Source organism: Juglans regia, chromosome 1 (genome assembly GCF_001411555.2).
Source record: "Juglans regia cultivar Chandler chromosome 1, Walnut 2.0, whole genome shotgun sequence".
In the NCBI taxonomy this organism is placed as follows: Eukaryota; Viridiplantae; Streptophyta; class Magnoliopsida; order Fagales; family Juglandaceae; genus Juglans; species Juglans regia.
This window is the reverse complement of record NC_049901.1, coordinates 19,927,322-20,038,900: the sequence shown is the minus strand read 5'-3', so window position 1 is coordinate 20,038,900 and position 111,579 is coordinate 19,927,322. Positions and strand designations below refer to the sequence as shown.

The 111,579-nt window shown below is 35.2% G+C and overlaps 6 protein-coding genes and 1 non-coding gene across 9 annotated transcripts; all 7 read right to left on the bottom strand.

Moving 5' to 3' along the window:
* Positions 1 to 9,441: 9,441 nt before the first annotated feature.
* LOC108979645 (vesicle-associated protein 4-2-like) lies at positions 9,442 to 15,626 on the bottom strand. Of its 3 annotated transcripts, none has more exons than XR_004797928.1 (8): positions 15,136 to 15,617; positions 14,315 to 14,385; positions 13,531 to 13,612; positions 13,258 to 13,376; positions 12,234 to 12,311; positions 11,984 to 12,103; positions 11,730 to 11,884; positions 9,442 to 9,459 (listed from the first exon to the last, which is right to left on the bottom strand). XR_004797928.1 is itself a non-coding variant. In XM_018950356.2 (7 exons), the coding sequence occupies exons 1-7, from the start codon at positions 15,389 to 15,391 to the stop codon at positions 11,825 to 11,827; spliced, it is 786 nt and encodes a 261-aa protein (XP_018805901.1). In that variant the 5' UTR covers positions 15,392 to 15,626; the 3' UTR covers positions 11,580 to 11,824. The 3 variants fall into 3 exon arrangements, 1 of the variants encoding a protein (XP_018805901.1); XR_001994238.2 differs by lacking the exon at positions 9,442 to 9,459 and adding an exon at positions 10,717 to 10,994; XM_018950356.2 differs by lacking the exon at positions 9,442 to 9,459 and having other exon boundaries at positions 11,580 to 11,884; positions 15,136 to 15,626.
* Positions 15,627 to 28,116: 12,490 nt separating this feature from the next.
* Positions 28,117 to 28,758, bottom strand: LOC108983049. Its single transcript, XM_018954572.2, has one exon. It carries the CDS (start codon positions 28,554 to 28,556, stop codon positions 28,287 to 28,289), a length of 270 nt encoding a protein of 89 aa, XP_018810117.1. The 5' UTR covers positions 28,557 to 28,758; the 3' UTR covers positions 28,117 to 28,286.
* A 6,205-nt stretch (positions 28,759 to 34,963) lies between these two features.
* On the bottom strand, positions 34,964 to 35,093 carry LOC118344350. Its single transcript, XR_004798124.1, has one exon. It is a non-coding gene; the product is annotated as a small nucleolar RNA snoR80 (small nucleolar RNA).
* Positions 35,094 to 43,860: 8,767 nt separating this feature from the next.
* Positions 43,861 to 44,443, bottom strand: LOC109017024. Its single transcript, XM_018999354.2, has one exon. It carries the CDS (start codon positions 44,251 to 44,253, stop codon positions 43,981 to 43,983), a length of 273 nt encoding a protein of 90 aa, XP_018854899.1. The 5' UTR covers positions 44,254 to 44,443; the 3' UTR covers positions 43,861 to 43,980.
* A 5,020-nt stretch (positions 44,444 to 49,463) lies between these two features.
* On the bottom strand, positions 49,464 to 49,964 carry LOC108983444. Its single transcript, XM_018955078.2, has one exon. It carries the CDS (start codon positions 49,857 to 49,859, stop codon positions 49,587 to 49,589), a length of 273 nt encoding a protein of 90 aa, XP_018810623.2. The 5' UTR covers positions 49,860 to 49,964; the 3' UTR covers positions 49,464 to 49,586.
* Positions 49,965 to 61,911: 11,947 nt separating this feature from the next.
* On the bottom strand, positions 61,912 to 83,338 carry LOC109019345. Its single transcript, XM_035687903.1, has 2 exons — positions 82,824 to 83,338; positions 61,912 to 62,160 (listed from the first exon to the last, which is right to left on the bottom strand). The coding sequence occupies exon 1, from the start codon at positions 83,092 to 83,094 to the stop codon at positions 82,825 to 82,827; it is 270 nt and encodes an 89-aa protein (XP_035543796.1). The 5' UTR covers positions 83,095 to 83,338; the 3' UTR covers positions 61,912 to 62,160; position 82,824.
* A 15,483-nt stretch (positions 83,339 to 98,821) lies between these two features.
* LOC108979037 lies at positions 98,822 to 99,363 on the bottom strand. The gene has a single exon (XM_018949606.2). It carries the CDS (start codon positions 99,195 to 99,197, stop codon positions 98,925 to 98,927), a length of 273 nt encoding a protein of 90 aa, XP_018805151.2. The 5' UTR covers positions 99,198 to 99,363; the 3' UTR covers positions 98,822 to 98,924.
* Positions 99,364 to 111,579: the final 12,216 nt, after the last annotated feature.

Genomic DNA, 111,579 nt, shown 5'->3' with positions numbered 1-111,579 from the left:
CAAAAGAAAGTTAAAAATGCCCGGTTCATATTCAAAAATAGTAATTTTCCTATTTGAGTACCATTTCATAAAAAGTTAAAAATAAAAACAAACAACAAAAACTAAAATAAATAACCAAATCACAACAAAAGATATAATAACTTAAATTAGGAAAAAAAAATGGAAAACAATTAGGAATGAGGAAAGAACTTTAAAACTAAAATACAAATATTAATAAACTAACAACAATTAGAAAAATAATTCCAAACTAAGGTGGCAATATATAAAACTATCCTTAAATCCGATACGAATACAACAGGAAATAAGCATATTTGTATTCAATATAAATGAATTTGGGTCAAAACGAATTGATCCGATAAGACACGATTAATAAACAAGTCAATTGAAAGTCAACTTGCGAAACCCGCAATCAACCAGTATAATAAGAGTAAATTCTATTTTTAAATTTTATAACTTTTTAGTCTTATATGTCTTTTTTTTATTGTTGGAAATGTGTGATATTAATATTAGTATTTAACTACATTATATCTCAAACTATTAAACTTTTTTTGTTAATATGTAATTTTAATTTATTAAAATATTATTTTCTTATATATTATTTGTTTAGATATTGAAAATAAAATATTTTATTATGAGTCCAATTGTAATTATGAATTATTTATATAGTTATCATTGTATTATATATGAATCGAAATTATTTTAATTGAGATAAAAAAATAAATATACTAGTCGGCTTAACCGACTTATATGAAACCGTAAACTGGGTGAAGTACTTGTTGTGTTTATACTAACTTAATAAAAATTAATTATTAAACGGGTTAAGCGAATCATGTTATATCATCGGTTAATTAAAACGAATCAAATTCAAATGTTAGGATTTCTCCAGTTAAATAAATCGGATGGAATTAAAATTGACTTCTATAATTTAATGCTACAACATCAAGGATTACCGCCCCTTGTGAGGGGTAAAACACACCAAACTCAAAATAGTTCTCAAGGCTCAGTCCATCAAATGACCATTACTAAGAGACAAAGGAAGAGAAAGAGAAATGGGACAAGAAAAGACATGGGGGTTAAGGTGCCAGGAGACAGTAAGGATGTTACCCGCATGATGCAGGGTGGGGGTACCTTTCCCCGCACCCCGCCCCTGGAGGTGGGGGAGGGGTCAAAAATGTCATTCGTCCCATCCCCCGCCTAGGCTAACCCATTGAGTCTAAAAAATTATTTTTGGATCAAAAAATATCTTTTTAGACCCAAATTTTAATATAATTTAAATTATAAATTATAAATTTAAATTTATAAATACAAAAAGAATTTAAACTCATAAGAATTGTATTTTGTATTATCTTGGCCTCCTATATAAAAGTTAGGAGGCCAAAGTAATACAATAGTCATACTTAAGTAATGTGAGACTTATTACTATATAAATGTTGACCTAGGAGGCTAATGCAACCCAATAACTTGAATATCATTTTAAATCTTTAATAAATTGTATATATCTATTTACAATATATTTAAATTATATATGTGGAGTGAGGCGGGACCTCTATGGGGTCATCTCGTCCCTTGTCCTAGCTGGTCCTTCTCCCTGTGAGGCAGGGTACGGGCCCCCGCTGCTCACCCCTAGAAGACAATGAGGTGTCACGAGAAAATATGAAAGGGAGAAACGGTTAGACAAGCAAAGCAAACATCCCTCATCACTATTGAAGCGCATGCAAGAAAAGGGTCAGATAAAATGGACGGAGTACCTACAATTTTGGGAGGTCTTTATTTTTGAACGTTTGGAGGGACTTTTTGGCCAAGTTCTTCTTCGACTTCTTCTTCAACCTCTCGAGGGAACTCCAGCGAGAGCATCTTCTTCATCAAGTAGATCTCTAGCCACTTCTCCTCGTCCAACCAACTATGAGATAAGTCTCATCATCCAATTTTTTATCTCTTCCCACCTACTTAAGTTTCCTCGCCCAAATCTGGCGCTCTTTATCCAAATATTTATCTCTTCCAGCTTACTTTGTGTTGGTCTATTTTCTTTAAGTAGTCCAGTACTTTTAACATCGCATCTGTCAACTGAGCCTCATTGGTCTCGGATTCGGACTCGAATCTCCCTGCATCAATGAGATGAAAGTTGAAAGTTGAAAGTTGAATAAAATATTATTTTTAATATTATTTTTATTTTAAGATTTGAAAAAATTAAATTATCTATTATATTTTATATAAAAATTTTAAAAAATTTTAATAATTATATGAGATAGTAATATAAGATTGTTTTAACTCTATTACCAAATTAGTCTAAGAATTCGAAAAATTAAAATAATTAACTAAAAAAATTAAGGAGAGGAAAAAAAAAAACTAAACAAAACAAACAGGAAGAAAGAGGACCGCCTCCGAGAAAGTTGGCCTCGGAGATTTGGCCCAGACTTTTGGGTGGTCCCGATGAAGGGGACATCCACAGAAGTGACATCTTCTCGGCTACCTCCATGAGGTGACCGGTGGGGGGCCACACCATTGAGTGACCCGAATTTAATCATCCAAAAGTCGTCCTTGCCTAACTTTTCATTTCTTTCCAAATATTAGTTAATTCTTATTAATTTTATTTATTTTTGTTTAACTTTTAACGTTACTTTTTTATTTCCAAAATGTTTTATGAAGTGACATGTTAATAGTATATTATTTTTTCTTAAAACATTAAATTTCTTTAAATTATAAAATTTAGGATAGGTTTAGAGGGTGAGATGAAAATTTTATATTTTATTTTAAAATTTAAAATATCATATTTTAATATTATTATTATTTTGAAATTTAAAAAAAATATATTGAGATTTGAAAAAGTTGAATTATTTATTATATTTTATATGGAGATTTGAAAAATGTGTAATGATGAGATAAGATGAGATGAGAATTTTGTGTTTTGTCTTGTATTCCAAACCTGCCCTAGGCTTATTTATTGTATCTCCCAACTTAAAATTTTTTATATACTTTTTTAAATATCATTAAATACAAATATTTTTTAAGTCTCATTTGGTTACACGGTCACATTGAAATGAGATAAAATATTTTATTAAAAATTAAATAAAATATTTTTTTTAATATTATTTTTATTTAAAAATTTAAAAAAAATTAAATTATTTATTATATTTTGTGTGAGAGTTTAGAAAAATCATAATAATTATATGAGATTCAATAGTTTGGTCACAAAACCAAACTAGACCTTAATTTTAAATTTTTTCATCTAATCATTATTTAATCGTTATAACTTTTTATAACTTTGAATAAAACATAAAATAGAATACTATTTTTTAAATTATAAATCAAAACTAATATTAAAAAAAAATTAATAATATAATATTTTTATTTAATTTTTTCTCTCAAATTTCTCAAAATTTAATAAATATTTTAAATTATTTCATTACTATTTATAAATTTTTCATCTCATCTTATTTTTAAAATATTCTTAAAAAAGTTTAAAACTCTGACATTATGTTGCATAAATCATTTTAAAAAATTTTCTTAAGAATTTATTTTTATTAATTCGTAAATATAGTAAAAAGCATTACCTTTGCAAGGAAAAAGAAAAAGCAAGAAGGAACAAAAGAAAGCCATACTTTGATGCTCCATTTTATTGACAACAATTTATGAGGTAATATGTGATTTGACACATATTTTAATAAATTGAGTTAAATTTTAAAAATTTAATCTGTTAAGCAAATCATCGAATTTGGATTGTTCATTTAAGGAAAATGCTATGAGCCTCGCTCAGATATCCCGCTCCTACTTCTCGCTTGACGTAGAATCCCACGTTGTAAGCATTTCAAAATTAAAAAAAGAGACCATCTGTTTGAGCAACCCACTTCTGAGAAAGCACCATTTCATCTTCAACCTTCTTCGTTTTCAGTAAACAGTCTTCAATAAACGAACCCATCAAGAAACCCATCCCGTGCTCGCACCAAGAGAAATCCAGAAATTAAAAAACAAAGCTATACGTCTCTCCATTTTATTTTCAACCTTGTTTGTCTTCAAGTAAATTAAACTCATCAATAAGGGATACTCATCCCGTGCTCACACAAGAGAAATCCAAAAATTGTTCGTCTTGAAGCTAGAAAAACCCTTCCTACCAAAAAGAAATCAGTTCCTCTTCAAGCCTCCTTTCATACGACGGCAGATCCATTTTGAGAAGAGTAATGCTACATACAGTCATGGAGTGTGCAAGTATTGTGCAGTTATTTTGAAAAAGAATAGGGTCTATTATTAAAAAAATAATTTATTTTCATGTGAGTTCTGTATTTATTCACTTTTTTTAAAGCGACTGCACGGTGCTTATACACTCATGACTGCAAGTATCATTTCTCTTTTGAGAAACCCATCCTTCCCGTCGCCTCCCCAAGCCTCCATCCCAGTGCTGGCTTGAGTCAGTTCCTAAATGACTAGGAAACCCACCCTTCCCTTCTTTTTGTTGGGTGAGGAGCGGAACAACAGAACATGTGACAGGCTTATATATTTATAGAGCTGCAGATGGTACGAGCTTGAAAAGATGATAGCTTGATTTCCTGTATATTTTTTGTAAATTCTAGAGAGAAAATGAAATGAAATGAACATCGAGATTGGAGATTTCAGTTCGGATGATGAAATGAGGAGTAGGGGAGGGGTTGTTAAAAAAAAAAAAAAAAGTGGCAAGCCACGTACAGCTAGAAGCTCAAACAGTATGGTTGAGCTGAGCGATAACTGTAGCACTGTCCTTTAATCAAATTATATATAATCGAATGTAAATAACTTTGACAATTAAATTTACATAATCGACATGAATACGATTTCCCATAGGTAAAAAAAAACAATGATATTAAGGATACAGTTGGATGTTTAAATTCAATTATTTATAAATAATAGTAAATATTAAGACGAATGATATTAAGATTGTATAGTAATTATTAAGACGAATGATTTCTCCCTCATCTTCAACCCTCCTCTTCCTTCAAGCCATACTCTTGCAGTTGGTGCTCTCAATTTTACTTCTCACTTCACGGATTGTAAACACAAGGTCCCTGCTCTCACTATTGCTAGCCCGTCGCCAACTCGCTTCAGTTGCCTCTGGATCTCTACCTCGCCATGCAGACGTCGTCCATCTCTACCCCACTGTTATGGTTCTCAATGTAAAGTGAATTAAAAATGTAAAATAAAATGACTGGGGAAATAGAAATGGATGTACTATTGTGAAATGGATGTAATCAGGAAAATGAATTAAAGAGAAAATGGTGCACTGCGTGAGAAGAGTGAAAAGCTTGTGAAGTGTTTGATAAAATGGGAAGATAAACTCAGAAAACTAAAATTGCCATGGTCTTGGTTCTCTCACAGTCACACGCCCAACTCATTGAGCTCAACAACCTGGTCTCCATCGATGAAGTCCTCCAACTCACTGCTAGTCTCGTCCTCCGTAACTAGTCTTCCTCCCTCAGCTTCATCCATGCATTCCACAGTCGCTACAAAATCAAGAAAGACCTTGAGACTCTATACCTTCGACGGCAACTTTCACTATCCTGAAGTAATTTTCGATATATAGAGAAGGGTTAAAATCGATTTTGCGAGGGGAGGTTAAGATTTCATCTGCAGATTTTATAAGCAGTTTGTTCGGGTCAAATTCGATTAAGGTTGAGTTTGGATGTTGAAATGAGTTGAGTTGAGATGATAAAATATTGTTAGAATATTATTTTTTAATATTATTATTATTTTGAAATTTGAAAAAGTTAAATTGTTTATTATATTTTGTGTTGAAATTTAAAAAAATTATAATGATGAGTTGAGATGAATTGAGATAGGTTAATGATCCAAACGAAGCCTAAGAGTTAAACCTATATTTTTCGGTTTGGGTCAGTGCTTACAGACGGGCAGGTCACTCATTTTTTGCACAGACCTACTATAAATATATATTAAATTGAAAAATATTATATTAAAAAAAATTATGAATTAAGATGAATCTAATAATTTTAAAATTAAATATTTAAATATCAACTTAAAATTAGACTAAAATGTTACGACCAAAACAGCCTAAACCCTCTCTCTGAAATTAAAAGCATAATGGGCATATGTCAATGTTCATTGGCAAACGGCATCAATATCCTCAAAATCCAAGGAAACATTGAACTCCAGAGTTTCGTTATTCAACGTCAAACATTCTAACACTCCACATTTTTTATAATTTTTAATATTATTTTTAAAATTTTTTAAAATTTTTTTAAAAATTATTTAAAATTATTTATTTATAAATATTTGATAAAAAAAATAAAAATAATGTAAAGTGTGAAGAGGATGAAAAGATTTCTGAACTCAAACCCTTGTTGTGGGATTCATCTTAGCGAATGAAGACCTCAATCTTATCTGAATAATTTAGCAGAATATTATGCAGACAAAACTCGAATCCATTGCTTTAAACATATCATCCCTACTGCAGGATTAGAGGTTTCCATTTCACAACCAGAAAATTTTCAGATAAAACTGTTTTTTTGTTTCTGTACAATACTTGTTTAGTGTTTACATCCGGACAACTCCTCATCCTCCCCGCAAATACTTTCAGCTCGCCGTCTGATCGGATCGGATCGGATCGGATCGGTCCGGTCCAGACCAATGCTACTCAGGTATCCCCGAGTACAGACTCATCAACTCCGATTTAATTTTCAACTTCATTTCGCCACGCCTTAACCCTGTCCCCAACAGTTCAAGTACATGACTCGGCGGAGAGAATCGTCGGCCTGTCTCCTCCCATCGTCTGCGTCGGAACTCCCCCAAGGCACTTCTAGATCCGATCCGATCATCCCAGATACTGGCCGTAGATCCGAGGAGTCGTTCCTAGAGAAGAACTTCCTTCTCCCGAGTTGAAGGGAATTAGCGCCGGATTTCAATTTACACCCCTGGTCTGTGTGGCCTTGCACAACTGCAACGCTCGCCGCCATCCAAACCCGATTTATGTAGTTCATTTTCTCGGATGCTTTTCCCAAACGTTGGAAATCAATTATTATCCGATATTTCGGAGTTCTAGTCTGAAGTGAGTTTTACGGGGACGAAAGGGCGTATATTTATAGGGGAGGAGGAGAGAGGAAAAGGAGTGGTTTTATGAAACCGGAAGTGGGTTTTGGGACGGGAGTTGTTGGCGAGATGATGGAACCTTTTTTTTTTTTATTTTTTCTGGACTTTTGTGAGTGGGGAGATAATGCTGGGAGATTTTATTTGTTATTTTTTATGACTACAAAGGTGATTGCCAAATCCTTTAAAAATCTTGTGTGATTTATTTATTTTATATGTTGGAATATGATCTGCTGAAAATCGAAAAACTCTTTAAAAATAAAACTCAATAAAAATTATATAATTTAATTGATGAAATTTTGGCATACGAACAATTTTGTATTAAGTCATTTTAATTATATTTATAATATTATTACTATTTATTTATATATAAAAAATTATTCATTGTATTTTTTTTTAAAAATTAAAAATATAAATAAATTATATAAAAATAAAATTATAAATTAATATCATTTTATAGGATTTGTTATAATTATTTTATAATAAAAATAATTTTATAATCTGATATATCATATTAAATAAAATTATTTTATTAATTTATTTTGAATAATAATATATATATAAATTCTAAATATATAAACCTTAATTCTTTTATAAAAAAATAAATCAAAAAAAGTAAGAGAGACAATATATTTAGAAATTATTACTAACTTAATTTATTTGTATATTCGAGAGGATAATTGTAAAAAAAAAAAAAAAAGTCGCTGATACTCACAACGCTGAAAAGAAAAAGATACTCAAACACTGTATCAATAATAATTGCAGTATGGTTTGTCGTATATAGGACTAGGAGGGGTTATTATTATTATTAATTAAGCGGTAGATGGGGGAACAGGTGGCGGGCTTATCTTAAAGTACGATCATGACTCATCTCCATCTATCCAATGGGATCGCTTCAGCATTGGGTCCCACACCCACACCCACTACTCACTGTCACTGTCTTTTTCCAATTTTTATTTGTGCCATGTCCCCATTCCTAAAGTTGTTTGTCGTATTTTCGTAGGGATAATCTTGTCCTTTTGCATTGATACAGCTTGTCGCATGTACGAGAGAAACATGTGGGAAGGTGAGGACACCTCCCGATGACATGTATTTTTTTTTTTTGAATATTCAAGCTTTCATCATTAATTTAGCTGATTTAGCTGATAGACATGTATAAGGGTAGGGAACGGGGTATCACGTGGGCCGTGGGGTAGAGCTGATAGATTGATTAGCAGAAATGTTCTGCATTTCGAATTGGAGACTAAAAAAATGTGGATTTTTTTTAATTAATTTATTTAGTAATTAAAAAAATATTTTTTATTAATATTATGAATTTTTTAATTTTTTTAAATGTTTATGATGATTTAAAAACTACATAAAAAAAAATAAAAAAAGATAAAATAAAAAATAAAATATATTATTCGATAATGTAATTCGGATTATTTTTTCAAAAGAATACTGCTACATGTCCGAATTTAAGATCTAAAAAATATCTCAAATAGAGTAAATTTTTTTCTTCTTTTTTAATTTTTTTATATATATTTTTAATTATTATAAATATTTTAAAAATAATATTTTTTTTAATTATTTAATAAAAAACATTTTTTAAATTCTGAATTCGAACTTTTCTCTTTTCGAAACATGTAGCAGGGCTCATAGATTAGACACCCTCGCACCAAAATAAAAGTAAGTAGCAGTGGGAGGACATCTCTCTCTCTATGTTCTCTCCAAAAGGGATAATATTACTCTTCCCTTTCTCTTTTACCGCTTAACTTTACTGTTTTAATTTTTTAATTTATTTAATGATTAAAAAATATATATTTTAATAATATTATAATTTTTTATTTTTTAAAAAATATTTAAAAATATTAAAAAATACATATATAAAAAAGTAAAAAAAATAAAATAAAATTTTATAATTAACTGCAACCCCAACGATGGTTGGGAGTGGTGAGCGTAGCAAGACTCTTCAAAAAATTAAAAATTCAAAACCCCTATTTTCGATTTGAGACGTGCTACATCAATCGCTCCCAACTCTCGCTGGAAGTTATCGTTAAGTAAATTTTATTTTTTTTTACTTTTTTTACATGTATTTTTTAATATTTTAAAATATTTTTATAAAAATAAAAAATTATAATATTATTAAAAAATATTGTTTTAATCATTAAATAAAAAAAATATAAAAAATCACAATAATAGAATAAAACGATAAAAATAAGTAATAAGAGTAACATTTTTCTTTCGGTTTCGGGGAGGGAGGAGCTACTCTAGCGAGTCTTCTTGACCTCAAATCTTCAAACTGCGCGCGGGGCCGGTGGCTAGTTCTCATTTGGTGTGGTCGGCGATTGTGGCTTTCCATGTCTAGTTCTCTTTCTCTTTGTGTTCCTGAGAGATAGTGGAAGTGGAGGTCTCCTACAAAATACAACAACCAATCGATTAACTTGTTGGATCGAAACAAACTGCATTTTGCGATCCTTACCTCATTGCCCATTTCGCTTTTATTTTACACCCTCTCCTTCCAAACACTACAGTTGTTCAAAAAGAAAAAAAAAAAAGGATAGGATTCTAAAATTTTACTTCCCTACATATATGGGAAATATTTTGGAATATTATCAAATGGAATATTATGGCAATGTCTGGTACAAGAATTTGTATTAGAGGAATGCTATGCATTAATTATTAATTATTTTTATATTTTATATTTATAATTTATTTTTTTCATATAATATGAAGGCTTTTTTTGTAAGATATGGAATGTAAAATAATGAATAGTAAATAATAAAAAGAATTTTTTATCCAAAAAAAAACTCAATAGAGTAAAAATCCTCCATTTAATCAACTTTTTAACTGGCCATAAAAATTAAAGTACATACTCTAGAAAGAAAAAAAGAGAAAAACACTGGCCACGTGGCCTGTACTTGAATATTTATATCGGTATTTATAATATTAATTAATATCTCTCTCGTTCCACAAAAAATGGATTCTCCACCAATGGCTTTTGTATATTATTCCCCAAAAGAAAGTTCTCGGTACCTATACTATACCCATTTTAGTTTAGGAGGTAAGATACTAAAGATCTTCCCCTTTATCCTACCCATTATCATGTCTCTTTCTTGATTATTAAATTAAGGTTAGCTGAAGATATGCTGGTAGATTTGATTCTCTCTCTCTCTCTCTCTCTCTCAAAGCTAAATAAAATTATATTATTACAAGAAAAGAAAAAGGCTACACAAAATCACAACAAAAGACTTAACACCTTATTGGAATATTGAATGCCAGCATGCCAAAATGTTAGAAGATCCTGCCCAATTCCTTCAATGGGGATGGGAACGAACAGGGAAGAGGGAAGGGGGAATGGGCACTATATTAATAATAAAGTATGCCTCAAAGTTCAGGTGAATATATATGATTAACTTGTCCCAAAAATCTTAAATTAATAAAAATATGTGAATTCCAATATTTTACTCTATGTTCTAATCCTCCTCCTGATGAGTAATTTAGACTCTTATTTAATAACAGAGCTTTAATTAAAAAGCTTAAGAGCCTCAATGGGTTAATTAAAGTAAGGAATTTAGATTCGGTAGGTGCTTTAGAAGGTTAGTGTATAGTTGGTGGGATTCCATCAATTCCAACTAATTAACAAATCAAACATGATTATATTAATCTTCTACACATATTTCCACCTAAGCTGCCTATGCATTTTAGATCACTTTGATATGGTCAACCCAAGTAATTAAATCACAAAACTGACCACGTTTCCATCTAGTGTATTATCCATGATCACTAAAAGTGCTCTATGCCAGCAGAGTTGGGTACACATCAGTGGTCACTTTGATGGGAACAAATAATGCCAAGCATACTTTTCATGTCTGCATTCCAAATTCTCTTGTTTACAATCTTCTAGTGTTTATCATCAATGTCTACTGAAAACGCCCATATGGAGCCCTCTGAAAATAGGGGAATGAAGTAAACAGATGGGAGACCATGCATTGAAGGACAAAAAGGAAACAATATAAGATGTGAATGGATATAGCATGGCCATCATATGAGAACTGAATCAACACTTCTCTATTGATATATTGGATGAATCCAATATTGAGTATAACAAGTCCTTAACGAAAAAAACATATCAATATCTGAATGTTCCTTCCTACCCTTTTCTGCACCCAAAAAAAAAACAAAAAATGGAATTGGGAACATACTACTGATATATTTTACAAACATGTACTGTTTCGAAGTCATAATATTGAGTTGTATATATAATCGAGCTGATTTCTGGTTTTGTAATACACCAAACATAGTATGAGAGAGTGGTGAATAGGACTCCTTACTGTTTCAAAAAGAGAAGTTCTTACAATAGACAATGATTCTACGGGATTGAAATTGTAACCCCGACTAGTCATTTTGAAGTACAGACCAGGGTGTAACTTGAACTTTCCTTGAGTGCTATGGACCATCTTGTGCTTTTAATTATCGAAGTAAATGAGGGGGGATACCAACCATAAAGGAGGAAGATGATTTGGAAAACAGTGTGGGTGAATAAATGGGGATATGTTTGCATAAAATCAAGGGAAATATATTCAATATTCGACAATTCAATTCTAATTAAAATCCTGCTATCTACAAGTAACATGGACGACGCCCTTAATCAAGTATTTTAAAAGAAATACAATTTTACTCACATCTATGACAACTTCTGACAGCTTCTGTTGCTTGCCTCTACCTCCACTTGGAAAAACAAAAAAAAGTCCACAAAACATGAGGAAACAACAGTACTTTACTTTGAATCCACCCCTTCAACCTGCTGCCGGGCAAGGTATCTTTCCCTCCGTTCTTTCTACAAACAATAGACACAGAGGGCAGACTGTAAGATTTATGGAAACAAAAATCATAAAAGGCTAGTCAGACTCAAACCCATAATTATTTATTGCCTCACCCATTCATCTATAACAAGTCCTTCCCCAACAATTCGAGGACCTGTGTCTTCTGGGGGTTTCTTGCATGCTTCAACTGCAGCCTCAGCCTCAGCCAACTGCCGCTTAAGCTTTTCCAGGGCCTTAAGCAAAGGATGTATGAATTTATTGAATCATTGTGAATGTTGTTAATTATTAGGATTGACAATGGAAGCACACCCAGAAAATAAGAGCAGCCACATGACTGAATAAATACATTTCAATCTTACTTACAGGGCTAGGACGTTCCGGGTCAATGAAAACTACCCGCAAAACTTGCTCAACAGCTGTGTGATCCCTTTGCTCATCAAACTGCATGTGTCATACATCACATTTTCTTCAACATCTAAATAATTTGGTGATCAAAAGGGGAAAAATGAAGCATTGCTGCATAGTGGTCTCAATTTCTAATAAGGAAAAAAAGAACACAGGTGTTGTTCTAACTATGCTTTTCAGAATAAACAGGCAAGTCCAGTTTACAAAAGAATCCATTCAACATAAAAGTTTACTTGATCCTTAAATATTTATACATTTCTATATATATTATGCAGATTGTTGGATGTAAGGTTATATGAGACAGATGATAATAACTAGAATAATCCCAATATAATTCATACTATGTAAACACACATGGCGGCACACGTATTACAACTCAAGTGACAAACAACTTTTTTCATTTCTAGCACGATGCATGGTCTGGTTCTAGAATGATATTGTAGATGTTTGCAAATGAATTGCTGCACAGCAATATCATTCTACAAAAGAGGACAAACAATTAGGGAAAACATTGACAAGGCAAATGAATTCGGATTTGCGTGAACATTTTGTAAAATGAGTTGAGGTATCTTAAGAATAACATGAAGAAGTCATAAACTATAAAATCCAAGGTAAAATAAAGGTCATAGACATGCATGAAGCTCCTAATTTTACTTCATCCCCACTTATCAAAAAAATTTAGTGCAGCCCTAACATACAAAACCCACATAGGTATCAAAAGAAAACCTATTCAAACAATTTCCATGTTACCAAATTTTCAAAAATTTAACATTTTTTTTTATCGCCTCTACTCAACAAACAGCAAGTGTAGTTCTAGCGACCTAGCAATACAATTATACAGTGATGATAAATATAATAATACAAAAACAATTAAGTCAGGAACAAGATCAAGACATTCCACATAAGTGTACATACCAAGTAGACATGACAAGTTGAGAGTAAATTAAAATAAACAGCAAATCGAAGGGCCAGCAAGATATACCAGTTCTGGTACATAGTCCATTTCACCTTTCACCTTCAAGCTCATGATTTTGAACTTAACCTTGCTCTTGTGATCTATCGATTTCTCATTGTTCTCAGGAGGCTCAACAAACTTAAAAACTGTCACTCAGGTAAAAAAAATTCAGAAGAGGAACTTAATATAAACAAACACAGCATATTTTTCATTAATGCAGCAAGAAAGTACCAAATGCCAGGAGAAAGAGGAGGAAGGGGGCGGGGGGGAATGAGGAAGAGAACAAGAGAGCTGAATTACCTGTTGCAATTATACTTTCACCAGGAGCAAGTACACCACCTGGAGGACGCATATAACAACTCTTTGGTGCAGTTGTTTGGAACTAAAACAACCAAGGTCATTAGATTGTCCTGTCCTAGTGGTAACAGAAATTCTGACAAATATGTCTAGAATAATAATAAAAGAGAAAAGGAGAAAATAAGTGATCTGCAGTAATGCTTCTTCTTCTTCTTCTTACTTTTTTTCATCTTATAGTGAAGTCGAGCACTGCTATACAACAGCCAAAGCTTTCACAACATATATAGGCAGATTTGCGATAACCAACATATAAACGCTTTGTGGAAAAAAAAGACTACTTATCATGGACTGGTATTAAAATTATTTTCCTAATTCTAACCTTGACTTTTTCAGAGACATCGCACTGAACTTTTGCAAATCTTTCTATACAAATCTCATCAAATTAATAGAAGATATTAGAACTATCGACCCTTAAAAATGGTAATAGAAGATATTGGAACAATCAACCCTTAAAAATGGTAAATTATTTATTTATTATGACCTAACATACAGAAATTTTTTCACACAGAGCTCCAATGTGATAGGTACTGGTCAAAGACTGAATTGACAAACTGGTCACAGCTAACAGCCAGGTTCTAGAACATGTTGAAGTAATCATGGGTATAGATGACACTTATAAAAAAAAAAATCATAGGTATAGATGACTGTGCAACACACGCAAGTACTTACAGGAAAAAAGTAAAGGCAATGAAGAAACAACCAAAATAAATAATAGAATTGTACATGCCTTGAAAGCTACATGAGACTTGCAGGTGTTTTTAATCCCAACGGCACTCTTGACCTGCTTTCCAGGTTCATCTTCATGCGTAATTGAATTGAATGAATCAGTAGTGAACGTCATGAATGCCGCAATTAAAATAAAAATATTAATCGAAACAATTCTGTTATCAACTTCATGAATGCCACGAGCCCTGATGGATTAACAAGAGAATCAAGACTGGCTGAGCCAAGTTACTCCAAAAAGAACACTTTGAGCCGCAAATTAAAAAATGATTATTTGTCTAAAACAATTCCAATTATTGTAATTCATACAATAATAGTGCTATATGTAATTACACTTTTACTTGTATAGTTTTCTGTTGAAATTCAAATTTTGAAATTCAAAATTTTATAATTTTCAGCATATTGATATGTGGAGAAGTTTTTCTAAAGTACATTTAGTATTTTCTTTTTCATACAAACTACCAAACCACCCAATGGAACTCATAAAAAAAAAAAAAACAAAGAACCTCTCTTCTAGAAACCAAACTAAGACGATCCAGATCAGCAAGTGCGAAATAAATCAAAATTTCGTTCTTTTTCATGTTTTATACATATGATTGAAACCTAATTCGACAATTAAGCGATGTATAACTCAATCAACTCTCTCAGAAATACAAACAAATTCCTTGTACACGCTGTCCACACAACAAAGAATTTCAGCTCCTTGAGATTCTTTGAAGCAGACCCAGATTTGCAATTAGCAAAAGAAATCAGTCTAGCTTCACAAATGGGCAAATCATTAAACTTATTAAAAGGTAAATAACTAAAGAGAAAAAATAGTCTTACAGGGAAAGAAGAGCTTGTTGGGTGGATCAAGCCGGAGCCTCCTCCGGGAAGGAAGCAGAGACTTGGCCATAGACGAAATGGCATTCGAAGAATGCAGGCTCGACCTTTCAACTGCTTGATGAATATGACTCTGACCAGAAACCGAAGCAGAAGCAGAAGAGGAAGAAGACGAAGCAATGCTCGTGTGCCAAAACGGAATTTTACAAAGACTCCAAACCTTCACGTCAACAACTGATCTCTCACTATCAACGGCCATTTCTACAAGATGAAATCCGACCCACCACAAACTTGCTTTGGGTCTCTGCCGGAGCTGCTTCTTGCAAAGATAAATTTTGTTCTAGTTTTACCTTGAGCTTGAGACACAGATTTGCTTTTTATGTGAACGCTCATTAATATATGGCGGAAAATGGCCTTTCAACAGTGTTTGTTTTCGTTTTCTGATTTGGCGTTGGTTAAATTTTACTCTCTGAGAGATGGTTTGGTTATTCGGGAGCTGTTTCGACTTGGAGATACATCCGAAAAGATAAAATGAAAGTAAAGAATTAAATAAAATATTAATTTTTAATATTATTATTATTTTATAATTTTAAAAAATTATAATAATTAAATAAAATGAGATGATTTTTTTTTTTCAGCTATACTGGTGATAGCTTTTTGGTTGGGCGGGCATGCTATTTCTCGGATCTTAAAGTTTGGGACTTTCCTCTATTTGATTGGTCTGTTTGAGATCCGATAAATATGAGACTCTAAGATTTTATTTTTCATTATTTATTTTTTAAATTTGAAGGATTGTAACGTTTATTTTTGCTGTATTGGTTTAGGTCTCCATTCTTTTATATTGTTTGCTCCTTTAATTTTTTAAAGGATTGGATATTGATGTAGATCCCATTATGAGCTAAGTTCGTAGTGTTAAATTTGATCTGTATCCTACATTAGATATGGATGCCTGATGTTGGATATCTTTCGTAGAAGAGAGAGCAGCTGCACAAGAATGCCAGAGCATTGACCATTTTCATTTTTACGTTGAAGCAACAATAATACTATTTTCCAATTTTCGAAAACTCAAAATCATAGATGATGATAAAGTGTGATAGATTGAAAACGTTATTTCACGAAAGAAGCAAGATATCACCGTGAAAAGTAGATGAAGTGATAATATGTGATACGATCCACATGAATTAGATATGAGCACAATATGAGATTAACGGGTTTGAATTTGATATAAATGGATTCAGGTCAAAATAGATTGATCCGTTAAAACACAATTAATAAACGAGTCAATAATGAGTCAACCTGATTAACTTGAAATTAATCCACAACAATCCATTTAAATTTTATTTTAAAATTATAATTATATTATTATTGGGTTGTAATATTAGTATTTTTCAATATGTTTTTATTGTAGAGATTGTAATTCGAAACCTATGCATATATCGTTTATTGTTGGATTTGTAATATTGGTTTTATTATAAGTTAAAATCTGAAAAATATTGATATTTTTTGTTAGTAGGTACGTAATCTTATTGTTCTTTTAGATGTTGTGGTTAATAATAAATATATATTTTAAATTTTATGTAAAATTATGTTTATCGGGTTAAATGGGTTATGCGAGTTAGTTCAACCCATTTACATGAAGCGAGTTGAAATAAGTCGTGTTGTGTTGATCTATTTCTAATTAATTATTAAACGGATTAAAATGGGTGACACGACATAACCCGTTATTTAAATGAGTCATGTTAGAGTTTGAACGTTTGACCCATTTAACTTAACGTGTCGTGTTCTGATTGACCCATATAATCGAATATCCATGACTTGATATGATACGAACACGAACCGTTAACAAGAACTACCACCCCTCATGCAATAGGTATTATTGAAATAACTATGCTATAGGTACCCGCCGTTGGGTACCTTTTGTGGAATCGGTTGACGTGGTTAATGCCACGTCAACCGATATTATTTAAAAAAAATTCGATTTCAGAAAGAAATCAAACCCATCTAACCTAGTGCTGAACTCATTTCGTAGCAAAATTGTTTGCATCTCAGCTAACCCATCTACGCCAGAAGAAACTGCGAGAACTTGTCGTCTTCGTGCCGTCGGTTGAGCATTGGCCATCAACTTGATCCTCTCTGTGATGTCGAACCCATCTAAGCATTGACCATCAACTTGTCTTGAAATTGGGCTAGAAGAAACTGTGAGAACTTGTCGATGGAGGAATCTAGGTTTGAAAGCTGATGAGTCACATTCTCAAGGGATAAATTGGCCATTGAGGAATCTGGGTTTTTAGAAGGTGTATCATCAACTTTGGCATATAGAAGCAACTGTTTGAGAATATTCATCCAAAGCAATGCCCATAGATTGAACTGCTTCTTTGAGACAATGTTTAAGCTTAACAACAAAATTAGTAATAATTCTCTCCCCCACTTCCCACTCAATAGGCGAAGCAGTCTGAAACAGTAAGTAAAGATAGATAAGATTCCAATTTCATAAAGAAATTGGGATGCATCATATGTAAAGTCAATAAAATTACCTCATTTTCCCTTTTTACACTAGCTAGAAGGGGAACAAGAAGATTTGAGGAAATTTCTTCACTTTCATCTATGACCAAGGTCATAATCGTTTCCATGGTTGAAAATATAGTGTGTGGTTGGTTGGACCTTGAGTTGACCAAGAACAAATACACAAATTAGACATGGAGAATACGCAGGAGGGTTAGACTTTAAAAATACCCAGTAAGTTGTGATTTCAATTGCTGTGTTATGTGCGAGAAAAAAATATAGGGTTCCATTTCAGAAACCAGAAATCAAAATGGTGCAAACGCACCGTTTCATTAGCATCTAAGTGGCATCTCGGGTACGCGGAGATTCCCCACCCCGCTTGCAAGTAGACATTTTGTTATTAAAATTGCACAACCCACTTGGCCTACGAAAAATATATGGGGATGATCAAATTGAAAGCCTTGGGTTCATTTGAATCAACCGGCATTCTATTCTCCTCTTTCAACTTTTAACTTTCGTTTAATTACTCAATTCATTTTTAAGATTCGGCTTTTGCTAAAGAATGGAAGATGGTCTCTTTTTATAATTGAAGAGCATCATGCTAGACCATGATATGTTCTGATGGCATAAATCTTGTGGTGTCATTAAAGATGACTACACAAAAATGATGTAATAGTAAAGATGCCTGAATGGCAATTATGAATTTTCTCGTAAATAAGAGGAGGATCAAGATTCCTTTAAATTTTTATTTGAATTTGAAGAAATCAAGAAGAAGAGATCATGTAAGCATATGGAGTTGGTCTTATAGTATTTATGAGTATTTAATGTTGCTCGAGGCGAATCTACATTAAAATCAATATATGTTGTAGGACTTATTTCTTATATTTATGTTTTTCTAAATAAAATTCCCAAATTCAAATAAAAATTTGATTTTTTTCAACTTTTAGTAAAAACATGGAGATATTGTCTTTTCTCTCAATCTTTTTTTTTTTAATAATAAAACTGCGCATAAATTGGCGACATATATATATATATATATATACACTCCCATGTGGCCTTTTTGCAAAAGGCATCTCTCTTTTTCCATCTAAATTATTGTTGATGGGCAAGAATGTAACCTACCAAGAAACTGATTCATTAATTAGTGTGTTATAAGGGCATGACCCAACAGCCTGTGCTTAAAGTCATCCTCCTTTTTCCTTGCTTTTTTTTCGTGTTATGAATGCTGGACCCACGAGCCTATTGCCTCAAGATGATTTTCTGCCTACTCATTGATATATGTACGTGGAGTTTTGTTATGTATAAAAAGTTTACGTATCAATCTGTGTATTAATATTGTTGTTTTTATATTCTAAATTTAAATTAATACTGTTTTCAATAAAATCTATTTTCTGACCAATCATATTGAATGAGTGCGCGTGTTAGTGTGCAGAATTAATTATAATTAGATTTTTTCATGTACATGATACTTGTAAAGATAAGGCATAGAATAACCACCTTTTTCTTAGTGGAGAAATTTGAGGGAACGTCTATTTAGCTGATGGAAGCTGCAAATCTCATACCATTAAAGAAAAAAAATGATAATATCTCAAGTACTTGGCATAAATGAAAACACCGTCGTGTTTAACATGTGAAAAAGCGACACTCCTTGTTGGACAAAAACCACTATTATTCTATCATCACAACTATCTGCCATGTCTGAAAAAATAACTCTCCACAGCTGGTTATAAGAAAATGTCACACTACCATTGAGCCCATAATTAGTGCTCTCCTTGCTGCATTACAAGCCTGTTCACTCCAACTTTGAAGCATCAGATGGGGAAGGTGACTCCGAAATAGTTCAAAAGGCCATTCCATTACGCATAGACCATGCTTTTAACTCTCATCCACCATTATAAAAAAAATCCATTGGATTGCCCCTTGTGAAGCACTACTTGTCTTAAAAGTTTCTTAACACTTTTCTTCATGTGTAGGTCAGACTCTATATTAATAACTAATAAAGTTCAACACGGGAAATATTGAATTAAATAAAATGTAGAGTTGGTATCTGAATTCAGGATCTTTGATCTTTGACCATATATAATACAATATCATGTAATTCAGCTCAGTTTGCACCACAGCAACTCAATTACATGACTGTTTTTAGAGACTCCACGACTCCATGCAATAGAGCCTGCCACAGCACAAGCTATACTTGCTGAAGTGCTCATCTTTTAGTATCTATTCTTCGGAACTCTGTGGTTTTTTATCTTCTGAATTACAGAAGCCAAGCAAAATATAGGACTAATTCAAGTAAATGGAAACTCCTAAATGAATATAAAACTGAACTTTACGAATAGAGTAATGATATAGTTATAATTCTTTTACAATTATTTTATAACCCATTTTACAATTAACCAATGCAAGCATGCAACTTCGTTAAAAACGAATTTAAAATTTACAAAACTATCATTCACTTAATATAGATCTAATTGTAAAAGAGTTGTAAGAGAGTTGTAGGTTAATCATTTTCCTTAAGATATGTTAGTTAGAATAAAATCTTTGCTAATATAGAGAGGTGGTAGAGTTGGGTACATGAATTAGTTGATCACAGATGATCTCTAGAAAATAAGGGTGGGGGGGCATGTCACTTGCATCTGCTCGCCTGCCCCAGGCACAGGTGTGGGTGGGTAGCTTAAATTTATTTACATAGCATTCCTATTGGATTCTCCATAAAATTTTATATAATTTAACTAAAAATCACATTCCCTAAAAGTTTTCCCTAAATTTTATTCATCTTTTAAAAACCTCATACATCTCATTCCCCATCCCTATCTCTATTCTATTAAATAATATTTCTTTATTATTTTTTTATTACTTTTTTCTCTTACTTCCATTTACAATCTTAATTACTAACTCTTTTGTCTTATTATCTTCTTCTCAAATATCACATTCTGCTAAATACTTATATGATTTTGATTATCGGATACAGTATTATTTTTCAAACCGAAATCCGTATTATAAAAATAGTAATTTTTTTTAATATGTGCATTTTCTAACGTGATGGTATTTTTTTAATATCTACTCTTTATCAGTTTCTCTAATGGTAATACTTAGCCACGTATTGGTGATAAAGTTTTTTGTCATTTCTATAATGGTAACATTTTTTCTCCTTTCTCTAACGGTAAGATTTTGAAGACTTTCTCAAACGGTAACATTTTGAACTCCTACCTCCAACGGTAACTTTTTTTTGTCTAGTCTCAAACGATAATATTTTTTGTCCTATATGTAATGGTAACTTCTTCCTCTATAAATACGCATTCTGCTTTCATTCACATTCTTACTATCTCAAGTCTCATTTGATCTAAAGAACCGAAATTCAACTGTCTCCCCTAATCTCCCACTTTCTTTATCCAATGGCTCCTACATTCTTTCACAAATTGCTCATATACTTATCCTCTGAAGATGAGTTGGATATTGTTCTTAATGACGAGGCCGATGGACAATCATCGAGGCATCGTGGCAATGACCAACGCCGCAAGTTTATTCGGCATGATCATATTCAAGGGCACAAGTGCCTGTTTCGCGATTATTTCGTAGAAAATTCAGTATATCCCTCGAATCTATTTCGAAGGAGTTTTTGGATGATCCGTCCCTTATTTCTCCGTATTCTAAATGAGGTGGAGTCTTACGAGTCGTACTTTGTCTAGAGAAGAGATAATACCAGAAGACTCGATTTATCTTCTATGCAAAAAGATAACCGCAACACTTAGAATGTTGGCATATGAGGTTACTGAAGATTTTATAGATGAATACATACGTATTGATGAAAGCACTGCAATGGAGAGCCTTAAAAAATTCTTTGAGACAATAGTAAGTATTTTTTCAGATGAATATTTGTGGTCTCCAAATGCCAATGATATTGCTTGATTGCTTGCGGTTGGTGAACAACGGGGATTCTCAGGAATGCTGGGAAGCATTGACTGCATGTATTGGTAGTGAAAAAATTGTCCCGCAACTTAGAAATGTATGTACTCCGGCCACATTCGTGAACTAACTATTATTTTAGAAGCAGTTGTTTCATATGATCTCTAGATATGACATGCATTTTTTGGTACGCCCGGTTCACATAACGACATTAATGTGCTAGAGAGATATTCTATCTTCACGAACTTGCCCAAGGGTGTACTCCTTTAGTCAATTACACAACCAATGACAACCACTACCAGATAGGGTATTACCTTGCGATTGGTATTTATCCCAAGTGGTGAACTTTTGTGAAGACGATTCCATCACCACAAGAGAATAAGAAGAAAAATTTTGTGAAAGCACAAGAATTCGAAAGAAAAGATGTCGAACTTGCATTGGGGTACTTCAACAACAATTTGCAATCATTCGTGGACCCTCCCGAATGTTCAAAGTCAAGGAACTAACAGACATAATGAAGACATGTGTTATTCTACATAATATGATCATTAAAGGCATGTGTGATGATAGTGAGGGTCCAAACATTGAGTATGAACAACTTGATGATGAAGTCCCAGAACTGTAGAGCAATCATACAACTGAGCTTACGGACTTCATCTAGCGTCATCATCATATTAGAGATAACTAAGCACTTCATCAGCTCCAAGCAGATCTAATTGAACATCAATGACTATTATATTCCTAACAGTAGACATGTCGCATAATTGATTGGTATTTCCTTCATGTTATAGTTACTATATTTGAGTTAATCAAATTTCAATTCGTATTTTCTTCTTGTTAGTATAAATTATATTTGAGTTAATTAAATTTCCATTCGTATTTCCTTCATGTTAGTAGTGACTATATTTGAGGTAATCTATAATAGTTTATGAAATTGTAATGACCAATTTCCTTGTTTCAAAATATCAATTTACACAATTCAAATAAAAATTAAACTGTCTTAGTATCAATAATATTATCATCCATCATTGTCTGAAACAGAAAATAAAGAAATAAACTTTTTACAGAAAAAGTTAATCAATCCAAATGTGCTGCAGCATTGCGTCTCGCCATGATTTCCCTCTGCAGTTCTTGGAAATATAATCGCCGCAGTCCTGGCATGGCACTCACGTCCATCATCATAATACGTTGATTTGCTTCCTTCTTGGCGAGCTCTAGTTTCTCGGCCTCCAACCTCAGTCTTTCGTCCTCTTGACGGATTTTATTTAGCTTTTTTTCCTTGTCATTTTCTATCTTCTCGGCATCCAACATCAGTCTTTCATCCTTGAGACAGATGAAATTTAGCTCTTTTTCCTTGTCATACTCTATCTTTTCGGTCTTGAAGCGAAAATACTCTTTCTCTTGAGCACGTGACTCCTCCACAAGCGTATACTTCAGCTTGCTGAGCACAACAATCTCTTGTGCTGACGTGCCATGAGTCTTTCATTTTCCTTTCTCAGCTTTCCATCCTATTGGTTGGTCCAATTCGATCATGTCATTATCTATCACATTATTCGCATCGAGATCAAAAACTGAATCCACCGTAGCGCCAGAACATCGAGTCAGGGACGGGGATGAGGACATCGTCTTCCTTCGCTTTGGATCCTCCTTTGTGGAATGCCAAATTTATTTAGGTTGGTCGTTCAACAGGTGCCAATAATGCTCGAACTGGAAGGAGCATTTCTCTAGCGATTGGTACATAATCTGGCTTTGTCAAACTTGCATGTAAACAAAAAACTTTATGTTAAACCAATGTATAAAAAAATTAATTATTCGTAAAACAAGTAAGAGTATGGATAGTCTACCTTGTCTTGCTTGGTCATGCCACTTTGATTCAACCCTTCAACTTGGGCTAGTTTCGCACAAAATTTGTTTGTCGCCTTTTGAATAACCGACTACCGATGTATTAAACACTTTATGGTCCAGTCATTTGTGGTTTCTTTAAATTGCTGGAAGTATTCAAAAATCTTTTCCCAAAGTTGGGAGTGTTTTTGTTCTGTTCTCTAGACGGCATCAAGGCTACAATTAAGCCATGTGGAGACAAGTAACTTGTTTTCTTCGATGGTGAAGTTCGCACCCCTGACTGATTTCCTAACGTCGATAGGATCGTTATGGGGTATGGGTGGAGAGTCATCAACAGTCATATGAGAGTTTCCAATTTGCCCATCGTAAGTGGGGTTTAGTTGAGGATCTTCACTTAGGAGGTTGGTGAAGTACATATGTCCAGGGTCTTATGAATCTATCTCTAATAATGCATTGAAATGTTAGACACGTAACTATGAAGTTTGGGATTTTTCCATTGCCAGCTCAGGAATCGAATGTTGACATCTATGAAATTTGGCCACCCACTCCTGGCTGCAACAACGGGTTGGTACTACTTGTTGGCCGTCCAGATTACCTAGCCATTGAGAAAATGACCATAAATTTCCTGTATCCCCACCAGACTTTGTCATTATCACAGTCAAAGGGGTTTAATTTACACATTACTTCTCTATCACAACATAACACAAAGCAACGACACAACAAAAAGCAATGTAATAGAACTAACCAATTCACATATTCACACAAAACAACTACCAAACAGCATGCAAATCACAATAATGCTAAATAAGAGCATTCTCATCTAGTGCATTTATATCGAATGTATAAATAAATGAGGCTTAGAATGGTTGAAATATTAACAACATGCGTAAGCAATGAACCATTCACATTGAATGGCTGCAAAACCCCACCCGAACGTCCATTGTCTTTTCTGGAAAGTACTACTGCAATATGGCAATCCGGGTGAGGATTATCCCGCCATATCGAAGGGAACTTATTAACACTTGTGAATTAACCCGCACTATAACATTATCATCACAACCTAAAACAACCCCCCTCCCCCTAGAGATACGAAACACTGCATAGGATCCAACAACACATAAAAAATTACCCACAGAAAGAGTAATGAAACTGAATTGGTTTAAGGAATTGACTATGCATTTTTTGGATATAAAAAAAGTAATGCTGGGAAGTAATAGATTCACATAGCACAACAAAAAACATACAGACAAACTTAATGAATGGATAACCACAAACAATGATTCATTCATTCCATAATCACAAACTCCACCAAATTCTCTTCAAGAAAAACGGTTGGACAACAATGAGAGAAACAGATTTAAAAAAAAATTCCATATGATAGCATCATCAATTTTTACGTAGCCAAACAGTCAACACAACCAATCACATATACAACCAAATATCCATCACAGAGTATCCTAAAAAAGCCACAATCGCAAGCCTCAAAAGAAAGTGAAATTGCTAATCACTTTCTCGATAGCCAAACAGCCAACACAACCAAAAATTCAACGCAAACCATCCTAAAAGATCCACAATCCCAAGGCTAAATGAATGGATCGATCAAGAAAAATGGTTGGACATCAATGAGAGAAACATAGTAATTAAAAAAAAAAACAGTGTCAAAGCATCATCACTTTCTCGGCAGCCAAACAGTCAACACAATAAAAAAAATATAGACAAATTAATGGCAACGCAAGAAAAAATGAGAAGCAGTTTCCTCAAACAAATCCAAAATCAAAATTCTAAATGAGAGTGACAAAAAAAAAAAAAGTTGGTGAAAGCATCTCAACGTTCTTGGCAGCCAAACAGTGAAGAGATCGCTGATGTAGAGAGAGAGTTGTAGGCTCTCAATTGCATACTTATACCTTGATCATAGCGTTGAGAGGAAGAAAAAGGGAAAGAGAGAAACAGAGAAGGAGAGAGATAGGAAAAGAAAAATACAAGAAAATGAGGGAAGAGAGAAATGGTGACGATTTTGAAGAAACCGAAATCAAACTTACAAAAATTGCCGATAGAGAGGGGTTGCGATCATTGGTTTTGCGAGGGAGGGGCCAACCGAGAGAGAAGAAGACGCGGGATGAAGGCCAAACAGAATGTGATGCGATGTACAATCGTTCCCTATATATGGGGAACGATTGTACACGCCGTAAGCCCTAACCAGAAAATGGGGATTGGGATAGGGAGGGGTTTTTCTTCAAAACCCTTAAAAATTTTCTTAAATTTTAGGGATAGAGGAGATATGAGGAACTCAATAGGAATGCTCTAAGTAGGCAAATTCTTAGCAGGGTACCCACCTGCCTGTTGAGGTATATAAAGTTAAATCCTATATTTTTTTCTCCTCTACTAATTTTCTTTCCTCTATACAGTGACATGATGTCTCTTCTCTTCTTCTCATTTTCTTTTCTTCTTCTCCACCACCTTCTCCTCCTCCTCATCTTCTTCCCCTTATGCTCTTCTTCGTCTTCTTCTTTTCCTCCTCCCTATCTTCTCATATTCTCCATTTTTAATCTTCTCATTCTCTCCTCCACCACGTTTCACAGCGCAGTGCATACCTATGGCCAAGTCTTGTCGTGGGTGTGCGCAGACCCATGGCTCCTGCGCCTTGATGGTGGGTAGACCCATGAGCAAAATTATTTTCGATCTAAGACTTATCTATTTTTTTAATCTATGAACTTTAGATCGTTGGTTTAGGGTTTAAATGTTTATTTGAGGTTTGGATTATGGTGGTCAGACGGTGGTTTGAGAAATCCGCTCGCTTATTTGGCAGAAACAGACTATTATGATAGAAGAGCGGGGTCGAGGGCAGGGTGGAAGATGACCTCCCAGCTTAGCTTGGTCGTTAATGGGCGGGTAGCATCCCTACTAGAAAATCAAAGACTTGTTGTCACAACTATGCTGATGGTTTTGGTTGTTCTCTTATTTTTTTGTTTTGTTTTGTTTTAGTGGGCGAGTTTGAATGTCATCAAATGATGTTTCTGCCCTTATATGATCACTTTTTTCCCATTAATAATTTAATTTTATTGGGGGAAAAAGTTGGGTATTGCTTGCAGATTTGATCGTGACAAAGCACTAGTACTTCCCCTTGCAAGTGAAGTAACATGCACACGGTTTTTTCCAAGATATTATTTCATCTAAAATTTTTTCATAATTTACTTGTCAAGCATCATTTAAATGTAAAACATTTTTTAATTTTTAATTTTTAATTTTTTATCTAATTATTAACTAATCATTATAACCTTTTTAAACTTCTAAACAAAATACAAAAAATAATATAATTTTTTCAGATTTCAAAACAAAAAGAACATTAAAAATAATATTCAAATAATATTTTAATTTTATAATATTTTTTATTCAACTTGTTCTCTCTTCTTATCCAAAACTCAATAAAATATTTAAATTTAAACTATTTTACTAATATTCAGAAAATTCTTTTCTCTTCTCGTTACCTAACAATGCCCTTAATAAACCAGTTTGATTATCCAAAAGACCAGACGATAGTTCAATGTATTGGGTAGTCCATTAGTACTGCTGTTTTAAAATTAAGTTTAGCAAAGCAAAATCAATAACACGAGGCTTTTTACTCATTGATGTGCTAGCTGATTGGTGATCTTAAGGTCCGTACATAGCATGCTGTTTTAAAGTATTTTCAAATATTTTGTTAGCAAATATTACTTAAATATAAAATATTTTTTAATTTTAAAATTTAAAATTTTTTATTTAATTATTATTTAATTATTATAACTTTTACAAATTCTCAAATAAAACACAAAAAATAATACTACTTTTCAAATTTTAAAATAAAAATAATATTAAAAAATTACATTCAAATAATTATTTAATATTATAATATTTTATTCAACTTTCTCTCTCATTTTTCAAAATCTAATAAATTTTTTTATAAATTTAGATTATTTCACAACTATTTATAGATATGTTGGAGACTCGAAATATATATGCAAATAGACCCTTAATATTTATTTCTTAGATTAATAGCGACATCAATACTTTTATTATATATTTTATAAATTGAAGTCTAAATTTTTAATTTTGCAAAATTAATATCTAAGGAAAAAAAAAAAAAAACCAACAATAGATTGTCCATGACTTATGAACAAACTCATTCCGGATTTTATAAAGAGTTATCCCACTCTTATTAGACTTTTTATGTGGAGAAGTTTGTGTATTTATATAGTATTAGAGTAGACTAATTTATGACTGATGATGAGCTCCTACGACCTACCCACGATGATGTTATGGAAATATTGGCCCACATGTGAGAGGGCATATTGAGATGTCTCATATGGTTTAGGAACAAACTCATCCTGAACTTTATAAAGAGTTACCCCACTCTTCCTATTAGATTTTTTATGAAGAGAAATTTGTGTTTATGTAACGTGAACATATGGCTTCTGCTTGATTAGCTAGCTCTTTTGGCCCTTTGGGTGTCTACATTGTACAATTGGCGATGCAAGGTTTCGGCAACACAATCGCTTGAAGAGGCCTACTCCGAAAGCATACGCAAACAAGACGAAGTTAATAAATTAGTTTTGCACTGTATCTTGTAAATTTGGTACAATTTCTTTAACTCGGCTAGCTGCATGCAATACGATCATCCATGAAAAGTAGCTAAGAAGATTGAAGAATACAAACAATTTTAACACGGCTAGCTCGTATTAATAGAGAATCTACCCACTAAAGTTCACAATTTACCATAATTTTTCATCAATCAAATACTATATTGAGTCTACAATTTCTACTATGACCATCTCGGCCTGACATTTCCCATCGCCATGTCGACGTATGAATGGCCGTCAGGCAAGTTCTCCCAAGAAACACTGGTTCGCTTTCTTCAGCTGACCAGACCCTCAATTGGGACCCCAACAGCTCAAGTACATGACTGTCCTCAAAGACTCTTCTGACCTCTTCATTTTCTCCTGGTCTCTTACTTTGCTTGAAACCACTGCAGAAGTTGAGGAGGAGAGGCTCTTGGCCTGAGACATGGACCGGAGATGGTTCTTTGTATTTTGTTGAGCGGATCTTATAATATAATTCCATCTGCAGATACCCATCTGGTCTTTCATGGCCTCCACAACTCCTACGCTGGCTGCTACAATTGCTCTGCTTGTCGAACTCATCTTAACTCTTCGAAAGACTGCTCTTTGCCCTTGAAATTAGAGAAAAAGGAAATGCAAACTTCGTGTAGCAAATAAAACTGAACCAAGAAGGATACGTGCTTGATGTAGCAAACCATATGGAGGAGCCTCATTTTATATAGATGGAGAGAGTGATGGAAAGTAGAATACTAGGGAAGGAGCTGAAGTTTGGGAATACCCACCAAAACTTGCTGGTGGTTTTCGGGTACGGGGGGCCAATGGTTTACATTTCAGTCACTTTCAGATAAAATAATGCTGTCCACTTGAGTTACTAACGCGCACGCTGTTTTCCAATATACAAGCCAATTAATCCATGCCAGGTATTTGGAGTCTAGGACCACTTTTTTCTTTTGAGCAGTCAGGAGATTTGGATTGGAATAAACAAAAGCCACTCGTTTTCTCCAAGTTGAGTCCCAAAGGATTCATATTAGGTTGTCTCACTCAAAAGTAACTTCTTGGTGAGTTGCCACCTCAAGCAGGGTCCTTATCACTAGGGGTGGGCTCCAACTCTGACGGAGTCGGAGTTGTCGTTTCCGACCTCCGACTTCGACAAAAGTTGGAGCCGAATTGCCCCTCCGACCCCGACTCCGAACTGAGTCGGAGTCCGATTCCGATCGGAGGTTGGACCTCCGAACTCCGATCGGAACTCCGAACGGAGGTCGGAGCTTCGACATCCGATCGAAACTCCGAACGGTGGTCGGAGGGAGTTCCGAACGGAGGTTGGAGCTCCGACTCCGAATTAAATTTCCGAACTCCGTTCAGAAATAAATTTCTAGTTGTTGTTTTTTGTTCTTTTTTTTTATTATTATTTAAATTTTGTTGTTCAATTTCTTTTCAGATAGTGAGCAACATATATTTTTTTTAAAAGTGAACCATCTACAAATATTTGGTTTATTCAAGAGTTTTCAATAATTTAAATATTCCTTCTGATTTTGTTACTGAATTTTGATTATATCTTTAATTTGTTTTATGTCCGCCTGAAATTTAGCATTTAAAGTGCTCATGACTCATGAGTCGAAAATTACATAAATTTAAAATTTTATAGAGAAGAATTTGTATAATTCGATTAATTTCAGTTGGATAATAAATTATAAACGTTTGAGAGATGATGGATAAGTACTAATAGCAATTATAGAATAAAGAGTACTTATCTCACGTCTTTGCTCGGGATATAACTACATAAATAGAACTATATAAATAGTTTAAAAAGTAAATAACATGTATGATGTAGCCATAAGTTATAATAGTCTCATTTATAACGTAATAACAATATGACTCAGCCTTGAAATATAACTACATAAAAATTAAACACGGATTTTATTTAAATGCTTTTTGTTTCATTGGTCATGCCTGAAATGAAGATAGAAAGTTACAATCAATAGATGAAAAAAAATTGATAATAAAAAATTGAATACGGTAAAAGAATAATTTGATTCTTAACAAGAAAGGAGGTTCTCTCAACTTCATCCCAACTCTCAAGTGGCGTCCGTTCCAGACTCTCAATCATCGGTAATTATGTTAGGGTTCACAATTAGATCTATAAAATCATAAAAAGTAGAAGTTAGAAATATTAAAAATAATTAAATCATCATTTAAAAGCATATAAACTTACCCGATTCAAGCTTATAGCTCTTGGCATCAACGCCAACGGTATCTAGTCCAATGAGCGTTTCACTTATCCAATTCTGTGTGCAAACGAGGGCCTCCACGGTTGACGGTGACAATGAACTCCGATAAGCATCCAACACGCGACCTTCAGTGCTAAATGCCGACTCTGAGGCAACCGTAGTGACAGGAATGGCTAGTACATCTCGGGCCACACGGGAAAGGACTGGATACTTGGTGGAATTAACTTTCCACCAAGTTAATAACTGAAATACATCACTAGGTGTCTCGACAGCTTCCATAAAATATCGTTCAACCTCAGATGTACAATGCATAATATTCGTTGTTGACATGAGTTGATGATACTGCTGTATAATACGATTGCCTCTAACCCCTATAGATGGGTCAGTATCACCTGAGGAAACTGTCGATCTTGTCGGTCTCAAATGTGAGGAGCTACTAGCTGCGGATGAAGGTTGAGCACTAGTACTGTAGTGATTATATAAGTCATCAACATCACTTCTAGCAATCTAATAAACTCTGCAGCCTTCACTGCCCCGAGGATGGAATTTACCCAAAATTCTAGAACAGCAACTTAACTCGGGGGTCAAGGATCACAGCCATAAATAGCAATCTATTTATCTTCTCAATATTCTCCCAATATTTATCATATTTGATCTTCATCCTTGTAGCCATAACAGATAACAATCCAGCAGAGTCAGTACAACTATTTTCCAACTGAAAGTGAAACTCTGAGAGCTCGCTGAAAAATGAGTTCGCAGTCGTATATTTGGATCCAGATAGCCGCATGGTTATCTCATAAAAAGTTCTTAAAAATTCAACAAAATAACTCACATTGGTCCAATCATGTGCGTCCGGCGCACCGAGCCCCTGTCCTGCTGGCTCCAACAAAGCATACCTCAGGCCCCCATCCTCGACCTCCATCCGCTCGAATGCTTTTTGGTACTTTTGTGCCACATCCAACATCATGTATGTAGAATTCCATCGAGTCGGAACGTCCAAGCACAGCATACTAGAACATTCAATCTTCAGATCTTCTGCTATTACCTTAAACTTGGTAAGCCTTTGAGGGGAACCCCTAACATATCGTACAATGTTGCGGACTTGGGTTATGGAATCATGAACCTCTTTTAATCCCTCAACAATTATGAGGTTAATGATATGAACACAGCATCGAACGTGAATAAACTCGTGGGCCCGAATGACATCATCTCTCATTGTCATGTTCCGCTTAAACCAATCAAATGTTGTTTCATTCGCACTGGCATTGTCAACTGTAATACACAACACTTTTCGAATTCCTTTAAACAATCATCCATCTTCGCCCCAATGGATGCACCTTTATGATCTACAATCTCTTTAAAATCAATAATTTTTTTACACAAAATCCACTCACTGCCAATGTAGTGTGCTGTGATACACATGTAGCAGTCATTCTGTATGGAAGTCTATGTGTCAGTCGTAAACGACACTCTCTGGCCAGTAGTAATAAACATCTTCCTCATCTCCTCATTGTCCTTCGCATGCCTCTTCATGCCCCTCTCCCGAGCCTGCTTAGATGTTGCCTAATGATATAGACTCATTTTCCAACCCACATTGTTTTGTCATCTTTTCTTTTTCTAAAACAATCTAACATACATGTTAAGGCCTGTTTTGTATCGACAGCTTGAAGAGGGAAAAATAGTAATTTTTGGCACACGGTGACGGCTCGGGTCTTGATCAGTATCGTTTGAAGCCCATGATGGTGGTCTGGAGTGGCAATAGGATATCCGTATGTACGTTCATTGCAATAAATAGAAGATAAATACAACAAATATAAATAGAGAGCAAGACATAGATTTACGTAGTTTGGCACAGGACCTATGTTCACGTGTTGTTTGGGGTGCAAATCCACTATAAAAGGAGTATTTTATAGTTTTTTATGGTCTCTCATAATTCACTACACAAATAATAAAGTTGGAGTTTTCCATTTGGAGATTGAGGAAGTTTCGTCTCTAGTCGCCCAGAAGTTTGGAAGCCATCAACCCGATGTCTGATCTTAGAACCCTTGTTTATTGAGCACTTGTCAGTGATTGCTTTATGTCACTTCACTACTCACTTTGCATACCTGACCCCTTCTCTCTTTCTCCCCCACTTTCTTTTTTCTTCCTAAGCTGTTGTCCCCTCATTTCTTACTCTCTCTCTTCCTTTTTGATAAGACCCGTCATTTGAGTTGGGCCTAGGATGCCATATGGGTTAGAGACATTTTTAACCCTTTTTTTTTTTTCTTGGAAATAGATTTCATTTCATTCAATGAAAACCGAAATTATAGCTGTGACTAATAAATATAGAGAAAAAAAACTCAGATTACAAGCCAAACTATTTTTTTGTTTGGGGCTCATTCATACACAAATTTCTTTGTGACGGACATTGTCTTAACTTTTATAAGCTCTCTAATGACAAAACCTTATGAGATTATGAGACTGTAAAAATAGAGATTTCAATCTTTGTTTGTCTGAGATAATCGACTTCTATCCTCCAAAGGAAGAGAGAGTTTTCCTCCAATGGACACCAAGTCCAATAGTCTATTTTTTTTTTATATTTATCTAACACAAACAAAAAAATAGAAAACAAAGGAAATATTGAAAAAAATAGAAAAACAACAAAACAGAAACTTGTAAAACACTTCAAATCGAAAAAATACTGAGCAAGGAAGCTGTAATGGCTCGTGAAGGACACACGCCACGCTGGGAGTGTGCCGGGCCTTCAATCCTGAGTTGTGGAGATCATTGACCCTAGAAAGCGCATTGCGTGGCGGCAACAGAGCCCTCTGTGTGGTGGCACGTGAAGGCCACACACGCACTTTGACCCGCGTGTGTGGATCACGCGCTGCTCTTTTTGACGAAAACCTTTTGGCAGTCTGAAAGATTGGCAGCTTAAGAACCTTACAGTGGGGAGCGTCATGGTCAATGGCCACCAGAAACATCAAATGCTGTTTCTCCATGCTTTGACAGGAAAAAAGTGAAAACAAAACCCAAACATCGACTAGAAAAATAAAGACTTAGAGAAAAATTGCATTTGGAAGAAGGGAGGGTGGGAGGAGTCGAAGCCCTCCCCCGGGAGGGGGTTTCTGATTTTGGTTGCTAGAGAGAATCTACCTTCTCTAGAAATATTCAGGGCCGGCTTCCTTATACTCCTTTCAATATATGGAAAATGATTTATCCAGAATATTTTTTACAATACTTTACATAATTATATTTTAAATGAAGGTATTTTTATAAAAGAGTAATGCTAGATACAGTCCCCATTTGGGAACTGCAATGCAAGCCTAGGTAATTTTATTTTTAAATTTTTTTAAAATTACAAAATTATCCCTCCTGAAATGATGCTTTTTCTTATTTAATAAGGGGCCTGCACATGCAGTCCCCAAGTGGGGACTGCAAATAGAATTTCTTTTTATAAAATATAAAAATACAATTATATTATAAAAATATTCTTATTTTATAATATTATAAGATAAATATTTTCTGTAACGTGTTTTATATATATCATTACAGTTTTAAATTTCAAAATTATTAAAAACTTAATTTGTTTTCGCTATTTCGGCCTTCTTTCTAACAACCGCTAGCTAGAGGGTTATAATGTAACTCCAGGATGTAAATGAAAGACACCGACATATTTATACACAATCATGCACGATTTTCAGGGTTTGAAAAAGTCATAAAAGAAACCATAATTACCTTTTGAGAAGAAAAGCTAGCTATCTTAGACCACTTAGAGCATTGGCAATGGCTATTGCCAAGTCTAAAATTTAGTTAGAATGTTATATTTTAGCTATAACATAGATTTATAGCTAAAGTAGTCCATATTAGACTAGCTATCTTAAAGTCTAAATAATAATAAAATATTAAATATTTTAATAATATATTTTTTTAATATTTTACAAATTTAATTAATAACTTTATTAAAAAATAAAATTATTATTTTTCAATTATTTTTTCCCTCAACCTAATTATTCAATAAATATATTTTGTAAACCATTCACCCAACAATCACATAAACAAACATACCAACATTTCTTCTACCCATAAAAATAGTCCACTAAAATTACAAAAACAGTCTATTATTCCATCAAAACAGTCCACTAATTACAAAACAGTCCACTAAAATTACAAAATAGTCCACTAATCCATAAAAACAGTCCACTAAAATTACAAAACAGTCCATTAATCCATTAATGAAGTCCAATAATTACAAAACAGTTCATTGCCATTACAAAACCAGTCCACTAATCCATCAAAACAGTCCAATAATTACAAAACAGTCCACTAAAATTACAAAAACAGTCCACCCTTCCATCAAAACAGTCCACTAATTACAAAACAGTTCACTAAAATTACAAAAACAGTCCACTAATACATCAAAACAGTCAAATAACTACAAAACAGTCCACTAAAATTACAAAAACAGTCCACCCTTCCATCAAAACAGTCCACTAATTACAAAACAGTCCACTAAATTACAAAAACAACAAATATTACATCATCAATTTGTTTGGATAAGCTGGTATGCAAAGAAAGATGTAGAAAAATAGCAAAGAAATCAATTTCTTGTTCTGTTTTGCAAAGAAAAAGAACAACTTTGCAAAACATCAACAAAATTAAACTTCTTGTTCTGTTTTGCAAAGAAGAACAACAAACACATTTTATTCCTCATCTATTTTGCAAAAATCAGAAAAGTAAACTCTGTTTTTGGTTGTGGAGTTAGAAAAGTGTCTTAACAAATAATATATGTGGTGTTTTCGGGATCAAATGGCATTGAAAGAAACCATCGATCGGTATAGCCACAAACGTTATATGTAGCGTCCAAACCATTACCCACATACATATACTACTACATACACACATAAATACACCCTAAAGTATGCTTACATGAAAGGAGAGAGCAAACAATAACAGCAAAGTGATAGAAAAACAAGTATTGTATAGCAAACAAGTATCCTATTCTAATCATTATTATTTAGCAAAGATTGCTGTGTTTTTATGTTGTGGACTCTTTTCACTTCATTAGTCAATATAGGTGCATTACAATGTTCCTATCTACGGGAGTTGTTTGGGGAAGATTTACAAATGCAATAAAAATAATATATGGAATTAGAAACCTAATTTGTACATTAATGGAACTCCTTTTACTAATCCATAAAAACAGGTGTTTTCCCATATGTTTTTAAGGTTTTCTAATGCACCTAAAGTGAAAATTTACGCAATTAGAGCTGTTTATATTTATGTTTAAAACCTGTTATTGATGAATTCTATCCTCAAATACTTATCTAATTCTATACTTTTTCCCTTTGCAACACTCAACAAAGTAACACATTGAACATCAATTATGAAGTAAAAGACCCTGTTAGTTTGGATTCATCCTATGAAAAACAAAGCTGTGCAAAGTAAACGGGATCAAATGACTGAATGAGCTTTTCTACTACCAAAATGACTAGCAAGCAGAGTAAGACACGAGAAAATGGCTATACACGAAAAGCAAACAAACCCAAAAACAACAAATCAGAAACAATGGATTGTAGTTACTGAAAACAGAAAATATATATATATATATATATATATATATATATGGGGGCTCAACTCTCAGACTCTGAGAGGAGGTTTGGCTGGACGCGATAATGAACAACTGAAGAAACATAACCATACACAAACTTCAGACAAATCAACAACACCAACTGTAAAAAAATCAGCAACGATAATAACCAGCTTACCCAAACAAATTCATACCCATTTCAGAAATTAACAAATTCGTACTCAATACAAAGCTTACCCAAATAAAGCTTACCCAAATCGAGAGAGAGTTCTGTGTTGTTGAGCCAAGCCGACAGAGAGAGAGAGAGAGGGGAAATTGCCCAACCGTCGAAGATCGACCCACGAAAGGAGAGAAAATCGATTGAGAAAGAGAGAAGAAGGATCGGAGTTTCAGAAAAAGAAAATGGCAAACGGAGAGAAGAGCGAGAGAGAGAAGCCGCGATGGAGCTGCAAAAATGGAAAGGGTGAGGGAAAGGGGAAAAGACGAGATGCGAAGCCGAGATGAGGGCGAGACGAGGGCAGAGAGACGACGGCAAAGAGACGATGGCGAGACGAGGGCGAGACGAGGGCAAAGAGACGAGGGAAAGAGATGAGGGCAAATACGAGGGAAATAGAACTCACGAGGGAAAGAGAGCGGAAATAATAAAATAAATGTTTGCTTCTTCAACAGTTACTCGCCAAGTATAGCGAGTATGGAGATTTTACTGTAACTAAAGTTAGAAAAATATAGCTTTGCCGAGTTCAATGCCAGAGATTTTAGCTAAATTTGAAATGTAAATTAGACTTGAACTTGGCAATGGCTAGTCCATTGCCAGTGCTCTTATATATGACTAGTTAAATATTAACGAACTCTAAATCTTGACTAAATTTTTTCAAAGCTAAATATTTAGTTATAAAAAAATTATATAAAAGTAAATTTATAAATAATTTGATTTAATACAATATGTCAGATTATAAAATTATTTTTAATATAAAATAAATCTAACGCATCATGTAAAATCATATTAATTTGTGAGTTTATTTTTATATAATCTCTTTATGTCTATACCAGTTCTCTTTTTCAAAATCAGCTGCATTGGATTAATTAAATCACTTCAGCTTAAGTTATGAGCTACAGTGAATAAAAAACAAAAGTCATATTTGGTGAGTTACTATTCACCAACCAAAAGAATACTTTATTAAAAAATATTCCCTTTCTCTTTTTTTTTTTTTTTGTTTCTCTTCATTTTTTCTTCATGTTAAATGATTTGTTTGGACAGTAAAAATTAAATTATTAATTAATATATATAATGTATTTATAAAATATAAAAAAATTAGAAAAAATTATTAAAATATATAATATAATATTATTATTTTGACTTTAGAATGACTACTCTAATGTGGCCAGTTTGGATCTTAAATCCATCTCAATTCATCTCAACTAACTTATCTAATCATTATAACTTTTTCAAATTCTAACACAAAATATAATAAAAAATTCAACTTTTTCAAATTCTAAAATAATAATAATATTAAAAAATAATATTTTAATAATATTTTATTCAATTTTTAACTTTTATTTCAACTCCACTCAACTCAATCCAGGCTTCGTTTGAAAAGTAAATTCATCTCAACTCATCATTACAACTTTTTCAAATCTTAAAATAATACTGATTAGTTTTTTTTCAAATACTAATTAATCTCAGAATTAATTAGTTTTTTTTTTTACCTTTTTTTTTTTTAAATTTTCTTTATATATATATGTGGTAGCTAGTTTATTTAATAAATGAACTGAATATTTAAATGATAATTAGGGTAAAAATCCTATTCACTCTCTAGCTAGGCATTAACAATTTTTGAGCGGATTGACATTATTTTTGTAAGTCATGTGATCCTAGACCTAAAACTATATGCATGGGTATCAATGAAAAGACCAATGCAAGCTCTATTATATATAAGCAAAATTAAGGGACAGAATTAAATGATGAGAAAAACTATATGCGTATCCACGAAAAGAAACATTGGGATATTATATGTCATAAATGTAAGGGTGTCGGCCGGACACATGATTAGAGCTGCATGTCCAAATTTCATATAGAAAGTCCAAAACAACCCTTAGTGACAGTGAGTTATAAGGTTCTTGGAAATCAACCATTACTGCAGGGTTGATATAATGGAGCATTTGGCCATTACGTACAACAGTTCACATGAATTTACATTAATAATTTTGCATCAACCAAATGCCATGTTAAGTTGGTAGAGCGCGCGCAGGGAGAAGAGATATTTTTGAAGCTGCTCTAAAAGCTCTCAAAAAAGGGCGGTGGGTGTCCTTCTCTTTCTCTCTTGAGAAAGTGTAAGGTCTTAGTTCCCTGCTTCTGCTAGGGTTTTGTCTCTCTTTTGCTGGGAGTCTATCGTGCAGCACCTTGAGAAATGGAGGAAGAAGAATTGTCAAAAAGGTGGGAAAAACTTCATCTATATGTGGAGGAAAATTCTGTTTTCCAAGTTACTAATAAGGGTGAGCAAAACAGTGTGGATAAAGGAAAATTCTGTCTTATAGGGGGAATTCTAACTGATAAGGGAATAAATAATGAAAGTTTTCGTATTACTATGTCCCAAGTTTGGAGGCTGGAGGGTTGGGTTCAATTCAAGGATCTTGGTAACAATAGGTTTTTGATTGAATTCCAAAACATATTTGATAAAGACAAAGTTCTGGGTAGTCGGCCTTGGTTTTTTGACAGAAATTTACTATCTCTTAGTGAAGTTGATGAAACAATTCCTCTGAATGCTATTCATTTTAACTTCGAACCTTTTTGGGTCCAGCTACATGGTCTTCCTCTTGCTACCATGACAGAAGAACTAGGGACTCAATTTGGTGCTTATATAGGAAAGGTTATTCGGGTGGATGTTGATTCAAATGGGAGGGCAAGGGGTAAGTGTTTAAGAGTGAGATCTAGTTGCTGTGGACTTAAATAAACCTTTGCTAAGAGGGAAGCGGTTGATGCTTGATAACAAGAAATACTGGATTTCCTGTAAGTTTGAAAGACTCCAAAATATTTGTTTCTATTGTGGTATTCTCACTCACAAAGACAAAAACTGCATAAAACTTTCAAATTCTAATGAGGATGAATTGTTACAATTTGGACCTTGGCTTAGAGCTCAACCTATGATTTTCTCTTTATTTGATTCTCGAAAGTATGGTGGCTCTTATGTTCCTAAAAATCAACAGGGTAAGTAGTTTGTAGGGGTTAGAGCATAAGCTGAAAAAGGATTTCAATCTATCAATATGGTTGATAATCAAACTTCTTCCAAGGGGAAGGTCTCTTTCAGGTCCCCTAAGGAAGAACAAACATATTGCTTAGGTGCATTAAATGAAGATGGTTGTCAAGGGAATCTACACTTTGATCAGTTTATGAAAGAGCAGGATGAAGAGATGGTTATTAAGTTTTCAATTCCAACAGATTTTGTGATTCTTAATGACCAGATTGGTTTTATTGGGGAGTCTTCTAACGTGGAAATGGATAATTCTTCAAGCCCTGCAGAAGTTCTCTCTAACAGACTTACTGAGATTGTTGATTATAATTTTGGCTCTGGTCAATTAAAGGGATCCACTTGGAAAAGGAGGGCTAGACTAGTTAATCTTCAGGATCCTAAGGGAGGGGACATTATTACAAGGGAAAGGGGAAAAAGGGTTTTGCATTCTCTTTTGGAATTACCTTTGAAGGCCAAAAAAAAAAAAGTTTTTGGATGGTATAGATTCAATCAGTTTTGAAAATGACTTGGTGGATGCTGCTGAGCAGCTCCACCAACAGCCAAGATAGGCCTTAGTTGGAACTGTAGGGGGCTTGGGAACCCCCGTACAATTAGAGACCTTCACATGTTAGTGAAGACTAAGTGGCCCAAATTTGTTTTCTTAATGGAAACAAAATGTGGAAGGAATAGAGTGGAGGAAGTAAGAAAAAAGGTGGGTTTTGATTCCAGTTTTGTGATTGACTGTAGGGGTTTAAGTGGAGGGCTAGCTTTCCTTTGGAACAGTGAGGATAATTTTAGCCTTGATTCTTATTCTAAGTATCACATATCCATGATTTTTAAAAATGAGGAGAGTAATGAAGAGATGTTGTTTTCTGGTTTTTATGGCTCACCTATTACAGCTCAAAGAAATGACAGTTGGCAACTTTTGAGGATGCTCAAACCAAAGATTGATAAGGCTTGGATCTGTTTTGGAGATTTTAATGAGATTATGCACCAACATGAAAAGAAAGGAGTTGCAAGTAGACCATACCAGCAAATAGAAGAATTTAGAAACAACATGGACTATTGTGGACTGAGTGACCTGGGCTTCATAGGCCACAAATTCACTTGGTTCAACAATAGAGAAGGGCCCCAATTCACTAAAGAGAGATTGGATCGAACATTGGGCAATACTATATGGTCTAGGACCTTTACTGACTATTGCATACAGGTTCTACCTGCACAAACTTCTGATCATAGTCCCATAATGATGAACTTCAGAAAGGGTAGAGAGAGGTATTCCAATATTGATCACAGAGGGACACAGATTTTCAGATATGAAGCAGCATGGAAGCAATATGAAGAATGCTTTAAAATCATCAATGACAATTGGTCTCAACAATCTTTGAATCAGGAATCTCAGCTCAGATGGACTAAGAAATGTCTGGGAAGGTGTAAAATTTCTTTAATACATTGGAGTTCAACTTGTCTAAACCATGCCAGAAAGGAGTTACAAACCAAGCTGCAACAACTTTCTCAAATCTAGTCTTCAAGTACAGGTGCCAACACTGAGTCTATCAAAGTACTTCAGCATCAAATTGAACATTTACTAGAGGTAGAAAACATTAAATGGAAACAAAGAGCAAAGCAAGCTTGGCTCAAGAATGGTGACAAAAATTCAAAATATTTTCATAAATGTGCTAATCAGAGGAGGAAAACAAATGAGATCAATTGTTTAAAAAGGGATGATGGCAGTTTGGTTAGAGACAGGGAGGATATAGCTGAGTGCATTGACCAGTATTTTCAGCAATTATTTTCTTTTGTAGACCCTGTGGGCCTGAATGTTTGCTTAAGTCAGATGGGTAGTAAAGTGGATTTGAGTATGAATAACTTGCTCTCAGAGGAATACACTGCCTTGGAGGTGAAACAAGCCATTTTTCAAATGAATCCATTGGGTTCGCTTGGCCCAGGTGGGTTTCCTGCAGAATTTTATCAAGTGCATTGGTCCATTGTGGGAGATGATGTTACTAAAGCAGTTCTAGAAGTACTCAATTCAGGAGGGGACATCAGTTGTATAAATGAAACCTATATTGTACTCATTCCCAAGCTCAAAAATCCAAAATCAGTGATGGATTACAGACCTATTTCCCTTTGTAATGTGTTGTATAAGGTGGTTTCCAAGGTTATTGCTAATAGATTAAAAAAGATTCTGCCTCAAATCATCTCTCCAACCCAAAGTGCCTTTGTTTCTGAAAGACTTATTTTGGATAATGTTATTGTAGCTTTCGAGGCCATGCATTCATTGTCTATCAAAGGAAGAAGCAAGCAGGGATATATGGCAATCAAATTGGACATGAGTAAGGCCTATGACTGTGTGGAATGGAACTTCCTGAGAAGGGTAATGCTGAAAATGGGGTTTAATGAAAATTGGACCAATTTAGTGATGGGATGTGTTACATCAGTGTCATATTATCTTATTATCAATGGATCCCCACAAAAATTCTTTAAACCATCAAGAGGTATTAGACAAGGAGACCCTTATCTATTTCTTTTGGTGGCTGAAGTCCTTAGCTCTCTTCTCAATCATGCACAAACTGTAAAGAGTATTCATGGTTATCCTAATGGGAAAAGGTCAGATTACTATCAACCATTTGTTTTTTGCGGATGATAGCTTACTCTTTTGTAGAGCCAATGCTATGGAGTGGACTAATATCAACTCTTTGTTGTGTCTTTATGAGGGGGCCTCTGGTCAGGTTCTTAATAAGGACAAAACAACAATTTTTTTCAGCTCAAATACTCGGAAGGAAACAAGAGATCATATCTTGTACATTGCTGGAACTCGAGCTACTAATAATTATGAAAAGTACCTAAGCTTACCAGCTCTTGTGGGGAGATCAAGAACTCAAGCTTTCAAAAGCATTCTGGACAGAATTAGGAGTAAAGTGAGCAATTGGAAATCCAAACTCCTTTCCTTGGCAGGGAAGAAAATTCTTCTAAAAGCAGTGGTTCAAACACTTCCTACCTACTGCATGTGAGTGTTTAAGCTACCAAAATCATTGTTGTTGGAAATCAATAGAGTCATGAACCACTTTTGGTGGGGACAACAGGATGAGGATAGGAAAGTACATTGGTTATCTTGGGGTCAAATGGGGAAAACAAAATCTGCAGGTGGTATGGGATTTAGAGATTTGCAAAGCTTTAATTTAGCCTTATTGGCTAAGCAAGTATGGAGAATCATGCATTGTCCTGATTCCCTAGCTACCAAAGTACACAAGGCTAAATACTTCTCATCTTCAGATTTCTTCCAGGCTGAAGTTGGTAATAGACCTTCATTTATTTGGAGAAGTCTATTAGCTGCAAAATGGCTTATTGTTCAAGGCTCCATGTGGAGAATTGGGAATGGACAAGATACCAAAATATGGAAAGATAGGTGGCTTCCTAAACAATCTTCTTACATGGTTCAGACCCATAGTCAGATTTTAAATGAGGAGGCCAGGGTTGCTGATTTGATTCTTGTGGACAATAAACAATGGAATAAAGAGTTGATAATAGACTTGTTGGGTACTGAAAATGCTGCCACCATCTAGAAAATCCCTGTTAGTGCTAGTGGTGCAAGTGATAGACTTATATGGTTAGGCACTAAGGATGAGAGCTTTACTGTTAAGAGTGCTTATCATCTTTAGATGGAACTCAATGAAATCCATTTGGGACAATCTTCTCGAGGAGCTCAAAACATTAAAGATTGGACCTATTGTTGGAAATTAAATGTTCCTAATGCAGTGAAGGTTTTTGTGTGGAGAGCTTGTATGGAGTCCCTACCAACAAAGATGAAACTTTTCAAGAAAAAGATTGTAGACTCTCCTCTTTGTCCTATATGCTACATGGAAAAAGAAACAACTGCTCATATTCTTTGAAATTGTGCTTAAGCTTAAGATGTATGGAGTCAAGGGCCATCACTTTTCCAAAAAAGCTCTTTGGGAGCAGATAGTTTTATAGAGATTTTTGAATCTCTAATGGCTAGTTGTGACAATAATCTTATGGATCTATTTGCTGTAACAGTAAGAAACATTTGGTATCGAAGAAACAAGTCTATTTTTGAAGGTACCTTTTTGCACCCCACTTTGTTAGCTCAACAAGCAGTTCTTGATCTTGCAGTTTTTAAAGCTTCACAGACAATTTCAGAGCCTTCTCTTAGATGTACTTCTAACCTAGTTGTGCATTGGACACTCCCTCCTCTTGGTCTTGTTAAGATTAATTGGGATGCTGCTTTGAGCGAGTCTCAAGATAGAATTGGCCTTGGATTGATGGCAAGAGATCATATAGGAGGCATCTTAGCTACTAAAAGTGTTTCAAAAGTAGGGTGTGTAACCCCTTTACTTGCTGAAGCAATAGGGGGCTTTCAGGCTGCAAAATTTGGATCTGATTTGGGTTTAACTTCAATCATCCTTGAAGGTGATTCCTCTCAAGTTGTTCAAGGCCTTAACAGTCAACAAGCCAGATGAGATTGGAGATGTTTGGATTCGCAAGTTATCTCAGCTCATCTCAACTCATTTCAACTCATCTCACTACTATTCATTACTATTCAGCAACTTTAACTCACAAATCTCACTACTATTCACAACTCATCTCATTACTATTTACAATTCATCTCAACTCATCTTAGAATCCAAACGTCTCCATGTGGGATTGGTTTTAGATGACACTAGAAATCTGCTTTCTTCTTTTGAGTCTTTTGTTATTATATTGGTAGGAAGAAATGACAATAATTTTGCCCACTCACTCGCTAAGAAAGCTTTAGATCTTAGAGTGGATTTTGAACAATTAGTACTTAGTTCTCTCTGTTATAGCTTTCTTACATTGATGTATGAAATTGTTAGTTCCAAAACAAAAAAAAAAAGTCTAAAATTTCCGCTATTACAAGCTCGGACTGACATTTCCCTTCAGGCAACGACGTTCTCCGAGAACTACTCAGTGGCTCGCTTTCTTCAGCAGACCTCGAAGCCTCAATTGGGACCCCAACAGCTCAAATACATGACTGTCCTCAAAGACTCTTCTGACTTCTTCATTTTCTCCTGATGATCTCTTACTTTGCTTGAAACCACAGCAGAAGTTGAAGAGGAGAGGTTCTTTGCCTGAGATAACGACCGGAGATGGTTCTTTGTATTTTGCTGCGCAGATCTTATAATATAATTCCATCTGCAGATGCCCATCTGGTCTTTCATGGCCTCCACGACTCCTACGCTGGCTGCTACAATAGCTCTGCTTGTTGAACTCATCTTCTTCGTGTAACTCTTCCCAATTAGACTGATTTGCTCTTGAAATTAGAGAAAAAGGAATTGCAAACTTTGTGTACTAGAGAATACAATTGATCCGAGAAGGATGTGTGCTTGATATAGAAAATCAAATGGAGGGGCTCTTTTATATATAGGGAGAGAGGGATGGAAAGCCAGATACTTGAAAAGGAGCTTAAGTTTTGGAAAAACCGTCAACAAGACCAGTAATTTGCTGGTGGTTTTGGGGTCTAGGTCCGGATCAGCCAATGGTTTTGTTTTCTTACCGTCCCTGATACGACAAATCCTTTACGAGAAATCCTTGATTTCTGTCTCTTTCAGTCTTTTGCCCACTAAAGTTAGTATAATCCACACGCTGTTTCCAGTATATAAAATCCAATTCATGCCGACAGGTTTGGATAGGAATAAAGAAAAGCCACTTCACTTTGGTTTTATTCGTGGTTGAAGCCGATCAGAAATTACGGGATACAAGAAAACTGCTTAGAGAACGTTGCATTAATCTGAATGGTTTCGGTTAAAAACGTTGCATTAATTCGGTAAATAATCAAAATTCTAACTTTGTGTTATAATGTATTTACTTTTATCTCTATATTTAAAGATACTGTTTATGGTCTATTTTTATTATTTTATTACAAAATTATTTCTTCCAATTTTCAGATTAATTCCACCACTGTTTAAGTATTAATCAGATTAATTAAGTTGAGAAAAAAATAATTAAAAAAAATAATTTAAGTATCAAATTAAATTATTAATTAATATATAATTAGTGTAATTATAAAAATATTATTATTAAAAAATAATAATATATTTTTTTATCAATGTAGGGTTATGGTTAGAGAGGTTTTAGACTAATAGAAAATATATACTTTTCATCAAATTTTAGAGATGCTTTTGATGAAATCAATATTAATGCTCTTATTTGTTACTAGTTATTTTATTTAAAAATAATTATTTTTTATTAAAATAAATTTATTTTTATCATAAATAATCATTCTTAATACAAATAATCCGACATAAATATTCGTTTAAAATCGGTCTGGATCATTACCAAATGGGCAATTGGTAATAATTGAGCTGAAAATATATTTAAATTATATTGGTGATGATTATATATGGTAAAAAAGAGGCAATGCTAGTGGGCTATCAGCTTGTACCTACTAAGTCTTCTATCTAGCCTTCTATCTCGGTAGTTTGCGGGAGATTATAGTATAGACAATAACTCAACCAAGTCAGCCATGAATCAGGCCCAACGGAAACGGCTACTATTTCACATAAGGAAACCACCCAACCAGTCAAGGACCCAGAATGGAAACTACACATCCATCGACTACGAGCACAAGAATGGAAACTACACAATCAAGCACTGAATCCTCTTAGTATATTTTTCAAATTGTAACGCTACTCTATAATCTGTATAGTACATTCCTCTGTACACATATATATATATACACAATACAAGGCTCTCAGTTATTATTTATACTTATATATTAAGTTACATATTTACATAAATATAATAGGGTATAAGTATAAGAGTGTATTATATATATATATATATTAATATATATAATATGTAATTGTAATTTCTTTAAAGCTAAGTAGTTGGTAATAAGATATTCTATTTTGGAGTTGGACCTTTTACTTTGGCGGTTGTATGTGCAATTGTTTGTGCATTTTTTTAGATTTTATTTATTTGGTTAATTAGTTATATGCATGGTGGTTTTGAAAATAATATTTTGGACTTTATCATATTTGGGATAAAACTTGTTTTCATTTGGGTTAGGAAAACCAACTAGCCCAACAAAAAAGGTTAAAACCGAATTACACTTGTAAATTGAACTAAACTGGACCAAAACTAAAAAAAATCAAAAGTTTTGGTTTCTTGGATGAATCGGTCTGTATCAGTTATCAGAATCTCAAAACAGACTTAGACCGTTTTGATTTCAAAATATGTCCAAAACATAACCGAAATAAATTACCGATTACACACCTAATCTTAATACTTATTTACGTTCATATTTTGTGTAACAATCTGCTAGAAATTCATTGTTGGAATTTCTATAGGCATTAGGAACATCGTGAAAACACTGTAAGTTTTCATGATTCGACCAATCGCGTAAGTTTTAGTCTATCAGCATGGCCAGAGTTATCACTCACTATGGTGCTAGAAGTGTGATTTTGTTTATTTGATGTATTTAGAAGTGTTAGATTGAGATATGGTCTGCGCCATTAGATTTAGTTGATTATTTATGATTTTATGGCGCAACAATCCCTTTTTCAATTTTCGGACGAAAAACTTGTTCGAAAACGCGTTTTGCTTATTTCGAGTCACTTCAGGATTGAATTTCAATAAATGAATTGCATAGTTAAGGTTTGTATGAGTATTTAAGATTTTACAGTGCAAAACTTATGTTTCACTTTCTCGGAGTAAATAGTAACCTCTATAGAAGCATCTAGTGCAGTGTTTTCAAAATCACAGTGTGAAATGTCCAAATTAAGTTAGAGAAGTTTTATTTGGACACTTGGCATGATCTTAGCCACACTTGGTGAATAATATTTGGACATTTGACACAAAGAGGAACAATGAGATGATTTGTGAAGGAATCAATGTGTGAGATCATGCCACCTAAGCGCAACCCTATTCTTCTTTATTCTAATCAACCAAATTGTGTCGAACTAAAGAGGTTTCAACCCTAGTGAAACCCTAAATGCTTGGAATCCATTTGAAACCCTAAAAACTTGGTTGAAACCGAAACCCTAAATGGTTTCCCCAAACCCTAAGTTGGTCTCAAAACGCTTTTTGATCCAATTTATAGCATTGTGTTTAATCATTTGATTAAATTACTTTCATATGCTATTAATTCCTCAAATTCATGTTATGAAATCATTATCCAACCTTTTAAATTTTAGAATTTTGATTGGGCCAAGAAAAATTAGATTTGGGTTTGATAGTAACCCAAACCCAAACCAAACCCTATCTAAACTCCAAATTGAATCCCAGGAATTTTGGCCACCTTGGCAAAGCTTCTAGAGGAAGTTTCCACCCACCCATAGAAGATCAACCTCTGCCTTCAACAGCCCCAAATAGTCCCTTGATGTGAGGGAAAAAACCACCTCATCACACCCCTTCTAGAAGGTAGCAGCAACAGCAGCCCACCCCTTCCACTATTCTTATCTTTTTGTGACCTAAGTACCATCTCTTAAGGGTCATTAAAGCCCATACCTCAGCCTTCAGAAGTCTAGAGGCATTTATGGCACCCTTCATTTCATTTCGTTACTTCTTCGCTTTGTTTTTAGAGAGAAACCCTAAAGAGCTTTCTTGGGCAGTTTTTTGAGTCATTTTACGTGGCCATTTATGACTATTTTTAAGTATTTTCTTGCAATGACTCATTCATAAAAGTTGTTCAGATTTGAGTCTAGTTTCCGTGCGTTTCTTATTTGCTTCATTTCGTAGTCATTTATATTGTAAAAAGTTGTTTTGACCATGAAAAAGTCATTCTGGACATTAAACTGGAGAGTTTGTTATAGTTTGGAGTTTTTAACCAAGCTAATGGACATATCTTGGTCCGAAACTTTTATGGAGTGTTTTTAACATGTGTTTATGAATGTTGATTAAGGATTTGTTGCATGGATAAAGCTTTTGATGAAAGTTTTTCGTAGATATAGAAACTTACAAACTGGAAGTGGAAAAACAGTTTTTGTTTGAGAAAATTTGAATATTTCGTAGTTTAATCTTACTCCAATGGTTTTTATATTTTTATTTTATGATCCTAAGCCTCTTATATGCATGTTAGGATGTTGTTCTGAAGATATTTAGTATTAGTTTCAAGGATATGATTTTTCTATACAAGAGGATTTTAGTTAGACCTAAGATTTGATGTTTTTGGGTTAGATCTATGTTTTATTAATTTTTAGCCATGTGATTTTAAGTTTGATGGTTGGATCTTCTTTAGGACACATTTTTAAATCATGTGATGTTTTATTTTGATGATCTCATCTTTTTAAGCCATAGATCAAGAGATTGGTCAAAGCCAGTTAAGGAAAAGTTTTCGCTTTTGGACTAAGTATAGAACCAAAAACTCTAAGTGTTGTTTTGTGATTTTTGGTAACTTTTGTTTAATTACTTAAAGCATAGTTGATCTTAAGATGATATTATGAATATGTTAGATGTAAGATTTTATTTTTTAGAATTCTTGGAGATGTTTTCAAAAAGGTTATAACTTGTGATTCAAGGATTTGCTTTTGGTTAACAAGTAAAGAATATATAACATATTTATTTTAGATATTCTCTTATATAAAAAGGGTCACAACGGTGATATTTTCCACGATGACAATATTGATTTCTAGCCATTCTTAACTCAGACTTGACTGCTAGCTTGTTCACAACAAGCAGCGAATGTTGTTTCTTCTTAATCTTTTGAACATCTCTAAGGTGATTTTTCTTTTCTTCCATTATTCTTCATTAACACTTTGTTTTCTATTCCAAGAAAATCAATCCTTCTACGTTTTCTTCTAATGACTAGATAATTGGTACAGGTGCAACAGATCAAATTGTATATTAAGTACTTAACACATGATCTGTCAAGCTACCTAATGGAGAGCTTCTGCACCATTCATACACATTTGTCAAATTTTTATTCTTGACTTTGAAAAAAAAATTAAGTAAATCTTGATCCAAGAGATCACTAGTGATGGTACACTGCTTTTGGGTGGAAAAATCAATAAACATGGTTATGTTAGACTTGTTTCAAATAAACCAATGCGTTTAATCAGATCATGATGATCATCTTGTTAGCTAGAAAACTGATGATCAGCTTATAAATTTCCAGCAAGAAACATCAAAGACGACAAACATCTTCATGAAAAAGGCCCTATGTCAACGACAACTCTTAAATTCTAGAATTCCAGGCATTAATTCTTATAACTCACTAAAAGTCCAAACACATTACAATCAAAACAAGGATGGTCATGACCTGTATTATCTCAAGAAAATCTTCAACCTTTTTGATATGTTGGCGAATGAAGCTAGATCTTTGACGTACGGTCAAAATCTTTTGCTCAATACTCACTTTCTGCCACTCCATCTGTTCTCCAAAATCGTCCCTAAAACTTTTATATATAGTGTTGCTTAATTTTCACCGCCTCGGCCAAAGACTTGAAGAAGTTGTAAAGCAATTCAGGTAGGGGCAGATGTCAGCTCGCTCGCCCGTCTTGCGAGGGTGATCTAGCGAATTCAAATTCACACATGTAGGTGGATGTTAGCTCGCTCGCTCGCCTGCCTTCCCGCAATGACGTTCTCAGAGAACTCACTGATCAAAGTCTCAATTGGGACCCCAACAGCTCAAGTACATGACTGTCCTCAAACACTCTTCTGACTTCTTCATTTTCTCCTGATGATCTCTTACTTTGCTTGAAACCACTGCAGAAGTTGAAGAGGAGAGGTTCTTTGCCTGAGATAACGACCGGAGATGGTTCTTTGTATTTTGCTGCGCAGATCTTATAATATAATTCCATCTGCAGATGCCCATCTGGTCTTTCATGGCCTCCACGACTCCTACGCTGGCTGCTACAATAGCTCTGCTTGTTGAACTCATCTTCTTCGTGTTACTCTTCACAATTAGACTGATTTGCTCTTGAAATTAGAGAAAAAGGAGTTGCAAACTTTGTGTACTAGAGAATACAATTGATCCGAGAAGGATGTGTGCTTGATATAGAAAATCAAATGGAGGGGCTCTTTTATATATAGAGGGATGGAAAGCCAGAAACTTGAAAAGGAGCTTAAGTTTTGGAAAAACCGTCAACAAGACCAGTAATTTGCTGGTGGTTTTGGGGTCTAGGTCCGGATCAGCCAATGGTTTTGTTTTCTTCCCGTCCCTGACACGACAAAGCCTTGATTTCTGTCTCTTTCAGTCTTTTGTCCACTAAAGTTAGTATAATCCGCACGCTGTTACCAGTATATAAAATCGAATTCATGCAGACAGGTTTGGATAGGAATAAAGAAAAGCCACTTCACTTTGGATTTATTCGAGGTTGAAGCCGATCAGAAATTACAGGATACAAGAAAACTGCTCAGAGAACCGGTATCGTAATCTTAAAAATGGAGGAATCTTTAAATTTGAATGGTTTCTGTTAAAAACGCTGCATTGAATTCCGTAAATAATCAAAATTCTAACTTGTTATAATGTATTTACTTTTATCTCTATATTTAAAGATACTGTTTATGATCTATTTTTATTATTTTATTACAAAATTACTTCTTCCAATTTTCAGATTAATTTCACCACGATATAAGTATTAATCAGATTAATTAAGTTGAGGAAAAAAAATAATTAAAAAGATAATTTAAATATCAAATTAAATTATTAATTAACATATAATTAGTATAATTATAAAAATAAATTAAAAATATTATTATTAAAAAATAATATTATAATTTTATTTTAACTAATTCAATAACTAATACAATCGAAGTTTATGATTAGGGAGGTTTTAAATTAATAGAAAATATATACTTTTCATTAAATTTAAGAGATGCATTTGATGAAGTCAATATCAATACTCTTAATTGTGATCAATTATTTCATCTAAAAATAATTATTTTTTTATTAAAATAAATATATTTTTATCGTAAATAATCATTCTTATTACAAATAAAATAATCTGACGTAAATGTTGGTTTAAGATCTTACCAATTGGGCAATTGGTGATAGTTGAGCTGAATATATATTTAAATTATATTGGTGATGATTATATATAGTAAAAAAGAGACAATGCTAGTGGGCTATCAGCTTGTGCCACTTAGCGTGCTCTTAATGTACCTACTACCTAGCCTTCTATCTTGGTAGTTTGCGGGGGATTATAGTATAGACAATAACTCAACCAAGTTAGCCAAGAATCAGGCCCAATGGAAACGGCTATAATTTCACATAAGGAAACCACCCAACCAGTCAAGGACCTAGAATGGAAACTACACACCCAAAGACTACGAGCACAAGAATGGAAACTACACAATCAAGCACTGAATCCTCTTTATATATTTTTCCAATTGTAACGCTACTCTATAATCTGTATGGTACATTCCTCTGTACATATATATACAATACAAGGCTCTCACAGTTATTATTTATACTTATATAATAGGGTATAATAGAAGAGTACATTTTATATATAATATGTAATTGTAATTTCTTTTAAGCTAAGTAGTTGGTAATAAGATATTCTATTTTTATTTACTTTGGAGTTGGACCTTTTACTTTGGCGGTTGTATGTGCAATTGTTTGTGCATTTTTTTAGATTTTTTTTTATTTGGTTAATTAGTTATATGCTATTATGCATGGTGTTTTTGAAAATAATATTTTGGACTTTATCATATTTGGGATAAAACTTGTTTTCATTTGGGTAAGAAAAACCAACTAGCCCAATAAAAAAGGCCAAAACCGAATTACACTTGTAAACTGAACTAAATTGGACCAAAACTGAAAAAAATTGAAAGTTTTGGTTTCTTGGATGAATCGGTCTGTATCAGTTATCAGAATCCCAAAACCAACTTAGATCGTTTCGATTTCAAAATATGTCCAAAACATAACCGAAATAAATTACCAATTACACGCCTAATCTTAACGCTTATTTACGTTCATATTTTTTGTAACAGCCTGCTAGAAATTCATTGGTGACATTTCTATAGGCTTTAGGAACCTCATGGAAATACTGTAAGTTTTCATGATTCGACCAATCGCGCAAGTTTTAGTTTATCAGCATAGCAGGAGTTTTCACTCATTATGGTGCCAGAAGTGTGACTTTGTTTATTTGATGTATTTAGAAGTGTTAGATTGAGATATGGTCTACGCCATTAGGATTTTATGGCGCAACAATCATATTTTCAATTTTCGGATGAAAAACTTGTTCGAAAACGCGTTTTGCTTATTTCGAGGCACTTTAGGATTGAATTTCAATAAATGAATTGCATAGTTAGGTTTGTATGGGTATTTAAGATTTTACAGTGCAAAACTTATGTTTCACTTTCCCGGAATGAATAGTAACCTCTATAGTAGCGTCAAGCGTAGTGTTTTCAAAATCGTAGTGTGGAATATCCAAATTAGGTTAGAGAAGTTTTATTTGGACATTTGGCATGATCTTAGCCATACTTGGTGAATATTTGGACATTTGGCATGATCTTAGCCATACTTGGTGAATATTTGGACATTTGGCACAAAGAGGAACAATGAGATAATTTGTGAAGGAATCAATGTGTGAGATCATGCCACCTAAGCGCAACCCTATTCTTTTTTCTTCTAATCAACCAAATTGTGCCGAACTAAAGAAGGTTTCAACCTAGTGAAACACTAAATGCTTGGAATCCATTTGAAACCCTAAAAACTTGGTTGAAACCGAAACCTTAAATGATTTCTCCAAACCCTAAAGTTGGTCTCCAAATGCTTTTTGATCCAATTTATAGCATTGTGTTTAATCACTTGATTAAATTACTTTTACATGCTATTAATTCCTCAAATTCATGTTATGAAATCATTATCCAACCCTTTAAATTTTAGAATTTTGATTGGGCCAAGAAAAATTAGATTTGGGCTTGATAGTAACCCAAACCCTATCTAAACCCCAAATTGAATCCCACGAATTTTGGCCACCTTGGCAAAGCTTCTAGAAGAAGTTTCCACCCACTCATGGAAGATCAACCTCTGCCCTCAACATCCCCAAATAGTCCCTTGATGTGAGAGAAAAAGCCACCTCATCACACCCCTTCTAGAAGGCAGCAGCAGCAGCCCACCCCCTCCACTATTCTTGCCTTTTTGTGACCTAAGCACCATCCCTCAAGGGTCATTAAAGCCCATATATACCTCAGCCTCCATAAGTCTAGAGGCGTGTATGGCACCCTTCCTTTCATTTCGTCACTTCTTCGCTCTGTTCTTAGAGAGAAACCCAAAAGAGCTTTCTCGGGCAGTTTTCTGAGTCATTTTGCGTGGCCATTTATGATTATTTTTAAATATTTTCTTGCAATGACTCATTCATAAAAGTTGTTCAAATTTGAGTCTAGTTTCTATATATATCTTATTTGTTTCATTTGGTAGTCATTTATTTGGTAAAAAATTATTTTGACCATGAAAAAGTCATTCTATACATTAAACTGGAGAGTTTGTTATAGTTTGGAGTTTTTGACTAAGCTAATGGACATATCTTGGTCCGAAACTTTTATGAAGTGTTTTTAACATGTGTTTATTAATGTTCATTAAGGATTTGTTGCATAGATAAAGCTTTTGATGAAAGTTTTTGGTAGATATATAAACTTACAAACTGGAAGTGGAAAAATAGTTTTTGTTTAAGAAAACTTGAATATTTTGTGGTTTAATCTTACTCCAATGGTTTTGATATTTTTATTTCGTGATCCTAAGTCTCTTATATGCATGTTAGGATATTTTTATGAAGATATTTAGTATTAGTTTCAAGGATATGATTTTTCTATATAAGAGGATTTTAGTTAGACCTAAGATTTGATGTTTTTGGGTTAGATCCATGTTTTATTGATTTTTAGCAATGTGATTTTAAGTTTGATCGTTGGATCTTCTTTTGGACATATTTTTAAATCATGTCATTTTTTATTTTGAAGATCTCATCTTATTAAGCCATAGATAAAGAGATTGGTCAATGCCAGTTAAGGAAAAATTTCCACTTTTGGACTAAGTATAAAACCGAAAACTCTAAGTGTTGTTTTGTGATTTTTGGTGACTCTTGTTTTATGGCTTAAAGCATGGTTGACCTTAAGATGATATTATGAATGTGTTAGATGTAAGATTTTATTTTTTAGAATTATTGGAGATGTTTTCAAAAAGGTCATAACTTGTGATTCAAGGGTTTGTTTTTGGTTAACAAGTTTAAATCTTTTTACTAAAACATTTGGTGGTGATGATTAGCATTTCTTTTAATGGATGTTTAAGTATGTTTTAAAACTTAGGATAGGAAGATCTTTGTTGCATAAAGTTAGTTTGATCATGAGTTTTGAAATTGACAGAATTGCAACAAACTCAAGTGAAAAAGCCTATGTATGTTTCGGCCCCTATAGAGTTTTCGTGGCTTTGTTTAGTTTTAAATTTTTCTAATTTGATATTTGAGTTTAAGACAAAATTTACATGAGGTATGTAAATTTTGGTGATTTTTGGAATTAGGATGCAAAATCCTTAAGTTAGGGGTAAAACACATGTAGAGGGTAAAATGATAATTTTACTCTAATTTAATATTTTTCTATATTTATAATTGTTAGTGATTAAGTTCTAACTTTTAGAAATCACTACTTTCAGTTATTCGTGATCTCTTTTTGGTTTTTGTTCAGAAACACGAAGATCGAGATAAGTTAGCTTTTAACTTACTATCATTTTAATGTGTATGGGTGATAAGTAAATTAAGGAACTACAGTGTATGTATGTATGTTATCTTTTGTGCCATGCCAAGTAATTACATGTTCAACTACCACACAAATTTATTCTATCATGAATTATGCATATATTACGCAAGATATTCTGTCACGTTTAACTATACATTGCAAGTAGGTTGTTTTAAGTATGCCATCTGTTACATGTATGTCATGTCATGTAATATTCACTGTTGCAAGCATGTCATGTTAAGGATGAGGTTTGTTACATGTTTGCCATGTTACGAAATGTTTCTATGTCAAGTAAGTAATATCTTTTGAGTTACGTTCAAATCAGTTATGTCTAGGATACTCACAATGCAATCACTATGATTGTCTGAGTATTTCCATTTTTAATTCAGGCGTGGTACTTCTGGCGAAATCATTTTGATTGTCAGAATTCAATTCCAGCTTAGTTATGCAGATACTCATGGTGTAATCATTCTGATTGTCAAAGTATTACTAGGTACTCCTGGTGTAATCACTTTGATCGCTAGGGTATGTGTTTCAAAATACTCATAATGGAATCATTCTGATTGTCTGAGTATCTTTAACAAAATATGTTAGGCGGAATCATTCTAATTGTTCACTATTCTTGACGAAACGACTGGTGAAATCATTTTGATTGTCAGAATTCAAGTCCAAGTTCATGTTAAGTAAAGAAGTCAGTTCAAGTTCAGGTAAATTTAAGTTTTAGTTCAAGTTTAAGTTCATGTCAAGTTAAGTTTCAGTTCAAGTCCAAGTTCATGTTAAGTAAAGTTTCAGATCAAGTTCATGTCAAGTCAAGTCTCAGTTTAAGTCCAGTTTAGTTTAAGCAAGTCAAGTTCAGTTCACATTTCAGTTTAAGTTATGTCAGTTATGCTATGTTGTATGTCAAGTTATGATGTGATTACTTATGACTTTGATTATATATTCATACTTTTACTGCCATGCATGCATCATTAAACTATGTGGAGGTTTTATGATTTTGATTATACATTCATGCTTTTACTGCCATGCATGCATCCTTAAACTATGTGGAGGTTTTTTGTTAACTTGTTGAGATTTGTAATCAAATCTCACTGTAGTAGTCCAAACTAGTATCCTCCCGAATGGTAGATCTTGTTACAGGATTTGAAGGAGAGTCGAGAATCGACTAACTAGAAACTGTTGACTAAGCGACGGTACGATGTCAATGATAGTATAGTAGTTAACTTAAATTATTACTTGTACTTTGGAGTTGCATCTCCAGTACTCTTTTGATCATAGCCATTTTGGACTAGCGTTATAATATTAGTTGTTTTGTATGTTTTTTTGTATGAAGTATGTTTTAAGTATTTGAGATATTTTCAGTTTGGTGCATAGTATTGCTAAAGAAAAAAAAATTATCCGCTGCGAATATTGCATAACACTAGATGCATGTTAGGAACATTGAATCTTTAATTGTCATGAACGGGAGTAGGTAACCTTGTGTTATATGTCCTGACACTTCAGATGTTCGTTCGATCCCAAGCGGAATCTAGGGGCGTCACATTTTGAAATTTATTTTCATAACTATGTCTAGCTAAAATTTTAACTAGGGTTGAGGACGAATCCTTATTGAAGTTTAGTAATATTATTTATGAAATGTAATTTCTTTCCCTAATTATATGTGTATTCAATGATCAATTGTTCTTACTTCACATCAATTGAAAGAAATAAAATTCTTGATATGAGTTTTCTCATGATCTAGAATATTCTTAATCAATTGAGAGTTTGGTTCATAAGTTGTTAAAAATAAAATCTAATATATTTTGTATTTTATTTTAACATATACAAGTGATAATTTGATTTTATATTTTGAAGTAAAGAATATATAACATATTTATTTTAGATATTCTCCTATATAAAAAGGGTCATAACGGTGATATTTTCCACGATGACAATATTGATTTCTAGCCATTCTTAACTCAGACTTGACTGCTAGCTTGTCCACAACAAGCAGCGAATGCTGTTTCTTCTTAATCTTTTGAACATCTCTCATGATTTTTCTTCCATTATTCTTCATAAACACTTTGTTTTCTATTCCAAGAAAATCAATCCTTCTACGTTTTCTTCTAATGACTAGATACTTGATACTGGTGCGACACATCACATGGTATATTAAGTACTTAACACATGATCTGTCAAGCTACCTAATGGAGAGCTTCTGCACCATTCATACACAATTGTCAAATTTTTTTTCTTGAGTTTGAAAAAAAATTTAAGTAAATCTTGATCCAAGAGATCACCAGTGATGGTACACTGCTTTTGGGTGGAAAAATCAATAAACATGGTTATGTTAGACTTGTTTCAAATAAACCAATGCGTTTAATCAGATCATGATGACCATCTTGTTAGCTTGAAAATTGATGATCAACTTATAAATTTCCAGCAAGAAACATCAAAGACGACAAACATCTTCATCAAAAAGGCCCTATGTCAACGACAGCTCTTAAATTCTAGAATTCCAGCATTAATTCTTATAACTCACTAAAAGTCCAAACACCTTACAATCAGAACAAGGATGGTGATCTGTATTATCTCAAGAAAATCTTCAACCTTTTTAATATGTTGGCAAATGAAGCTAGATCTTTATTGACAGAATTATTTCTTTCCATACATGCACATAATCAAGACTTGCATGATTTTTGTAATTAGCTTATTTTTAGGACTCAATCAGCTTAGTCCACTTTCCTTATGTATATATTTCCTTACATGACTCTTTGTACGCCTATTTATTTGTACAAGTTCTAATACGAAATATACTTGCAATTCAATATTTTTCCTATATCTTACTTCTTAACATAGTATCAGCCTAACCAACGATCCAACTCTTCTCTCATGGCCGACGCCAACACTCCACCCATCCCTTCCTCATATCTCCTTCACCCCTCAGATTCTCCTAATCTCATTCTCGTCAATAGCCTTCTCACAGGTGACAACTACCCAAAATGGCAAAAATAAACTTGGCTTTATCGATGGCACTCTTACACCTCCTGAACCTACCAAACCAGAATATACTTAATGGAACCAAACGAAGGATATGGTCCTTACCTGGATCCTCAACTCCATCAGCCCTTCCATCGCCAACTCTCTTGAATATCATATCGATCCCCGCGCTGTTTGGCTCGACCTCTCCTCCCATTTCTGCCATGGAAACAATGCTCGTATCTATCACTTAAAACGAGCCCTCTCCTCCCTGCACCAAACCACAAATTCTGTCAATGATTATTTCAACCAAATCAAACAGTTGTGGGATGAACTTAGTCATCTCCAAACCGCAACTGACCTCAAAGATATGCAACGACAGGCTGATGATGAACGTGTTTTTAAATTTCTCCTTGGGCTCAACGATTCCTTTGCTCCTCTTCGCACCCAAATTCTGGCCATGGATCCACTCCCTTCCATAAGCAAAGTTTTATCCATCTTGTTTCAAGAAGAACAACAGGAGCTTCTCAATATTCAAACCCCTGCATCCGAAACCATGGCCCTGGCCATTCGCACCACTGCTCGACCGCGGCCTCCTCTGAAGTGCACCGCATGCGGCAAAGACGGGCACACATGTGATCGTTGCTGGACACTCATCGGGTTTCCTCCAGGCCGAGAGCCTCACACCAACAAATCTCGGTCATCCATCTTAGGGCCAGCACCCACGACTGCAAATTAGACCTCTCTTTCTCCTTCGTTGACTGCAAATCTGGTCTCCCTCTCTCCGGAGTTGTATCAGAAGCTACTTCATCTCCTCGCACCATCGCCGACTTCGAATGACCCATCTCCCCCATCTTTTGCTGGTAATCTCTTCTCCCCATCTGATTTCTCCTTCAATCGGCGCCTCCATTTGGTGGTAGACAGTGGTGCGAGCCACCACATCTGCCACCAACGTGATGCTTTTGCCGATCTCAAGCCCCTTGCTTCTCCTCACCATATTCGGCTCCCAACAGGACAGGACATCCCAGCCGAAGGGATCGGTTCTTGTCGTCTCTCTCCCTTTCTCACCTTACACAATGTTTTTTTTGTTCCACTTATATCCTTCAATTTACTCTCAGTTTTCCAAATTGCCATTTATAATTCTTGTCTCATAATTTTCTCCTCTCATTCTTGTTTGTTTCAAGACTCTCCATCGATGAAGCCGATTGGAGCGGGTAATCTATGCAATGGGCTCTACGTGTACCGCCCCGAATCTCCCATCATTTTTGCTGCTCAAACTACTGCAAATAAGACTCTATGGCATCAACGTCTAGGTTATCCCTCTAGTTTTAATATTCCCAGTCTTTTTAATTCTCATTGTACTCTTCCTGAATGTGATATTTGTGCTCGTTCCAAACACACGAGATTACCTTTTTCCTCTTATGCCAATAAAAGTGATTCTCATTTTAATCGCATTTTTTGTGATATTTGGAGTGGTTATCGCACGGCATCTTTATGTGGCGCACATTATTTTCTCACAATTGTTGATGATTTTTCTCGCACCACATGGGTATATCTTATGCGTTTTAAATCTGAGGCCTATAGCCATTTAATGCACTTTCTTGCTCTTGTCCAAAATCAATTTAACACCACCGTCAAAATTATTAGAACTGATAATGGATAAGAATTTCTTTCCCATCAATTTCAAACATACCTGCACACACACGGCATCATTCATGAACGGACCTGGGTCGAAACTCCCCAACAAAACGGCGTTGCGAAGCGTAAACACCGTCACCTTCTAAATGTTGTCCGCAGTCTTCGTTTTCAAGCACACTTACCTCTACCTTTTTGGGGTGATTGTGTTCTCACTGCCACCTACCTCATCAACCGCACTCCTAGTCGCACTCTCCAAAATAAATCACCTTTTGAAATTTTGTTTAATAAAACTCCCAACTATGACCATCTTCGTGTCTTCGGTTGTCTTTGTTATGCCCAAACTCTCAATGTTCATCGTGACAAATTTTCTCCCCGTGCCACTAAATGTGTCTTCCTCGGCTACCCAAGCACACATAAAGCCTACAAGCTCTACAATCTCCAGAATCAATCCGTTTTCTACTCCCGAGATGTCACCTTCCACGAACAAACCTTTCCTTTTCAAGATCTCCATGATATTCCATCTCTCCCCACTCCTATTGTTCCTCTCCCTGTCCCTGCCCCTATTATATCTCTTGATCCTCCGGTCTCCTCTGAAACACCTGACTCTCCTAACTCCCCTGACTCTCCTGATTCTCCAATCTCCATAACCTTGCCCAACCCCTCTCCACCAACTCCCCATCCTTGCTGCACTATTACTCGACCTGCCCACCTTCACGACTATATTTGTCCCACCTTACATGCAGAGCCCACGGCATCTACACCTGCTTGACCGGCTTTAGGTACTGCTCACCCTTTGTCTGCTTTTCTTTCATATTCCCATTTTTCTCCCTCACATATTGTTTTTTTGAATGCTCTTACCTCTTGTACTGAACCCTCTTGCTATACTGATGCTATTCGCCACTCTCACTGGTGCGAGGCCATGACTGTTGAACTTCGTGCTTTAGAAGCTAATTCAACCTGGACTCTTGAGTCTCTTCCTCCTGGTAAGAAACCCATTAGGTGCAAATGGATTTTCAAAACCAAATTCAAGGCCGACGGATCCATCGAGAGGTATAAAGCTCGACTTGTTGCCAACGGCTACACTCAGGTTGAAGGCCTTGACTACCATGAGACTTTTGCTCCAGTCGCCAAAATGACCACAGTCCGCTGCTTATTGGCCGTTGCCGCTACCAAAAATTGGATCATTCATCAGCTCGATGTAAACAATGCCTTCTTGCATGGCGATCTTGATGAAGAAGTCTACATGATCCCATCACTCGGATATTGCCCTAAGGGGGAGACCCGCGTCTGTCGCCTCAGAAAATCCCTCTATGGCCTCAAACAAGCCTTCTGGAACTGGTTTTTTAAACTAACCTCTATGCTTCTTGATGCAGGTTTTCATTCGTCTCAGGCCGATCATTCTTTATTCACTCTCACCACTTCCACCAGCATTGTTCTTGTTCTTGTTTACGTTGATGACATCCTGGTTGATGGTAATGACCTCTCTCAGATTGAGATTTTCAAGAAAATTCTCTTCACTCATTTCAAGACAAAGACCTCGGTTCCCTAAAGTACTTTCTTGGACTCGAAGTTGCTCGTTCTTCCACAGGCATCTTTCTTAATCAGCGGACATATGTCCTCGACATTCTCTCTGACAGTGGACAACTTGGTGCACGGACTGCTCCTTTCCCTATGGAGCAACATTTGAAGCTTACCACTCAAGGTGGTGACCTCCTTCCTGACCCTGGCCTTTATCGTCGCCTTGTCGGTCGCCTCAAGTATTTGACCATTACCAGACCCGACATTGTCTATGCTGTCAACACACTCAGTCAATTCATGCATGCTCCTCGGGTTCCCCACATGACTGCCGCTACCAGAATTCTTCGCTACATCAAAGGCTGTCCCAGCCTAGGTATCTTCTTTCCTTCATCCAACAGTACCCATATTTCAGCTTACACAGATTCTGATTGGGCCAGCTGCCCCATCACCCGCTGCTCCACCACTGGCTACTTTATTCAGTTAGGCACCAGTCCGATCTCATGGCGCACCAAGAAACAGAATACAGTTTCTCGCTCATCTGCTGAAGCTGAATATCGTGCTATGGCTGTCACAACCTGTGAACTCACTTGGTTAAAATAGCTCCTCACTGATCTTGGCGTCTCTAATCCCGAGCCTTTTACTCTACATTGTGACAATCAATCTGCACTGTATATTGCACACAATCCTGTGTTTCATGAGCGTACCAAACACATTGAGATTGATTGCCATATCATTCGCGACAAAATTCGCTCGGGCCTCCTCAAAGCTGTCCACACTCCTTCACATGAACAACTTGCGGATATCTTCACTAAAGCTTTGGGCCAAAAACTCTTTCATCATTTTTCGCGCAAGTTGGGCATTACGGATTTTCATGCGCCAACTTGAGGGGGAGTATTGACAGAATTATTTCTTTCCATACATGCACATAATCAAGACTTGCATGATTTTTGTAATTTGCTTATTTTTAGGAATTAATAAGCTTAGTCCACTTTCCTTATGTATATATTTCCTTACATGACTCTTTGTATGCCTATTTATTTGTACAAGTTCTAATACGAAATATACTTGCAATTCAATATTTTTCCTCTATCTTACTTCTTAACAATCTTTGACCTACGGTCAAAATCTTTTGCTCAATTCTCACTTTCTGCCACTCCATCTGTTCTCCAAAATCGTCCCTAAAACTTTTATATATCGTGTAGCTTAATTTTCACCGCCTCGGCCAAAGACTTGAAGAAGAAGTTGTAAAGCAATTCATGTAGGGGCAGATGTCAGCTCGCTCGCCTGTCTTGTGAGGGTGACCTAGCGAAATCAAATTCACACATGTAGGTGGATGTTAGCTCGCTCGCCTGCCTTCCCGCAATGACGTTCTCAGAGAACTCACTGATCAAAGCCTCAATTGGGACTCCAACAGCTCAAGTACATGATTGATTTCAAATTCTCTCACTCCATATTCAAGCTATAAGGGGTTTTTTTACAGTTTTCAATGTTTTCATGTATTTATTGTCTTCTCTCTATATTCAAGCTCATCCATGGTTTTACAGTTCTTCATTGTCTTCGCACCATATTCAAGTTGCTCCCTGGATTTTGTTATCATGTGGGGGGTTGTTTTCCTGGCTAGCTACTAGACATTCGTTGGATACAATATCAGATAAGCCAACAACATTTTAGCTTAAACACAATACGTGCATTTGAACACAATAAAGCCAACAACAAATTTTGTCTGCCTGTGGAGGGTTGATGTCGTATTTTGTCAAAAGCTCACTGCACCAAGCCCGCCCTAGTTTAGAGAGAGATACTCCTCCTTCTCTATAAAAACCACCACCAAATTAAAACTTGCGCAGAGGGGGGAGACCCTCCTCTCTCCTTCATCCCTACTCCTTCTCTTCTCTAGTTTTCTTCTTTCATTTTCTTTTTTAGTTGTTCTTTTAGGGCTAAGTATGGAGGAAGGTTGATTTGCTGCTCTCTGGCGTTCAGCGACCACGACGCACCCTCCTACAGGTTTCCCGAGGCACCGATCCTTCAGACAGGCGAAGTTTTTCACCGAATGGAACTATGTGTGACCGACACGCGCGGTCCATAGTGGGCACGTGAAATCCACGCGTCACTTCTAATGGTGCTCTTCTGCCGCCACACGCAGCTTTTCTGGGTCTGGGGCCACTGGTTACTTCAAACCTAATTGACTGCCATACTCCTAGGGTGGCGTGTGGCTTTCACGCGCCATCACAGTCACTTTGTTTGTAATTTTTTCTTCAAGGTTGAAAATTTGGATTTATATCTTTTTAAGATGTAATTAATTTTTTCCCATATATCTTTAATTTCTGTTACGTCTTTTGTTTTAGAAAAATAAGAACTAAAAAACACATCGTCTCTTGGACTTTTGTCCATAGAGTGTATCCTTTACTCCATCTTGGACAGAGTATGGGGTTTGTTAACTTTGTGTTGGACAACATTGTGCTCTCTCTCAGGTGGTTTGAGAGAGGTTTGTAGCATGGACTAGACCATGTGATCAGTCACAATTGTGTACTTGGGAGCCATTAATGTTGTTGCTGGCTTGTACTAAATGTTTCAGGTCAAAGTTGTAATATTTGTTATTAATGAATGCAGTTTGTTTTATATATAAAAAAAAGCTCACTGCACCCATGCACCCAACACAGAGAAGCGAGACATCCAAAATCCATCTCTTTGATTTTTTTCCCCATCCACACATGCAGTGTAAAACAACCAATGTAATACTTTGAGGGTCTGTGGATGCTAGGGCTATGAGCGATTCACTGGGACCGATGTGAGGGGGGGATTATGCTCACGAGGAAGAGGCGACCAATGGTAGCTTCTGATTATGTTCATGTGGGAGAGGGAATCGACGAGAGGGGGAAGAGAGATTTCTTATTGCTCAGAGGCGATGGGAGGTGGGAGAGGGGGAGAGTGATTCTAGGGCTACGAGCGATTCATTGGAACGAGATTCACAAATAGACCGGACTTCTCTTAGACTGGGTTTGCCACATCAGAAGTCATTTGGTGTGTGATAAAAAGGTCGGACTAGTAATAGAATTTCTAAAAACTAATTCATGCTAGGAGAGTTGGATTGTAATAAACAAAAAGAGTAGTAATCCACTTGTCTTTTTTGTTATAACTTTTTATATAATTATATTTTAAATTAAGAGTATTTTAATAAAACTATATTATTTATATAAATTATTTTACAAAAACATTTATGCTTTAAAATATGAATGTGTAAATAATTATGAAAAAATTATATATATATATATATATATATATCTATTCCATATTAAAAGCATGAATGGAAAAAGAAACATTGATTTTTGTCCTTTTTTTTTTTTTTCTCTAATTTTACCTTTCTGTTTTAGTAGTTTTCATGTTTTATCTTAAGTACTCTTGCTTGAACGACAATCACTACAAGAAATTTTAGTTTTAAGGACGAAATTATTTAGGGACGAAAGAAATAGGGATGAAATTTCTTTTGTCCCTAAAAGTAATTATTGGAGACTAGATTTCGTCTCAAAAAATGGATGACTTTATAAAAACGTTTGAACATCTAAAAATCCGTTAGAACCAGATCTTCTGCGACGAATTAGGTCTCTCAAAATGTCAAAACCGTTTTAATGGTGAAAAATACGTTCGAACCTGGAATTAATGTTAGTTTGAATGGTTTATAATTTGTTTGAATGGTAATCTTGGTGGGGAAATAATTTATTTTGGCGGAGAAAGTTCAAATCTGGTCGAACAAAAATATGTTGATTTGGACGGGAAATATTTGGTGGGAAAAATAGGGGAAGGTTGCAAGCTCCTTCGAACACAAAATTTATGCAATCGAACGAAACATTTGGCAGGAAATTAAGTTAAAATTGGCGGGAATTTTTTAAACCTTGTTGAAATGGAACATAAAATATTTACAAATTCATAAATTAATTTTATGTAATTAATATAAAAATATTTTAGTAATTTATTATGTTAAATAAATATTACTTATAGTGTAATTTTTTATATTATTGAGAACGGTAAGTAAAATGAAAAAAAAAAAACATAATTAACAATAAACAAGCTATCAAACACTAAAAATAAAAATCATACCTTAATTGCATCCCAAAAATATAATTTATGGCGGGAATATAATTTATGACTATTTGAATATTAAAATTAATTGTATAAAATAAAAATAGTCATGATTATCCATACAAAAAAAGCATATTTAATAAAAATAAAAGATATACAGCACTACTGGGCCAGATCGAGTAGCACCACCTCGACTCCACCAATGCGTGCCTCAATATCAGTCACTCGAGATATGAGCTTCGACTCTGTCTCTGCAAGGGTGACCTAGTCTGCATCAATGATCTCTGATGTCTGTGCGCGCATCTTTGCGCGCACGATATCTACAATCTCCTCACAAGTATCATTGTGTGATGCACCCTGTGTAGATGCCTCACCAAATACACCCTGTGCACCTCCCTGAGTGTCGACCGCCTCTGGAGTGTCCGGTGCCACGAGACAAGGTCATCGAGTTGATCAGTCCAATTGGCTCCCGAACATGCTCAAACTCATTTGGCTTGACTCCTTTTGCTAAAAGAATCGTGTGAGCATGACTCCGAATGACAATATATCTGTCATAAATTTTTTTTACAAGTACAAGTATTATATAAACCAAAAGGAGTAACCAAGTACACTGAATATAATAAAACTCTACCTGTCGTAATATAGGTGGTCTTTGATCGAATCCTAACGAATATATATCTCGCTAAGTCGATAGGCACCCCACGAGTGAACCGTAACATAAATCGTGCCCGGTCCATGCTCACCTTGGTCTTGTGCAGTCGATGATTAATGTTGGTGGCTATTATAATGTTCATGATCTTGAAAAAACTTGATAAGTCCACCTATTTGATGCTCTTGCTCCCATCATAGGAAGGAACATCTGGACCCACAACCAACTCACGAACCTCATGATTTGCGAGACCATCGATCTCATCAGGCATCACAGTCTCTTCCTTTGTAGTCTCCCCATCACCTACAGGTGTAGACTGATCTCTAGGCACCACGTTAGGATATGCAGTGCACTATCAACGGATACCTAGAAAATTAGCAACTTCATCAACTGAAAATCGTATTAAGATGCCTCGGACGGAGAAAGTGTATGCCTCATCCTCTTGGCTGGCACGACCAAGTTCTCTATAGAACTCAGATACAATATTGATGTATTGAACTATCTTGTCCGTGCCTTCATCCTTCTTATCAATGATCGGTGTCCAATTACGATCGAGAAAGACAGTTGGAGAGAATGTCTCTACTACAGAAGATCCCTAATCATCTATCTTCACCTACCTCTCTAGCAAAATAGTCATCTCTCAGATTTTTTGGCTAGATGATTGCCCTAACGCAACTCGCTTATTTCCCCATGAAGCTATTAGAATGATGCTAAATTGATTATATAAAATTAAGGACAATGATTACAAAATATCATAATTATAATTAGATCAAGGTAATTATATCTAAGAAAATTAAAATAAAAATGTACCGTTCGAATGCTTAACAACACGTTCCAACGATATTATAATGCGTTTGATCGGTAATAAATATACGTTCGAATGCTCATAGATTTCCGTTTGAATGTATACGACCCGTTTGAACGGCGATTTTGGATTCAAAATCGGCAATGGTTGAGTCGACTCAACCATTGCCAAAATCGTAAATAATTGGTTTAGAACTGTCTTTTTTCCTCCCACAACAATAATGAGAAGCCGGGATTGCCATAGAGTCATCTCGTCTTCCATTTCTAGCCAACTACAGGTTAGAAATGGGATTTTGAAAACCCATTTAAAACATGTTTTAGAAGAAATTAATTGGTAAAAACAGTTGGAAGAGGATGTACCTGTTGCAGGTTAGAGAGTGGTGGTGGACAGTGGCTTCAACGGCGGCGTTTGGCAGCTCGTGGCATTGGAGCGTCAGAGTGGGAGAAAGGGTTTTGCGTTCTAACGACGCTGGGTGTGGACACGATGTCTAATATTTATTTATTTTTTTCATTTGAACAACTAGAAATGACGTTTGAACGCATTCATTTTATCCGTTCGAACGCTTACGAATACCATTCCAATGGGAAAAATATATTGTGCAGGTTATTATTATATTTGTTATATAATACAGTATATATACTTATACTACTTATATAATACTTATACTTAATTATTATATGCTTATATTTATACTAATACTTATATACTACTTATAAAGACTAATAAGAAGATATATCATTTATTTACTTATATATAGTTATACTTACATATATAGTTATATATATACTACTATATAATTATATACTACTATATATATAATATACTTATATAGTTATACTTATATACATTTGTTCACTTATATATATTTGTTCACTTATATTATAGTTAGATATACAACTATATCTACTTATATACTACCATATATTATACTTGATATATTTAATATATTGGTGGCGGCGTTGTGGTGGGTGGTGCAGGCAGGGTGGGTTTTGGTTTGCAACAAATCTTTGCTTTGGGACACGTCGACAGTGGTGAAGCTGCACAGGCCGACGGTGGTGAAGGAGCTGCATAGGCCAACGGTGGTGGAATAGATGCGTCGGTCAACGCCGGTGGACAGAAATGCACCGAGAAAAGGTAGATAAAAGGAAGGTGGAGGAGCACGGGTTGTTGCTAGGCAAATTTTATGGCAATAAAATTGAAGTCAAGGGCATTTTCATCATTCTGTGGATCAGCTAGGGCAAGACGCAGGGATAGTAGGGCTCACGGCTCCTCCACCATTTCTTTCGCAATACCTCTGCTAGGGTTTGAGCTCCTCCACCACAAAGAACAATTCCTCTCCTCTACGCACGGCTCAAGGATCCTCCACCCTCTCGCTCCCAATCCTTCTGCTAGGGTTTGAGCTCTTCCTCCACGAAGAAGAAATCATCTCCTCTACACACCGTTTTCCTCTCCCAATTCACTAGCAGCCAAATTTCATCTTAATGAAACGAATTGTTTCATCACATGAAAGTAATACAGGGGAGCAAGGGTCGGGCTTTATGTGTTTTTAATGAAACGAACTATTTCACTTTAATGAAACGATTCATTTGTGCGAGGGCTCTGGGTTGGGGGGGACTATTTTTAGAATTTTTCTTTTTCTTTTAACAAAACTTGCTTAACTCATTGCTTTCATCTGCTTCTGGTGACAACTACCACTCTTATAAATGGGAGGATAGAGTACCAAGACATTGGGGTTGGCCACCAAAGGCATTTTATTTAGTACAAGATAAACGTAATTCGAATTCTTTTCATGTCAGTTCAAAGGCACAAAAGGTAAGGAAAATTGGAAAAAATAATAAATACACATCACTTTTCACAACACTTTACAGAATTATATTTTAAAATAAGGAGTATTTTTGTAAACTAATTTATAAAAATGACATTGCTTTACAAAAAATACTTTCATTTAAAGCATGTGTTGTGAAACGTATTGTGTGGATATCATTACTCAAACTGAAAAGTTTCTCAAACGGTCAATCTTTATTGTATACCTGCCCGAGTTTGAAGATGTTGATTATGTCAATGTTTAAAATTCTGTTCTAATGATCATTCCGGTTTAAGTAATAGAATGAAATATTTTGGTATCGGTGTGTTCCGGTACACCGTTTTGGGATTGCTATATATATATATATATATATATATATATATATACCTGTGTAAGTGTATATCATATATATATGCATAAATATTTGTGTGTGTTTATATATATGTATATATATGGAAGAATTGAAGATTTCTAAAATGAGTATATGTTGAAAACATTAACAAAATGGTACAGATATTTGTGTCAAAAGATAATATTTAAAAAGTCACAAAATTGAGTTGAGACACCAAAAAAAAAAAAAATAAATAAATAAAATAAAAGAAAAAAGAAAGAAAGAAAGAAAAAAAATAGCCAATAAATTATTAAAAATAACGAGATAAAAAAAGGAATGAAGAGACATATTTAAAGTTACAAAAATTTAAATTATATAAATTCTTTTTAGATTTTAAAATTATATGAATGCTATCTAAATTTAAGATTTACAAAAATTACATTTAAACTCAAAAAAATTATAAAATTGTTATTAAAATAGTCTGAAATTGTCGAAAGGGACTGAAATTTGAAACAAAATAGAATTAAGATGTATACTGTATTAATTGGATACTGTATCAGAACAGAAAATTCCCAACATTCTGGTTGGAATGGAATGGAATGGAACTCAAAATGATGGGTACAGTTCTCAACGCTTAGATGAGAGATGGCTCCTGAATACAAAAACACAATGCTAGGCAGGTATGCCCCCCTCGTGGAAAAAAACAATTAGTTTCCTTTGCGAAGAAAATACACTCAACAATAAGGTTATACCATACACTTATTACAGAATTATAGTTTCTTGTTATTGTTTCAGATACATACTCTTTGCAGTCTATACCATTCAAGATTGCATTTAATGCTTCATTCGCAATGTAAAAAAGGGGCACCTATAGTGGGCATCCCTTCACCTCCTCTTGGGAGTTATGAAGTGGCTCTTAAACCATTTTATGAGGCTTGATGGCTGGCCCTTAATGGCCAGCCAGGGGTTATACTAGAGAGGTTATTTACATAGTCTCTCACCCTCTTTAGAGAAAATATTTGGACAAACAAACTCTCTCCCAAATGGTTATCTCTAGTCACGATATCTAGGCTGTGGAATATATGAGTGTTGCTCTGGTATTATCACGTAGCACACAAAACTATCGATGTGAAGATCGTGGATGAACAACGATGCTGGATAATTCGTGAAACAACCGCACTAGATCCGAGATATTTCTTGTGAGGTAATATTGCTTCTATTGTACATTTTGATCTAATATTTTTAACATTGATATCAGAGCCAAAAATTAGTTGTTTCCGATTTATGTTTAGTATGCATGATGTGATTTATTTTTCGTGCACAATGAGAATTTTTTTTTCTCTCTCTTGGTAACCATGGCCACCTGAGAAGTGGTGCAGCACCTCGGTGTTAAGCCGCACAAGACAGTAGCACTGCCATGACAAAGGAGCTATAGTGCTCCAAGAGTGTCATATGAAGCAGCGCAAGGTGGCCTGCAGCAGCTGGTGTTGTAGCCGAACCTCGCTGCGTGCTCCGAACGTGTGCAGCGTAGCCCACAGTGTTTCGCAGCCCATGGTGTAGCGCTGCACACAGTGCAGCGTGGGGCCACAGCTCGGCACCTTTGCCACGGCTATGAAGTGCATCAAGCACTACAGCGTGGGTGCACCAACTTGGCGCTGAGCCGTCCATGCCGTCGCGCGCACCAGTGAGCTGCGGAAGGCAAGAACCCCGCAGAGTGTCTGCCATGGAGGGTAGAGCCTCATGCGCTGGCTGATAGGGTGGCGACGAGCACTGCAGCTTCGGGACGTCGCCCATGGCCCAGCCTGCATAGTGCATCGCACGCAGCTGTGTGACGCTGCCATGGTGCAGCGCTGTACACAGTGCAACAAACTGAATGGGAGCAGCGCTGCCATGGATTGGCAGCCCTGCCAGGACCTCCAGAGTCTTGGTTAATGGCCACCCACTGCAACAGGCGGTGGTTACAAGCTACTGTTTCAATTTTTTTTTTACAGTACATTGTTCTTTAACCTTCGACTGAAGGAGGAAGATGAACAGTGATGTTCATTAGTTTGTGATGAAGTTTGGGCTGGTTTTAAAGTGAGTTGGGCCTATTTTTTTTTTAAAATCAAGTTCTGGTCCGGCCCATGCCTTTTGTTTTAGCAAAACCCATATGTTTTTAATTAAAAGAAAACAGTTTTGGTTTATATTACTTATGGGCTGTAGGCTGCAAATCTATTGGTTTTAAGGGTGCTTGTGTATTGGGTTGTGAGCCCATCAGGCATAGGCCTGCTCTGTAGCTGGGCGCCCAAGGAGGTGCGGCCCATTGGCTGTCCAAGAACTGTGGCATAAAATTTTTTTTGAAATATCTTTTGCCTGTGATTATGGTTATTAAATACATGCTTGCCATTATATTATTTTTGTCACATTTGTTTGGCTTTTTATTTTACGTTATAAATTGTCTAGATTATTATTTTTGTGAATAATAATTATTCGAAAGAAATGTGATGATTATTTTTTTTTGTACATATATTGTGATTATATGTAATTGTACAAGCTTATTCTATCACTTATATTGTTAGACTATTTTTAAGAATAGCCTTCAATTTTTTAGAATGTGATAAATTAGAGGATTAAGTAGCCTGAGTTTGATTAGTCCATGCTTGTTGATTGGCTCAATATTGATTTCTTCAATCAAAGAAGAAATTATTTTTTCATGTGACTAACTCGGTAGATTGCTTATCCTAGTGGGAGTATAGTTGTGATTAATTTAGAATTAATCTCCTATATGATATAAATTTATGCAAAAATTAAGTTAGAAATTAATAATTATACATTGAGGCGCAATAGATGATTAGGAAGCATAGCGAATTTTCGATCTTGCGACGTGTATTAATTATTTTTGTTCTGACTTAGATTAACGCGGCAAATTTCTTAGATATGTGTGCAATTAAATTCGCATAGTTTAGTAACTTTGAGATAACAATGAAGAAAGTCTAGAGATTATTTATACGACTTAATTGTCGCATTAATCTCCTCCATGAGCAGTAGTTGGAAAAGAATAAAGATTATTGTGAGTATCAGATAGTTTTAGACCATCATTATTGTGAAACCTCTTAAATGTCTAAAATAAAATTGGAAGTGCTCGTGGGACACATGCACTACAATTTTTATAGAAGTTGATGGGATCAACTGTTGAATAGAGTTAAATCACTATTTTACCTTTGAATCTTGTGGGTAATAACAAAAGTAGAGCGTTGTTTTTTTAAAGCAAATATTAATTGCTCCTATATTTTGAGGTTGAGCACTATAATCTTAAAACAACTTAGATTACTCACAGATAAGAACATACTCTCTAAAACTTGCTAGTATGTCTGGCGAGTAAGGATGTTAAAATCTGAGTGTGCAAGCGTGTTGAGGACATTCTTAATTGCATATTCATTTTTTAAAGATTTTATCAGTGCACCTTTATGTGGTATTGGCATTGGTAATCTTGCTCAAGTTTTATTTCTCTCTAGCGAGAACAGATAGGTTCTTGCAGATATATAAACTTTGGAGCACCCCCTGAGAGTAATACCAAGCACCTTGGAGGTTTGCATGGTAACAGTGGCAAAAGTTTGAATAATTAGGTACGACTTAAATTAAGCCTAAAAATCTTGCTCATGGTTGCATTGATGCAAGATAGATTTTAGGCTAAGATAATTTCTCGCAAAGTTTTTCTTTTCTCTCCTATTGTAGATTGAAGAATATGAAAAATATTGAGTATGTAAGAAATAAGGATATATCACTAGTTAGCAGCTAAAATATCACATACTGCATTTGTTGCACAAAACGATATTTTTATTAGCGCTTTTAATGCGATATTTGTGAAGTCTATACCTAATTTGATTTAAGACTTGTTGAAAGTAGTGGTGTTAGTGAGAATTCTTAGAGGTTTGGAAGTTGGATGGTCACTTATTGACTCTGTGGTATTATTTCTCGGGTGGGGAAATGATATACTAAAATATGCCATGGAGGCATAGGATGATGGGTGTGAAGCTTGAGAAATTGAAAATTTTCTCACTAATGAGATCCCTCTCCTTGGTTTAGTAGAGTCAAAGAGAAAAGGCAATATGAGCATTTTCTATGTGAAAGTTCCTATACATGCACTCTAAGGACTTTGAGAATAAATATGTTGTTTCATCATATAAATGCGATCCAAAATTTTTTTTATGAAAATATATTTTTCAGTTAAAATTTTTTCAAAATCACAATCGTATGAGTTATATGATGAGAACAATTATCTCGCAGTTTATTGACTTGCTGAGAATGGTGTTATAAATGAATTATGGCTCAAAACATTGTTACATCACACCTGGGTTGATGTAATATGGGGTTGCAGTCTTAATTCTGATTTGTGCAAACGTGAATTCTATTAAAAATCAAGAGGATCTAAGCTTGATCATTTTTTGGTTGAGTCAAGAAAATTACTTGTATTTTTGGCGAGGGTAGGGAATTGTGGATTTTTGTAATACTTATTTTTTGGAAAGAACGTTTTCATCACATTTCATTCCACATTACCTTAACCTTAACCTTTTTTCAAAATTCTTTTTATATAAGATCGCCGAAAATAGTGGGAGTAATTCAACAACTAGTGAGAGTATACCTTTGAGTTAAGGTGTACCATTAGTGATAGTGACTCCCAAAAGTTATTAAATATAAGGATCCTTATAAATAACGTGGTAGGTTTATATCAATATTCTCTCGTCATTTAGAGACTAGAAGAGAATATTTGTAATATGGCTCCGCTAAAGGTATTGAATTCACATAGTAGGAATCCCAACATAGAATCTTAGATTTGCTTCACTTATATGATCCAACCTGGGGTTGTTGATCTAATTGACAAAGGAAAAATGGAGTTGATAGAGGTATAGATCCATCTCTTGGCACTAATTGAGTTGCATTTAGATAGCTATTGATTGCATATTTATTCAAACTTTTCTTGAAGGTGTTAAATAGCTGATTCTCATAGGAGAATTAGATGGTACGCATGATTGTTGCTAGTACTATTTTGGTACAGAAAGCGAATGAATGCTGCTGGTACTGTTTACATGCGGCCTAAACAAACCATCTATTCAAAGATATCCAATGTACCTAGTCCTTTTTTTTTTTATTAAACGACCTATTGAATAAAATGAGGTTCTTTGAAAGCTGTTGACAATATTAGAAAAATGTCATCATAAGAGATATTGCGAACTGGTTATCTTAGATAATTAATTGTCACCTAATAAGAGGTTTTCCATACTATGAGGTGATGGACATGGGTTTGTGAAAAGAAGCTCAGATTTCATGTCTTGTGAGACTGTTTTTGAGGAAAACAGTTTCTAGGAGCTCTTGTTCAAAATCTATAGACAATTAATGAGATGGAAAATACTAAAGAATCTAGTTTTGCCTATACTATTTGGTGTTTCCATTATCATTTGCTCATGGGAGTTAGAGGTTAAGTTTTTGTTAGAGGGTAAATATGACTTACTTGGTTAATTGAGTTTGTGATGCGATTGTCGTTAATGGTAACGACTAGACTATTATGATTGTCTTTGGGGGCAAAGGCCCTAATCGTTTTACCCTTAATGAAAAATAAATAATGGTTATCTCACATGCTTTTATTGAGTGCAAGAGATTTATATGAAACATTGAAGTCACAAATTAAGTTTGTTGAATAACATTTATGTTAGACTTGCTGACTAGAATCTATGGCTTAGATTGTGAGTCTGACCTAAATGAGATTCGTGATGAATCATCGCTGACTTCGTGGTTATGCAAATGACTTTTATATGTAAATGCAGAGTCTCTTGGTAGGAGCATGATTTGGAAATTTACTACACATTAGAATGTGCATAGAGAGAAATGGTCATTAAACACCACTTGAGAGTTGTGGTTTAATAATTTGTTATTGACCATGTGATTTCTCTGTACCTCATGGTATTGCTCGTCATGCACATGATACTGATGTGTTCTATGATCATGTGGCGTGATTGGAAGCATTCTTTGATAAGCACACATATTCACCATAAATTTATGAGTTATGGTAAAAAATGTATATTGACAAGCTTAGATTGACTCACTCACACGAGCGATTACCTTTGGCACTACAAAGAGATAGCGAGCAAAGATGAGACAATGTGTCACTCGATACTTCTCCAGAGAAGGATAAGTTGTAAGACACAAAAAGATATGTCGCCATAGTGGGAGCTAAGATGAGGTCTAAGGATCGTGCATGGTTACCCACAATCCATGTAGCCTGTGGTTTAGCCAGATGCGAGAGCCTCTTTGGTGCTTTGGATAGCGAGCAAATGGAGGGACTCGGGTTAGACGCTGAGATAGCAACTAGACTAAGATCTGTACGGTGAATTGAGATTAGATATACTCTCTTTCTTTTGAAAGAGAACTCCACCGTAACATGTATTTCATACTACATGTGCTTTTACGACCAACAATAGAGGTGAGTGAATGGTTCCCTGCTTCTTCACCGTGTGAGTCCTGTAGGTTATAATCGATGACCTTAATTTATTTGTGCCTTTAGGAGACTTTTGACTATGCCACGAGGTTGATGTTTTAGTGTCTACTACTTTGGCATATTATCTATGGCTATGAATGATGTGGTCTAAAGAGGCATTGCTGGGAAAACGACTAGATTGAAATTAAATGACATGAGCGCTATGGGAAGACTATTTGGTAACACATCGATAATGATGTGTACTCATTACCGGCAAGTTATGTTGCTTCTTGGGAGTTGCAGTATAACTGTGTGTACATCATATTTTATGGAGATTGAGTATTGCTCTGAGTCATTTGGACTCGAGAGGGATTAGGGATGCTTAGTCTGATGTGACCAAATGAGTCAGGGCATAACGAAACACTTTTAGGGATGTTGCTATGCTGGTCAACTCTAGGAGAGATTTGGTATAATGCTCCCATTTTTCTTTTACAGCTGTGCTCGATGGTCGCATGACCTATTTGCTAGTATGAACCAGATTGAGAACATATTGAGGGATGCAGACCTGGGGTCTTGCCCACCATGTGTGAGTGGGAGATGTAAGAAAGGGGCACCCATAGTGGGCACCCCTTCACCTCCTATTGGGGGTTATGAAGTGGCTCTTAAGCCACTTCATGAGGCTTGATGGCTGGCCCTTAATGGCCAGCCAGGGGGTTACACTAGAGAGGCTATTTACATAGTCTCTCCCACTCCTTAGAGAAAATACTTGGACAAACAAACTCTATCTCAAATGGTTCTCTCTAGTCACGGCATCTAGGCTGTGGAACGTGTTAGTGTTACTCTGGTATTACCACGTAACACACTCCACCATTGATGTGAAGATCGTGGATGAACAACGACGCTGGAGAATCTGTGGAACAACTGCACAAGATCCAAGATATTTCTTGTGAGGTAATATCGCTTCCATTGTGCATTCTGATCTAATATTTCTAACACACACTTTATTTCACAAATGTGTTTCGGTCTTCTTCTGATTGACGATGATGAGCTTCTTATCACTTTAGAACTAAAAACCCCTTCATTTCAGCCTAGTTTTTTTTTTTTTTTAATCTTTTTTCCCCTCCTCCTAAGCAAGCAATATTATAAATATATAACACAATTATATGATACAAGAGATAACAGGGTGGGAAGGCCCAATATTCATCCCAAAACTAGCTAGTACAAAAAAAAAAAAAAGTAAAAAAAAAAAAGAAGGGATCTGGAGCCAATGACTTGACCCTCACCCATTTCCCACAAGGGGAAGCCGCCTGAAACGGTTTTGATACAGTTCGATAAATAGACTATAACACTACGAATGAAGTCACAATGAATAGATTTGTGTTGCATGTCGTTGATCTGGATTGGCAAAATGTGACTTTCACTATCTTTTTCCCACGATCCTTGGTTAGGAGGAGCGATAAGATAGGAAGATAGCAAGCAAAAGAAGTATCGAATCGCCGATGGGCAACTGCCTGGACTCTTCATGCGCCATAGTAGGAGAGTGGAGGTTGGTCGGATCTAAGAGATTTGAGGTAACTGACCCCAAAAATGCTGTGAGTGGCAGTGACAGACTCTCCCTGGTTTGGCGGCGTGTGAGATCCACGCGCGGTTTGGGTTGCGCGTGAGATGCATGCGATACTCTTTTTGACGATCTACTTTTGTCGTCCAAAGTATTGGCAACTGGGAAGTCTTGCGGTGCAGCACATGGTAGTTATAGGTGACCAGAAAGCTGTAAATTGACACTTCTCTGTGCTACAGTTGGAAAATGAAGGAAAAAAAAAACATGATAGAATAACGTTGGGACTATATAGACAGGAGGAGGGGGGGTGGAGCTGAAGCTTTAGCAACCCTCTGGACGGAGAAGGTAAGATTTTGGACCTTAGGTATAGATTGTTTTCATTGGAGAAAGGAACGGTGATACAATGACTCAGTGTTATTTATGTCTAGTTTATCAAATGATCTGCACTATATTTTACATGCTTCACATGTATAGAATGCCTTTAGGAAGGTTTGGATAGTGAGTTAGTATGAGATGAGATGAGATGAAAGTAAAAAGTTGAATAATATATTGTTAGAATATTATTTTTTAATTTTTTTTGTTTTGATATTTGAAAAATTTGAATTGTTTATTGTATTTGGTGTGTGAGTTTGAAAAAGTTATAATGATTAGATTAGATAAGATGAGATGAGTTGATAGGCTATCTCAATCCAAACAGCCCCTTAGGTCTTGACGTTCTCACCTCCCCAAATTAGGATACTAAGTTTGGGATATTGTGTTATTGAAGGAAATGCTGTACAAAAAAAGGCTAGATACAAATTCAATATAAGTTGTGGAGTTCTTAAACATGATAAACTGATCAAGCATCCTGATACAAAATTAAAGCTACAGTTTATTTAAACTACAAGATTGGAGTAAATTCCCAATTCCCGCATAGCATTCCAATTCTCATCCATGGGGGAGGTGGGAGATTAATCACTAAACAATTTGTGGATGCTAAATAACTAGGATGATTTTGTGTTAGATAACTAGCTAGTATGATTAGACGGAATAGTAAGAATAAGAAAGAAAACATTAACTAGTTTGGATGTCTAGATGAGATACAAACTATCTCAACTGAGTTGTACGGCAGGTCTCGTCTGGGTATCCAAACGGCAATCCTCAAGTTTGTATCTCATCTCAAAAGTTTTTCAACAATTGCAATTACTCTCTGATAGTGAAGAGTAAAAAACACTGACCCATATGTAATATGCAGTCCTCCTTTACTTTCCCCATCCCATTTCAAAATCTTCCTCATTTCTGTTCACGCCCCTTACCATCTACCTTTACCCATCGTATCCCAGTAATGGGTGAAACCAACATCATCCCCACCTCAATAAATTGGGACCGTTGTTCATCCTGGTTGCGCTAATTTTGTCCCATCGAGGTTGCGGCCTACAGGTGATACACAGAGACGCACTTGGTGGTCGTCCGCAAGCACCAACAGTAAAGAAATATGTTCATATTTGGGAGTATTGAAATAATTGTGGCCAACTAAAAAAAATATATTTTTGGAAAAGTCAAAATATTTATGGATTTTTAAATTAATAATAGATAATAATTATTTTTATTTTATTCATAATATTTTCCACCTAATAATTAAAAATACTTTTCAATAATTGGTGGGACCCACCACTTTATCAAATCTCGAAAAAGTTAAAACCATCACATTTTATCTCACTATCCAAATATACTTTTTTACAAACTATCTCAACTCATCTCACTATCCAAACACATTTTTTTACAAATTATCTCATCACATTTTAACTCAAAAATTTCACTACTATTCAAAATATCTAATCTAATCTCATTTTAACTGCATAACCAAACATAGCCTAACTCTTAAATTTTTATTTTTATTTTTATTTTTTATATATATTAGATACATAATAAACTCCATTTGTTCTGAAAAGATGACAAAGATTTCATCCTATACATTTATAATGTAGTTTCTGAATAAACAGCAGCTTAGGTCCATATATAATACAATATCATGTAATTCAGCTCAGTTTGGACCACAGCAACTCAATTACTCGACTGTTTTAGAGACTCCACGACTCCATGCAATAGAGCTTGCGACAGCACAATCTATACTTGCTGAAGTGCTCATCTTCATGTATCTATTCTTCAGAACTCTTTGGTTTTTTATCTTCTGATTTACAGAAGCCAAGCAAAATAATAGACTAATTCAAGTAAATGGAAACTCTTAAATGAATATAAAACTGAACTTTAAGGATAGAGTAATGACATAGCTATAATTTTTTTACAGCTATTTTATAACCCATTTTACAATTAACCAATGCAAGCATGCAACTTCGTTAAAAACGAATTTAAAATTTACAAAACAATCATTCAGTTAATATAGATCTAGTTGTAAGAAAGTTGTAAGATAATCATTTTCCTTAAGATATGTTTGATGGATTAAAAGTCTTTGCTAATATAGAGAGGTGGTAGAGTACTTGGGTACATGAATTAGTTGGACACATATGAGCTTTAGAAAATAGAGGTGGGGGGCATGTCACCTACATTTGGCCTGCCCACTGCCCAGCGATTTGGCTGCCCCAGGCATGTGTGCGGGTGGGTAGCTTAAATTTATATACATAAGTAGGCGTGTTCTTAGTAAGGTACCCACCTACCCGTTGAGGTATATAAAGTTAAGAGTAATGCTACATACAGTTGTGGTGTGCACAAATATTGTGCAGTCATTTTGAGAAAGAATGTGGTTCACTATTAAAAAATTAATTTCATTTTCATATAGGTCTCATATTTATTCACTTTTTTCAAGATGATTGCGTAGTATTTACACATTCATGACTATAACTATCAATTCTCTAAAGTTAAATCCTATATTTTTTCTCCTCTCCTAGTCTTCTTTCCTCATTACAGCTGCATGATGTCTCTTCTTTTCTTTCTCATTTTCTTCTTCTTCTCCTCCACCACCTCCTCCTCCTCCTCCTCATCTTCTTCCCCTTATGCTCTTCTTTGTCTTCTTCTTTTTCTCCTCCCTATCTTCTCTTGTTCTCCTTTTTTTATCTTCTCATTCTCTCCTTCACCACATTCCACGGCACAATGCATACCTATGACCAAGTCATGCCGTGGGTGTACACAGACCCACCGCTCTTGCGTGTGACAATGGGCAGACCCATGAGCAAAATTATTTTCGATCTAAGACTTATCTTTTTTTTTAATCTAGATCTTATTTAGATTTACGGATTTATCTTTGGATTTCTATGTTTATTTTTAGATCTATGAACTTTAGATAGTTGGTTTAGGGTTTAAATGTTTATTTGAGGTTTGGATTATGGTGGTCGGACGTAAGACTATTCATCCGGGCCGGATTTTTTTTTCGGGCCCGGTCCGGAACCCGGTTATCCGGGTTCCGGTTACGGTTTTCGGACCGGATCAAATCCGGGCCGAAACCCGCATGGTGAAAACTGGATATAGCCGGCCCAGATCTGGGTATGAAATTCGGATTCAAGCTGGTACCCGGGTTTGTATAAATGAGAAAAAATATTTTTCAGACTTGACTTGATTTCGTCGCTCATCACTCCCCAACCTCTCTCTCTCTCTCTCTCTCTCTATCACGCGAAACCCTAGCAGCCGCCGTGTCTCTCTTTCATTCTTCACTCCCTACCAGTGACCACGATCTGTCTCAAAGATTTTCCCGATTTCCTCATCCGTTTCTTTTTCTTTTCTGAGATGCCGAAACCCTCTCTGTTTGTTTTCTTCATCCTCGTGCCTTCGTCTTCATCCTTGGTATGCTTTCTTCTCTCTGTTTGTTTTGTTCTCTCTTTGTTGATTTTGAGTTTGTTCTGATGAGAATGTTTGAGGAGTATTTTTTATGGGTTAGATCCTCGTGCCGTCGTCTTCATCCGTGGTATGTTTTCTTCTCTTTGTTTGTTGATTTTGAGTTTGTTTTGTTAGAATGTTTGAGGAGCATTTTTATGGGTTAAAATGTCTGGGTATTTGAAAGATTATGATGGGCTTTGTTCAGCTGATGAGAAGTGTAAATCTTCTCGTTGGTGCTGTGATTTGGATCTTCGATCAGTTTCCTCTTTTGGCAATTCTTAAGTTTTAAGGGTTTTTTCCCAGAAGGTTCCTTTTTTGACCCTTTCATTTGCTCCTGTAGATATATTACTTATGAGAAGATTGTCAATATGTAGTAAAAGTAATTGATGCATTCAGCTGTGACTATGCTTTTGATGCAGAGAACAGGGCGTGGTGCAGGATTTATATCATTTGTTGGTAACGCAACAATATATTTATATATATATATATATAAATATATATTTATAGGCAGATTGCTTGATGGGTTGAGAAAATATTTAGAAATCTCTTTTTTGGAATGGTTGACAGTTATGCACCCTTGTGTCTGTAGCATGTGTATAGCTTTAGATAGCTGAGCATAGCCCTTTGTTTCTTTTACTTGCATTGTTGTGTCTGTTTTTGTGAATAAGGTAGGATAAGCTATAACTCTTTTGACATAACATGGAACTGACTTCTATTTCTGCTTATTGCTTGCAAGAATTGTAATTAATGATAATGTCATAAATTATAATGCTTTCTATGGTCTTCTAAAGATAGCATCATCTGCCATGACTCTCTGCCTATGTTCTCAAAGGTAAAAGTATTCCATTCCATTGCTCCATACCATATTGGTTTAGCAATGAGTTATGATATAAACAGATGCTTGATGTTTCCCGGTTTTGATGACAATGTTTGAGGAGTATTTTTATGGGTTAGACTATAAGCTTTTAAGTTTAAAGAAACTTTCTAGCTTTTACAGAGATTGGTTCTTTTCCTTGGCTCCATTGTCGATTCTCTTCTATTAATTTATATAACTCCTGCTTTGCTTTATGCTTTATGCTTGATAACAATTTTGGCGTTACAATTTTGGTGTGAGATTAAAAGACTACATAGCTTTTCTAAGTATTCAAAACTTTTATTTTTTGCAGGATCTCTTTCAGTCAGTAGATCACTTGAAGTTTCTAAGTATTCTAATTGATGGAAGACCATGCTAATGATTTTGTAATTCATATCTTGTAATTTTGTATTTTGTAATGTATTGTATAAATAACAAATAATGTAATATATATGTAGTGGATTGCATGCATTTTAGTTTTTCATTTTTATGTACTTTTATTATTCTTGACAATGTTAGTATTATGCTTTTTAACTTGACTTAGAAAATTTTTTCATAAACTATAGGCTTTTATAAAAAAATTATGATTTTTAACATTATTTTTAATAAATATAGGCTTTTAGGCTTTTACATGAAGGGAATTATGCTCTTCAACATGGATTTTTCTTGAGAAGTCTTTAATATAGGCATTTAAAAAAAAAAAGGCTTTTAAACTGAAATATGGACTTCTATAAAGATTAAAAAGGAACCCGGATTTGCGGGTTGTAAAAATCCGGATTAATCTGGGTTTCGGCCCGGGTCATAACCGGGTATATCCGGGCAGGAACCCGGTCCGGATTTGAAACTCGGGTTCTGGGCCGGGTATGCCCGGATACCCGGTCCGGTACCCGGTTGAACACCCCTAGTCGGACGGTGGTTTGAGAGATCTGCCCTCTTGTTTGGCAGAAACGGACTGCTATGCTAATGGTTTTAGTTGTTTTAATCTCATCTCATCATTTCACATTTTTCAAATCTCCACATAAAATATAATAAACAATTCAATTTTTTCGAATCCCAGTTCAATTTTTTCAAATCTCAAAACAATAATAATATTAAAACGTAATACTTTAAACTTTCAAACAAAATATAAAATTCTCATCTCACCTCCTAAACCTTGGGTGAGTTAGGAATGTCAACAAATGACGTTTCTGCCCTTATATGATCACTTTTTCCCCATTAATAATTTGATTTTATGGGGAAAATGTTGGGTATTGCTTGCAGGTTTGATCGTGACAAAGCAGTAACATGCACATGGATTTTTTTCAATATCTCATTTCATCTAATTTTATTTTATAATTTACGTTTTAAACATAATTGAAATACAAAATACTTTTATTATATATTTTTATAAATTGAAGTTTAAATTTTTAATTTTTGCAAAATTAATATCTGAGTAAAAAAAAAAAAACTAATTACAGATTGTCACGTGAACATATGGCAATTGCTTGATTAGGTAGCTCGTTTGATCCTTTGGGTGTTTACAATTGGCGATGCAAGATTTTGGCAACACAATCGCTTGAAGAGGCCTACTCCTAAAGCATACGCAAACAAGACGAAGTTCACAATTTACCATAATTTTTCATCAATCAAATACTATATTCAGTCTACAATTTCTACTATGACCATCTCGGCCTGACATTTCCCATCGCCATGCCGACGTATGAATGGCCTTCAGCTGACCAGACCCTCAATTGGGACCCCAACAGCTCAAGTACATGACTGTCCTCAAAGACTCTTCTGACCTCTTCATTTTCTCCTGGTTTCTTACTTTGCTTGAAACCACTGCAGAAGTTGAGGAGGAGAGGCTCTTGGCCTGAGACATGGACCGGAGATGGTTCTTTGTATTTTGTTGAGCGGATCTTATAATATAATTCCATCTGCAGATACCCATCTGATCTTTCATGGCCTCCACAACTCCTACGCTGGCTGCTACAATTGCTCTGCTGGTCGAACTCATCTTCTACTCTTCGAAAGACTGTTCTTTGCCCTTGAAATTAGAGAAAAAGGAAATGCAAACTTCGTGTAGCAAATAAAACTGAACCAAGAAGGATACGTGCTTGATGTAGCAAACCATATGGAGGAGCCTCTTTTTATATAGAGGGAGAGAGTGATGGAAAGTCGAATACTAGGGAAGGAGCTGAAGTTTGGGAATACCCACCAAAACTAAACCATTTGCTGGTGGTTTTCGGGTACGGGGAGCCAATGGTTTACATTTCAGTCACTTTCAGATAAAATAATGCTGTCCACTTGAGTTACTAACGCGCACGCTGTTTTCCAATATACAAGCCAATCCATGCCAGGTAGTTGGAGTCTTGGACCACTTTTTTCTTCTGAGCAGTCAGGAGATTTGGATTGGAATAAACAAAAGCCACTCGTTTTCTCCAAGTTGAGTCCCAAAGGATTAATATTAGGTTGTCTCACTCAAAAGTAACTTCTTGGTGAATTGCCACCTCAACCAGGGTCCTTATCACGCCTCTCTCCCGAGCCTGCTTAGATTTTGCCTAATGATACACACTACAGGAAATTTTCCTTCTCGCGGAGAGCGAAATCCCCGCATTTCCCCTGTTTTCTCGCAGCAAATTTTCAGAAACTGCGATAATTACTCTTCGCTAATCGGTCGAAAGTAAAACGTCTGCTCAGTTGATTTTCGGTGATAAATCATCAGCGGCCGCAATTGCTGCACCTAACTCGGTGGTTCATCTCTCGCAGCAAAATCGCCTTGCCAATTTGGGAGAAGGGCAATTACGGTGATGAGGCGTCGCAAATTTGGGGCGATTTAAGGCGATCTTGCGGGTCCGTAAAATCCAGATTTCGGCGAATTTGGGGCTGGCCGCAAAGAAGCTTTCTTCCCAAGGTTGCGGTGAATTTATAGACGCTGCAAATTCAAGGATTTTACATACGGTGAAAGATCGAGATCCCCGCAATTTTTTTTTTATTCAACATGCGGTGAATTTGATTATGACGCCGCAAGAAGATGGTGCTGATCCATAAGGTGAAATAGCGAGATCCCCGCATTTGGTTTTGATTCTACATGCGGTGAATTAGATTACCACGCCGCAATCTCAGATGGATTTTACATACGGTGAGCATGTATGGCGCATGAAATGCCAATTAATATCACCGCGCGCTTGCTTACAAATTTACAGCTGTGTGGGTTAATGGATATGCGGTGAATAAATTATAAGAACCCACTCGGTTTATTAGATTGATGTTATGGGTAAACTAATGATTTTACCCAAACTTAGAGAACCGGATGCAAGAACAACACTATAGAAAGAATAACAAGAACAGTATTGAGAAAAACCCAAGAATCCCTTGTTGATTCTTGGAAGAGGTATTTCGAGGAACCTCCAACCTCCAACACAATTGCCTTCTTGATTTCCAGATATCCTGTAATTACAACGCACTCGGTATTTATAGCACTCGAGTGATCAAAACGCCCCGTATTGAATTTGTAACAAACCCACCGCCTTAACCCATTTCTGTTAAAACCGTTATTCACCTTACACTAAACAAAACTCACCGTTTCATTAAAGATGAAACTCCCCGTTTAACCCCTTTAACAAACTCGACTGCTCTCTCTTTTATTCACTAACTGCCGACTGCTCTCTCTTTTATTCAATAACTACCTAACTAACTTCCAGCCATTACATTCCCTTCCCCTTAACAAAGTCCTTGACCACAAGGACTTAATCCTCCCCACTAGAGGACCTTGCCCACAAGGTGGGGATAACGTTCCCGCAATGTCCACAGAAGCTCCCAGGTACTATCTTCAATCGAAGCTCCTAACCATTTCACCAACACTTCTGTGACAGCATGGTTTCTGATTTTCTTCACCCTTCTTTGTAATATCACTTTAGGTTCAGGCTGCACTTGTCCTTGAGAATCCAAAGGAGGTAGTGTAGGAAGTGGAATCACATTTTGACCCAACTTTTTCTTCAAGCATGACACATGTACAACAGGATGTATCTTTGTAGTAGGAGGCAAATCGAGTCTGTAGGCAACTGTCCCAACTCTTCCCAAAACCTGAAAAGGTCCAAAAAACCTTGGAGATAATTTCAGGTTGTGGCGTAAGGAGACAGTTTTCTGTCTGTATGGCTGCAATCTCAGGAAGACCCAATCACCCACTTGAAATTCTCTCTCAGTTCTTTTTCTATCTGTAAACTCCTTCATTCTGTTTTGTGACTTCAGCAAATTCTCCCTTAGCATTAACCAAAGCTGTTCTCTGGTTTTAAGTTGCTGGTCTACTGCCGGATTGACTGAAGTACCAGCCACATAAGAAACCAATTTAGGAGGTAAATATCCATAAAGGGCTTCAAAAGGGGAGACTTTAATGGAAGAGTGACAAGTGGTGTTGTAACACCATTCAGCCAAAGGAATCCACAAAGTCCACTCCTTTGGTTTGTCACTAGTATAACATCTCAAATACCCTTCAAGAGTTTTATTCAAGGCCTCAGTTTGCCCATCCGATTGAGGATGATAGGCAGAACTGAAATTGAGGGAAGTGCCTTGCAATTTGAAAAGCTCATTCCAAAAATTACTAGTGAAAATAGCATCACGATCTGATACAATTGAATGAGGTAGCCCATGCAGTTTAAAGACACCAGAGAAGAAAACCTGGGCTACTTTACTTGCTGAATAGGGATGTGCCAAGGGAAAAAAATGTCCAAACTTGGTGAATCTGTCCACCACAGTAAAAATCACACTGTAACCACCAGAAAGAGGAAGACCCTCAATGAAATCCATAGAAATATCTGCCCATGGTGATGAAGGAACAGGTAGAGGTTGCAAAAGGCCAGCTGGATGTACATTTTCATGTTTGCATGTTTGACATACTTCACATTCTCGAACCAATTGTTTGATATCCTTGCGCATGCCCTTCCAATAGAAATCCAATTTAGCCCTATGTAGTGTTTTATGGTAGCCCACGTGGCCAGCTTGTGGACTATTGTGAATGTGATGCAACACTTTAGCCTTGAATGGTGAATCTGAAACCACCACAAATTTCCCCTTCCTTAATAACAAGCCTTGCTGTAATGTGAAGTGCTTAGGACCCTCTGATCCTTGTTGCAACTTCTCATAGATGTCTTGGATTATGGGGCAAAGTTGATAACTTTGTTTTAATTCTTCCACCCAAAGAGAGGTAGGAAAAGTGATAAGTGCTAAGGTTGCTGATTGTTCCTCAGACTTCCTGGAAAGAGCACCAGCTACCTTGTTTTCTTTCCCTCTCTTGTAATCTATAGTAAAATCGTAGCCAATCAACTTCAGAAGCCATTTCTGCTGAGTTTCTGTGCCAACCCTTTGCTCTAGTAAGTACTTAAGAGCTTGTTGATCAGTCTTTATTTTAAACACAGCCCCCAAAAGATAGGGCCTCCATTTAGCTACAGCAGAAACAAGAGCTAGTAACTCCTTCTCATAGGTGGATAAAAGTAATGCTTTACCTTTTAATGCCTTGCTATAAAAGGCAATAGGTTGATTGTCTTGCATGAGAACAGCTCCTAACCCAAAGCCTGAAGCATCACACTCAATAGTGAAGCTTTTAGAAAAATCAGGCAATCTGAGTACTGGTGGACTAGTAACAGCTTTCTTCAAGTGTTGGAAGGCCTGAGATGCCTCCTCAGTCCAATGGAAAGCATTTTTCTTCAACAGCACTGTTAATGGGGCAGCAATGGATCCATAATCCTTGATGAATTTCCTGTAATAACCAGTAAGTCCGAGAAATCCTCTCAAGGCTTTCAAGGATTTTGGAGTAGGCCAATCAATCATGGACATAATCTTGGAAGGATCAGCTTTAACACCAGAACCAGAAATGATATGGCCGAGGTAATCAACTTCATGCATTGCAAACTTGCATTTTGACCTCTTTGCATAGAGTGTATGCTGCTTCAAAACTTCTAGCACTAATCTCAAATGTGCAATATGGTCCACCAAGTTTCTGCTGTAAACCAATATGTCATCAAAAAAGACCAAGACAAACCTTCTTAAAAAAGGTTTAAACACATCATTCATCAAACTCTGAAATGTAGCAGGAGCATTAGTAAGCCCAAAAGGCATTACTAAAAACTCATAGCGTCCCTCATGAGTTCTAAAGGCTGTTTTCTCAATGTCCACATCTTTAACTCGAATCTGGTGATATCCAGATCTCAAGTCCAGCTTGGAAAATATTGTTGCTCCATATAATTCATCAAGTAACTCATCAATCACAGGAATGGGGAACTTATCCTTGATGGTTACTTGATTTAATGCTCGGTAGTCCACACACATTCTCCATGAACCATCAGACTTTTTAACAAGAAGCACTGGTGAAGAAAAGGGGCTCTGACTTGGCCTCACCACCCCGGATTTCAACAAATCCTGAACAATATTCTCAATCTCAGTTTTCTGATAATGAGGGTATCGATAAGGCTTGACTGAAACAGGACCAGTTCCCTCTCTAAGAGGGATATGATGATCGAAGGATCTGATGGGAGGTAAACCCACAGGTTCAGCAAAGACATGCTCGAACCCTTGTAATAGTTCTTCTACCTCTTGCACCTGACTTTCAGGTTTCTCTACTGATTCCTCAGTTCTCAGCTGCAAAAACCAACCCTGCTGTCTCACCAATGAAGACTTTAAAGTGCCCTCTCCATTTTGAAGCTTCATGTCATCAGACTTCAACCCACATAAAGTGATCTTGGATTGCTCCACTGTAAAACTCATAGACATGGAATTAAAATCCCAACAGATTAACCCCAAGGTTTTTAGCCATTGCACCCCCAAGACTACGTCACAACTACCCAAGGTTAACACATGAAATGGAATTCTAAACTTTGAGTCTTGAACTTTGATGACTTCTTCACAGCTGCCACTGCTTACCAGCTTGTCACCATTAGCTACTCTCACTTGTAACTTCAAATCATCATGTACTTTAAGTTTTGCTGCTTGTACCACCAATGGATCCACAAAATTATGTGTACTCCCCGAGTCCACTAAAATTTCAACCAAACAACTTCCAATCCTGCCCAACAACTTCATGGCATTATTGTTAGAGCAGCCAGATATTGCATTAATGGACACCTCCAATCCTTCTTCTTCTTCTGTCACCAATTTTTCCTTGGTCACTAGAGTCTCATCTCCCTCTTCCTATATTTCTAGAGTACTACCAGCAGTATCCTCAACATGTAACAGATACACTTTGGGGGCCTTACATATGTGCGTGGGGTTCCATTTTTCATCACAATGGTAACATAACCCTTTCTTCCTTTTCTCATCCATTTGGGAAGAAAAAATTCTCTTAACTGCTACAGGAGGCTTCTGGAATCTGTTGCCTTCCACCACAGATTCACTCATTGCTGAAACACCTCTCCATGGTTTTTTAACAGCTGACAAGTACTCTTCTTGGATTTTTGCCAATCCAAAAGTAGCTCCAAGATTCACTGGATTGAACATCTTCACAGGTAACCTAATTTCATCTTTCAGGCCACTCACAAAACAACTAAGCAAATGCTTCTCAGACAAGCCTATCAACCTATTTGTCAAGGCTTCAAACTGTGATTTATACACAGCAACAGATGTGGTCTGTTTTAACTTGGTTAATGCCTCCATTGGATCATCATATGCAGATGGCCCAAATCTCACTTGCATTGCCATAACCAATGACTCCCAAGAATTGAACTGGCCTGAGTTAAAAGCAGTTTGGTACCAAACTAACGCCTCACCCTCCATATGATAAGAGGCCACCATTAATTTTTGATGAAATGGTGTTTGATAAAAATCAAAATATTAATTAGCTTTAAAAACCCATCCAACAGGATCACATCCACTAAATCGTGGAAAATCCAAGCGAAAGCTTCTCTGGATTGCCCTATCTTCATGACCTCTAGGTTCACTTGTATTAACACTAGAAGACTCAACCAAAGATCGTAGCATATCAGAAACTTGTTCTAACCTTGTTGACATTGAAGTAATGCATTGTTGATGATTCTCCAACTGTCGGTGCACCATTTCATCTTGCTGATTCTTCAGAGCTCCACGCGTGCCTTCTGCCATCACAGGATCGAGTGCTCTGATACCAATTGTTATGGGTAAACTAATGATTTTACCCAAACTCAGAGAACCAGATGCAAGAACAACACTATAGAAAGAATAACAAGAACAGTATTGAGAAAAACCCAAGAATCCCTTGTTGATTCTTGGAAGAGGTATTTCGAGGAACCTCCAACCTCCAACACAATTGCCTTCTTGATTTCCAGATATCCTGTAATTACAACGCACTCGGTATTTATAGCACTCGAGTGATCAAAACGCCCCGTATTGAATTTGTAACAAACCCACCGCCTTAACCCATTTCTGTTAAAACCGTTATTCACCTTACACTAAACAAAACTCACCGTTTCATTAAAGATGAAACTCCCCGTTTAACCCCTTTAACAAACTCGACTGCTCTCTCTTTTATTCACTAACTGCCGACTGCTCTCTCTTTTATTCACTAACTACCTAACTAACTTCCAGCCATTACAATTGATGGGTTTTCTGAACGGTGGCTTCAAACAATAGTTGATCAGAGCAAATTATTTGGGATTTTGGGTTCACTGATGCAGCACGTCGTTGCAGGAATTTATGGGTTTTTGGATTCGCTGGCTTCAATTTCTGCTTTACGTTATTTAAAGTTGATGTTCTTCACCCAGGTTAGTTAGCAAAGTCATTCAATATGTACTCAATCTGAATTGAAACAACCTCTATCGCATAAATTCCTGTATAGCATCTTGGCATGCATATTGATTCTCCACCAATCATTAAATATATTTTATTTATATTGATTCCTTGCCCCAGTATATGTTTCATGAATTTATAATGACCAATCATAAAAAATTATTCTTCTTTAATTTAAAGATCATGATCAGAAAATTAGATAGAGATGTGTAGATGCATCTAATTTATATTTATCCCAATAGCTCAGTACGTAATCTGTGACTCATGAATAAAATGCCCAAAATAAACTACAACCTTGGAGCAATATTATATATAATAAGAGCTAGGGAAATAGCATATATTAGCATATACCACTACTTCACGGGAATTTAGAAATTTAAACCATACGTCCTGATCATCTTAAATGCATATAGATTATTCTTTATAAAAAACAGGGGAATTAAAGAAATTTAGATACTACATATCTATACTTTGCAATTTGTGGTAACAGGATCTAATTAGATTAAGCATTCTTTACACCACACTAACTCAGAAAAAATCAAGAAGTTCAAGAAGATTCTGTCTAAAGAGTAGTAACGTATGTAGCCAAGGAAGAATTTAAGCTTTACCAATGGCAAATTATCTTTGAGATTCCTCTCATTTAGTACTCTGCCAAGTACCAGATTTTGAGGACTTTTGTTTTAGATTTAATATAATTCAAACACCCTACACTTTTTCCAATAATTATCATGTACATTGCCATCCAGATTTCATACAAAAAAGCTTGAATGTGAACATTTCATTTACTTTTTACATCATACATTATAGCAGGTTCCTTCTAATTGTCATGCAATTACTTAAATTCCTATCTCCATTTACTGACACTAAACACTTGATGAAGAATGTGTGCATCTCATTGGAATTGTTGTCAACGTTGGTTATACATTAACCTTAAACCCTATACATTAATTTAAACCAGGGAGTGAATCCACATATGTAGCATCCAGCAGGCTCTTGTAGTGTTGCATCAAAAAATTCCACTTGGGTAATTTATATCAACATATGCCATTTGCTTTCTACCTGAAAAATATACATGCTTCAAACAATTATTCATGTGCTTGAAGTAATTGCTGATGTCTACCTTGTAAGATAAAAATAATCAACCAAAAACTAAACTAATTATGAGAGTCATTGCAGCAAACTAAAGCAGACAATAATTCATTCTCTCACTGTTGTTTCCAAAAGTTGTCACTGCAATTTGTAATAGATTCAAAATCAATTTAAGCAAGTAACTGAATATTTTTATGCAAATGACTTTACCTTTCTCTTGCAAACGAACCCAAAAAAAAAACTAGCTAAATACATACACCCAAAACAGAGAGAGCTAGACACGGAATGAAGGAGAGAAATACCACACAGATGCCAAGGAGATGAAATAGGTTGCTGAAATCGGGACTGAGTGAGAAGCCGTGTGCGACGGTGGGACACGATTGGGCAGCCTATAGAGAGAGAGAGGGACTGAGTGGAAGTTAGAGAGAGAGAGTGAGATGGGCGGTGAATTGACTATGAGGGAGACGGAGGAGACTTACCGGCTCGGCGAGGAGGCGATGACATGCAGCAGGGAAGTCGAAAATGTCACAGATCAGTGTGGTTTTCTCAGACCCTATTCAACGTGAAGGCTGGGATGGACTGATGGAGGGGGTTATGCTCTGTTTCGGTGGTGAAGGCAAGCTGGCTAGGCACGGCTGGTTCATGCTTGGTGGTGGAGGCTCACGATGGCTGCAGCAAAATTGGGTGGAAGAGACGTCGAAGACAGGGATCAATATCTGCGAACATGGGTTTCTGTGATTTTACGGAGATAATTATGTATGCACGCTTCTGATTATAGGGGATTCCAAACATGTCGCCGCATTAAGTCTTTGCACTTGTTATTTTTGCATCTTACGGTGGAAATTATTTGTGAAGAGATTCAGTCGCCGCAAAAGATAGTGTCGCCGCAAAAAATATGTTTTATGGCGACTGTGAAAGTCGCCACTACAAAAACGCGGCTACAGAGTAATTTATGGTCTGTTGCGGCCATAAATTAGTCGCCCCTTCAGTTTTTGGCAGCAAAAGCTGCTTTTTCTTGTAGTGACAGACTCATTTTCCAACCTACATTGTTTTGTCATCTTTTTTTTTTCTCTAAAAACAATCTAACATATATGTTAAGGTCTGTTTTGTAATGACAGATTGAAGAGGTAAGAATAGTCATTTTTGGCACACCGTGTTGGTTCAGATCTTGATTAGTATCGTTTGAAATCTACGATGGTAATCTAGAGCGGCAATACGATATCCGTACGTACGTTCATTGTAGTAAAAAGAAGATAAATACAATAAATAAAAAATAAAGAACAAGACATACAAATTTATGTGGCTCGGCACAGGACTTACGTGTTCGGGTTGTTTTGGGTGTAAATTCACTATAAATAGGAGTATTTTACAGTTTTCATGGTCTCTTGTAGTTCATGAGTCGTTTTGGGTGCAAATTCACTATAAATAAGAGTATTTTACAATTTTTCATGATCTATTGTAGTTTACTATACAAATGATAAAGTTGGAGGAAAACTGGAGATTGAAGATCTTCGTCTCTAGTCGCCTAGAAGTTTGAAAGTCGTCCCCCCATGTCTGACCTCAAAACTCCTATTTATTGAGCTCTTGTCAGTGATTGCTTTACGACACTTTGCTACTCATGACTTTGCATACCTGACCCCTTTCTCTCTCTTTTTTCCTAACTTTCCTTTTTCTTCCTAAGCTTTTGTCCCCCGTTTCTTTCTTCATCTTCCTTTTTGATAAGAACCCTCCTTTGATAAATAAAAACTTAATTTATTTTCACTATTTCGGCCTTCTTTCTAACAACCGTAGCTAGAGGTTAGAATGTAACTCTAGGATGTAAATGAAAGACACCAACATATGGTCGGTCATGCACGATTTTCAGGGTTTGAAAAAGTCATAAAAGAAACCATAATTACCTTCTGAAAAGAAAAGCTAGATAGCTTATTGACACATATTGAGCCTTAAAGCCTTGGTTTTTTTCTCCTTATTATTAAATCACCACGGCCATTGCTGCGTTATATTGATCTTCTTGTGATTTGAAGATTGTTCATGAGGATTTCATCATGGTTGCTGAAATTCTATTAGAGTGATGACTGAGTTGGTCCCCATAGATTTGAACTTGGTGTGTTAAGAGATCCCAGGGTTGCTCGCGAAAATTATAATATATATCAATGTTTTGAATACTGTTTTAATGACCGTTTCAATCGAGGCATTAAAACGAGATATTTCGATACCGATGTCGGTATCATTTCAGATACTGTTTCAGAATAGTCTATGAATAAATTATATATATATATAAATTATAAATAGTCTGGTATGAATTGATGAGTCTAAAAATGAGCTTACAATTTGAAGAAATGAAAAAAAAGAAGAAAAAAGTAAATGCTGAAATTTGTATATCGGCCGAAATTCGAAAGATCGGCCGGTATGGGCCAAAACGGTCGAAATTATGACATGTACGAAACTATATCATTCTTTGTATCAGCTACACCACAGAAACGGTATATTTCGACCGTACTGGCCAATACGGTGCGAAATCCAAAACCTTGATATATATGTTATCTGGGTCTATAAAGATTCTGTGAAATTTAAGGCCTGATTTGGTTATACAGATCAAACTATCTCATCTCATCTCATATAATCATTATAATTTTATCAAAATTTTATATAAAATATAATAAACAATTCAACTTTTTCAAATCTCAAAATAAAAATAATATTATAATAATATTTTATTTAATTTTAAACTTTTATCTAATATCATATGTGTAACGAAAGATGCATAATTTATCACAACCCCTATCTGTTACAATGGATTATAAGTGATGGGCGCTAAGCACTCAAAGTGGTTTTATTTTTTGAAAATTCTAAATTTCTTAACAAGATCTCACTATTATTAAGGTTTTTTACCGTTTTTCTTAAAAGTTTCTTTATATATATGTGGTAGCTTATTTAATAAATGAACTGAATATTTAAATGATAATTAGGGTAAAAATCCTATTCACTCTCTAGGCATGGTTTTGGGTCTACTTCAACAATTTTTGAGCGGATTGACATTATTTTTGAAAGTCATGTGATCCTAGACCTAAAACTATATGCATGGGTATCAATGAAATGACCAATGCAAGCTCTATTATATATAAGCAAAATTAAGGGACATAAATGATGAGAAAAACTATATGCGTATCCATTAAAAGAAACATTGGGATATTATATGTCATAAATGTATGGGTGTCGGACACATGATTAGAGCTGCATGTCCAAATTTCATATAGAAAGTCCAAAACAACCCTTGGTGACAGTGAGTTAGGTTCGTGGAAATCAAAGTGTTCCTAATGAGATTAGAATTTCGTGACTTTCACTACTTTAGTAGAAAATAAACATCAGTTTAATTGGTGGTGAGGATATTATTTGCCTTTCAGATTCATATTAAGATAACTGATCTAGTTATGATGAGGACGCTTAGAGCAAGCTCTTTGAGGTTTGGTTTAAACCAAAAAATAAGTAGAAATAAAATGTTATATTAATGCAAGTGAAGTGAAGCAGATAAAAAAGATCAGACATTCTTGAATAATCAACCATTACTGCAGGGTTGATATAATGGAGCATTTGCCCATTACGTACAACAGTTAACATGAATTTACATTAATAATTTTGCATCAACCAAATGCCATGTTAAGTTGGTAGAGCGCGCGCGCAGGGAGAAGAGAGATTTTTGAAGCTGCTCTAAAAGCTCTCAAAAAAGGGCGGTGGGTGTCCTTCTCTTTCTCTCTTGAGGAAGTGTAAGGTCTTAGTTCCCTGCTTCTGCTAGGGTCTTTGTCTCTCTTTTGCTGGGAGTCTATCGTGCAGGACCTTGAGAAATGGAGGAAGAAGAATTGTCAAAAAGGTGGGAAAAACTTCATCTATCTGTGGAGGAAAAATCTGTTTTCCAAGTTACTAATAAGGGTGAGCAAAACAGTGTGGATAAAGGAAAATTCTGTCTTATAGGGGGAATTCTAACTGATAAGGGAATAAATAATGAAGGTTTTCGTATTACTATGTCCCAAGTTTGGAGGCTGGAGGGTTGGGTTCAATTCAAGGATCTTGGTAACAATAGGTTTTTGATTGAATTCCAAACATATTTGATAAAGACAAAGTTCTGGGTGGTTGTCCTTGGTTTTTTGACAGAAATTTACTATCTCTTAGTGAAGTTGATGAAACAATTCCTCTGAATGCCATTCATTTTAACTTCGAACCTTTTTGGGTCCAGCTACATGGTCTTCCTCTTGCTGCCATAACAGAAGAACTAAGGACTCAATTTGGTGCTTATATAGGAAAGGTTATTCTGGTGGATGTTGATTCAAATGGGAGGGCATGGGGTAAGTGTTTAAGAGTGAGATCTAGTTGCAGTGGACTTAAATAAACCTTTGCTAAGAGGGAAGTGGTTGTTGCTTGATAACAAGAAATACTGGATTTCGTCTAAGTTTGAAAGACTCCAAAATATTTGTTTCCATTGTGGTATTTTCTCTCCCAAAGACAAAAACTGCATAAAACTTTCAAATTCTAATGAGGATGAATTGTTACAATTTGGACCTTGGCTTAGAGCTCAACCTATGATTTTCTCTTTATTTGATTCTTGAAAGTATGGTGGCTCTTATGTTCCTAAAAATCAACAGGGTAAGCAATTTGTAGGGGTTAGAGCATAAGCTGAAAAAGGATTTCAATCTATCAATATTGTTGATAATCAAACTTCTTCTAAGGGGAAGGTCTCTTTCAGGTCCCCTAAAGAAGAACAAACAAATTGCTTAGGTGCATTAAATAAAGATGGTTGTCAAGGGAATCTACACTTTGATCAGTTTATGAAAGAGCAGGATGAAGAGATGGTTATTAAGTTTTCAATTCCAACAGACTTTGTGATTCTGAATGACCAGATAGGTTTTATTGGGGAGTCTTCTATCTTGGAAATGGATAATTCTTCAAGCCCTGCAGAAGTTCTCTCTAACAGACCTACTGAGATTGTTGATTATAATTTTGGCACTTGGAAAAGGAGGGCTAGACTAGTTAATCTTCAGGAACCTAAGGGAGGGGACATTATTACAAGGGAGAGGGGAAAAAGGGTTTTGCATTCTCTTTTGGAATTACCTTTGAAGGCCAAAAAAAAAAAAGGTTTATGGATGGTATAGATTCAATCAGTTTTGAAAATGACTTGGTGGATGCTGCTGAGCAGCTCCACTAGCAACCATGATAGGCCTTAGTTGGAACTGTAGGGGCCTTGGGAACCCTCGTACAGTTAGAGAACTTCACATGTTAGTGAAGACTAAGTGGCCCAAATTTATTTTCTTAATGGAAACAAAATGTGGAAGGAATAGAGTGGAGGAAGTAAGAAAAAAGGTGGGTTTTGATTCCAGTTTTGTGATTGACAGTAGGGGTTCAAATCATCTCTCCAACCCAAAGTGTCTTTGTTTCTGAAAGACTTATTTTGGATAATGTTATTGTATCCTTTCGAGGCCATGCATTCAATGTCTATCAAAGGAAGAAGTAAGCATGGATATATGGCAATCAAATTGGACATGAGTAAGGCCCATGACTATGGAATGGAACTTCCTGAGAAGGGTAATGCTAAAAATGGGGTTTAATGAAAATTGGACCAATTTAGTGATGGGATGTGTTACATCAATGTCATATTATCTTATTATCAATGGATCCCCATAAAAATTCTTTAAACCATCTAGAGGTATTAGACAAGGGGACCCTTTATCCCCTTATCTATTTCTTTTGGTGGCTGAAGTCCTTAGCTCTCTTCTCAATCATGCACAAACTGTAAAGAGTATTCTGGGTTATCCTATGGGAAAATGTCAGATTACTATCAACCATTTGTTTTTTTGCAGATGATAGCTTACTCTTTTGTAAAGCCAATGCTGTGGAGTGGACTAATATCAACTCTTTGTTGTGTCTTTATGAAGGGGCCTCTGGTTAGGTTCTTAATAAGGACAAAACAACAATTTTTTTCAGCTCAAATACTCGGAAGGAAACAAGAGATTATATCTTGTACATTGTTGGAACTCGAGCTACTAATAGTTATGAAAAGTACCTAGGCTAACCAGCTCTTGTGGGGAGATCAAGAACTCAAGCTTTCAAAAGCATTCTGGACAGAAATTAGGAGTAGAGTGAGCAATTGGATATCCAAACTCCTTTCCTTGGTAGAGAAGGAAATTCTTCTAAAAGCAGTGGTTCAAACACTTCCTACCTACTGCATGTGAGTGTTTAAGCTACCAAAATCATTGTTGTTGGAAATCAATAGAGTCATGAACCACTTCTGGTGGGGACAACAGGATGGGGATAGGAAAGTACACTGGTTATCTTGGGGTCAAATGGGAAAGCAAAATCTGCTGGTGGTATGAGATTTAGAGATTTGCAAAGCTTTAATTTAGCCTTATTGGCTAAGCAAGTATGAAGAATCATGCATTGTCCTGATTCCCTAGCTACCAAAGTACACAAGGCTAAATACTTCTTATCTTCAGATTTCTTCCAGGCTAAAGTTGGTAATAGACCTTCATTTATTTGGAGAAGTCTATTAGCTGCAAAAGGGCTTATTGTTCAAGGCTCCATGTGGAGAATTGGGAATGGACAAGATACCAAAATATGGAAAGATAGGTGGCTTCCTAAACCATCTTCTTACATGGTTCAGACCCATAGTCAGATTTTAAATGAGGAGGCCAGGGTTGCTAATTTGATTCTTGTGGACAATAAACAATAGAATAAAGAGTTGATAATAGACTTGTTGGGTCCTGAAAATGTTGCCACCATCCAGAAAATCCTTGTTAGTGCTAATGGTGCAAGTGACAGACTTATATGGTTAGGCAGTAAGGATGAGAGCTTTATTGTTAAGAGTGCTTATCATCTTTAGATGGAACTCAATGAAATCCATCTGGGACAATCATCTCGAGGAGCTCAAAACATTAAAGACTGGACCTATTGTTGGAAATTAAATGTTCCTAATGCTGTGAAGGTATTTGTGTGGAGAGCTTGTATGGAGTCCCTACCAACAAAGATGAACCTTTTCAAGAAAAAGATTGTAGACTCTCCTCTTTGTCCTATATGCTACATGGAAAAAGAAACAACTGCTCATATTCTTTGAAATTGTGCTTAAGCTACAGATGTATGGAGTCCAAGGCCATCACTTTTCCAAAAAAGCTCTTTGAGAGCATATAGTTTTATAGAGATTTTTGAATCTCTAATGGCTAGTTGTGACAATCATCTTATGGATCTATTTGCTGTAACAGTAAGAAACATTTGGTATCGAAAAAACAAGTCTATTTTTGAAGGTACCTTTTTGCACCCCACTTTGTTACCTCAACAAGCAGTTCATGATCTTGCAGTTTTTAAAGCTTCACAGACAATTTCAGAGCCTTCTCTTAGATGTACTTCTAACCTAGTTGTGCATTGGACACCCCCTCCTCTTAGTCTTGTTAAGATTAATTGGGATGTTGCTTTGAGGGAGTCTCAAGACAGAATTGGCCTTGGATTGGTAGCAAGAGATCATATAGGAGGTATCTTAGCTACTAGAAGTGTGTCAAAAGCAGGGTGTGTACCCCTTTACTTGCTGAAGCAATAGGGGGCTTTCAGGCTGCAAAGTTTGGATCTGATTTGGGTTTAACTTCAATCATCCTTGAAGGTGATTCCTCTCAAGTTGTTCAAGGCCTTAACAGTCAACAAGCCAGATGGGATTATGTGGAATTGGTTTTAGATGACACTAGAAATCGGCTTTCTTTTTTGAGTCTTTTGCTATTATATTGGTAGGAAGAAATGACAATAATTTTGCCCACTCACTTGCTAAGAAAGCTTTAGATCTTAGAGTGGATTTTGAACAATTAGTACTTAGTTCTCTCTGTAATAGTTTTCTTACATTGATGTATGAAATTGTTAGTTCAAAAAAAAAAGTCTAAAATTTCCGCTATGACAAGCTCGGACTGACATTTCCCTTCAGGCGACGACGTTCTCCGAGAGCTACTCAGTGGCTCGCTATCTTCAGCAGACCTCAAAGCCTCAATTGGGACCCCAACAGCTCAAGTACATGACTGTCCTCAAAGACTCTTCTGACTTCTTCATTTTCTCCTGATGATCTCTTACTTTGCTTGAAACCACTGCAGAAGTTGAAGAGGAGAGGTTCTTTGCCTGTGATAAAGACCGGAGATGGTTCTTTGTATTTTGCTGCGCAGATCTTATAATATAATTCCATCTGCAGATGCCCATCTGGTCTTTCATGGCCTCCACGACTCCTACGCTGGCTGCTACAATAGCTCTGCTTGTTGAACTCATCTTCTTCGTGTTACTCTTCACAATTAGACTGATTTGCTCTTGAAATTAGAGAAAAAGGAATTGCAAACTTTGTGTACTAGAGAATACAATTGATCCGAGAAGGATGTGTGCTTGATATAGAAAATCAAATGGAGGGGCTCTTTTATATATAGGGAGAGAGGGATGGAAAGCCAGATACTTGAAAAGGAGCTTGAGTTTTGGAAAAGCCGTCAACAAGACCAGTAATTTGCTGGTGGTTTTGGGGTCTAGGTCCGGTTCAGCCAATGGTTTTGTTTTCTTCCCGTCCCTGATACGAGAAATCCTTGATTTCTGTCTCTTTCAGAGTGAGTTTGGTTACATCTCAATTCATCATTATAATTTTTTTAAATTTTAATACAAAATATAATAAATAATTCAACTTTTTCAAATTCTAAAATAAAAATAATATTCTAACAATATTTTATCATTTCAACTCAACTCAACTCAACTCAACTCATTTCAATATCCAAACACAACCTCAATCTTTTGCCCACTAAAGTTATTATAATCCGCACGCTGTTTCCAGTATATAAAATCCAATTCATGCCGACAGGTTTGGATAGGAATAAAGAAAAGCCACTTCACTTTGGTTTTATTCGTGGTTAAAGCCGATCAGAAATTACGGGATACAAGAAAACAGCTTAGAGAACCGGTATTGTAATCTTCAAAATGGAGGAATCTTTAAATTTGAATGGTTTCGGTTAAAAACGTTGCATTAATTCGGTAAATAATCAAAATTCTAACTTTGTGCTATAATGTATTTACTTTTATATTTATATTTAAAGATACTGTTTATGATCTATTTTTATTATTTTATTACAAAATTACTTCTTCTAATTTTCTGATTAATTCCACCACTGTTTAAGTATTAATCAGATTAATTACGTTGAAGAAAAAAATAGTTAAAAAATAATAATTTAAGTATAAAATTAAATTATTAATTAATATATAGTTAGTGTAATTATAAAAATAAATTAAAAATATTATTATTAAAAAATAATAATATTTTTTTATTTTGACCAATCTAATAGTTAATCCAATATAGAGTTATAGTTAGGGAAGTTTTAGACTAATGAAAAATATGTACTTTTCGTCAAATTTTAGAGATGTCTTTGATGAAGTCAATATTAATATTCTTATTTATTGCTAATTATTTTATCTGAAAATGATTATTTTTTATTAAAATAAATTTATTATCATCGTAAATAATCATTCTTAATACAAATAATCTGACATAAATATTCGTTTAAAGTGGGCCTCAATCATTACCAAATGGGCAATTGGTGATAATTGAGCTGAATATATATTTAAATTATATTGGTAATGATTATATATGGTAAAAAAGAGGCAATTAAGTCTTCTATCTAGCCTTCTATCTTGGTAGTTTGCGGGGGATTGTAGTATAGACAATAACTCAACCAAGTCAGCCATGAATCAGGCCCAACGGAAACGTCTACAATTTCACATAAGGAAACCACCCAACCAGTCAAGGACCCAGAATGTAAACTACACACCCAACGACTACGAGCACAAGAATGGAAACTACACAATCAAGCACTGAATCCTCTTAGTATATTTTTCAAATTGTAACACTACTCTATAATCTGTATGATACATTCCTCTGTACATATATATATATATATATATATATACACAATACAAGGCTCTCACAGTTATTATTTATACTTATATATTAAGTTACATACTTACATAAATATAATAGGGTATAAGTATAAGAGTATAAGAGTATATTATATATATATAATATGTAATTGTAATTTCTTTTAAGCTAAGTAGTTGGTAATAAGATATTCTATTTTTATGTACTTTGGAGTTGGACCTTTTACTTTGGCTGTTGTATGTGCAATTGTTTGTGCATTTTTTTAGATTTTATTTATTTGGTTAATTGGTTATATGCATGGTGTTTTTGAAAATAATATTTTGGACTTTATCATATTTAGGATAAAACTTGTTTTCATTTGGGTTAGGAAAACCAACTAACACAACAAAAAAGGCCAAAACCGAATTACACTTGTAAACTGAACTAAACTGGACCAAATCTAAAAAAAATCGAAAGTTTTGGTTTCTTGGATGAATCGGTCTGTATCAATTATCAGAATCCCAAAACCGATTTAGACCGTTTTGATTTCAAAATATGTCTAAAACATAACCGAAATAAATTACCGATTACACACCTAATCTTAATGCTTATTTACGTTCATATTTTGTGTAACAACTTGCTAGAAATTCATTGGTGGAATTTCTATAGGCTTTAGGAACCTCATGGAAACACTGTAAGTTTTCATGATTCAACCAATCGCGTAAGTTTTAGTCTATCAGCATGGCCAGAATTATCACTCATTGTGGTGCCAGAAGTGTGATTTTGTTTATTTGATGTATTTAGAAGTGCTAGATTGAGATATGGTCTGCGCCATTAGACTTAGTTGATTATTTATGATTTTATGGTGCACCAATCCCGTTTTCAATTTTCAGACGAAAAGCTTGTTCGAAAACGCGTTTTGCTTATTTTGAGGCATTTCAGGATTGAATTTCAATAAATGAGTTGCACAGTTAGGTTTGTATGAGTATTTAAGATTTTACAGTGCAAAACTTATGTTTCACTTTCCAGGAGTGAATAGTAACCTCTTAGTAGCATCTAGCGCAGTGTTTTCAAAGTCACATTGTGGAATGTCCAAATTAAGTTAGAGAAGTTTTATTTGGACACTTTGGCATGATCTTAGCCACACTTGGTGAATAATATTTGGACATTTGACATAAAGAGGAACAATGAGATGATTTGTGAATGAATTAATGTGTGAGATCATGCCACCTAAGCGCAACCCTATTCTTTTTTCTTCTAATCAACCAAATTGTGTCAAACTAAAAAGGTTTCAACCCTAGTGAAACCCTCTAAATGCTTGGAATCCATTTGAAACCCTAAAACTTGTTTGAAACCGAAACCTTAAATGGTTTCCCCAAACCCTAAAGTTGGTTTCCAAACGCTTTTTAATCCAATTTATAGCATTATGTTTAATCACTTGATTAAATTACTTTCACATACTATTAATTCCTCAAATTCATGTTATGAAATCATTATCCAACCCTTTAAATTTTAGAATTTTGATTGGGTCAAGAAAAATTGGATTTGGGTTTGATAGTAACCCAAACCCTAACCAAACCCTATCTAAACCCCAAATTGAATCCCACGAATTTTGGCCACCTTGGCAAAGCTTCTAGAGGAATTTTCCACCCACCCATAGAAGATCAACCTCTGCCCTCAATAGCCCCAAATAGTCCCTTGATGTGAGGGAAAAAACCACCTCATCACACCCCTTCTAGAAGGTAGCAGCAGCAGCAGCCCACCCCCTCCACTATTCTTGCCTTTTTGTGACCTAAGCACCATCCCTCAAGGGTCATTAAAGCCCATACCTCAGCCTCCAGAATTCTAGAGGCGTTTATGGCACCCTTCCTTTCATTTCGTCACTTCTTCGCTCCGTTCTTAGAGAGAAATCCAAAAGAGCTTTCTTAGACAGTTTTCTGAGTCATTTTGCGTGGCCATTTATGACTATTTTTAAATATTTTCTTGCAAAAAAGTTGTTCATATTTGAGTTTAGTTTCCGTGCGTATCTTATTTGTTTCATTTCGTAGTCATTTATCTAGTAAAAAGTTTTTTTGACCATGAAAAAGTCATTCTAGACATTAAACTGGAGAGTTTGTTATAATTTGGAGTTTTTGACCAAGCTAATGGACATATCTTGGTCCGAAACTTTTATGGAGTGTTTTTAACATGTGTTTATGAATGTTCATTAAGGATTTGTTGCATGGATAAAGCTTTTGATGAGAGTTTTTCATAGATATAGAAACTTACAAACTGGAAGTGGAAAAACAGTTTTTGTTTGAGAAAATTTGAATATTTCGTGGTTTAATCTTACTCCAATGGTTTTGATATTTTTATTTCATGATCCTAAGCCTCTTATATGCATGTTAGGATGTTGTTCTGAAGATATTTAGTATTAATTTCAAGGATATGATTTTTCTATACAAGAGGATTTTAGTTAGACCTAAGATTTGATGTTTTTGGGTTAGATCCATGTTTTATTGTTTTTTAGCCATGTGATTTTAAGTTTGATGGTTGGATCATCTTTAGGACACATTTTAAAATCATGTGATGTTTTATTTTGATGATCTCATCTTTTTAAGCCATAGATCAAGAGATTGGTCAAAGCTAGTTAAGGAAAAGTTTCCGCTTTTTGACTAAGTATAGAACCGAAAAATCTAAGTATTGTTTTGTGATTTTTGGTGACTTTTGTTTAATTACTTTAAGCATAGTTGATCTTAAGATGATATTATGAATATGTTAGATGTAAGATTTTATTTTTTAGAATTCCTGGAGATGTTTTCAAAAAGGTCATAATTTGTGATTCAAGGGTTTGCTTTTGGTTAACAAGTTTGGATCCTTTTACTAAAACATTTGGTGGTGATGATTGACATTTCTTTTAATGGATGTTTAAGTATATTTTAAAACTTAGGATAGGAAGATCTTTGTTGCAAAAAGTTGGTTTGATCATGAGTTTTGAAATTGAGAGAATTGCAACAAACTCAAGTGAAAAAGCCTATGTAAGTTTCGGCCCCTATAGAGTTTTTGTGGTTGTGTTTAGTTTTAAATTATTCTAATTTGAAATTTGAGTTTAACACAAAATTTACATGATGTATGTAAATTTTGGTGAGTTTTGGAGTTAGGATGCAAAATCCTTAAGTTAGGGGTAAAATGATCATTTTTTCACATGTAGAGGGTAAAATGGTAATTTTACTCTAATTTAATATTTTTCTATATTTATAATTGTTAGTGATTAAGTTCTAACTTTTAGAAATCACTACTTTCAGTTTCTCGTGATCGCTTTTGGGTTTTTATTTAGAAACACAAAGACCGATGTAAGTTAGTTTTTAACTTACTATCAGTTTAATGTGTATGAGTGATAAGTAAAGGAACTACAGTGTATGTATGTATGTTATCTTTTGTGCCATGCCAAGTAATTACATGTTTAACTGCCACACAAAATTTATTCTATCATGAATTATGCATCTATTACGCAAGATATTCTGTCACGTTTAACTATACATTACAAGTACGTCTTTTTAAGTATGCCATCTGTTATATGTATGTCATGTCATGTAATATTCACTGTTGCAAGCATGTCATGTTAAGTATGAGGTCTGTTACATATTATGTCATGTTACGAAATGTTTCTATGTCAAGTAAGTAATATCTTTTGAGTTACGTTCAAATCAGTTATGTCTAGGATACTCACAATGCAATCACTATGATTGTCTGAGTATCTCCATTTTTAATTCACGCGAGGTACTTCTGGTGAAATCATTTTGATTGTCAGAATTTAGTTCCAGCTTAGTTATGCAGATACTCATGGCATAATCATTCTGATTATCAGAGTATTACTAAGTACTCCTGGTGTAATCACTTTGATTGCTAGGGTACGTGTTTTAAAATACTCATAATGGAATCATTCTGATTGTCTAAGTATCTTTAACATAATATGTTGGGCGGAATCATTCTGATTGTTCACTATTCTTGACGAAATGACTGGTGAAATTATTTTGATTGTCAGAATTCAAAACTTAAACTGTTAAGTAAAGAAGTTAGTTCAAGTTCATGTAAAGTTAAGTTTCAGTTCAAGTTCAAGTTCAAGTTCATGTTAAGTTAAGTTTCAGTTCAAGTCCAAGTTCATGTGAAGTAAAGTTTCAGATCAAGTTCATATCAAGTCAAGTCTCAGTTTAAGTCCAGTTCAATTTAAGCAAGTCAAGTTTAGTTCACATTTCAGTTTAAGTTATGTCAGTTATGCTATGTTGTATGTCAAGTTATGATGTGATTACTTATGACTTTGATTATACATTCATACTTTTACTGTCATGCATGCATCATTAAACTATGTGGAGGTTTTCTGTTAACTTGTTGATATTTGAAATCAAATCTCACTGTGGTAGTCCGAACTAGCATCTCCCCCTCCCAAATGGTAGATCTTGTTACAGGATCTGACGGAGAGTCAAGAATCGACAAACTGGAAACGGTCGACTAAGCGACGGTACGACTTCGATGATAGTATAGTAATTAAATTACTACTAGTACTATGGAGTTGCATCTCCAGTACTCTTTTGATCATAGCCATTTTGGACTAGCGTTATAATCTCAATTGTTTAGTATGTCTTTTTGTTTGAAATATGGTTTAAGTATTTAAGATATTTTCAGTTTGGTGCATAGTATTGCTAAAAGAAAAAAAATTATCCACTGCGAATATTGCATAATGCTAGATGCATGTTAGGAACATTGCATCTTTAATTGTCATGAACGAGGGTAGGTAACCTTGTGTTACATGTTCCGACGCTTCAGATGTTCATTTGATCCTAAGCGGAATCTGGGGGCGTCACATTTTGAAATTTATTTTCATAAATATGTCTAACTAAAATTTTAACGAGGGTTGAGGATGAAACCTTATTGAAGTTTAGTAATATTATTTATGAAATGTAATTCCTTTCCCTAATTATATGTGTATTCAATGATCAATTGTTCTTACTTCACATCAATTGAAAGAAATAAAATTCGTGATATGAGTTTTCTCATGATCTAGAATACTCTTAATCAATTGAGAGTTTGGTTCATAAGTTGTTAAAAATAAAATCTAATATATTTTGTAATTTATTTTAACATATACAAGTGATAATTTGATTTTATACTTTTAAGTAAAGAATATATAACATATTTATTTTAGATATTCTCTTATATAAAAAGGGTCGTAACGGTGATATTTTCCACCATGACAATATTGATTTCTAGCCATTCTTAACTCAGACTTGACTGCTAGCTTGTCCACAACAAGCAGCGAATGTTGTTTCTTCTTAATCTTTTGAACATCTCTCAGGTGATTTTTCTTCCATTATTCTTCATAAACACTTTGTTTTCTATTCCAAGAAAATCAATCCTTCTACGTTTTCTTCTAATGACTAGATAATTGATACAGGTGCGACAGATCAAATTGTATATTAAGTACTTAACACATGATCTGTCAAGCTACCTAATTGAGAGCTTCTGCCCCATTCATACACATTTGTCAAATTTTTATTCTTGAGGTTGAAAAAAAATTTAAGTAAATCTTGATCCAAGAGATCACCAGTGATGGTACACTGCTTTTGGGTGGAAAAATCAATAAACATAGTTATGTTAGACTTGTTTCAAATAAACCAATGCGTTTAATCAGATCATGATGATCATCTTGTTAGCTAGAAAACTGATGATCAGCTTATAAATTTCCAGCAAGAAACATCAAAGACGATGAACATCTTCATGAAAAAGGCCCTATGTCAATGACAGCTTTTAAATTCTAGAATTCCAGGCATTAATCCTTATAATTCACTAAAAGTCCAAACACATTACAATCAGAACAAGGATGGTGATCTGTATTATCTCAAGAAAATCTTCAACCTTTTTAATATGTTGGCGAATGAAGCTAGATCTTTGACGTACGGTCAAAATCTTTTGCTCAATACTCACTTTCTGCCACTCCATCTGTTCTCCAAAATCGTCCCTAAAACTTTTATATATAGTGTAGCTTAATTTTCACCACCTCGGCCAAAGACTTGAAGAAGAAGTTGTAAAGCAATTCACGTAGGGGCAGATGTCAGCTCGCTTGCCCGTCTTGCGAGGGTGATCTAGCAAAATCAAATTCACACATGTAGGTGGATGTTATCTCGCTCGCCTGCCTTCCCGCAATGACGTTCTCAGGGAACTCACTGATCAAAGCCTCAATTGGGACTCCAACAACTCAAGTACATGACTGTCCTCAAACACTCTTCCGACTTCTTCATTTTCTCCTGATCTCTTACTTTGCTTGAAACCACTGCAGAAGTCGAACTTGGACTTGGACTTCTTGGAAACGCATCATCAGATTCTTGGCTTCATTGATCAAATTACCAGCACTTGCATAAGAATCTTCTGTGGATTGCAGCTCTTGAACCACGTTAATACAGTTGTTTTCAATGATCAATTTCAGAATGCCAAGTGGGAGGCATAGCTGTAGCCCTCTCAAAACAACAATGGATTCAATTGTGGTTGCCTCATCCACTTCTAACTCATTCTTGCTTGCAGCCATCACAATTTCTCCACTTATATCTCGCAAGACAATCCCAACTCTAGCTTTCTACAGATCAACAAAAACTGGTCCATCTACATTTACTTTGAGAAAACCATCTGGGGGAGCTTGCAACTTAGATAGCTTATGCAAATCCCTTACTGTTGTTGCTCGCACATCATTGAAAGTTTTGTAGAGTGATAAAGCATGTTTAGCTGTTTAAACAGGTTGTATCAAATTGTTTTCCATCTGCAACTGATTTCGCCTGTACCATAAGCTCCAACATAGAATAAAAAACATAGTTAACTCAGCTTCACTGCCTTGCATCATAACCATTCGCATAGTTTCAATAAAACTCAAAGAGGAATGAAAATTTTGTAACATTGGGAGGAATTTCTGCCATAAAATATGATTCGTAGAACAAGCTAACATAGCATGGCTGATATCTTCCTCATGATCCTGACAGAAACTAAATTGAGCCTCCACATCAATCTTTTTCCTCTTGAGATTAGTGAGAGTTGGCCAGATATCCTTGCAAGCCTTCCAAGAAAAAGTTTTAATCTTCATGGGAACTTCCATGTGCCAAATTCTCCTCCAAAGAGTTCTATCTTGCATGTACAAAGATGTTTCCCCATCACAGCTAGCCACTAAATTCTGAATCAGGTTATAAGCACTCTTGACAGAGAACTTGGCATTTGCTTCCTTATCCCAAATCAACCTATCCATACACTGAGTTGCTGACAATCGAATCTTTAGGAACTCCTCAACTGTACTTGGATTAAAGAGAGCTCTAACCAACTGTGCATTCCATGTCTTAGTAGTAGGATCAATTAAACTGCCCACTGTAATTTCTTCATCAACAATTGGCCCATTTCTGCTATCCAACGCAGGCTGTAAGAGTCTAAGGTCAGGTAACCAATGATCCTTCCAAATCATCATTGTTTCACCATTTCCCACTTGCCACCTACACCTTTCCAAAAACCATCTCCTTGCTTCAAAAATGCCCCTCCAATTATAGGAAGGGTTAGAGCCTAAAGAAGCTTGGAAAAAAGTACACAGTTAGGGTAATATTAGGCCTTAAATATTCTGTAACATCCCGCTAGAAATTCATTGGTGAAATTTCTATTGATTTTATGAATCTCGTAAAAATCCCATATGTTTTTACGAATCGACCAATCGCATATGTTTTAGTCTGTCAACATAGTCAGTGTTATCACTCACTATGGTGCTAGAAATATGAGTTTTATTTATTTGAGGTGGTTAGAAGTGTCAGAATGCATTATGATCTACGCCATTAAACTTAGTGGATTATTTAGGATATTATGGCGCAATAGCCTATTTCATAATTCTGGACGAAACGTCTGTTGGAAATTATAAAATTATTTTTAGGGGCACTTCGAGAATGAATTTTGGTAAACGATTTTCACTATAGGTTATATATGAATATTTAGGAATTTTTAGTCCTAAGTTTATAATTCACTTTTTCGAAGTGAATAGTAATCTCGGTAAGCGCACCAATTGCATTGTTTCAAAACTACAGTGTGGAATGTCCAAATTAGATTAAAGAACTTTTATATTGACACTTGGCAAGATATTAGCCACACTTAGTGAATAATATTAGACACTTGGCACCATGAGGAGCATTTGATGGATTTGAAGGAATCAAGCTGTGAAATCATGCTACTTAAGCAAAACTTTGTTTCATCTGATCAACCAAATTGTGCCAGATCGAAGAGGGTTTCCATCCTAGTAAAACCCTAAATGGTGGGAGTCCAATTGAAAGCCCAAAAGCATGGTTGAAATCGGAACTCTAAACGGTTTCCCCAAAATCCTAAAGTTGGCCTCTAAACATTTTCTAATCCGATTTTTAGCATTGTGTTTAATCACTTGATTAAATCACTTCCACATGCTATTAATCCTTCAAATTTGTATTAGAACATCATTATCCAACCTTGTTAACCTTGAAAAATTGATTAGGCCAAGTGATATTGGATTTGGGCTTGATAGCAACCCAAACCCTCTTTAAACCCCAAAATTTAGGCCCATTCGGTTTAGGACCATTAAGGCCCACGAATTTGGTCACCATAGGATTGCTTCATGGCTAAGTTTTGTACCCCCACTTGGCTAGCCAGATCTTTACAAGAAAGGCCTAGAAGGTTCTTGACGTACAAAGCTAAAGGTCCACCTCACTCTTTCACTCTTACACTCCATCTTGAGAAAAGATCTTGGACTGATTTTTATGAGAAGAAAAGGCCAACACTCAACCTTTCCTTCAGTCCTATCACTTTCCATAACTTGTGTAAGAGGCTCTCCAGTCCACTTCTCACGAAAAACACTCACCTTTACACTTTTCCTTCATAGAACACAAAATACACTCTCGGACAGTTTTTCATACCTCTTTTGAACACCTGTTTCGAAGCTTTTGTAAGTGTTTTCTGGCAAAGTTTCCTTCATGAAAGTTGTTTATTTTGGCATCAAGTTTACGTGGATATCTTATTTGTTCCATTGGGAGATTATTTGATTACTCAAAAGTTGTTTAGACACCAAAAAGGTCATTCTGGGCAATAAACTGGAGAGTGTGTTATATTTTGGAGTTTTTGACCAAGCTAATGAATAGATTTTGGTCCGAAATTTTTATGGAGTACTGTTAACATGTGTATATGATTATTGGTTGAGGATTTGTTGCATGATTAAAAGTTTTAGTGAAATATTTTCTTAGGTCTAGAAACTTAGAAACTGGAAGAGGAAAAACAGTTTCTGTTTTGAGAAAGTTTAACTCTTTTATGGTTTAATCTTATTCCAATGGCTTTGATATTTTTATTGGAAGATCCTAAGCCTCTTATATACATGTTAGAATGTTATTTCGAAGATATGAAATTTTATGTAAGGAGGTATTCAGTTAGGCCAAAGTGATGATGTTCTTGGCTAAATTTATGTTTTGGTTGATATTTAACCATGTGATCTTGAGTTTGATGCTTGGATCTGTTTTAGAATATCTTTTTAAACCATGTGATGTTTTGGTTTGAAGATCACATCTTTATAAGTCATGGATCAAGAGGTTGATCAAAACAAGTTAGAAACAAAAATTTGTTTTGAACTTAGAAGAGAAGCCAAAAAGTTCAAGTATGGTTTTAGTGATTTTGATGACTTTTGTTCATGATTCAAAACATGATTATTCTTAGGAATATGTTATGAGTATATTAGAAGAAAAGTTTTGTTTTAATCATGAGTTTTGAAATTTGAAAGAATTACAACAAAAATCAAAGGAAATGGCCTATGTAAGTTTCGGTCTTATAGAGTTTTAATGGTTGTGTTTAGTTTTAAATTTTTCTGAATTGATATTTAAACTTAGGACAAAATTTACATAAGGTATGTAAATTTTGGTGATTTTTGGAGTTAGGATGCAAAATCCTTAAGTTAGGGATAAAATGGTCATTTTCCCATATGTAGAGGGTAAAATGGTAATTTTACTCTAAGTTGATATTTCTCCATATTCCTAATTGTTAGTGATTAAGTTCTAATTTTTAAAAATCACTACTTTCAGTTTCTCGTGATCGCACTTGAGTTTTGTCTGAAGCGCGAAGATCGAGGTAAGTTAGCTTTTAACTTACTATCAGTTTAATGTGTATGAGTGATAAGTAAGGGAACTAAATTGTATGTATGCATGTTATCATATGTGTCATGTCAAGTCATTACATATTTATCTGTTACACATAATTTATTCTGTCATGAATTATTCATCTGTTATACAAGATATTATGTCACGTATTGCTATACATTGCTATACATTGCAAGTATGTCATGTTAAGTTAAGTATGTCATATGTTACATGTATTTCATGTCACGTAATATTCACTGTCATCTGTTACGCCATATTAACAAATATTGTCTGTTATATGGTATGCCATGTTACGAAATGTTACATGTTACATATATGCCATGTTATGAAATGTTCTCTGTTACATTTATGTTTGTATGTCGAAGTATGTCATGTTTGTCGTTTTACGTTCATGTCACGTTATGCTACGTCAGGACTTCTGTCTTTTATGTTACGTTCATGTTACGTCACGTTACGAAATGTCATGTATGCCAGTTAAGTTATTCATGTTAATCACGACCCTAAGCACTAGGATGGAGTAATATCCTAGTGGAACTCCTTTGTTCACGCTGGAGTGTCTAAATATGTGTGAAATTCCCTGGGTTGACGAAGTACAATCAACAGGTTA

Excerpts from the sequence above, each read along its gene's own strand:
- LOC108979037 (XM_018949606.2), bottom strand. The coding sequence starts at position 99,197 with ATGAGTTCAACAAGCAGAGCTATTGTAGCAGCCAGCGTAGGAGTCGTG.
- LOC108983049 (XM_018954572.2), bottom strand. The coding sequence starts at position 28,556 with ATGAGTTCGACAAGCAGAGCAATTGTAGCAGCCAGCGTAGGAGTTGTG.
- LOC109019345 (XM_035687903.1), bottom strand. The coding sequence starts at position 83,094 with ATGAGTTCGACCAGCAGAGCAATTGTAGCAGCCAGCGTAGGAGTTGTG.
- LOC109017024 (XM_018999354.2), bottom strand. The coding sequence starts at position 44,253 with ATGAGTTCAACAAGCAGAGCTATTGTAGCAGCCAGCGTAGGAGTCGTG.
- LOC108979645 (XM_018950356.2), bottom strand. The coding sequence starts at position 15,391 with ATGGCCGTTGATAGTGAGAGATCAGTTGTTGACGTGAAGGTTTGGAGT. Across the intron at positions 14,386-15,135 it reads CAACAAGCTCTTCTTTCCCT|ATGAACCTGGAAAGCAGGTC; the intron begins GTAAGACTATTT and ends TTACGCATGAAG. Across the intron at positions 12,104-12,233 it reads ACCCGGAACGTCCTAGCCCT|GCCCTGGAAAAGCTTAAGCG; the intron begins GTAAGTAAGATT and ends CCTTTGCTTAAG.
- LOC108983444 (XM_018955078.2), bottom strand. The coding sequence starts at position 49,859 with ATGAGTTCAACAAGCAGAGCTATTGTAGCAGCCAGCGTAGGAGTCGTG.